General features: G+C 38.5%; 3 protein-coding genes, 2 non-coding genes and 1 pseudogene across 5 annotated transcripts; 3 read left to right on the forward strand and 3 right to left on the reverse strand.

The window, feature by feature from the left end:
• Positions 1-11,042: 11,042 nt before the first annotated feature.
• LOC107607746 (TMV resistance protein N-like) lies at positions 11,043-34,077 on the reverse strand (annotated as a pseudogene).
• On the forward strand, positions 23,625-26,023 carry LOC148554189 (uncharacterized). Its single transcript, XM_088493363.1, has 4 exons — positions 23,625-24,100; positions 24,208-24,646; positions 25,407-25,774; positions 25,825-26,023. The coding sequence occupies exons 1-4, from the start codon at positions 23,625-23,627 to the stop codon at positions 26,021-26,023; spliced, it is 1,482 nt and encodes a 493-aa protein (XP_088349489.1).
• An 8,160-nt stretch (positions 34,078-42,237) lies between the features above and the next one.
• Positions 42,238-43,505, reverse strand: LOC148554190 (uncharacterized). Its single transcript, XM_088493119.1, has 2 exons — positions 43,096-43,505; positions 42,238-43,006 (listed from the first exon to the last, which is right to left on the reverse strand). Exons 1-2 carry the CDS (start codon positions 43,503-43,505, stop codon positions 42,238-42,240), a joined length of 1,179 nt encoding a protein of 392 aa, XP_088349245.1.
• A 22,680-nt stretch (positions 43,506-66,185) lies between these two features.
• Positions 66,186-66,293, forward strand: LOC148554191 (small nucleolar RNA R71). The gene has a single exon (XR_015893019.1). It is a non-coding gene; the product is annotated as a small nucleolar RNA R71 (small nucleolar RNA).
• Positions 66,294-77,240: 10,947 nt separating this feature from the next.
• LOC148554192 (small nucleolar RNA R71) lies at positions 77,241-77,348 on the reverse strand. The gene has a single exon (XR_015893068.1). It is a non-coding gene; the product is annotated as a small nucleolar RNA R71 (small nucleolar RNA).
• A 36,066-nt stretch (positions 77,349-113,414) lies between these two features.
• Positions 113,415-115,974, forward strand: LOC110264374 (uncharacterized). Its single transcript, XM_021106323.2, has 6 exons — positions 113,415-113,979; positions 114,074-114,321; positions 114,491-114,694; positions 114,785-114,877; positions 114,988-115,095; positions 115,588-115,974. Exons 1-6 carry the CDS (start codon positions 113,415-113,417, stop codon positions 115,972-115,974), a joined length of 1,605 nt encoding a protein of 534 aa, XP_020961982.2.
• Positions 115,975-144,179: the final 28,205 nt, after the last annotated feature.

Consider the following 144,179-nt stretch of genomic DNA (forward strand, 5'->3'; position numbering starts at 1 on the left):
GTTACCAAGGAATGAACGATCACGATTTCGTGCACCACAGTCCAACCTCTTTTGAGTGGTAGTGTGGGTTTTCTACCCTTGCCTTCTGGATCGCGCCTTGCTTTAAGTTTGTGTTAACAACCCTCTGCTTTGGCGAAGTTATCCCTGCGGCTTGATATCCAGGCTTTTAGTGACTTGTCCAATGATTTTTTAGTGTTCTTTATATAGAACATTTTTTAGTCTCGGATGACGTTTATAGCCCTGTTTGAGATAGTGCCTTTTTTGAGTGGAGTTGTATCCCTTTTAGCTAAGCACATTTGAGCTTTAAGTTGTTTCCCAGCCTTTTGGCTTGTTCTTTTCTGAGATCGTTCTTGCGCCTTTTCTTAGCTGACGTTGACCTGTACGACTTTGCCCCTGCTTGAGTTTGGACCTTTCCGTGAGATCGTGATTTCAGAGTTTTGATCTCTTTGGGGAAGTCGTGCTCAAGCATCCTGACTTCGGTCGATCTTAAGTAGTTTCTCCTTGGTGCGAGTTTGGTATTGCCCCTTTTTAGTTTGTTTGAGAGGTATTTTCAGCCTTCTTCCAACTTGTTTGTCTTCACTGCTCGGGCTTTTTAGTCATAATCCAACAACATTTTAGGTAGTATTTCGATGGGGAACCTTTTTATAGTTTGTTTGGACGACTTTTTAGCTCCGTCTTTGAGGCCGTGCTTTTTGCTTTTTAAGTAGTGTCCTTTTTCAAGACTTTGTACTTTTCAGCGAAGCACTTCTGGCTTTGGTCTTTTGACCTTTCCTTGGCCTTTGTGAGATGTTTATAGAGTGTTGGTACTTTGCTGTCCGACCTCTTCTTGTTTAGTCTGTCTTCTGTTTAGGCGGGATGACCTTTGGGGCTAACTTGTCCGACAACTTTTTAGTGTTCTTGGTAGAACCTTTTTAGTTGGTCTGAACATTTTTGATAGCCTTGTCGTGGAGCCGTGGCTTTTTGGGCAAAGTTGTGTCCTTTTTAGTGCACGCTTTTCGTTGGTCCGACTTCTCGTGTCGATCCGAGCTGTAGCTTTCGTTGGTCTGACTTCTCTTGTCGGTCAACTCTGTAGCTTTCGTTGGTCGACTTCGCTTGTCAATTCTTTCTGAGTTATTTTTAGTAATCCATTAGACCTCGCCGGATCTTTTTTATGGATTTACTTTTTATAACTCTGTAGCTTTAATTGTCTTGGGGCCGACTTCTTCATGTCGGTCGTTTCTAAGTTATTTCTAGTAATCCATTTTTAGTTGGACCTTGGTGGGTCTCTTTTATGGATTACTTTTTATAACTTTTTGTCACGCCGACTTCGTTATGTCGATCCCTTCTAAATTATTTCTAGTAATCCTCTTTTTTGGACCTTTGTCAGGTCTCTTTCAGGGATTACTTTTTATAACTTTTGTAGTTTTGTTGGGCCGACTTCATTATGTCAGTCCCTTCTAAGTTATTTTTGTAATCCTCTTTCTTGGACCTTGTTCAGGTCTCTTTCAGGGATTACTTATAACTTTACGTTCTGGGCCGACTTCGTCATGTCGGGCCCTTCTAAGTTATTTTCGTAATCCTCTTTCTTGGACCTTGTGCAGGTCTCTTTCAGGGATTACTTCTATAACTTTATGTTTTGGGCTAACTTCGTTATGTCGGGCCCTTCTAAGTTATTTTTGTAATCCTCTTTCTTGGACCTTGTTCGGGTCTCTTTCAGGGATTACTTTTATAACTTTTATGTTTTGGGCCGACTTCGTCATGTCGAGTCCTTCTAAGTTAAAGTAATCCTCTTTTATAGGGTTGGCCAGACCTCTTTCCAGGGTTTACTTATAACTTGGGTTGACTTGGTCCGACTTCTTAACGTCGGCCAGTCATTAAGTTATTATTTAGCAATCCATTAAGACCTCGTCAGGTCCTTTCTATGGATCACTTTCGATAACTTCTTGCATTATTCCGTTTTCATCTTTGCCGATTTGTAGAAGTTGGGTTTGATCCCCGTTTGGTCGACCTTTTGATGAATTTGGTTTTCATCTTTGTTGGTCTTTATTGTGATCGTGCAGTGAAATTGATGTTCACTTTCTGCCGATCTGTAGCTTTATAATCGGGCGATGAATTCTGCTTTCACTTTTTTGCCGACCTTGTCGAAATCGGGCAATGAATTTTGGTTTCATCTTGGCCGACTTTTATCGTGACCGGGAGGTGAATTTGGTTTTCACCCCACCAACCTTGTCATGATCAGGCAGTGAAATTTTGCGTTCGGATTAATGCGTAAATTGGGCAATGAATTTTGGTTTCATCTTGGCCGACTTTTATCGTGACCGGGAGGTGAATTTGGTTTTCACCCCACCAACCTTGTCATGATCAGGCAGTGAAATTTTGCGTTCGGATTAATGCGTCTTGGTATGACAGTGAATTTTGTTTTCACTTTGTCGACCTTTGTCGAAATCAGACGATGAATTCGGTTTTCATCGTGGTCGGGCGGTGAAGTTGGTTTTCACCTTGCCGACTTGTCGCTTTGTAATCGGACGATGAATTTGGTTTTCATCTTGCTGACTTTGTCGTAATCGGGCGGTGAATTTGGTTTTCACCTTGCCGACCTGCCGTAATCGGGCGTCTTGGTAGGAAACTTTTTAGGGAATCTACAATTTTTTAAACAATAAAATGAGGATAAGAGTGTGTACATGTTAGTGCTTACCCTTCTAGGTCGGGCAATCTTTTTAGATCTCGGCCTGGCGCCCTTTTTAGATTGCAGGCATGCAATGACCTTGGTAGCTCTTGCCCTTCGAGTTCGGACAGTCTGTAGTAGCCCTTTCCAAGTACTTCTATGATTCGGTAGGGTCCTCTCCAGTTTGCTGCCAGCTTTCCTTCTCCAAGTCGAGTTGTTCCGATATCATTTCAGATTAGGATGAGGTCGTTGTTGGCAAAGCTTCGCTGTACTACCTTCTGATTGTATCTTGAGGCCATTCGACGTTTTAACGCCTCTTCCTTGATCCGAGCTCTCTCTCGGACTTCTAGAAGTAGGTCGAGTTATTTCCTTTGGATTTGGGAGTTGACCTCTTCATTGTAGAGGATCATTCTGGGGGATCCTTCTTCGATCTCTACTGGGATCATTGCCTCCATTCCGTAAATCAATCGGAAGGGTGATTCCCCCGTGGTGAAGTGTGGAGTTGTTCGATATGCCCATAGGACTTGTGGGAGCTCTTCAGCCCAAGCTCCCTTTGTGTCGTTTTAACCCAACTAGTATGACTTTGTTGGCAGCTTCTGCTTGTCCACTGGCTTGTGGGTGTTCTACGGATGTGAATTGGTGCTTTATTTTCAAGTCAGCCACCAACTTCTTGAAACCTGTGTCCATGAATTAAGTGCCATTGTCTGTGGTGATGGAGTAAGGAACCCCAAACCTTGTAACAATGTTTCTGTACAAGAATTTCTGACTTCTTTGAGCAATGGCATTATCTAGGGGCTCTGCCTCAATCCATTTTGTGAAGTAATCCACCCCTACAATGAGGAACTTGACTTGTCCCGATCCTTGGGAAAATAGTCCGAGGAGGTCGAGTCCCCACTTTGCGAAGGGCCAAGGTGATGTTACACTGATGAGCTCCTCTGGTGGGGCAATGTGGAAGTTAGCATGCTTTTGATGTAAAGCTTTGACTTTGTATTTGGGTTTTTGCTCTGTTGTTGCCTCCAAAGGGTGCCCCTGGACTTTCGTGTGAGTCCTGGGGTTTCCCTTTTACTGTTGTATCTGACACTTGATGTTTTGCTGTTATTGTTCGAGTTGTTTCCTTATTTGCCCGAGTTGTTTGGTAGTAACCCCATAGTTGACCTATGCCTTCTTGTAAAAACATTGTTGAGATGTCTACTGAGATCCCAGACGGCATGTTTGATTGGCTAGATTCCATAGTTTTAATGCGTGTTACTGTGGCGGACCCTGAGTACTGTGTGCGACTTAGGAGGTAGATCGACTTGTTGTGGTCTTGTAATGTAGCCTGGATGAGGCTTCTGTTATTGCCCGCTGGTTTGGTGTTGGCTAGTTTTGAAAATGCATCAGCTCGGGCATTCTGCTCTCGAGGTATGTGTCGGACCTCATATCCCCCGAAATGTCCGAGCTGTTTTCTGTTTTTGTCTAGGGTCCCCCGAATTGTCTGAGTTGTTCTCTGGTTTTGTCCAGGGTCCTGATTCTTCCAGCTAAGTTTGTTTTCTGTAGGATGCCTTTTATGGGCTGGTTGGTCCGAACTCTGATAGTGTGAGCTTGAAAGTATGGGTGGAGTCGTTGAGAGGTGAGTATGAGGGCGTAGGCGAACTTTTTCTATCTTTCGATAGTTTAGTTCGGCCCCTTGTAGAGCTTTGCTGTAGACGGGTTGTTACCCCCTTTTCGTCTTCCTTGACTAGTGCCGAGGCTATTGCCCGACTTCCCACTGCGAGGTATGATATGAGTTCTTCACTTTCCCTTGGTCGGGTAAGAATGGGTGGTTGCCCCAAGAATTTTTGAAATCTCGGAAGGCTTGTTCGCACTCCGTTGTCCTTTTCAAACCTCTCTTCCTTCCTTAATATACCTCTTTGAGGTGTCTTTTGCGAGATGATTTAGAGATCCCTCCTCCTGCGAATCCTCCATTTATCATATGAACATGTCTCTCAGGGTGTGAGATGGACGTTCAACTCGTCCGACCTCTTCAGTGTGAGGTAGACGTTCAACTCGTCCGACCTCTTCAGTGTGAGGTGGACGTTCAACTCGCCCGACCTCTTTGGTGTGAGGTGGACCTTCAACTCGTCCGACCTCTTTGTTGTGAGGTATACCTTCAACTCGTCCGACCTCTTTGTTGTGAGGTGGACTCTCAACTCGTCTGACCTCTTTTGTATTTGATTGGGCGAGGTGGTGGGATCCTCTCAGTGTTGCATATTTCTCGGTAAACATCCACAAGAGACACCCGAAGAAGGGTGTAATTGTGGTATTTTCTAGGCTTCTCATCGGGTTGATCTTCTTTTTTTCTTGGATTCTTTGTCCTTGTCCCGTGGTGGGTTAGGAGAATCCAATTTTGAGCTGTCTCCCGATCGGGAGTTTTCCTCCATATTGATATACTTTCTCTACCCATTCCTGTACCTCGTTTAGAGATGTTGGGTGCTTCTTGGATATTGAGTGGATAAAGGTCCTCATCGTAGGCCATTGATGAGACCCAATGATATCTGCTTCTGTTGGCAGACTTTGTATGTCCAGGCACGCTTGGTTGAATCTTTCCATGTGGTTGCGAAGACTTTTCCGATCTCCTTGCTTGATTCCTAATAGACTGGGGGCGTGCTTAGCCTTATCTTTTTGGATGGAGAATTTGGCCAGGAACTTTTTGGCTAAGTCGTCAAAGCTTGAGATGGACTTTAGAGGTAGGTTGTCGAACCATCTAATTGCTATCTTTGTGAGAGTTGTTGGAAAAGCTTTGCAGCGAACTGCATCTGAGGCGTCAGTGAGGTATATTCTACTTCTGAAGTTGCTGAGGTGATGGTTGGGATCTGTAGTGCCATCGTACAAAGCCATATCCGGAAGTTTGAAGTACTTAGGGATTTTGGTCTTCATGATCTCCCTAGTGAATGGATCTTGATCCTTGCGAGAGTTGTCCTCAGGAGTGGATCGAGCAGCTTTGGCTTTGAGATCAGTTTCTAGTTTTAGAAGTTTGTCTTCTGATTCTCGGCGTCGCCTTACCTCCCTTTGTAGATCCTTCCCAACTTCTCGTTGATGCTGGCTTTCTTTTTCAAGTTGCTTTAAACGATCTTGAAGCGCTTCTATCATTCCCAGATTTTCTGAGTTTTTGTCCCTGTTAGATTCCGGGATATCTTTCAGTGTAATGTCCGCGTTTTTGTGCGGTGTTCTATCCTCTAGATCTGAATCGTGGTCGTTGTCATGGTCGTCCGCCATGGTGATGGGATGACTTCCAGGTTCCCCGGCAACGGCACCAATGTTCCGAGGGTTACCTAAAACTGTAGGTCGATCTCGGACGAGATATTCTATGCTGGTCGGAGATGACGTGTCCGGCTGGTGGGTGGCGGCCGGAGCTGTCGTGTTCGACTTGTGGGACTGGCTGCATTGCTGATCCTTCGTCACTGGAGGGTGGGGGGTACCTGCAAGGGACTCCGATGCTTAAGTTAGCATGGGTATTAAACAGGTTTTTAGTAGAATCAGAGTATGAGTTATACCTGGGTGCTCCAGTGTATTTATAATGGTGTGGAGTGACCTTCTTAGATAAGATAAGTTAGTTATCTTATCTTATCTTATCTTTGAATGAGGTCATCTTATCTTCTGGGGAACCGCCTTTATCTTTCTAGGCTTTGGCTGCCTTTAGATTGGGCTGTGTCCCTTTGTTTGGGCCTGCTTGGGCCTCTTATGGCGATTTGGCCGAGCTCTTTGTGAAGAGGTCGGATAGTCTGACCTGAAGAGGTCGGTCGGCTTGTCGCTAAACATCCCGGGTCGGACAGCTTGACCCAGGGTATGAACACTCTTTTATCTCCTTGCATGTTGCTTGGTTCTTCTTCCAAGGTCAACACCTTGAGCCTTGAGCTTCATCAACCCACAGATTCACTTTTTCACCTTAATCCTTAGAGTAGAAACTCTCCTTCTGACTTCCTCATTTTGACTGAAAGCCATAAAACAACAACCATAGAAATCTTCCAATGGTCAACTTGATCTGAGCCCTTGAAAACCAACTTGGTCCCCAAGTCATGTTTAAGACCGTGGATACACAGCAGAGAAGAACATAAACCATCTTTTCTTTGTATCCCATTTCGGATAGAGCAGAGAGTTGGGAAGAAGAGAAGAAGATTTGATGCATGCAAGAGAAAATGGGTTACCTTTAACCTAAGCTTGATTTGGTTTGAATTTTCTGATTAGACTTCTGTGTTTCAAGCTTAATCCTTCTTTCTCTTGCTTCTTTGGTGATAAGCTTATGGAAGAAGCTTTCTCTTTCTCTTTCTCACTTTTCTGAGTTTGTGATTTGACATGGTCAGAGAGGAGAAGAACATTGCTTGTGATGTGAGATCAAGTTTGGAGGGAAATGAAATCAACTCGGGCTTGGATCAGACATTCATTAAGCAACCCGTTTGATTTTGGCTTTGTTTCTTTTGGGCTTTGTTTGTTTGACCAGCCCACCAGCCTTGCTGATTGCTTTTCATTCCATTTGGGCTATTGAATTTTGGCCTGCAACAATAAGCAATTAGTAATAAGTAATTATAATTAATCAACACTAATTATTTATTTTGCCCAAAAATAATGTTTGTCATCACTAATTAATTTGGTTAATTTCTTAACTCAACAACACTATAACTCAATTTTTATTATACATGATGAGTCATAACTTGGTTTTATTTGTCATAATTTTAAATTTGTAACGGACGATCTTAATAGTCATTATTTTCGACTTAATGACTAACTGTCATAATATCAATTTTATTCATCAATTCTATGCCTATAAAAAGACACTTATTTTTATACCTCAAGGTGAAGATGACATGATAAGTTTTATAAGTTCTATTTCATATCTAACATTCTATATTCATAGAATTATTGTATGGATCATTCTAGTATGACTATGCTACGATGACTACAGTAGCTATGATGTTTCAAAAAATGTTGCTAAAATTAAAGTAACACTTTTTTATTGTTAAATAATGGGACACCTTCCAAGCCGTTCAAGATGGAAAGGGGACTAAGACAAGGAGACCCACTTTCGCCACTGCTGTTTGTACTTGTGGTGGATGTTCTGCATAGGATGTTGGGGGTAGCCATCAGGAATGGGCGGATTGCTCCACTGTTGGTTGGAGGAGATCACATTGAACTGTCACATCTTCAATTTGCAGATGACACGATATTATTCTGCCCGCCAGAGATGGAAACAATCGTAAATTACAAGAGGCTGCTGCGGAGTTTTGAGCTGATGTCTGGGCTGAGCATTAATTTTGATAAGTCGAGTTTGATCTCACTGAACTGCGAGCAAGAGTGGATTGACCAGGCGTGTGGCTTACTGGGGTGCCAGCAAACTAATCTACCGATTAGATACCTTGGGATTTCCTTAGGGACAAATCCGCGCCTGGTGAAGACGTGGAGACCAATTATAGATAAGGTGGAAAAGAAGCTCAGTTTATGAAAAGCGAAGGTGTTGAATAAAGCAGGGAAGCTTGTCCTCATCAAATCAGTACTGAATAGCCTACCCATGTATTACCTGAGTTTGTATAAGATGCCGCAGGCGGTGGCGGACAAGCTGATTGCATTGCAAAGGAACTTTCTGTGGTGCAAGGAGGACAGAACCAATGGTATGCCGATGGTTAAATGGGAGCTGGTCCAGGCTCCAAAGAAGGTTGGGGGCTTGGGGGTTGGGGATGCTGTTCTTCGGAACACCGCACTTCTGTTTAAGTGGTGGTGGCGTTTTTCAAAGGAGGATTGCCCGCTGTGGAAGAAGATTGTTTGCTCTTGCAACAAGTTGAATCCTTCTGTCATGTTAGCAACTCAATCTTTACCGGTAAAATGGGGGCCTTGGAAAGACATATGTTAGCTAAATGTAAAAGAGCAAAGGGTCCGAGAAAAATTGGTTAGTGGACTGGCGATGGAGGTAGGTAGTGGTAGAAAACTCGGTTTTGGGAAGATAACTGGGTTCGGGATGGTCCTCTGAAAGAGAGATTTCCAAGACTCTTCTCTATATTAGGACAACAAGGGGTTGTCATTGGGGACTGTGGGTTCTGGGATGGGATGGAGTGGATCTGGAACTTCCAATGGAGGAGGGAGTTATTCCAATGGGAATTGGAACTTGTCCATCAGCTACATGAGCGGTTAGGGCCAGTGAAGCTGTCATCTGAGAGCGAGGATAACGTTGTGTGGAAGTTTGATAATAAAGGTATCTTTTCTAAAAAAGTCCTTTATGCAAGTCATACAATCGGAGACGCTGCCAAATGAGATCACGAGCTATAGCTTCACAAGTGCACTCTGGAGAGGCTGGGTACCCCCAAGAATTGAGCTTTTTGGATGGTTTGTGCTAGTTGGTAGAGTTAAGACTAAGAAAAGGTTAACTAGACTAGGAGTTGTTACTAATGGTGATAATATTTGTGTCTTGTGTAACAAGGGGGTAGAATCTGTTGAGCACTTATTCCTTCTGTGTGAGGTAACATGGCAGCTGTGGTGCTTTTGGTTGCGGTCCTTTGGTAGGGAATGGGTGATTCCTGGAACCCTTAAAGAGCTGTTTGAGAGTTGGGGTGCCATGCCCAACAGACGACAAGGGCAGAAGATGTGGATGACGGCGTTCTTTGCAGTGATTTGAAACGTCTGGTTGGAACGTAATGTCAGAATTTTTAATCATCAAGGAGTAAACATTGACATCATTCAAACAAGGACGTTGTCCACCTACACCGAGTGGAATGGTGGGGATCCTGTTGGTGGTTGAGGGCAATATAGGAGATGCCAGGAGATTAGTTTATCTGTTTTTATTGTTTTTTATGTTTTTATATTTGTATGTTTGCTCCACTTAAATGTGTTGAGCTTGAGGTGCTTCAAAAAAAAAAAAAATAATGCTTTTTAAAAAGTGTTATCAAAGTATAAGAAAGTGTGATTTTAATTTTAATAATACTTGCATAGTCACTATAGTCATTGTAACATAGTCATAATAGAATCTACCTTATTATATGTCTTTTAAACATTTTTTACTTCAATGTTAGAGTGTCTTTTGCAAATACTTACATTTCGTTTTTTTGTGAAAGTATAACTTTTTTGAAAAAGAAGAGACAAATTTAATTTTCTCTAAAATAAAAAATACTTTGAAACTATTACCATCACTGAACAAAAATAATTGATTTTTCATCAAACAATTGATTTCTTTATTATTAGTTGTTATATAAATAATTAAAACTTTTTTTTATCTAATATTGATTTCGTAGTCTTAAGAATCGATTTCTAACTTGGAGAATCAATTCTTTAAGCTTACAAAATTTTTCCCATTTTGTAATCAAAAGAGAATCAGTTCTTTCACTAATGAATATACAATCGATTCTTCCTTTTACTTTTGACATTCTCTATGTTTTAAAAACGTTTAGACCAGTATTTTTCAAAACCTTTGTTTATGAATCAATTTTCAATATATTTTTATGAAATCTTATACTTAAAAGAAGTATTCTAACACTTATATGAGAGATACTTAAGTTATAATTCTTAAAAGAATTAACTGAGACTTATATACTAAACTCTATGATATTATTAGACTGACATTTTCGTTTTGGAAAATTCTAGGGCGTCAGCAACTTTATTAAATTTTGGCCAGCATGTAATCAACAAAAGAAAAGTGAGTAATCCTACACTATTGGATGAAATTTCACACCATTAAAAACATCATTAATAACTACTTGATGGTTACAAATCACAAAAATTACTGACCCCTAGTACTCCTCCTCTAAAATATTTGAGTTTATCCATACACATATATTTACAGAAAGAAAATCCAAAAAATAAACAAATAAAGAGAAGAGACCAAAATGATTAAAAGAAAGAGAAGAGACAAGAAAAAGAGAGAGAAAAGGAGGCCCCAGGTGTGGGGATTGGTGGTCGGGTGTGTTGGTTTGGAGATGACAAAGTAATATAAAAAAGGAAAAGGGGAAAAGAAGCTGAAGCTAAAACCAAGTTCATACTTGATACACGTCTTCACGAGGTCCATTACATTGATGGAAAAACACAAATGAAACATAACCAAAATAACGTGAAAACTCAGCACGTAAAGTTGATAGCTGAGAGCCGTTATATGAAAATTTAGTTAAATGAGTCAAATCATCTAACAACTCTCAAATATCAACTTCACGTGAAGTCGACTACACCTGAGTTTCCACCGCAAAATAAATAGTTATAAAAGAAACTCAACATGCAAACAACACAAGAACAAGAACAACACACAACATACACACTTATAACCAGCGAATAAGACAACAACAGCTGATATAAATATAAAAATAATGATCCAAAACAGAAATACTTATATTCAAATACGCCAAGCAAGTACCTGAAGCATATTATTTGAGCTTTGAGGCTTGAGCATCATCTGGCTTCTGCACTGAGCTTAGTTCTCCACCCTTATTTTCCCGTAAGGTGTCTTCTCGAAGCGAGGTTCGGACTCTACCGATCCAAACATATTTGTTCCTGATGCTCTCATCATTTCATATATCAACAATTCAAACCCTCCCCATTGTGACATCCCTCTTATCTCCGCATTTTCTTTTCCTCTGATAAGCATGAATTCCGATGTATATTCTTCAGAAATGAGATCATCAGCATCGTCAGTTAAGATAATACATGCCTTCATCTTCCCATATGACGTATTGAAGCGCATAGCATATTCCTCTATCTAGCTTAATAATTCTTCCAACACAGTATCATTATTTTCTTCTTCTGACGATTCCCCTTGGCCCGTGCATTTCAAGAGAACAGCGGTTGCCTTCTCTTTTATCGTTGTACTGCCGGGATTCCAAAATCCCCACGCTAGTTGGGTTGTCTTCCTCAAAATTGCTTTGGCGGTTATCTCTTCATGCTTTATGTGCAGTCTTCCCCAATAACGACGGGACGGAGGTTTTCCAGAACGCTGTTGCTCTAAAACGATTGCCATATCAATATCCATCCTCTCTTGGCCCTTTTCCTTCAACAATTCCATGCGTGCCCTCATCATTTCTTCTACAAATCGCCATGCTTCTCGTATTTCATTAGAGTATGCATCAGCAATATCTCTAGGCACATCATCCTTTATCAGGTTCATCACCCTCGAAACATTCCAATTAGATTCTTCATGTTCCTGCTTTAAGCTTGCACCATAGGCCGAAGATTCCGGCATTGTTGTTTCAGCCTTACCAGTCCTCAACGATCTCAGCAATGCCGATGTAAAAGAGGGAACTTCTGTTAACTCTACAAGAGGCAAATAGTCACCAAGTAATTCTCTTGGATTCAAATTTTCTGCCACTTGTCTCATTATACTTTCCTGGGGTTCATGCGGACTTCTTTTTGGAACCAAGTCGGATAACGGAGATTTGGGATTGGGATTCTTGAATTGAATATCAACCGAGTTAGTGTCTTGCTTATACACATACACACCCCAATGGCTGAGAGTTAAGGGTGATTCACATTGAACCTGAATGGCTTTCCAACCATCGTCTCCAACTCCAAGATACGCATCAAGACCATGCCACTCTTCGTTACTGAACAAAGCACGTAGATCAAAAAGTAGTACATGATCTTCCCCAACACTGAAATATTTGGAATCCTTTGGAAATATTTGTTTGCCACCTATGAACAAGTGAAGGCGAACAATGGCGGAGATGGATGAACCAATTTGAGGGAAGAAACCCAGGATGTCAGTCCTTGTCTCAGCAACACTGTTGCTCACAGTGGATCTCCCAAACATGAATGCTAAAGCAACAACAGGGAACTTTCCGCGAGCCCAAAACAGAGGAATACCTTCACTGGAATCGCAGTCAAACAAATTGGGAATATCCTTTTTTGGCATCACAATTTGAATTCTTTCGGTCTCTAGCAAAACCTGTGATATCAAAACACAAATATACCAACATTTACACGTAAAATATAACCCGTAATCAGTCTAAAAGGAACTGCACATTGAAAAATCAATCTGAAAAGGTTATGGGGAGTGGAAAGATACCTTAGATCACAGTTCAGTTGAGGACCCTGAAGTTAAGGATAAGCAATATCTTGCATCTACTTTTTGAATGCTTGATGGCAGTTCTGAAATTGTCTTAAGATTCTTACAATAACTCATATCAAGACATTTTATGTGCAAAGATCGTTCGATGCAATTTGGGAGGGATACAAAATCTTTGTGTGATACATTGACGTCTTCCAACTTTTGAAGAACCTGAATAGTTGGATGAAGATCTTCATCTGATAGATTGGCACCAGTGAAGTTCAGTCTCTTTATATTTGGGCAGTCATCTAATGTGGAATGGCTCTCTTTGAACCTCTTAAATGATCTTCTAAGATGATAACATCCCTCAACGGTTAATGTGAAAAGTTTCGGCAACTTGAAGAAGCTACTTGTTAGATCTTTGAGTCCTCTGCATATTGAAATGTCTATATGCTCAAGCCCTATAAGATTACCAATGGAATCTGGGAACTCTTTGATAGCAGTATTTGCCAAGTAAATCTTTAATGGCTTATCCATCTTTTGCATGACATCTGGGAAGTTCTGAAGTTTCTTACAAAAGTAAAATGAAAGCACTTCGAGAGATGGCAAATACATTCTTGGCACAAAACTACGAAGCACCCTGCATTCTGAGGCACTTAAGTACACAAGATTTGGCAGAAACCCAACAGATTCATCAAACTTTACCAACTTATGGCATCTGTCTAGTGTGAAGACTTTCAAGCTTTTTGCTCCAGACACATTGGGAATTAGTGTAATGGACTGACATTGGGAGAGATTGATAAATGTCAAATCCTCAAATATCTGCAATGAAAGATGAATAAATTGATCATCATCATGTTCAATAATACCAAGTTTTATTCAATGCTTGCTTTAACAAAGAATTCAAAAAAGACCCGCTTTTATGAGGTGTGTAAATTAGAAAGGTGTGTACCTGAAATGACTTTTCCAATTTAAGAGTACTGTGAGGTAGCTTGAGGTCAACAATTTTGTTGGGATGAAAATCAAGTGGGAATGACTCTGATGGATACCCTTTCCACTCCAATAGTCGCAAACTATTTGGAAGACGACTTGGAGCTGTTGAAAATATTGTATTCCGAACAATTAGAATCCTAAGGTTTTCCATCTTGTCAAAGGCAGTAGTAATCCAATGATCTACTTCTTCATGGGTAGCAGGGTGAAGCATTATTCCTTCAATTGAACTACTTCCCTATAAAACACATGCAGAGAATTAGCAACAATTACTCAAGTATTATAATATCTGTAGGTGTAAAAAATACGGTAACTGACAGGGGGTTGATTGAATTTCTTACTGTGTCATCTTTGAGAACCTGAAGAATGTCTTTATGAGACCATAATCTATTACGTTCACCAGGGTTTGTTGGCGAGTCACTCATTACAATCTCCTTGCCCATGTCTTGCACTAGATTATGCATTTCCAAGCAGCCATTTTGATTTACAGTGATTGTTGTGGTTATGGTATGAGAAGATGACAAAATCTTATATTTGTGTTATGGTTTCAAGGCACGATTAAATCTCTTTCTTTAGAGAGATATTTGTCCCCACACTTAGTTGCTATAGGGTTGATGACAATACTCTCCCAGGATACAATGAAACCAATGAATTTCTTAGTTAGCAATAATAAGAAATTCTTAACTCTCTTGAACAAAGAAAACTCTCAATAGTTAAAATCACATGTACACTTAGTACTTGTTATTTTCCCTTTTGTTACACACACCATTAAATAGTGGGTAATTCATATATATATATATGCTGTATGTATTAGAATTAAAAGTCACGTAAATCAAGAGTCACGTAGCTTTTGAACAGATGTAACCTTTGGTTATTGAATGGTTATATATATATATATATATATATATATATATATATATATATATATATATATATATATATATATATATATATATATATATATATATGCTGTATGTATTAGAATTAAAAGTCACGTAAATCAAGAGTCACGTAGCTTTTGAACAGATGTAACCTTTGGTTATTGAATGGTTACATAATGAAAAGATATGACTTTTTGATTATTTCTTGAATAGGTACAAAGTACCGTTAATACTTAACATACACTAACAAGCATTCATAAAATATATATATATGTAGGTACACAACCATTAGAGAAAGAGTTAAACCATAAACGGTAATTATTTAATTGTTTATATTTAATATTAATATATTAATTTGTAAATACTCTTCAATTCCCCACTATTTACAAAATTTAAATATTATACAAGTATATGCATAAAGAATGTATCACTAAAATTAAACATTCTTTTAGTGTAAATTTTAAAGTTCTAACGAAGTTATAGGTGTTTAATTGATTAAACATATACTCCATATGCTAGTACCAAAAATCACACACATTACTTACACCCTCCAAGTTCAAGAGTTTATAATTTTAAGCACTTATATGGCCTTGTGCTCATCCTGGTTTCATGAATATTTACGAGAATAAAACCTCTAAAATTCTCGATTAGAGCGACACCACTCCTATATTCATATAGGTGGAATCTTTTGATAAATAATATTATCATTCCATTAAGAGTTTTAACTCACCCTCCTAATTTATTGTAAATAGCACTAAATCCTATACCTTAGTGCTCCAATTGCTAAATAACTTGTTGTCACCCATTAAACCTTGAAACTAGTGGTCTACTAGAATAAGGTTGGGTTCCCATCATTTAGCAATAATAGGTTTTAATCTCATTTTAACAGTAGTCTCTTTGATTTTATCCCTTGACAAACCTTTAGTCAAAGGGTCTGCTAAATTTTCTTGAGATCTTACATAAGTGATGGTAATTACACCATCATCTATTAAATGCCTCACAAATTCATGTCTCAAACTTATATGTCTAGACTTTCCATTATAAACCTTATTATATGCTCGAGACATGGTTGATTCACTATCACAGAAGATTGAAATGGCTGTCGTCTGCTGTGGCCACAGCTTTATATCATATAACAAATTTCTTAACCATTTCGCTTCTTTACCTGCGGCTGATAAAGCTACAAACTCAGCCTCCATAGTAAAATGTGTAATACATGTTTGTTTCTTTGAGGTCCAACTTATTGCTCCACCACCTATGGTGAAAATCCATCCTGAAGTGGATTTGTTATCACTAAGATTTGTAATCCAACTTGCGTCGGAATAACCTTCTAAACCTGCGGGATAATCACTATAATGTAATCCCAAGTTTATGGTTTTCTTGAGATAACCAAGAACTCTTGTTATAACTTTCCAATGTTGATTGCTAGGCTTTCCTGTAAACCTTGATAATTTGTACACAGCAAATGCTATATCAGGTCTAGTACAATGCATTGCATACATTAAACTTCCTATAGCACTAGCATATTCTAATTGTGCTATAGGTTTTCCCATGTTTCCTTCTAATTTAAGATTAGGATCATACGGCGTATTGGATTCTTTAATTGTGAGATGATCAAACTTTTCCAATACCTTTTTAATATAATGAGATTAACTTAAAGTAAAGCCAACTTCATTCTTATGCACCTTTATGCCTAATATTGTATCAACTTCATTCAAATCATTCATCTTGAATTTAGAAGTTAGATACTCCTTCGTTATACGAATTCCTTCTAAATTTGTTCCGATGATTAACATATCATCAACATATAAACAAATAATTACTCCATAATCTTTAGTAAATTTTGAGTAAATACATTTATCCGCACTATTATGTGAGAAGCCATTTGATAACACCACTGAATCAAACTTCTCATGCCATTGTTTAGGCGCTTGTTTTAGACCATACAAAGACTTAATTAATTTGCAAACTTTCTTTTCATTTCCGGGTAGCACATAGCCTTCCGGTTGCTCCATATAAATTTCTTCATTAAGATCTCAATTTAGAAAAGCCGTTTTAACATTCATTTGATGTATATGAAGCTTATGTATGGATGCTAATGCTATAAGAGCCCTAATAGAAGTCATTCTTGCCACAGGTGCGTAGGTATCAAAATAGTCTAGACCTTCTTGTTGTCTAAACCCCTTGGCCACTAACCTTGCTTTAAAGGTTTGTAATGAACCATCAGTATTATACTTTTTTTTTAAATACCCACTTACATCCTATAGGCTTTGATCCTGGAGGCAAATCAACCAAGACCCAAGTATTGTTAGATAATATTGAGTCCATTTCATCATTTATTGCTTCTTTCCAAAAAGCAGAATCCCTTGAAGCCATAGCCTCTTTGAATGTTTGAGGATCACCCTCTATGTTCATAACAATAGGAATCTTGTTTGTTACAGAATTCCTAGTTCCTTCAACCAAAAAGGTGATAGCCTGAGAAGAAATAAAATCTGGACCCAAGTCCTTTTCTTTTCTTACTCTCAAGCTCTTCCTTGGTTCAATAAATTCTTTGTCGCTTAGACGTTTATTATTTTGATTATTTATTTCGTGTGAAATATTAGTATCATTTTGGGGATACTCTGAATTAGAAGTTGAATCATTGATAAATTTATTTTCAATAAATTCTACTTCTCTTGATTCAACAACTACATTAGACACTAAGTCTAATATTCTATATGCTTTAGAATTTTGAGCATATCCTATAAAAGTGCCTTTTATGGCTCTTGGCCCCAATTTGGTTCTCTTTTGATCAGGAACTCGATAAAAAGCCAAACACCCCCATACTTTAAGAAAATTTAAATTAGGTTTCTTTCCTTTCCAAATTTCATAAGGAGAAACCTTTCTATGTCTTGATGGTATCCTATTATGGATATGACATGATGTCAATAATGCTTCACCCCACAAATTGTAAGGCAATTTTGCATTTAGTAACATTGAATTAACCATATCCACTAAGGTACGGTTTTTTTTTCTTTCCGCCAAACCATTTTGTTGCGGAGTATATGGAGCGGAAGATTCATGCACAATACCATGTAATTCACAAAGTGATCAAATTCATTAGAAAAATATTCTCCACCTCGATCACTACGAAGAACTTTTATTTTCTTATCATGCATATTTTCTACTTCCATTTTATATTTCTTAAACATTTCAAAAGCTTCATCTTTATTTCTAAGCAAATACACATAAGTAAATCTAGAACAATCATCAATGAAGGTTATAAAGTATCTTTTTCCTCCTCTAGTAATATTGCCATTTAGCTCACAAATATCACTATGAATCAATTCTAATAAATGTGTATTTCTTTCAACCTTAGGAAAAGGTTTCTTAGTAATTTTAGATTGTATGCAAATATCACATTTCTTATTAAAGTCCTTGTTACTAAGATCAATATAGTTATTCTTTTGCATATATTAAATTGATTTGTAATTTAAGTGTGCTAATCTACTATGCCATAAATCACAAGAATCAACAACATACAAGGAAACATTCACTTTATTAATACTAAGTTTAAACATGCCTTCAGTATAATATCCTTTTCCTATGAATACATCATTCTTAAGCAAGATCACTTTATCGGATTCCATTACAACTTTGAATCCTTTCTTACACAAGAGACTAACAGAAACTAAATTTTTTTCTCAAATCTGGAACATGAATTACATTTATTAAACTTAATTTCTTTCCAGATGTAAAATTTAATTCCACACTTCCTTGACCACAAACTTTGGCTGAGTTGTCATTGCCCATCAAGACTTCTCTATTGTTCACTTCTTCATATGTTTTGAATTGGTTGCGATCATTGCAAACGTGAACAGTAGCCCCAGAATCTAACCACCACTCAAGTGATTTTCCTTGTATTGCTATGTTGACTTCTGTAACCATGCCAATATGCATGTTTTGTACTTTTTCTACAACCATAGCAATTAGATCCTTCTCTTCCACTAAGTTGGTCTTTGGTGCTTCCCTTTTCAGAAGTCTACATTCTTTGATATAATGTCCTTTCTTGTGACAATGATAACACTCTCTTTGTCTCTTCTTATCTTGCTTTGAATCTTTAGAGAACTTTCTTTTCTTCTTATTGGTGTTGTTTTCACCAATATGATTCACTTTAGAACTTTGAGAAAGATACACAGCATCACGTTTTCGAGTTTCCTCCTCTATACGTATATGCCTTAGTAATTTCTCAATTGTGAAGTCCTCACCAAGATGTAAAAGTTTCTTCCTATAACCATTCCAAGATGAAGGCAATTTTAAAATAATTGCTCCAACTTGTAATGATTCAGGGATCACCACTTGTAGATCACGAAGTCTACTTACAAGGATTTGTAATTCATGAATTTGATCCATGACAGGCATAGTATCATTCATAATAAATTCAAAATATTTCATCATAATAAACTTATCTGTTCCTTGTCGTTCGGTATTGTACTTTTCTTCTAAAGATTTTCAAATCTCTAATGGTGATTGAATTGACATGTAGAGATCATAGAGTCGGTCGGATAAAGTATTGAGAATATGACCTCGACATGCAAAAGTATCTTCATCACGTTTCTTTTTCAATTGAACAATCTTTTCTTTCTCTTCCGGTGTGGAATTTTCAGCGGCATCGGCAATTGGTGTAGTCTTTGAGTCAATCACATATGCAAGATTGAGAACTGAAAGAAGAAACATCATCTTGTCTTTCCAACGGTTGAAGTTCGTTCCATCAAAGCGATCTAATTTGACAAACTCTTGATTCATGACCTTGAACATAGTGTTTTGATCTTGTGCCATCTTCAAGAAATATCTCTCTAAAATTGTTGTGGTTATGGTATGAGAAGATGACAAAATCTTATATTTGTGTTATGGTTTCAAGGCACGATTAGATCGCTTTCTTTAAAGAGATATTTGTCCCCACACTTAGTTGCTATAGGGTTGATGACAATACTCTCCCAGGATACAATGAAACCAATGAATTTCTTAGTTAGCAATAATAAGAAATTCTTAACTCTCTTGAACAAAGAAAACTCTCAATAGTTAAAATCACATGTACACTTAGTACTTGTTATTTTCCCTTTTGTTACACACACCATTAAATAGTGGGTAATTCATATATATATGCTGTATGTATTAGAATCAAAAGTCACGTAAATCAAGAGTCACGTAGCTTTTGAACAGATGTAACCTTTGATTATTGAATGGTTACATAATGAAAAGATATGACTTTTTTATTATTTCTTGAATAGGTACAAAGTACCGTTAACACTTAACATACACTAACAAGCATTCATAAAATATATATATGTAGATACACAACCATTAGAAAAAGAGTTAAACCATAAACGGTAATTATTTAACCGTTTATATTTAATATTAATATATTAATTTGTAAATACTCTTCAGTGATGAGACATTTACTAATGAACACTCGAACAACTGGGTAGAAGTCGCAAGCTTTCAATACCCTTTTAACATACTCCCATTTCTCTCCTTTGAAGAAACAAGCAATGTCCAAGAAAGTTTTCTTGTCAAGTTCATACAAGCTATCGTAGCTTCTTTCAAGTACTCCTTGAATACTTGGATCAATTCTATACTTGTCCAATTCATCTTCCCAACTATCCACACTTGTAAAACCCCCTAAATGGGAGCCTATTACTTCTAAAGCAGTGGAAAGCCCTTTGCATAACTTATTGCATTTCTTGAAACATTTTTAAAGTTCTCTGCAGGCTCCTTGCTGTTGAAAGCATGCCAAGAAAAGAGTTCCAAGGAATCATCATCATTTAGCTCCTCCATCTTGTATTTCTTGGTGACAACATCACCCATCACATGCTTGTCTATCACATCAGTATCCCTTGTTGTTACAATGATTTTGCTGCCTGAACCAAACCAATCATGCCCTCCAGCCAGTGATTCTAGTTGCGTTATTGAATTAACATCATCAAGAACTAGAAGTACTCTTTTGTGGTGAAGCCTTCGTTTGATTTCAGATCCTCCCTTAAATTCACTTCCAAACTCAGTTATTGTCTCCTCACCCATGTCATCTAAAAGTGACTTTTGCAGACTTTCTAAACTTTCACGACTTTCAGATTTTTCTCTGACATTAGCAAGAAAGCATGAAGCTTCGAACTGCCGCTTGATCTTGTCGAATAGACATTTGGCCAATGTGGTTTTGCCTATTCCACCAGGTCCATAAATTCCCAACATGCAAACATTTTCATTAGATTCAATATCTAGCCGTGATTTTACTTCTTCACAGCGAGTATCCAATCCAACTACATGATCAGTTGGTTCAGGCAACGGTAATCTGCCGGCAGTGTCTCTAACAATAACCTTGATAAACTCCGGTTCTCAACATGATGTTTTTTCATACTTTATTTACTTATAGCAATGTTGCACCATATATACGATAAATTCTGCCCAATTTCCTCTCTGACAAGGATTTATCATCTTTTATAACATGTTTTATGATTATGGGAGAAATTTGATTGAATCATCATAGTTAATATTAGAAGTAGTGTCTAATTTGATTCCTAAAATTTTCAGTGCGCATCAATGTTTTTTGAAGAAAGGAGCTCAACACACCTAGGTGGAGCAACAAAAAATACAAAAAAAACTAATCAGAAAAACAAAAAAATAGAAACAAAAATCAATCCAAGATTATTCTATTAACAACCATTAGGATCAACTCTATTCCACTCGTAATAGTTCGTACGAGACCTATTAATAAATTAAATCTCTTTTGACCCCTTAAATTAAAAAATATAAATTCATATTCATCCTAAATTGCCATTTAAATTTTAAATTGTATTGATATATATTATTAAGTGTTAGTTTAGCATTCCAACTATATATTAACGGGAATAAAATTTGAATCTGGCCCAAATTAATGTCTAAAATTAATTTAGAATACTCTATTTTTAACCAAAAACTACAAGCGTAATTACAATTACAAGCCACCACCTGGATTGAGCGTCGTATCTATGAGTCTTAAGTGCTGCTATAGAGTATAGATATTATCAATATCTCAAAATATATTAATTATTAAACATAACATAGCTGATATTTTTATCAAATGATCTTCTCTACAACAAAATATGACCGAACTGAATTATGAGTTTCGTTTTTAAAAAATGAAAAAAAAACTACTAGCAATAATTAGTTAATATAATATTACTGATGAATTTTAAAGTATCAATAATGATAATCTGTTAAATTACACATGAAGTTTGTACTCTATTTATTATCCACAAAAATAATTTCCTTTAAAGTTTGTTCAGAACAAAAATTTAATCATAGTTGTGCTGTTTCATATATATATATATAGGATAAAAGATTAATTGACTTATATATATGTATATATATTCATTACCTACTTTTATTAAAATATTATAATTTAATTAATAATTATCATTTTAACTATTTTATTTAATTATTAAATAAAATAAATATATTTTTTTGGTGACTACATAAAATAAATATATAAAATAACAAAAATTACCCTTAGAGTTAGTAATAAGTAATAACAACAATTTTTTGGTAGATTAGTAACAACAATTATCAAATATATAAGCAATCCACAAAAAAAAAAAGAGTAAGTAATAAGTAAAATCTTAAACATGATACTTTTAATAGGAACTAGGTATGAAGATATATCTACAAGGTTTAAAAAAAAAGTACACTATAACTAATATCGCAATAAAATTATTTAAGAGAAAGTATAGAAAGTATAGGGAGTCAATGGAGTATATGTACAATGTGTACAATGGGATTTAGGGATGTTCAATTCAGTAGGATATCAGATGTGTTAAGTCTAAGTTGATTTTGAGTTTATAAATGATGACAAACATTCAATTTGGGTTGAAAAGCCCAATATGATTTAATGTGTGTTTTATTGTGGCAGGCCCATTAATTAGTTTTTCACAGCCCAAGGCTAGCATATACTTCAGCCATGTAAAAGAGCCAATGCTCCTCATAGCACCGTTCAGCAATTGAATGAATATGTTTTGCCAAATGTTATAAGGAGACAACTGTATCATGCAAGGACAGGTGTGGCTCTGTAAAAACAAGAAAGGACACTAGGACACCTACCACTCCAAGAAAAACAGTAAAGCAAATTTCAGAAATGGGAGAACAATACACAAACTTGCAAAGGAGCAGAGTTAGTGGTGCAACTCCTTGGACAACAAAGGAAATGGAGCAAAATGAAAAAGAAGAGCATGCCAAGGAAGAAAGAATAACAAAGGACAGCAGAGGTAGTGGTCGAGCTCCTCGGATAGCAGAGGTAGTGGAGCAGGATGAAGAAAGGACTGCATACCAGCAAGGACAGCTCCAACGAGCAGCTGGTACAAGGAAATGGAAGAGGCAAAAATGAAGGTAAGCTGAAGATATATAAGAAGCCTCAATCCATCACTTCAAAGCAAGAAAAAGAGAGCACACACTCAGAGCACCATCTTTAACACAGAGCTGGAATCTTTTTCTTCTACTCAAGCTTAATTTTTGATCTTTTTGTTATGGCTATCTTGTGTCATTTTCTGTTTTGAGAAAAGGCTAATCTTGTGAGGTTGAAAAGCCAATGAGTGAAAAGACAAGAGTGATGCAAAAGAGCCACTGATTTCTGATGTAATTTTAGTTTTTGAACTAGGATTAGTTCCCCTTACCAAGTTGGGTTAGCACTTGGGGAAATTGAATCTGTTTGATTCCCCTTCCAAGTTGGGACAGCATTATGAGAAGCTAAGCTTTGGTGATGAAAGCTTAGGGGGTAGATACTAGTTGAATTAGGGAGAAATTCAATAGTATTGGTGCATGTAATCAGTGAATGATTAGTGAAAATTCCACCATGGTTTGTGGTGGAAACTGGACGTAGGATTCATTGCACAAAGAATCCGAACCAGGATACATGTTGGTCTTCATCTTCTCTTCCCTACTCTTTACTTGTTCTGCGTATGAGATAATTTCAAATAATCTCCTGCAACTCGAGCTACTGATTAAACAGAGTTTGAAACTTTAAGTTTTAAGCCAACTTGATTCCACCCCCCTTCTCAAGTTCAACTAGAACCATCAATTGGTATCCAGAGCAAGGTCTCAAGGAGTTAAGCTTCACAGCTTAGAGCAAAGATCCATGGCCAACAACATGAGTCCTAACATCGTGGCTTTCACTCTCACTGAAGGGCAGTCTAATAATAGACCTCCCTACTTCAATGGCAGCAACTACTCTTACTGGAAAGAAAGAATGAGAATCTTCGTGCAGTCAATCGACTACAACATCTGGAAGATCATTCTCAACGGACCAGACCTTCCTACTAAACAGAACGCTGATGGAGAAGTTGTGGCAAAGGAAGACAGCGAATGGACAGATGAAGAAAAGAAGAAAGTTGAACTCAATGCCAAGGCAATCAACCTGATGCACTGCGCAATCAGTTTTGAAGAGTTCAGAAAAGTGTCAAGGTGCAAAACGGAGAAAGAAATATGGGACAAGCTCAGACTCACTCATGAAGGCACTAAGCAAGTGAAGGAAACCAGAATTGACATGCTGATGAAGGAGTATGAAATGTTTAGTATGAAGAAGGATGAGAGCATCGATCAAATGTTTGAAAGGTTCTCAATAATCATCAACAATCTGGACGCATGGGAAGGAACTACTCTGAAGAAACTCTAGTAAGAAAGATTCTGAGAAGTCTTACTAAGAAATGGGAAGTAAAAAGCACAGCCATTTTCGAAAGGAATGATTTGATCAAAATCACTTATGATGAGCTAAGAGGCAAGCTGCTGGCCTATGAAACCACTCACATGTCTCAAGATAAAGATGACAAAAAGAAAAGTATAGCATTAAAATCAAGAATGACAGCCCAAGGAGAAGAATCTGATGACAGTTTCTCAGATGAAGAAATGGTACTCTTTGCAAGAAAAATGAGAAGACTACTGAGATACAAAAGCAAAGGCAAAGGAAGCTCTTCATCCAAAGACGTCAAGAAAGATCAAGTCAAGTTCACATGCCATCACTGCAAGGAACCTGGTCACTTCAAGTCAGACTGCCCTCAACTTAAGAAAGGCGAAAAATTCAAGAAAGACAAAAAGAAGGTGATGATGGCAACATGGGAGGACTTGGAGAACGACACTAGCTCAGAGAACTCAGATCAAGAAGCTCAACTATGTCTGATGGCAGATCATAATGATGAAGATGAGGTAGATCTCTCTGACTTATCCATTGATGAACTACACTACATTATCAAAGACATTTCTGTAAACTCTAAGAAACTCTTGGATAAGTATGCTAAATGTAAGAAAGAAAATGAGGCATTGAGGACAGAAAATGATCTTCTTTTGAAAAAGGTTAAGGCTAATGAAATTGGTAATGAAAAGTTTTTAAAAGAAGAAAATAGTGCTTTACGAGCTGAATTAGAGAATTCAAACTCAAGCATGAAGTTACTGCTTCCACTGATTTGATTTCTGAAAACAAAAAGCTGAATGAACAAATAAAAAATTTGAATAAAGACTTAGCAAAGTTTGTTCAAGGTTCTCAAAATCTGAACAAACTGATTGCTTGTCAAAGGTTTGAGTCTGAAAAATCTGGACTTTGATTCAAAGAGGAAAATAAATCTGTTTTCAAATCAAACTTTCAAAAATCTGAATCCTCCTCTTCCAAGTTTTTCAAACCAAAAGAATTCAGCAAACCTTAGAAATCAGTGGGCAAGAATCATTGCTACAAGTGCAATAGAAATGGTCACAATCCTCCTCAATGTTTCATCTTTCTTAAGTCTTTTGGTAATGATAGTAAATTATATAAAGTTGTTCATGATTTTAATGCTCTTGGGCAACCAAGAAGATTTCACATCAAAGGATCCAAATGGATTTGGATACCTAAGGTTAGTTGAAGAACATGCAAGTTTGCCTTACATCCAAGAAGAAAATGGACATGTGGTATCTTGATAGTGGATGCTCAAGGCATATGACCGGAAGGGATACTTTCTTTATTAAACTCAACAAGTATGATGGAGGATTTGTCACTTTTGGAGATAATGGTAAAGGTAAAATAATTGCCATTGGTAAGGTTGGCAAAGATTTTTCAACTTGCATTGATAGTGTCTTTTTAGTTGATGGGTTAAAGCATAATCTATTGAGCATAAGTCAATTGTGTGACCTTGAATATGCTGTAACCTTTAGAAAATCTGATTGTAGAGTCATAAATGAGAAAACATGGGCTGTTTTATTTGTTGCCAAAAGAAGTGAAAATGTTTACGGTATCACTCTAGATGATCTAAAGTTCAAAATGTAACTTGTTTCTCTTCAATGGAATCTGAAAAATGGATGTGGCATAAGAGGTTAGGACATGCTAGCATGTTCCAAATCTCTAAGCATGTAAAGAGAGGCTTAGTTAGAGGTCTTCCTAATATAAAATTTGATAAGGACATCATTTGTGATGCTTGTCAAATGGGAAAACAAATAAAAACCTCTTTCAAACCCAAGGAAGATGTCTCTACTAAGAAACCATTGGAGTTGTTGCATCTTGATCTGTTTTGACCAACTAGGACTCAAAGTCTTGGAGGAAAGAGTTATGGCATGGTAATTGTGGATGACTATACTAGATTTGGCTGGGTGTTCTTTCCTGCTCATAAACATGAGGCCGTTTCTGTTTTTGATAAATTCAGCAAAAAGATTCAAAATGAAAAAGGTTTAAAAATTGTTTCAATTAGAAGTGATCATGGTAAAGAATTTGAAAATCAATACTTTGAATTTTTTTGTGATGAACAAGGCATATCAGATAACTTCTCTTGTCCAAGAACACCTCAATAAAATGGTGTTGTAGAAAGAAGAAATAGAAGTTTACAAGAAATGGCTAGAGCTATGTTATGTGAATATGAAATTTCCAAGTTCTTATGGGCTGAAGTTGTGAATACAGCCTGTTATGTTTTAAATAGAACCATCATTAGGAAGTTTTTGAAGAAAACCCCATATAAACTTTGGAAAGGGTATCCTCCCAATCTTAGTTATTTTCATGTGTTTGGATGCAAGTGTTTCATTCTGAATATCAAAGAAAATTTAGGAAAATTTGATCCTAAAACACATGAAGGCATTTTTCTGGGTTATTCCACAAATAGCAAGGCCTATAGAGTTTATAACAAGAACTCCAAAACTGTTGAGGAAACCATGCATGTCACATTCTGTGAGTCTAACAATGTTCCCAGTGTTTGAATTGATGATAGTCCAGGTTTTGAAGCTGAATTACCAAAGAACTCTGAACCAGTTCCACAAAATCCAAGTTCTCATGAAGTTGCACCTGTTAGCTGCGAAAATTCCAATTATGCAGGAGACAATTTGGAATTATCTCCTATCGCAGCTGAAAACACTGATGCAGAGGCCATTGTTAATCAAGAGGAACTTGAATCTTCAACTCAAATCAGAAGGCCCAGGGAATGGAAGTTTCTGAAAAATTATCCTGAGAAATTTATAATTGGTGATCCCTCCAAAAGCATTTCAACAAGGTCATCTTTGAAAAGAGCTGAATCCAACAACTTAGCTCTTTTATCAAAGATTGAACCTCAAAACATCCAAGAAGCTCTTGCTGATCCATCTTGGGTGTTAGTTATGGAGGAGGAATTGCAGCAATTTGAGAAAAATCAAGTCTGGTCATTGGTGCCTCGCCCAAACGGAAAGAAAGTCACTGGCACTAAATGAATTTTCAGAAACAAACTGGGTGAAGATGGATCCATAGTCCGAAATAAAGCTAGATTGGTTGCTCAAGGATATGATCAAGAGGAAGGGATTGATTTCGATGAATCCTTTGTACCTATAGCCCGAATGGAAGCCATCAGATTGCTCCTTGCATATGCTGCTCATTGCGGCTTCAAGCTATTTCAAATGGACGTAAAGTGTGCTTTCCTCAATGGCATAATAGATAGAGAGGTCTATGTGGCTCAACCACCTGGGTTTGAAAACAAATCGTTTCCTAACCATGTTTTCAAACTAGCTAAAGCCTTATATGGTTTAAGACAAGCTCCTAGAGCTTGGTATGAGAGGCTTAGCTCATTTTTATTGAAAAAAACAACTTTCAAAGAGGAGCCGCTGACACCACTTTATTTATTAGGAACTGTCATGATCATTTTATTCTTGTGGAAGTTTATGTTGATGATATTATATTTGGTTCGGCTAATGAGGATTTGTGTGCAGATTTTGCTAAGCTTATGACCAATGAATTTGATATGAGCATGATGGGAGAGCTCAACTTCTTTCTAGGCTTGCAAATAAAACAAACTGCTGAAGGCATATTCATCCATCAAGAAAAATATGCTAAGGAACTTGTCAAGAAATTTGGGCTGGACTGTGCTAAGCCAATGGGAACCCCCATGCATCCTAATATCAAGCTTGATAAGGATGAACATGGTAGAGATGTTGATAAGACACGCTATAGAGGGATGATTGGATCTTTGATGTATCTAACCTCCTCAAAGCCTGATATCATCCAAAGTGTTGGAGTTTGCTCAAGGTTTCAATCAAAGCCTAAGGAGTCCCATCTCTCAGCTGTCAAGAGGATCATCCGATATGTGCTTGGTACCACTGATTATGGCTTATGGTTTCCTAAGACTGATTCATTTCAATTAGTAGGTTTCTGTGATGCAGATTTTGTTGGGACAGGATTGATAGAAGAAGCACAAGTGGCATGTGCTGCTTTCTTGGAAAATCTCTCATTGTTTGGTCTAGTAAGAAACAGGCTATAGTGGCACTTTCAACAGCCGAAGCTGAGTATATTGCAGCCTCCTCTTGTTGTTCTCAATTATTATGGCTGAAAACTCAACTAGCTGACTATAAACTGAATGTCTCTAATATTCCATTATTTTGTGATAACATGAGTGCTATTAATATTTCGAAAAACCCTGTTTTGCACTCAAGAACAAAGCACATTGAAGTTCGATTTCATTCTATAAGAAAACATGTGCAAAATAGAAATTTAGATATTCACTTTGTTAACTCTGAAGGTCAGCTAGCAGATATTTTCACCAAACTATTGATAGAGGAGAGGTTCTGCAAGTTACGAACTAAACTGGGAATTCTTGCTTCATCATTGTTTTCTTAATGATTCTGATCATGAGATCTTTTATGTTTTGTCTCATAAATCGCGGTGAGATTTTTTTGGCAGATGATGAGTAAACTTCATTAAGTCACTATGAAGCTACTGGATTCAAATCTGACCATAATGAATGATGGACCTCAAGGTGCTGGAGCAGTTCACGATAAATGGGCTTTCTTTACTGAATCCATTGGGCCCATTTCATTGTTGCTTTTTCATTTTTTGGCAGTAAGTATTTCACTCATTTTGGGCCTCATTTAAATTTATTTTCAAATTCATTTTTGTTTTCTTTTGTTCCTTTTATTTTAAACGTACGAGGGTTACAGCTGTAACTTTTAATACTTTTTCAAATATTGTATTTTTATCCTCTTTCCAAGGCTCAACCTTTCCACTCCTCCAGGCTTATATTAACTCCCCACTACATGCATCCATTCACACTGCTCTCTCCACTCTTTCATCTTCTCCAAACCAGTGCTCTATAACTATGGCACGAAAGAAAAGAGCTGCCCGCAGAGGCTCCCATAGTGGCACCCACCGTTCTGATCACACACACTCTTCTCCCTCACAATCACCTATTCATTCTTCACCTCCATCACCACCAAACCCTTCTCCTGACATGGCTCACACTAAGACCACTGCTCGCTGCCCTGGCATTGCTCCTTGCCCTTTTCCTCCTCCTCCGCCAAATACCTCTCAGCCTAGTTCATCCAAACCTAGTTCCTCCAGAGAAAAGAGGCCTCTTCACGAAGACGAAGAGAATCCCCCCACTCAGACTCGTCATACTCGCGGTACAGTCATTGACTTTCATCTTCGTCCTGTTGCTGAACCTAGACTCTCCAATCCTATTGATTACAAGTCCTTTTATGCTGATTTTCCTTATGAGTCTTATGATCGTCGCCGTTTTCAATCTCTCATGAGCTACCTGTTTTTCTGCAAAGATGTTTACAAGCGTACTCTCTGTCCCTCTAAGCTTGTCAATCTAGACAAACTCCATAGGAAAGGTTTGAACTTTACCCCATTGTTTGCATGTCAAGGTTGGACACCCATCCTGTCCATCAAAGAGAAAATTTACGCTGATTTGGTAAAACAGTTCTATAGCAACATGTCCTACAAAGAAGGGAGAATCGCTTCTTTTGTTAAAGGCAAAGTGATCATTCTTGACAAATATCACCTAGGCAAAGCCTTAGACCGAGGACCTGATGTCTACACCTCTGGTAAGTGGGACGAAACGCTCAATGTCTCTTACTTTGATGCCCTAAGCACTGTCTGCATCAATATCCCTCTCCTTGAAGGTAACACTCCTACTCATAAGTCTCTTGGTCCAGTCCGTGCCCAGCTGCATCGGATTGTAAATCACATCATTTTACCTCAGAGCAGCTCTTTTCAACGTGTCTCATTTTGTGACACACTGGTTTTGTATGCACTGCTTTCAAAAATTTCCATTTCTTTTGCTTACTTGCTTGTGAGACATATGTATGCTTGTGTTAGTACCAAAAATGCGTTACCCTATGGCATGCTTCTTACAAAAATTTTTCAATATTACAATGTTAATTTTGGGGCTGAAATTGCAAAAGATTGTAACTCATATATCAAAGGGGGTGGTGCAGTAAAGAAAACAGCTCCCAGGCATCACCGAACTGATGACAGCACTGATGTTTTCTCTGTTGATGAGGATCCTCTGATTCTCCCTTCCACCTCCACTACGATCAAGGTCATGACCCGCATTCTGAAGAATGTGCTTGAAGAATTCATCAATCTGATAGACCTTCTTCTCACTCATGGTGCCGAGCGCAAAAGGAACCATGTTTTGGAGGAAAATGCTCTCAAGAAGACCAAGGGAAGGATTCGGATTCTGAGGGACTTTGTGGAGGATGTCGACATTGGCCTCACCACTTCTGACAATGAAGGGGAGGATGATGGAACCTCCGATGAATCCAACTCTGATGCCTAGCTCATTTTATCTCATCTGTGATTATGACTTAGTTTACTTTTGGACTTGTTTATTTTTTTGGATGACTGTAAAGACCTTAATTACTCTGCTACTTATACTCTATGCACCAGCCACTAACAAATTTTGTGCAGGTTTTTCCTTTCCTCCCTTGATGACAAAAGGGGGAGAAAAGAAAGGGAATTTTAGCTTTGGCTTAAGGGTTAATAGTGATAGTTAAGAACAATGATGCTTTGTGGTGCTATAATTAAGTTAATTTGTCCTGTGATGCGATCATGCCTAGTGTTAGTTGCTTTGTGTCATTATTACTGTGATATATTGCTTGAAAATATTAGTCTTGGCCATTTTTAAGCTTTGTCTAGGTAAAGATGTAAGCCATGATCAAGGGGGAGCAATGCTAACATTGAGGGGGAGCAACTCGCAATCCAAATATCATCAAAGGGAAGTGTTCTTAACTCTTTCAAATTAGTCTTTAATTTCCCTATTTTATCATGTTTGTCATCAAGGGGGAGATTGTTAAGTCTAAGTTTATTTTGGGTTTATAAATGATGACAAACATTCAATTTGGGTTGAAAAGCCTAATATGGTTTAATGTGCGTTTCATTGTGGCAGGCCCATTAATTAGTTTTTCACAGCCCAAGGCTAGCATATACTTCAGCCATGTAAAAGAGTCAATGCTCCTGCGGATACAAAAAAAATTACATTAACCAAATTTGCCCGATGTAGAGGCAATCAAGAACGTTGCATAAGTAAATATATAACCTATAGAAAAGTGGGCTAATCCAACCAATCTGCTTGCACAATGGAAAGAGCCACTGGTTTATCTCTCCAGCGAATCAAATTAGCCAAAGGTGTGCGTTCATGAGCCCATGCTAAAGTTTCAATCAATTCCTGCCAATATCCGCGCCAGGAGATTAAGAACATAAATCCAGTAGCCCAAACAAGATGTCCAAATAAGAACATCCATGCCCAGATAGCACCGTTCAGCAATTGAATGAATATGTTTTGCCAAATGTTATAAGGAGACAGCTGTATCATGCAAGGACAGGTGTGGCTCTGTAAAAGCAAGAAAGGACACTAGGACACCCACCACTCCAAGGACAACAGTAAAGCAAATTTCAAAAATGGGAGAACAATACACAAACTTGCAAAGGAGCAGAGGTAGTAGTGCAACTCTTTGGACAGCAAAGGAAATGGAGCAAAATGAAAAAGAAGAGCATGCCAAGGAAGAAAGAATAACAAAGGACAACAGAGGTAGTAGTCGAGCACCTTGGATAGCAGAGGTAGTGGAGCAGGATGAAGAAAGGACTGCATGCCAGCAGGGACAACTCCAACGAGCAGCTGGTACAAGGAAATGGAAGAGGCAAAAATGAAAGCAAGCTGAAGATATATAAGAAGCCTCAATCCATTACTTCAAAGCAAGAAAAAGAGAGCACACACTCAGAGCACCATCTCTAACACAGAGCTGGAATCTTTTTCTTCTACTCAAGCTTAATTTCTGATCTTTTTGTTATGGCTATCTTGTGTCATTTTCTGTTTTGAGAAAAGGCTAATCTTGTGAGGTTGAAAAGCCAATGAGTGAAAAGGCAAGAGTGATGCAAAAAAGTCACTGATTTCTGATGTAATTTTGGTTTTTGAACTAGGATTAGTTTTCCTTACCAAGTTGGGTTAGCACTTGGGGAGATTGAATCTGTTTGATTCCCCTTCCAAGTTGGGACAGCACTATGGGAAGCTAAGCTTTGGTGATGAAAGCTTAGGGGGTAGATACTAGTTGAATTAGGGAGAAATTCAATAGTATTGGTGCATGTAATCCGTGAATGATTAGTGAAAATTCCACCATGGTTTGTGGTGGAGACTGGACGTAGGATTCATTGCACAAAGAATCCGAACCAGGATACATGCTGGTCTTCATCTTCTCTTCCCTACTCTTTACTTGTTCTGCGTATGAGATAATTTCAAATAATCTCCTGCAACTCGAGCTACTGATTAAACAAAGTTTGAAACTTTAAGTTTTAAGCCAACTTGATTCAACCCCCCTTCTCAAGTTCAACTAGAACCATCAAGATGTTTATTATCCTGGTATTCGGATGGTTATTCTGGATAATATGGGTGTATTGTATTTGAGAAATTAGTAGTATTTTACTCTGGATGTTCATTTTTTAACTCATATTGAGCCAAATAAACAGCTCATTGTACACATTGTACAGATACTCCATTAGCTTTCTAGCGAAAAACGTAATTAAATGTTAGTAAATATTCAAATTCATTTGGTGTTAAGACAGTGATATACTAATATATATAAAATTTTCGGTCTTGAAAACAAATTTGTTTTTTTTTTTTGTATATTTTCAAAAATAAAAACAAATATATTTGTCTGTCTACTATTTTTCTTCCATACAAAATTCAATTGAAATCTTAAGATCATTGGTGGTTTTCAATCTCGTAGTGTATATAAACTACTAAAATAGTACTAAAAAAATTAATATCGCAGATAAAAAATAATCTTAGAAAATATAAATAATAAATAAGTTTTTGAAAAATTAAAAAATGTGATAAAAATAATTATATATTAAATATTTATTTTTAAAAAAATTTAAATATTAAATTTTAATGTAATTTTTTGTAAATATTTTAGAAGAATAAAAATATTTTATTTTTAAAATTTGGTAATTTTATATTAAGTGAATTTTATTAAGAAAATTTTTACGGTAAATGACCAAGTTCTTTTAAAAAAGAAAAGATTTTAGAGATCAAATTTTACTTTAATTATTTGTTTGCACCTTTTAAATAATTATTCAAATATCGTTACCAAAATTTGGATCAAAACTAATAAGTCATTTGTTACATATAAAATTTTTTAAATTAAGACTTATTTGTTGTTTGTATTTTTAAAATTTATTTTTGTTAGCGGTATAAACTTTCGAATAACATTTTAATAGTTTAAGAATAATAATTATTTTGGTTCTTAAAAAATCAATTATCACTTTATATTATATTTTTTTATATTATAATTAATAAATTGAAAGTTAAAACTAATATGCAATAATTTAACTTATAGAGCAAATAAATTTCTGCACTTATTTTAAAGAAAAAATGAATGTAATGAACTTACATGTCCTCCGTGCAGTGCACCCATCCTAGCTTTTGTACTTTGGACAAAGCTAATCGCCATGCTTTGACCTTCTCAGGGTCTTCCCTCCTCTCATGTTTAGCCATGGCTGTCTCATAGGAACCCTTCTGATCCCATACATCTGAAGGATTCACTCTGTAAATAATTGGTAAAACCTGCTTCCCTTGCTTTTCGTGACAGTCAATGATCTTGACTAGCTCACGAAGGCACCATGTCGAAGATGCGTAGTTCTCACAAAGCACCACTATTGCTATTTCGCTATTTTCGATTGCCTTCATAATAAGAATAGGTTCCAGTTCATCCCCTACCCTCAGATTTTCATTATCTCTGAACGTGTCGATTCCATTTTGCCGCAAAGCACCATACAGATGATCCGTGAATCGGTAGTGCGTCCCTCCTCTAAAACTCAGGAATACATCATTTGCCGCCATCACAATTTCACACTAGTTTGGTACTGAGTTTGAGGAAGCTAACGTTATTAGGTTTTGCAATGGCAAAGCAAATGTTTGCAAGTATACTTGGTATTGGAATGAAACTTCGTACTACATACAATACCACCGGGTCTTCCAACAATTATTTAAAAAGACTTAACTAGGAAATAAAAGTCACCGGTTATTCATTGTTCTTCTTTTCTTATTAATAATTCGTAGTATATCACATGACACTTTTCAGACAGCTAAACCTATAGACTAGTTTAATAATAATCCACCAACCACCATCCCTGCTAGTGGAACAAAACAATACAGAAAAAATTTCAAGTGTGCCGATACAGTTTAATTTTGAGTGATTTTTAACCGTTAATTTTAATTGGTTAAAAATCACTGATGTATAAATATACTTCAAAGCTATATATATATATAACCACTGTCTTTATAAAATGACAATTATGTCTTTTGAAAATATTCTTCAATTAAATTATATTAGGTTCATTGGATGGAGCGGGTGTTTTTACTTCGGGGAATAATATGACAAATAAGTTTATGGAAAATTTTGTAAAAGACTTGTAAACAACATAAAAAACAACGACCTAAAGACTTGAAAGTTGAAACCTGTTCATACCCTGACCCAATGCTAAGGCCCAGGTTTAAACGAAAGATCCAATCCAAAGGATTGAGCCTCACCCAACACCGACCTTCATCCTACGAAGTCGGTTCTCGCTACAACTTGCTCTAAAGAAGTCGGGAATGGCGATTAGCTGGCAGATAAACACTCATTCAAATGGGTAACTGCCCCTAAAATCTCTCAACCCACTTCCTGGAGCCATATCTCAACTTCCCTAAGATAAAGGGACGGTTATCCACCTTAAAAGATGGAACTACTTCAACGGTGGTTATTGGCTCACCACTATAAGTACCCTGACACCCCTCAGGTATTTCTAAGCCCAATACTCTCGAGACTTGCTCACACCCTTGCTGACTTAGGCATCCCTGTGCCTTCTGCCAAAGTGTCAACTTCTACAGTTCCTCTAGTTGAGGTCGGTCATTCCGTTTCTAATCCGGACTGTCAGATCCTGAATCGGGATGATGGTACCGTGGATGCTGTGCCTATTCAGACTCGCCCTCCTTCTTCCCGTACTGATGCTGCCGAGAAGGCTCCCGATCTTAGCTGATTTTTCTTGGATGTTTGTGCAGATAGCTCGACTTGTGGGCTTTTAAACTCTTTATTTTGTAGTTTGAATATTTTGCTTACTGTTGATACTCTTTCTGGTTGCTTGTTTAGCAACTTTTTATTTTGAAAAAACAACAAGTAACTTTCAAGCTTTTGGGCCTGACCCTGAAGCTTGTTATAATATTGTATTTTATATCATGCTTGTTTGCACTTGTCTTGGCACCTTTCTGGGTTTTGAGAATGCTGGAGCCTTGCTGCTCGGCCTCTTTGGATTGCTTTGTACTTCTTGCTTGTAGCTTGGATCCTTTGAGGTCGTGGATGTGTGGATCCAACTTGTATTTCGGTTTTCTCGCTCTTACTTGTATTAGCAACCCATAACCGATTTCTTTACGTTGGTCCTCTTTCCAGTTATTTTTATAGTCCTCTTTTTTGGACCTTTGTCAGGTCTCTTTCAGGGACTACTTTTATAACTCATTTGTGGGAGACCGACTTCTTTGCGTCGTCCTTTTCCAAGTTATTTTTGTAATCCTCTTTCTTGGACCCTTGTCAGGTCTCTTTCAGGGATTACTTTTATAACTTGTTTTTTTTTTGTAGGGGACCGACTTCGTCATGTCGATCTCTTCTAAGTTATTTTGTAATCCTCTTTCTTGGACCTTTGTCAAGTCTCTTTCAGGGATTACTTTTATAACTTGTTTTTCGTAGGAGACCGACTTCGTCATGTCGATCTCTTCTAAGTTATTTTGTAATCCTCTTTCTTGGACCGTTGTCAGGTCTCTTTCAGGGATTACTTTTATAACTTGTTTTTCGTAGGAGACCGACTTCGTCATGTCGATCTCTTCTAAGTTATTTTGTAATCCTCTTTTTTGGACCTTTGTCAGGTCTCTTTCAGGGATTACTTTTATAACTTGTTTTTCGTAGGAGACCGACTTCGTCATGTCGATCTCTTCTAAGTTATAGCAATTCCTCTTTTATAGGGTTGGCCAGACCTCTTTCCAGGGATTTGCTGATAACTTGGGTTGACTCGGTCCGACTTTTTTAATGTCGGCCAGTCTTTAAGTTATTATTTAGCAATCCATTAAGACCTCGTCAGGTCCTTTCTCCGGATCACTTTCGATAACTTCTTGCATTATTCTGTTTTCATCTTTGCCGATTTGTATAAAGTGAATTAAATCCTCGTTTAGTCGACCTTTAGATGAATTTGGTTTTCATCTCTCTTGGTCTTTATCGTGATTGGGCAGTGAATTTGTTTTTCACTTTTTACTAATCTGTTGCTTTATAATCGGACGATGAATGTTTCAGATTAATGCGTCTTGAAAACTTGTAGAATCGTCTAATATATTTTATTTAAAAGGTAATGAAAATATGTACATATAGATTTTTTATTTTTTTGAATTGGATAATTTCTGGATCTCAACATGGTACCTCATTAAAAAACTTTTCAGGAAAAAGAGTGCATCTCATGCTGGTATCCTTTATTTCTAACTATAGTACCTTCTTAAGTTGCAGGCGTGCCACGATCTGAGGAACTCTCGCCCGTCGAGTTCGGATAATCTGTAGTAGCCCTTCCCAAGTACTTCTATGACTCGGTAGGGTCCTTTCCAGTTTGCCGCCAGCTTTCCTTCTCCGGGTCGAGTTGTTCCGATATCATTTCGAATTAGGAATCCTTCCTCAGCAGCCTCCTGGTTCGTAAGCAATTAGCGGAAGGGAGATAGAAATCCATAGAAAGGCAAAGCTCCGTATCCGAGATCATTTTCAGCGAAACCTCTTGGCACTACTTTTTGATTATATCTCGAAGCCATTCGGCGCTTTAGCGCTTCTTCCCTTATCCGAGCTCTTTCTTGGATTTTCGGAAGTAGGTCAAGCTCTTCTCTTTGAAGTTGAGAGTTGGCTTCTTCATTATAGTGGACCACTCTAGGCGACCCTTCCTCGACCTCCACTGGGATTATTGCCTCCACTCCGTACGCTAATCGAAATGGTGATTCGTTTGTGGTGGAATGTGGCGTTGTTCGATATGCCCATAGGACTTGTGGAAGTTCTTCGGCCCAAGCTCCCTTTGCATCTTGCAGTCTCCGTTTCAGCCCAGCCAATATGACTTTATTGGCCGCTTCGGCTTATCCATTGGCTTGGGGATGTTCGACGGAGGTGAACTGGTATTTTATGTTCAAGTCGGCTACTAACTTTCTGAAGCCTGCATTTGTGAATTGGGTGCCATTGTCTGTAGTGATGGAGTATGGAACCCCAAACCTTGTGACGATGTTCCTATATAAGAATTTCCGGCTCCTTTGAGCAGTGGCGTTGGCTAGGGGCTCTGCCTCGATCCACTTTGTGAAATAGTCTACCCCGACTATGAGGAATTTAACTTGTCCCGATCCCTGGGGAAAGGGTCCGAGAAGATCGAGTCCCCATTTTGCAAATGGCCAAGGTGAGGTTACGCTGATGAGTTCTTCCGGCGAGGCGATGTGAAAGTTGGCATGTTTCTGGCATGGTGGACATGTCTTTACAAACTCTGTAGCTTCCTTTTGTAGAGTTGTCCAATAAAACCCCGCCCGGAGTACTTTTTTGGTGAGAGCTTGTGCTCCGAGATTATTGCCACAAATGCCACTGTGTATTTCCTCTAAAACTTCCCTTGTGTTGGAGGTCGGCACACATTTTAATAATGGTATTGAAATCCCTCTTTTGTATAGGGTGTTGTTTATGATAGTGTAGTACTGTGCCTCCCATTTTAATCTTTTTGCCTCCTTTTTATCTGTGAGGAGTGTTTCTGTTTTGAGGTAATTAATTATGGGGGTCATCCATCCTTGATCCTGACCTGTTATGGCTAGGACTTTTTCCTCTTCCGAGACTGACGGGTTCTGTAGCATTTCCTGGATGAGGCTTCTATTGTTGCCCCCTGGTTTGGTGCTGGCTAGCTTTGAGAGTGCGTCAGCTCAAGCATTTTGTTCGCGGGGTGTGTGGTGGATCTTATATTCCCCGAGTTGTCCGAGCTGTTCCCTGGTCTTATCCAAATACTTTCTCATGGTGGGGTCTTTGGCTTGGTAGCTCCCTATTATTTGTGAGGTGACTACTTGTGAATCGCTGAAGATGTTGAGTTTTTGAGCTCCCACCTCCTTAGCCAGCTTCAAGCCAGCTAGTAATGCTTCATATTCCGCCTGGTTGTTTGAGGCCGGGAACCCAAATTTGAGGTATAATATGAGTGGCTCTTCCTCTCGTGGTCGAGTTAGGATAGGTGGTCGTCCCAGAAAAACTTTTGAAATCCTGGAAGGCTTGCTCGCACTCCATTGTCCATTCGAACTTCTTTCCTTTCCTTAAAGTAGCATAGAAGGGGAGAGATCTTATCGCTGATCCTGCTAAGAATCTGGATAAGGCTGTCAATCTCCCGTTGAGTTGTTGCACCTCTTTGACACAAGTTGGGCTCTTCATGTTGAGTATGGCCTAGCATTTATCCGGATTTGCCTCAATTCCTCTTTGTGTGAGCATAAAACCTAAGAATTTGCCTGCTTCTACTGCAAAGGTGCATTTTGCAAGATTGAGTCGCATGTCATGCTTCCTTATAGTGTCGAACACTTGGGCCAGGTCGGACAATAATGTCTCTTCACTTTGTATCTTTATTAACATGTCGTCCACGTAGACTTCCATGATTTTTCCGATATGATCTGAAAAGACTTTATTCATTAGCCTTTGATAAGTAGCTCCCACATTCTTGAGACCAAAAGGCATCACAATGTAGCAGTAATTTGCTTTTGGTGTTAAAAACGAGGTCTTTTCGTGATCTGGTGGATACATGGGGGTTTGATTGTATCCGGAATATGCATCCATAAACGAGAGGTATTTATATCCGGATGAGGCATCCACCAGAGCGTCGATACTTGGGAGTGGATAAGGATCTTTTGGGCAGGCTTTGTTGAGATCGGTGTAGTCGGTGCACATTCGCCACTTCCCATTTGATTTTTTTACCAAGACGACGTTAGCTAGCCATAGTGGGTACTTGACTTCTCTTATGAATCCTGCCTCCAGTAGTGCCTGTACCTGTTCTTCCACAGCTTGGGGTCGTTCTGGCCCAAGTTTTCTTCGTCTCTGCTGTACCGGCCGAGATCCTGGATAGACCGCCAACTTGTGACATATTATCTTGGGGTCTATGCCTGGCATGTCTGCGGCTTTCCATGCGAAGAGATCGACATTATCTCATAATAACTGTACTAGTAATTCTTTTGCGTCTCCTTTTAGGATCGTGCCAATATTAGTTGTTTTGTCCGAGGTGTCTCCGATCTGAACTTTCTCTACTTCACCTTCGGGCTGTGGACGGAGTTCTTCTCGTCTCTGAGCTCCACCAAGCTCAATTGTATGGAACTCTTCTCCTCTGCCTCTGAGGTTTAGACTTTCGTTATAACAGCGGCGTGCCACCTTTTGATCTGCTTTTATTGTAGTTATCCCTTCTGTAGTTGGGAATTTCATGCATAGATGCGGAGTTGAGACTATTGCGCTGAGTTAATGTAGTGTTGTCCGACCTATTAAGGCATTGTAAGCTGAACTCATGTCGACCACGATGTAGTCTATCTTGAGTGTTCTGGATTGGTTCCCTTTTCCGAAGGTTGTATGTAGCGACACATATCCCAGTGGTTGTACTGGGGTATCTCCCAGTCCGAACAGGCTGTTCGGGTATGCTCTAAGCTCTTTTTCTTCTAAGCCGAGCTTGTCGAAGGCAGTTTTGAATAAGATGTCGGCGGAGCTCCCTTGGTCTATTAGTGTGCGGTGGAGATTGGCGTTTGCCAGTATGATGGTGATGACCATGGGATCGTCGTGTCCTGGGATGATACCGGATGCGCCTTCTTTGGTGAACGTAATTGCAAGGATGTCAGGCGCTTCCTCCTTTCCTTCGACATGATATACTTCTTTAAGATATCTTTTGCGGGATGATTTGGAGGTTCCTCCTCCTGCAAATCTTCCGTGTATCATATGAACATGTCTTTCTGGTGTACGAGGTGATCACTCAGTTCGTCCGACATCTTCATCCCTTCTTCTCTTTCTTTGCTCATCATCTCGGGTGGCCAGAAATCGATCTAGTTTTCCTTCTCTCACTAATTTTTCTATGACATTTTTTAAGTCAAAGCATTCGTTGGTGGAATGTCCTCGGACTCGATGATATTCACAGTATTCGTTCCGATTTCCTCCTCCTCTTTTGCCTTTGAGTGGTCGAGCTGGGGGTATCTTTTCTGTGTTACAGACTTCTTTGTAAATATCCACAAGGGACACCCGAAGAGGGGTGTAATTATGATACTTTTTTATTTTCTCCCTCGTTCGATCTTCCTTCCTCTTGGATTCTTTATCTTTATCTCGGTAGGTGAAACTGGATCTCGAGGCCTCTCCAAGTCGGGAATTTTCTTCCATGTTGATGTACTTCTTCGCCCGCTCTTGCACCTCATCCAGAGATGTGGGGTATTTCTTTGATATAGATTGGCTAAAAGTCCTTCCCGTAGGCCGTTGATGAGGCCCATGATAGCGGCCTCTGTTGGTAGGCTTTGTATGTCTAGGCATGTTTTGTTGAATCTTTCCATGTAGTTGCGAAGGCTTTCCCGATCTCCTTGCTTGATTCCTAAGAGACTGGGGGCGTGTTTAGCCTTATCTTTTTGGATTGAAAATCTGGCCAGGAACTTTTTGGCTAAGTCGTCAAAGCTTGAGATAGATTTCAGAGGTAGGTTATCGAACCATCTGATGGTAGTTTTGGTAAGGGTTGTTGGAAAAGCTTTGGAACGAACCGCATCTGAGGCGTCGGTGAGGTACATTTTGCTTCTGAAATTGCTGAGGTGATGGTTGGGGTCTGTGGTGCCATCGTACAAAGTCATATCCGGAAGTATGAAGTCTTTTGGGATTTTGGTCTTCATGATCTCCCTAGTGAATGGATCTTGATCCTTGCGAGAGTTGTCCTCAGGGGTGGATCGAGTAGTTTTGGCTTTGAGATCGGCTTCGATTTTTAGAAGTTTATCCTCCAATTCCCGGCGTCGCCTTATCTCTCTTTGTAGATCATTTCCTGCTTCTCGCTGATGTTGGGCTTCTTTCTCAAGTTGCTTTAATCGATCTTGAAGCACTTCTAACATATTTTATGAGTTTTTGTCCCCGTTAGGGTCCGGAGTGTCTTTCGGTGTAGCGTCCGCGTTTTTGTGCGGTGTTCTATCCTCTAGATCTGAATCATGGTCGTTGTCATGGTCGTCCGCCATGGTGATGGGATGACTTCCAGGTCCCCGGCAACGGCGCCAATGTTCCAAGGGTTACCTGAAACTGGAGATCGAACTCGGACGAGATCTTCTGTGCTGGTCGGTGCTGACGTGTCCGGCTGGTGAGTGGCGGCCGGAGCTGTCGTATCCGACTTGTTGCTCTAGCTGCACTGCTGATCCTTCATCACCGGAGGGTGGGGGGTACCTGCAAGAGACTCCGATGCTTAAGTTAGCATGGGTATTAAGCAGGTTTTTAGTAGAATCAGAGTATGAGTTATACCTGGGTGCTCCAGTGTATTTATAATAGTGTGGGATGACCTTCTTAGATAGATAAGTTAGTTATCTTATCTTATCTTTATCTTTTGGCGAGGTTAGCTTATCTTCAATGGAACCGCCCTTATCTCTATAGGCTTGGGCTGCCTTTGGATCTGGGTTGTATTCCTTGAGTTGGGCCCTTTTTTGGACTTTTCTGTCGATTTGGCCGACCTCTTTTAGGAAGAGGTCGGATAGTCTGACCTGAAGAGGTCGGTCGCTTTGTCGCCAATCATCCCGGGTCGGACAGCTCGATTCAGGGTATGAACATTAATAAAAAAGAAGAAAACTACTATTTAATAGAAATAAACAGGAAGGCATGCCATAAGACACATATATAAAAAAAAGTGATACATATTTCATTCCACTTCCATACTGTTTAATGCAATTAAAAAGTTAAAGTATATACATCTTTCATTCCACTTCCCTACTATTTAGTGTAATGAACGAAAAAAGTATAAATCATTCAATGTCGTCTTCGGAATTATCTTCTGATTCTGTGTTATCTTCTTGTGAAAGAAGAACTCCTTTTGAAGCATCTATAACAACTTCGTGCAAGTCACCCCCAATCAAATCAATTTCACCATTATCATTGGGTATAAAAGGACCCATTGACTGGTCAGATGGCTCTTTTTCATAAATAGCTTGGGGATCAACATCATCTTCATCAACTATGTTAAATAAATCCCTTGGAATTGACTTCATAACATAATGTTTATTTTGATCAAATGGATCTTGCACATAGAAGTATTGGTGTACTTGACATGCCAACACAAAAGGCTCTTCTTGATAGCATTTTCTGTTAAATTGAACATATGAAGAGCCATAGCCATCCTCTTGAGTCTCATACCAGTCACATCTAAACAATACAACCTTAAAATTGCCAAAGTAGTCTAACTCAAGTATATCATTTATTCTGCCATAGTAGGAAACTTTTGCACGAATTGGATTTGGATCTTTTGCACTTTCAAAGCTCGTAGTCAACGCAACTAAAGTTACACCACTATTTTGCGTCTTGCGTCTTGCCTCACGTTGCCTAGTATGAAATCTATACCCATTGATAAAATACCTCGAATATCTTTTTGCAATCTTGTTGGGCCCTCTAGAAAGCTCCTTAATCCAATCTGGAACATTCTGACGCATGGCACGTCCTTTAAACCATGAGGAAAAGGTCATACTATGGTTCTTAGCTTTCACCCAACTTGTTCCTTGTTGATCAGCCTCATGCTCTCTAAATCCAAAATTAGGATTTTCGTAAGTAAAACCTAGAGATAATACCATGATTTATAATTAAAAAAATTAAAAGAAATGGACAGTTACCTAACATAGTCTTCAATATTTCCACAGTTCAATAATATATAGCTATGGGCTTGGTTTCGAGACTTGTCGTCAAGAGAAAAAAGCTCACCCTTCTTTGCTCCCAATGGACCGCCTTTCTTAGGAAACAAAATTGAAAATGAATGTGGAATTTCCGCTTCAAAGTCATTAGCATCATTATTCTGGGGTATTCTATTCAATTTTGTTTGAACACCATCATGTAAATAACGTGTGCAAAAAGTCAAACACTCATCAACCAAGTAGGCCTCCGCAATAGATCCTTCAGGACGACTTCTATTTCGAACATATGACTTCAAAGTACACATGTATCTTTCGGGAGGATACATCCACCGAAATTGAACTGGGCCGCCTAGTCTCACTTCATTAGCCAAATGAATAGGCAAATGCATCATTATGTCAAAAAATGAAGGAGGAAAAATCCTCTCCAATTGGCATAGTTATCACAATCTCTGCTTCCAATTGATTTATCTCTTCTAATGTGATAACCTTTTGACATAACTGACGAAAAAAAGAGCCAAGCCGAATTAAAGGGATTGCGACCAAATCTGGAAGTATACTTTTGATGGGAATTTGCAGTAAATAATGCAGCATAAAATGGGCATCATGAGTCTTGTAACCAGATACTTTTCTTTCTGCAAGGTTCACACATCGAGAAATATTTGAGGCAGCACCATCAGGTAGCTTTGCTTTCTTCAAGACATCACAAAAAATTGATTTCTCAGCTTTAGTCATGGAGAAACATGCTTTTGCAAACTTCACTTTTCTATGACCTCTTATTTCTTTTGGATGAAGATTCTTACGAATGCCTATTTCTTGCAAGTCATATCGAGCATTTAGGTGGTCTTTTGTCTTGCCAGATATATCCAAGAGAGTTCCAAGAATACTATCAACTATATTCTTTTCTATATGCATTACATCAAGATTGTGTCTTGATGTGTTATACTTCCAGTAAGGTAAATAAAAAAAGATTGACCTTTTCCTCCACGGGCCTTCATTCACCTTTTTTTTGTCTTCCCAAAGGAATTCTCCATAGAATCTAAGTGACTTAAAACTTCCATGCCCTCTAGCAACGGTGGAATTTTCCGATGTTCTTCTTTTCCATTAAATGACCTCTTATTAGTTCTCCATGGATGTTCCTCAGGCAAAAAAACACGATGACCCATATAACACATCTTCCGACTATGTGTAAGATAACTAGAACAAGTCCCATAGTTACAAGAAGGGCAAGCTAGTTTCCCCTTTGTACTCTACCCGGATAACATTGCATATGCAGGGAAATCACTAATTGTCCATAAGAAAGTTGCATGCATTTGAAAAGTTTTATTTCTTGCGGCATTGTATGTTTCTATCCCAAGTTCTCATAACTCCTTCAATTCCTCAATCAATGGTTGCAGGTACACGTCAATATCATTTCCTGGCGATTTTGGTCCCGGGATCAACAGAGAAAGCATGAAGTATTCTAGTTTCATGCACATCCATGGTGGCAAGTTATAAGTCATTAAAATAACCGGCCATGTGCTATGAGATATACTCATGGTTCGAAATGGATTAAATTCATCGCTCGCCAAACCAAGTCTCAAGTTACGAGGTTCCTTGGTGAATTCTGAATGTCGATTATCAAATATGATGATAACAATACTGTTTATTCCAAGCTCAACTTTCTTTTAGACGTCTAAAGGAGACAGTAATTAGGGCCAAGAATTCTGGGGAGTGTTAGTGCTGAGATAATATCAGCTGCAACCAGTGGCACGGTATCTAAGTTGTTTAAATTCATTCCAACACCAGGATTGAACCAGTCTTTCAAGAAATGATGCTTCTAAGAATTAGTGTGAAAGTTGTTGTCTTAGTTATGTTACCACCTTTTATTATGTTGGAGGAAGAAGACTTTATGTTGTTTAGAATGGTTTCGTTTAGTTTATGTTGAAGAAAATAAACCTTCTTTTGACTTGATTTGGTTTGTGTTGCTATTGAAGCCAAATATTTGTGTGGTTAACATGTTTGGGATCTCAGGTTTATGTTACCATTTTGATAAATGAACAGACCAATGTCAATGTGTTTTTAAGGTTTGCGTTGAAATAAATATAGCTTCTTTTAACATCACGAATTATAGGTCAAATAGGTCCCCTAAGATACTATTATAAGGCAAATAGGTCCCCACATGAAAACGGCGCCGTTTGCATTCTTTGTTTAAGTGGGGACGAATTTGTCCTCCCTGAAATGACGTCGTTTTGCCCTTGGTTCCAATACGACGCCGTTTTGTCCAGCGTGGATGGGGACCAAAATGTCCTGGAGGTGACACGTCCCAGATAACCTGACATGTCACTACTTTAACCGGATCAAACGGTTTTGGCGACGTATCTGGTGAATATCTGAGAACTTCAGGGTAGAAAACTTAGTTAAATTTTGTGGGAGACAAAACTGTCGGATGGTAAATTTCTTGGGGACCTATTTGGGGTATTACTCATATCTTTATCTATGTCTCATCTATTAAATATAATTTTATGTCTCTTTATCATTATGTTAATATCCCGTCTTTATAAACAAATACAGCCAAAGATACTTGTAATAAAAACTGTCGCCAGTTGGAAAGTGTCTCAGCACAAAGTTGATACTTCTTAAAAAATAAATCTCAACATGCCAAATTTCAAGGCTGGTTCTATGGTGGTGAAAGTATATTTGGATCTTGGTGGTCTAAATAGAATCTTTCATCTTAACCATTCAAAAATAGTGATGAATGGTTTAGATTAAATGATTATTATATATTAAAAATTGTAATAATATAAATTAATTATTCAATATTTGTAAAATTTTTATTTTATTTTTTTCAATTTATTTCCTCTTTGTCCTATCATCCACTTTGCTATCTTTTTTTTCATAGAAAATGAGATTTGATTATGAATATTTTTCTCTAATTAATGTGAGCTTTGAATCAAAAATAGAAGCTCCTAAAAAAATAACACGCATCACCTACTTATCATGGGTATGAAGCATCCATAGCACTTTTGACCAAGTAAACTCGTCGTTTATTGAAGTTTAGTCTAGAATACAACATATTGGATATGTAAAGTGGCAACTGGCAAGGCATTGAAATTGTATATTAGTTATTATTTAACAAGACACAATCCAGTTATCAAGGATCAGTTTCGTTTGGTATTAAAAATTGTATAGAAACTAATTATTATTTTTTACTACTGTTTTTCTCCCAAACCAGTTTATGAAATCTATGATTGTGGAGCGTTGAATTGTAGCGAAGGAACCTTGTCCTAAGACTCCTAACGATATAAAAAGGGAAAAACAATAATTATTAATAATATTGTTAATAATGTTGGTTGTAACTTCTAAATATTGTGGTGATTGCTATTGTTAGAAAGAAACGAAAAGATACAGTAAGTGGCGTGATGGTGGTTATTATTATAAAAAAAATAAGAGGAAAAAGATGATGGTACTTAAGTAGTTAACTATGTTATTTTTTAATTTTTTTATTTGAACCACCAAAATCCTTAATATACCTTTTCTCACCTAAGACAAAGCCGGTAAACAATCATTCCTTTATTGTTTTAAATTTGTAACTTTTTATGATGGTTTATCAATGGCTAAGAGAATAGGGGGTTAAATCTTAGCCCCTTTTTTCGCTTAATTACACTTGCTGTCTGTTTAGAATACTTGAGGAAATATTTCTTTTTTTTTGTCTCGTGCCTAGTCAAGAGACTTTTTCTTTTTGTCTCGTAACCAGCCAAGAGATATTTTTCGATTTTGTCTCCCATACAGCAGAATCAGAAATGGAGTAGAAGAGAGAGAAAATCACACCAAGATGTATCCTGGTTCAGCTGCTAAGTGCAATGCAGCCTACATCCAGTCTCCATCACAATAATGATGGAATTTTACTATAATCATGATTACATACACCAATTCTCCCTAAGAACTACCCTTCCTATTCGGGACAAGTCCAGAATCTAACTCCCAATCCTAAACTTGACTTGGTAACCCACCAAGCTTTCAACTGCTAAGTGCTAACCCAACTTGCAAGGGGATTCCCACAGAATTATGAAACACAACACAGATGTACAAAGGACCTCTAAGGACATCTATGGCTTTTTCTTTTAATTTTGTGCACTCTGCCTTTTTTCGCTCTGTGGCTTTTTTTTACAAACCTCACTGTTTTCCTTTTTCCATGAGACTCAAGACAGACAAAATTAAACAGAAAAATACAAAATGAAGAACATTGAAGGAGAAGAAGTTCTGTTAGCTGGGGTAGCTATAGGAACACTGTGCTTTCACTCTTTTCCTTGCTTCAAGCCCTGGTTGTTCTCCCTTATTTATAGAAGGGGAAGCCTCCAAGGTTGAAACTCTTGAACCGAGCTAAACTTCTTCTTCTTCATGCAAAAACCAATTCGGCCAGAGAGAGAGGAGAGGGAACCGAATGTAAAGCCCAACATGCAATTACCTCTATGTCTTCCCTTGTCACCAATCTTCATCAATCCAGACCTTCCATCTTGACTTGCACTCCAAGAAGGATTTCTGGCCCTTGATGAGTCCTTGATGATGACAACTCCATCTGCTCTAACTTCTGCCTCTTCCTCCACGTAGCTACAGTAGCTACCTCCTGTGGTGGTTGATCAAAAGTAGAGATGAGCCATGCCTCCAAGGATCTTCTTCCTCTGACCGAAGTGGATCTTCTCTATTTTCGGGTATGGAGAGCTTGAGACTTCTTTCCCACATCTTACCTTTTGTGGTAAAGATCTTAGCCACTCCATACCTCAGATTTTCTTTTTCTTACCGCCATCATTACAATGGCTTCATGCTTGCTTCTAGCTTCTTCTTTTTGCTTCTGATAACTTACCTTAGCTTCCATTTTCTTCTCTGACTGTGAGGTGACCGAATGCTAAAAGAGAGAAGAGAGAGAAGAGTGAAGAAGGCTTCCAAATGAAATAAAGAAGGAAATTAAAATCAATTCAATTCAATTAAAAACCCACTTCCCTTTCTTTCCTGCCTTATAACATGTAGCACACATTTAATTGCCATCAAATCACTTTTGCGGTCTTATAACATGTAGCACACATTTAATTGCCATCAAATCACTTTTGCGGTTTTTGTCTCATGTTACCAAGGTAATTAAGGCTATTTCATAAAGATTTGAATTCCAACTAAAGAAAGAGAGAGGTAACAGAATAAAGCATGCAGATTTCCCTCCTTCTTTCTTTTCAATTCGGGCCAATCCTTTTGGTCTTTTACCAAAGAAATAATTTGGGCCTGCTTCTCAATTATCTGGCCCATATTACTCAATAATAATTCAGCCAATATTTTTAACATTTACTACACAAGGCTGAACTTCTTCAACATAATGGGCTTACTATTTTTCGGCCCAGAAACAAAATCTGTACAACAAAATTATTAATTAACACATGTGAATTGAAGTTCAAATTAATAATTTTGTAATTAATTATTTTAATAATGTTTGATCATCATCAATTTAATTTTGGAGTTTTCCAATCTCATCAATCTTCCCCTTGATGACAAACATTATTAAAAATTGAAATGGAAAGAGTAAGGATTAAAAGTACTCCCTTTGTAAATTAGGATTCCTCCCCCTTTCCAACTGTTACATAGCTCCCCCTTAATATATGCCATTTTATCAAGGAAAGCATTACCTGTAACATTTTTATCAAGCCTAAAGCCACCATTTATTCAACATATGGTATTTTGAAATGTTGAATGGCTTAATTTATGAGCAGAAGTGAAGTGATAAGTAAAACTAATTTGTTATTATATAAATGATTTTCTGCTCAATATGAAACAAAATGTTTGAGTACAAAGTACATAGCAACCAAAACACAATTAATAATTCCCAAACAATTTGCTGCAAAAAAAAATTGATTAATTGAACAACATTTTGCAGCCATCATATCAGAGCAGAAATTATCAGTTTATAGCAAGGAAAACATTTTCAATTGGCCAGAATCATATCAGAGCACAAAAAAAATTATCCAGCATATCAGAGCACAAGAGGATTATCATAACATAACTAAGTTCCAAATGCAGCAAACAAAACAGATCATAATCATTGGAACATAGAGTTTATGCACAGGGGTGATCATAAATCAAAAAATGATTTCAGCCCCTGTTTTTTCAATTTTTCAACCTTTCCTCCCCCTTTTGTCATCAAAGGGGAACCTGCAAAAAACAAAAGACAATGGTATGCAAACAAATATAACCAGAACCAGAATATTCCAAAAAAGTTTAACAAAATAATAGTGGTCCAGAGTATCCAACAGCATACAATATACTAAAACATAACCAGAGTTCAACAAGTGACAGATAGATCAATCATTCGACAAGTTATACTCAGAGCCAGATGCATCATTCTCATTTGCATCCCCTGTATCTTGTTCAAGATTCTGAATCATCAGATTCACTCTTTCTGTGCATTTGTTCCAGGCTTTTTCATTTTCATATGCCTGTTTTCGAGCAGCCTTGTAGGATTGCACCATCAATTTTGACATATTGGAGAACTCAATGAGGACATCTTTGATGGATTCTGCCATCTTTGCTGGCTCGGCAGGGCGACTTTCGAAATCACTATCAGAACATGCAGTTGGCACAGAGCGTTTTCCTTTGTTGCCTTTCATAGAGCCCGAAACTCCTCCTCCTTTGATTGTGGAAACTTTATTTTCTACAGCCTCATTAAGTAGATCAACATTAAAATATTCAAAGATGCATGTAAGAAAGATTCCATAAGGAAGATTAGCCTTTTTGTTACTTCTAACACACTCCCACATGTGTCTCACCATGAGATATGCAAAAGAGATAGGAGATGAAGTAATAATAGCAAAAAGCACTAAGGTATCAGAAACAGTTACTCTATGGTATGAACCACTCTGAGGCATCAGAATGTGAGTGATGATTCTGTGAAGTAACGCTCTTTCAGGGCCAAGAGCCTTGTGGGTTGGAACTGTTCCATCCAGACCGGAGAGGTTCTCGCAGGTTTGGTTCAGAGCTATCTGATATGTTACCCCAACTTGTGAATCCCATTTTTCTGTCATATAAGTGGCTGTTCCTTCATCAACATATCCCAAGGCAACACTGATTGTTTCTCTATTCATAGACATGTGAACCCGCTTGACATAGGAATGGATTGCACCATCAATAAACCTCATGTTCGCATAGAACTCGCGAACCAAGGCAGGATACACAAGTTTCTAAATACTGAACAAAGGAATCCATTTCAGATTTTTAAAAAGAGTGACAAAGTTGATTTCTTTTACAGCAAGGGATTCTAAGTTCACTATGTGGGATGCACATAAGTGACGCTTCTGCAGAACTTCATTATGAAACTCATACGAGGCACATGAGTTAAATCTTCCTGGATCAAAGTGTGAGTGGCCTTTGTTATATTTGTTTTTAAAATCAAGTGATTCCAAATTTGGTGGTTCCTTGGTGTTGCGCAGAGTATATCCTTTCCCACGCTGAGAGCTGCGACCCGAGGTATGAGGAGTTGCTTTCTTTGGAGGTGAATGAGGCAGAGATGATCGAGACTCCTCTTCTTCTTCTACAACTGGTTCTTTGTCCTTTCCAATCTTCCTTCGAGACGAAGTTTTCTGGGCAATAACCTATCTTCTCATGGTTTCAGTTTGCTTGGAAGAGAGTGATGGAGATGAGGAAGATGTAGAATGTATGTGAATGTGAGTATAAGTTTGAGGTATAGAAGTAAATGGAGGATTTTTAGAGAGAGGGGTTCGGCTACTTCTCTTTGGTGCAACCTTCTTTATCATGTTATGAAAATGAAGGAGGGAGAGGAAAGATGAAGAGAGGCCGAAGAGAGTGGAGAGAGGTGGGAGGTTATGAGGGCATTTAATGCTGAGTGGTGAGAGAAGATTAAGTGAGTAATGGGCATTAAGTGGCGCGGTTATCCAAGGAAAGAGTTTTTAAAATTAAAACTTGAGAGGTTAGCTCCTAGAATCAAGGGATGAGGGAAGGAAAAAAGATTTTGATTTGACAACAACTCCTTCCTACAATATTTGATATGACAACTTCCTAAAAAATATGATTAACAAAATGAGGAACTCAAAACGGGTCAAAGTAAGGTCAAAAAGATTTGGTGGGGCCCAAGATAATTAATATCAGTTCAGTCTCCCCCTGTATCATGGCAAGTTCATCACGTCCTAAGATTTGTCTCCTGCTTACCTACGAGACAAAACCAAATAGAATAAAAAATTTCACAAATTATCAACAGAACTTAATTCTATCATTCCCAAACTATTTCTCAAAGAGCAGAATCTGTCTTCACACAAGGGCTTAGTGAATATATCCGCAAGTTGTTCTTCGGATTTCACAAATTGAATATCAATAGTACCCTTTTGCACATGTTCTCTAATAAAATGATATTTGATCTCAATGTGCTTGGTTCTTAAGTGCAAAACAGGATTTTTTAAGATGTTTATAGCACTCATATTGTCACAAAACAAGGGTATACTATTGATCTTTAATTTGTAATCCTCCAACTGAGTTTTCAACCAAATTAATTGTGAATAACATGCGGAGGCAGAAATATATTCAGCTTCGGCTGTGGATAGAGCTATTGTGGCTTGTTTCTTTCTTGACCACATGTTGAGTGAGCTTCCAAGGAAGCAACACATGCCGGATGTGCTCCTTCTATCCACCCGATCTCCCTCATAATCTGCATCACAAAACCCCACTGCACAAAAATCATCAGATTTTGGATACCATATGCCATAATCACTAGTTTCCTTAATGTATCTAATGATGCGTTTAACGTCCGAAAGATGGGATTCTTTTGGGTGAGATTGAAATCTTGAACATACACCCACACTTTGAACAATATCCGGTCTAGAGGAGGTAAGATACATGAGTGAACCTATCATTCCTCTATACCGTGTTTCATCCACATCTTTGCCATCATCATCCTTTTCAAGTTTAGTGTTTGGATACATTGGTGTTCCCATTGGTTTGGAATTTTCTAGGCCAAATTTCTTGATTAATTCTCTAGAATACTTTCCTTGGTGAATAAAAGTGCCACTAGGAGTTTGTTTAATTTGGAGGCCAAGAAATAATGTTAGCTCTCCCATTAAACTCATTTCAAACTCACTAGTCATGAGTTTTCCAAACTCTTTACACAAGGATTCATTGGCCGATCCAAACACTATATCATCCACATAAACTTGAACTAGGATAATATCATCATTAGATGCTTTAATAAATAAAGTAGTATCGGTGGTATCCCTTTGAAATTAATTTTCCAACAAAAAGGCACTAAGACTTTCATACCAAGCTCTTGGAGCTTGCCTAAGGCCATAAAGGGCCTTTGAAAGTTTGAAAACACGGTTTGGAAATTCTTTATCTTCAAAACCGAGGGGTTGTGCCACAAACACTTTTCTATCAATAAAGCCATTAAGGAAAGCACATTTGACATCTATTTAGAATATTTTAAAACCCTTATGGGCAGCATAGGCAAGAAGCAAGCGAATTGCCTCCATTCTTGCTACCGAAGCAAAAGACTCATCAAAATCTATACCCTCTTCTTGATCGTAACCTTGGGCCACTAATCTAGCCTTGTTATGAACAACCTTTCTGTTCTGAGGGTTACCTGAAACTGTAGGTCGATCTCAGACGAGATCTTCTGTACTGGTCAGAGCTGACGTATCCGGCTGGTGAATGGCGGCCGGAGCGGTTGTGTCCGACTTGTTGGACTGGTGATGCAACTGATCCTTTGTCACCGGAGGGTGGGGGGTACCTGCAAGGGACTCCGATGCTTAAGTTAGCAAGGGTATTAAGCAGATTTTTAGTAGAATCAGAGTATGAGTTATACCTGGGTGCTCCAGTGTATTTATAATGGTGTGGAGTGACCTTTCTGGAAATAAGATAGTTATCTTATCTTATCTTATCTTTAAGTGAGGTCATCTTATCTTCTGGGGAACCGCCCTTATCTTTCTAGGCCTTAACTGCCTTTAGATTGGGCTGTGTCCCTTTATTTGGGCCTTCTTTGGGCTTCTCTGGCGATTTAGCCGAACTCTTTGTGAAGAGGTCGGTAATGGGCCAGCTTTCCAAGAGGTCGGTCATGGGCCAATCTTCTAAGAGGTCGGCCAATCCTCTAAGAGGTCGGCCAACCCGGTCCTTTATAGCTCGAACCGATGTATGAACAGTGCCCCTGCTTGAGTTCGATCTTTCCGTGGGATCGTGCTTTCAGAGCATCGATCCCTTTGAGGGAGTCGTGCTCAAGCATCTATCTGGCTTGTTTCTTCATTACTTTGCAAGCCTTGTAGATTTTTTAGAGGTTTGGTACTTCTCAGTCCGACCTCTTTTGAGTGGTAGTGTGGGTTTTCTACCCTTGCCTTCTGGATCACGCCTTACTTTAAGTTTGTGTTGACAACCCTCTGCTTTGGCGAAGTTATCCTTGTGGCTTGATATTCGGGCTTTTAGTGACTTTGTCCGATGACTTTTTAGTGTTCTTTATATAGAACCTTTTTTAGTCTCGGATGACGTTCGTAGCCCTGTTTGAGATTGTGCCTTCTTTGAGTGGAGTTGTATCCCTTTCAGCTAAGCACATTTGAGCCTTAAGTTGTTTCCCAACCTTTTGGCTTGTTCTTTTTTGAAGTCATACTTGCGCCTCTTCTTTAGCTGACATCGATCTGTATGACTTTGCCCCTGCTTGAGTTCGGACCTTTCCGTGAGATCGTGCTTTCAGAGCTTCGATCTCTTTGGGGAAGTCGTGCTCAAGCATCCTGACTTTGGTCGATCTTGAGTAGTTTCTCCTTGTGCGAGTCTGGCATTGCCCCTTTTTATTTTGTTGAGAGGACTTCAGCTTTCTTTCGACTTGTTTGTCTTCACTGCTCGGGCTTTTTAGTCATAGTCCAACAACTTTTTAGGTAGTGTTCCGATGGGGAACCTTTTTATAGTTTGTTTGGATGACTTTTTAGCTCCGTCTTTTAGGCCGTGCTTTTCGCTTTTTAAGTAGTGTCTTTTTTCAAGACTTCGTACTTTTCAGTGAAGCACTTCTGGCTTTGGCCTTTTGACCTTTCCTTGGCCCTTTGTGAGATGTTTATAGAGTGTTGGTACTTTGCTGTCCAACCTCTTTTTTATTAGATCTTTTTTAGTCCGTCTTCTGTTTAGGCGGGATGACCTTTGGGGCTAACTTGTCCGACAACTTTTTAGTGTTTTTGGTAGAACCTTTTTAGTTGGTCTGAACAATTTTGATAGCCTTGTCGTGGAGCCGTGGCTTTTTGGGCAGAGCTGTGTCCTTTTTAGCGCACGCTGTTCGTTGGTCCGACTTCTCTTGTCGATCCTTCTTTAGCTTTCATTGGTTCGACTTCTTCTTGTCGGTCCAAGCTGTAGCTTTCGTTGGTCCGACTTCTTCTTGTCGGTCCAAGCTGTAGCTTTAATTGGCTCGGGCCGACTTCTTCATGTCGGCCTCTTCTAAGTTATTTCTAGTAATCCATTTTATTTGGACCTTGTCAGGTCTCTCTTTATGGATTACCTTTTTATAACTTTGTAGCTTTGGGCCGACTTCTTCATGTCGGTTCCTTCGAAGTTATTTCTAGTAATCCATTTTATTTGGACCTTTGTCAGGTCTCTTTTTATGGATTACTTTTTATAACTTTGTGATTTTGTTGGGCCGACTTTACCATGTCGGTCCCTTCTAAGTTATTTCTAGAATCCTCTTTATTTGGACCCTTGTTAGGTCTCTTTTAGGGATTACTTTTATAACTTTGTGATTTTGTCGACTGGTCCGACTTCTTTATGTCGGTCCGTCTTTAAGTTAGTTTTAGCAATCCTCTTTTTTAGGGCTGGCCAGACCTCATTCCAGGGATTTACTTTTTATAACTTTGGTTATTATGGTCGACTGGTCTGACTTCTTTACGTCGGCCTGTCTTTAAGTTATTTTTAGCAACTCATTTTTATTAAGACTTCGTCAGGTCCTTTCTATGGATCACTTTCGCTAACTTCTTGCATCATTCTATTTTGTCGCCTTTTTATCTTTGCCGATTTTGAGTGAATTTGGTTTTCACTTTGTCGACTTTTTTCGAAATCAAACGATGAATTCGGTTTTCATCGTGGTCGGGCGGTTAAGTTGGTTTTCACCTTACCGACCTGTCACTTTGTAATCGAATGATGAATTTGGTTTTCATCTTGCCGACTTTGTCGTGATCGGACGGTGAATTTGGTTTTCACCTTGCTGACCTGCCGTAATCGGGCGTCTTGGTAGGAAAATTTTTAGGGAATCTGCAATCTTTTAAACAATAAAATGAAGATAAGAGTGTGTACATGTTAGTACTTACCCCTCTAGGTCGGGCAATCTCTTAGATCTTGGCCTGGCGCCCTTTTTTAGATTGCAGGCATGCCATGTCCTTGGTAACTCTCGCCCCTCGAGGTCGGACACTTTGTGGTGACCTTTCCCCAGTACTTTTGAACAACTTGGTGTGGTCCTTTCCAGTTGGCTACTAGCTTCCCTTCTTCTGACCAACCTTAGGTCCATTTGACACTTTAGTGCTTCCTCTCTAATCCGAGCTCTTTCTCGGACTTTTGGAAGTAGGTCGAGCTCCTCCCTTTGAGTTTGGGAGTTGGTATCTTTTGTTGTAGAGGATCACTCTAGGGGATCCCTCTACTACCTCCACAGGAATCATTGCCTCCATTCCGTAAGCAAGTCAAAAAATGGTGATTCTCCGGTGGTTGAGTGTGGTGTTGTCCGATATGCTCATAGGACTTGTGGGAGCTTTTTTGGTGGGGCTATAGGGATGTTGGCATGCTTTTGATGTAAAACTTTGACTTTGTATTTGGGTTTTTGCTCTGTTGTTGCCTCCAAAGGGTGCTCCTGGACTTTCGTGTAAGTCCTGGGGTTTCCCTTTTACTGCCGTTTCCGACACTTGATGTTTTGCTGTTATTGTCCGAGTTGTGTCCTTATTTGCCCAAGTTGTTTGGTGCTGGCTGGTTTTGAAAGTGCATCAGCTCGGGCATTCTGCTCTCGAGGTATGTGTCGGACTTCATATTCCTCGAATTGTCTAAGCTGTTCTCTGGTTTTGTCCAGGGTCCCCCGAATTGTCCGAGCTATTCTCTGATTTTGTCCAGGGTCCCCCGAATTACCCGAGGTATTTTTTTTCATGGTGGGATCTTTAGCTTGGTTGCTCCCTTCTATTTGTGAGGTGACTACTTGTGAATCACTGGACACGGTAAGCTCCTACCTTCTTAGCCAGCCTTAAACCAGCCAGTAGTGCCTCGTGTTTAGCTTGGTTATTTAGCTTGATCTAGATTTCCTGATCGCTTTCTATAATTACACCTACACCACTCTCAGTTTTGTTTGAAGAGTCGTCCACATAGAGATTCCATTTTGTAGGAGTTCCCGGGGTGTCAGTGTACTCTCTAATGAAGTCGGCCAGATAATGTGATTTTATGGCTGTCCGAGCTTTCATATCGAAGATCGAATTGGGATAACTCGACTGTCCACTGTAGGATTCTTCCAGCTGAGTTTGTTTTCTGTAGGATGCCTTTTATGGGCTGGTTGGTCCGAACTCTGATAGTGTGAGCTTGAAAGTATGTATGGAGTCGTTGAGAGGTGAGTATAAGGGCGTAGGCGAACTTTTTCTATCTTTTGATAGTTTAGTTCGGCCCCTTGTAGAGCTTTGCTGATGAAGTAGACGGGTTGTTGCCCACTTTCATCTTCTCTGACTAGTGCTGAGGCTATTGCCCGACTTCCCATTGCGAGGTATGAGTTCTTCACTTTCCCGTGGTCTAGTAAGAATGGGTGGTTGCCCCAAGAATTTTTGAAATCTCGGAAGGCTTGTTCGCACTATGTTGTCCTTTTCTTCCTTCCTTAATATACCTCTTTGAGGTGTCTTTTGCAAGATGATTTGGAGATCCCTCCTCCTGTGAATCCTCAATTTATCATATGAACATGTCTCTCAGGGGTGTGAGGTAGACGTTCAACTCATCCGACCTCTTCGATGTGAGGTGGACCTTCCAACTCGTCCGACCTCTTTGGTGTGAGGTGGACCTTCAACTCGTTCGACCTCTTTGTTGTGGGGGTGGACCTTCAACTCGTTCGACCTCTTTGGCGTGAGGTGGACCTTCAACTCGTCTGACCTCTTTGGCGTGAGGTGGACCTTCAAATCGTCTGACCTCTTTGGCGTGAGGTGGACCTTCAACTCGTCCGACCTCTTTGTTGTGAGGTGGACCTTCAACTTGTCCGACCTCTTTGTTGTGAGGTGGACCTTCAACTCGTTTGACCTCTTTGGTGCGAGGTGGACCTTCAACTCGTCCGACCTCTTCGATGTGAGGTGGACCTTCCAACTCGTCCGACCTCTTTGGTGTGAGGTGGACCTTCAACTCGTTCGACCTCTTTGTTGTGGGGGTGGACCTTCAACTCGTTCGACCTCTTTGGCGTGAGGTGGACCTTCAACTCGTCTGACCTCTTTGGCGTGAGGTGGACCTTCAAATCGTCCGACCTCTTTGGCGTGAGGTGGACCTTCAACTCGTCCGACCTCTTTGTTGTGAGGTGGACCTTCAACTTGTCCGACCTCTTTGTTGTGAGGTGGACCTTCAACTCGTTTGACCTCTTTGGTGCGAGGTGGACCTTCAACTCGTCCGACCTCTTTGGTGCGAGGTGGACCTTCAACTCGTCCAACCTCTTTTGCTTTCGATTGGGTGAGGTGGTGGGATCTTCTCAGTGTTGCATATTTCTCGGTAAACATCCACAAGAGACACCCAAAGAGGGGTGTAATTGTGGTATTTTCTATGCTTCTCACCGGGTTGATCTTCTTTTTTTCTTGGACTCTTTATCCTTGTCCCATGGTGGGCTAGGAGAATTTGGTTTTTGAGCTCTCTCCTAGTCGAGAGTTCTCCTCCATGTTGATGTATTTCTCTACCCGTTCCTGTACCTCGTTCAGAGATGTTGGGTGCTTCTTGGATATTGAGTGGCTAAAAGGTTCTTTCTCGTAGGCCATTGATGAGACCCATGATAGCTGCTTCTGTTGGCAGACTTTGTATGTCCAGGCATATTTTGTTGAATCTTTCCATGTATTTGTGAAGACTTTCCCGATCTCCTTGCTTGATCCCTAGCAAGCCCGGGAAGTGTTTGGTTTTGTCCTTCTGGATGGAGAATCTGGCAAGAAATTTCTTAGCTAGGTCATCGAGATTTGTGATGGATCTCGGAGGCAGACTGTCGAACTATTTAATTGCTGTTTTTGTTAAGGTTGTTGGGAAGGCTTTGCATTGAATAGCGTCTGATGCGTCAGTGAGATACATTCTGCTTTTGAGATGATGGCTTGGATCCGATGTGCCGTCGCACGGGGTCATGTCGGGAGCTTTGAAGTCCTTTGGGACTTTAGCTTTCATGATCTCTTTGGTGAATGGGTCTTGATCTTTGTGGGGGCTATCTTCATGACTGGATCGAGTGGTCTTAGTTTTGAGATCTGCTTCGAGTTTTAGGAGTTTGTCCTCTAACTCGCGGCGTCGCCTTACTTCCCTTTGTAGATCTCTCTCAGTTTCTCGTTGATGCTCCATTTCTTTTTCAAGTTGTTTTAGGCGGTTTTGAAGTGCCTCCAAGGCTTCCATGTTTGGCGAATCCTTGTCTTTGTTAGGTTAAGGAGTACCTTTTGGTGTAGTATCTGCATTTTTGTGCGGCGTTCTGTCTTCTAGATCAGAGTCATGGTCGTTGTCAAGGTTGTCCGCCATGATGATGGGATGACTTCCAGGTTCCCTGGCAATGGCGCCAATGTTCCGAGGGTTACCTGAAACTATAGGTCGATCTCGGACGATATCTTCTGTACTGGTCAGAGCTGACGTATCCGGCTGTTGAATGGCGGCCGGAGCGGTTGTGTCTGACTTGTTGGACTGGTGATGCAACTGATCCTTTATCACTGGAGGGCGGGGGGTACCTGCAAGGGACTCTGATGATTAAGTTAGCAAGGGTATTAAGCAGGTTTTTAGTAGAATCAGAGTATAAGTTATACCTGGGTGCTCTAGTGTATTTATAATGGTGTGGAGTGACCTTTCTGGAGATAAGATAGTTATCTTATCTTATCTTCTGGGGAACCGCTCTTATCTTTCTAGGCCTTAACTGCCTTTAGATTGGGTTGTGTCCCTTTATTTGGGCCTTCTTTGGGCTTCTCTGGCGATTTGGCCGAACTTTTTGTGAAGAGGTCGGTAATGGGCCAGCTTTCCAAGAGGTCGGTCATGGGCCAACCTGCTAAGAGGTCAGCCATGGGCCAACCTTCTAAGAGGTCGGCCAACCCGGTCCTTTATAGCTCGAACCGATGTATGAACACTTTCCATCCTCACCTAATTTATTTTTGAAAACCCACTTAGTACCTGTTACCTTCTTACCATCCGGATGAGGTACTAATGTCCAAATCTCATTCTTGTCAAATTGGGCTAGCTCTTCTTGCATGGCTTTGATCCAAGAGGGATCTTGGTGCACGAAATTGTGATGTCTAGGCTCAAACAATCCCTGGCAACGTGAGCAACTTGGTACGCGCAATCGTGATTACACTTTGATTATGTAAAATTCATGGCTCTTTCTTTCCCTGGCAATGGCGCCAAGAACATGGTGCCAACACCATGGTTCACAACTTCGATACAACTAACCAGCAAGTGCACTGGGTCGTCCAAGTAATACCTTACGTGAGTAAGGGTCGAATCCCACGGAGATTGTTGGTATGAAGCAAGCTATGGTCACCTTGCAAATCTCAGTTAGGCAGATATAAATTGATAATGGTGTTTTCGAATAATAATTAATAGAATAGGGATAGAAATACTTATGTAATTCATTGGTAGGAATTTCAGATAAGCGAATGGAGATGCTTTCGTTCCTCTGAACCTCTGCTTTCCTGCTATCTTCACCCAATCAGTCTTACTACTTTCCATGGCTGGCTTTATGCAAGGGCATCACCGTTGTCAGTGGCTACATCCCCTCCTCTCAGTGAAAAATATGCTCACATGCTCTGTCACAGCACGGCTAATCATCTGTCGGTTCTCGATCATGCTGGAATAGGATTCACCCTCCTTTTGCGTCTGTCACTAACGCCCAGCACTCGCGAGTTTGAAGCTCGTCACAGTCATTCAATCACTGAATCCTACTCGGAATACCACAGACAAGGTTTAGACTTTCCGGATTCTCTTGAATGTCGCCATCATTCTAGCTTTCGCCATGAAGATTCTGGTTAGGAGATCTAAGAGATACTCATTCAAGCTTATTTCATGTAGAACGGAAGTGTTTGTCAGGCACGTGTTCATAGGGGAGAATGGTGATGAGCGTCACACATAATCATCACCTTCATCACGTTCTTGGGTGTGAATGGATATCTTAGAAGCGAAATAAGATGAATTGAATAGAAAACAGAAGTACTTTGCATTAATCTTTGAGGAACAGCAGAGCTCCACACCTTAATCTATGGAATGTAGAAACTCTGCCGTTGAAAATACATAAGTGAAAGGTCCAGGCATGGCCGAGATGGCCAGCCCCCTAAAACGTGATCAATAGTCTCCTAAGATAAACAATAGATTAAAACTGAGACCAAAGATACCTAATACAATAGTAAAAGGTCCTATTTATAATAAACTAGTCACTAGGGTTTACATGAGTAAGTAATTGATGCATAAATCCACTTCCGGGGCCCACTTGGTGTGTGTTTGGGCTGAGCTTGAGTGTTGCACGTGCAGAGGCCATTTGAGGAGTTGAACGCCAGGTTTTGATCCATTTCTGGCGTTCAACTCTGGTTTTGGATCCTTTACTGGCGCTGGACGCCAGATTTGGGCAGAGAGCTGGCGTTGAACGCCAGTTTACGTCGTCTATTCTTGGCCAAAGTATGGACTATTATATATTGATGGAAAGCCCTGGATGTCTACTTTCCAACGCAATTGGAAGCGTGCCATTTCGAGTTCTGTATCTCCAGAAAATCCACTTTGAGTGCAGGGAGGTCAGAATCCAACAGCATCAGCAGTCCTTCTTCAACCTCTGACTCTGATTTCTGCTCAAGTCTCTCAATTTCAGCCAAAAAATACCTGAAATCACAGAAAAACACACAAACTCATAGTAAAGTCCAGAAATGTGAATTTAACATAGAAACTAATGAAAACATCCCTAAAAGTAACTAGATTATACTAAAAACATACTAAAAACAATGCCAAAAAGCGTATAAATTATCCGCTCATCACAACACCAAACTTAAATTGTTGCTTGTCCCCAAGCAACTGAAAATCAAATAGGATAAAAAGAAGAGAATATACTATAAATTCCAAACTATCAATGAAACATAGCTTCAATCATATGAGCGGGACTTATAGCTTTTTGCCTCTTGAATAGTTTTGGCATCTCACTTTATCCATTGAGGTTCAGAATGATTGGCATCTATAGGAACTCAGAGTTCAGATAGTGTTATTGATTCTCCTAGTTCAGTATGATGATTCTTGAACACAGCTTCTTTATGAGTCTTGGCCGTGGCCCTAAGCACTTTGTTTTCCAGTATTACCACCGGATACATAAATGCCACAGACACAAAATTGGGTGAACCTTTTCAGATTGTGACTCAGCTTTGCTAAAGTCCCCAATTAGAGGTATCCAGGGTTCTTAAGCACACTCTTTTTTTGCTTTGGACCTTGACTTTAACCGCTCAGTCTCAAGTTTTCACTTGACACCTACACGCCACAAGCACATGGTTAGGGACAGCTTGGTTTAGCCGCTTAGACCAGGATTTTATTCCTTTAGGCCCTCCTATCCACTGATGCTCAAAGCCTTGGGATCCTTTTTGTTTGCCCTTGCCTTTTGGTTTTAAGGGTTATTGGCTTTTTGCTCTTGCCTCTTGGTTTTAAGAGCTTTGGCTTTTTCTGCTTGCTTTTTCTTTTTCTTTCTATTTTTTTTCGCCTATTTTTATTTTTTTTTCTGCAAGCTTGTTCTTTGCTGCTTTTTCTTGCTTCAAGAATCATTTTTATGATTTTTCAGATTATCAAATAACATGTTTCCTTGTCATCATTCTTTCAAGAGCCAACATATTTAACATTCTTAAACAGCAACTTCAAAAGACATATGCACTGTTCAATCATACATTCAGAAAACAAGAAGCATTGTCACCACATCAATATAATTAAACTAAGTTCAAGGATAAACTCGAACTTCATGTACTTCTTGTTCTTTTGAATTAAAACATTTTTTTTAAGAGAGGTGATGGATTCATAGGACATTTATAACTTTAAAACATAGTTACTACTACTAATGATCATGTAATGAGGACACAAACATAGATAAGCACATAACATAGAAAACGAAAAACAGAAGAAATAAGAACAAGGAATGAATCCACCTTAGTGATGGTGGCGTTTCCTTCTTGAGGAACCAATGATGTCCTTGAGCTCTTCTATGTCTCTTCCTTGTCTTTGTTGCTCCTCCCTCATTGCTTTTTGATCTTCTCTTATTTCATAAAGCATGATGGAGTGCTCTTGATGTTCCACCCTTAGTTGTCCCATATTGGAACTCAATTCTTCTAGGGAGGTGTTGATTTGCCCCCAATAGTTTTGTGGAGGAAAGTGCATTTGAGGCATCTCTGGGATCTCATGGAAATGAGCTTCTTGCGCCTCTTGAGCTCCATGACTGGGCTCTCTTGCTTGCTCCATCTTTTTCTTAGTGATGGGCTTGTCCTCTTTAATGAGGATATCTCCTTCTATGTAAATCCCAGCTGAATTGCATAGATGGCAAATGAGGTGAGGAAAGGCTAACCTTGCCATAGTGGAGGACTTATCAGCCACCTTGTAGAGTTCTTGAGGTATAATCTCATGAACTTCCACCTCTTCTCCAATCATGATGCTATGGATCATGATGGCCCGGTCTATAGTAACTTCAGACCGGTTGCTAGTGGGAATGATTGAGCATTGAATGAACTCCAACCATCCTCTAGCTACAGGCTTGAGGTCCAATCTTCTTAGTTGAACCGGCTTGCCTTTGGAGTCAATCTTCCATTGAGCTCCTTCTACACATATGTCCAAAAGGACTTGGTCCAACCTTTGATTAAAGTTGACCCTTCTAGTGTAGGGGCGTTCATCTCCTTGCATCATGGGCAAGTTAAACGCCAACCTCACATTCTCCGGACTAAAATCTAAGTATTTCCCCCGAACCATTGTAACATAGTTCTTTGGATCCGGGTTCTTACTTTGATCATGGTTCTTGGTGATCCATGCATTGGCATAGAACTCTTGAACCATTAGGATGCCGACTTGTTGGATGGGATTTGTTAGAACTTCCCAACCTCTTCTTTGAATTTCATGTCGGATCTCCGGATACTCATTTCTTTTGAGTTTGAAAGGGACCTCAGGGATCACCTTCTTCTTGACCACAACATCATAGAAGTGGTCTTGATGGGCTTTGGAGATGAACATTTCCATCTCCCATGACTCGGGTGTGGAAGCTTTTATCTTCCCTTTCCCCTTTCTAGAGGATTCTACGGTCTTAGGTGCCATCAATGGTAATGGAAAAACAAAAGCTTATGCTTTTATCACACCAAACTTAGAATTTTGCTCGCCCTCGAGCAATAAAAGAAAGAATAGATGAAGAAGAAAAAGAAATGGAGGAGAGGGAAAGTGTGATGTGGTTCGGCCAAGAAGGGTATAGAGGGGTTGTGTTGTGTGAATTTGATGAAGAATGGAGGGCTTTATATAGGGAAGGGAAGGGGGGGTATTGGTTCGGCCATATGGGTGGGTTTGGGTGGGAAATTAGTTTTGAATTTTGAAGGTAGGTGGAGTTTATGAGGTAGGTTTATGGGGAAGAGTGGATGGATGTGAGTGGTAAAGAGGTGATGGGGAAGAGAGATTGAGGTGATTGGTGAAGGGTTTTTGGGGAAGAGTGTTTATGGGGTTGTGTGAAAGAGAGTGGTGAGAAGAAGTGAGTGGAGGTAGGTGGGGATCCTGTGGGGTCCACAGATCCTGAGTGGATCCTGTGGGGTCCACAGATCCTGAGTGTTCAAGGATTTACATCCCTGCACCCATTAGGCATGTAAAAATGCCTTTGCACACAACTCTGGGCGTTCAGCGCCAGGTTGGTGGCCATTTTGGGCGTTCAACGCCCATTTGTGTGCCATTTCTGGCGTTGAACACCAGAACCATGCCTGTTCTGGCGTTCAGCGCCCAGAAGCTGCCCATTTTGGGCGTTTAGCGCCAGAATTATGCTCTGTTCTGGTGCTGAACGCCAGACAGATGCTCCTCCAGGGTGTGATTTTTCTTCTGCTGTTTTTTATTCTGTTTTCAATTTTTCTATTTATTTTATGACTCCACATGATCATGAACCTATAAAGACATGAAAAACAATGAAAATAAAAATTAGATAAATAAACATTGGGTTGCCTCCCAACAAGCACTTCTTTAATGTCAATAGCTTGACAGTGGGCTCTCATGGAGCCTCACAGATGTTCAGAGCATTGTTGAAACTCTCCAACACCAAACTTAGAGTTTGGATATGGGAGTTCAACACCAAACTTAGAGTTTGGTTGTGGCCTCCCAACACCAAACTTAGAATTTGACTGTGGGGGCTTGGGTTGACTCTGCTTTGAGAGAAGCTTTTCATGCTTCCTCTCCATGGTTGCAGATGGAGATCCTTGAGTTTTAAACACAAGGGAGTCCTCATTCCATTGAAGGACTAGTTCACCTCTGTCAACATTAATCACAGCTCTTGCTGTGGCCAGGAAAGGTCTTCCTAGGATGATGGATTCATCCTCTTCCTTTCCAGTATCCAGGACTATGAAATCAGCAGGGATGTAAAGGCCTTCAACCTTTACTAATACGTCCTCTACTTGTCCATATGCCTGTTTTCTTGAATTGTCTGCCATCTCTAATGAGATTCTGGCAGCTTGCACCCCATAGATTCCCAGTTTCTCTATTACAGAGAGGGGCATGAGGTTTATCCCTGAACCAAGGTCACACAGAGCCTTAAAGATCATGGTGCCTATGGTACAAGGTATTATGAACTTTCCAGGATCCTGTCTCTTCTGAGGCAATGTCAGTTGATCCAGATCACTTAGTTCATTGATGAACAAGGGAGGTTCAACTTCCCAAGCATCAATGCCAAATAATTTGGCATTCAGCTTCATGATAGCACCAAGAAACTTGGCAGTTTGCTCTTCAGTAACATCCTCATTCTCTTCAGAAGAGGAATACTCATCAGAGCTCATGAAGGGCATAAGGAGGTTCAATGGAATCTCTATGGTCTCTAGATGAGTCTCAGATTCCTTTGGTTCCTCAGAGGGAAGCTCCTTATTGGTCACTGGACGTCCCAGGAGGTCTTCCTCCTTGGGATTCACGTCCTCCTCTCCCTCATTGGGTTCGGCCATTTTGCTTATGTCAATGGCCTTGCACTCTCCTTTTGGATTCTCTTTTGTATTGCTTGGGAGAGTACTGGGAGGGATTTCAGTGATCCTTTTACTCAGCTGGCCCACTTGTGCTTCCAAATTTCTAATGGAAGACCTTGTTTCATTCATGAAACTTATAGTGGCCTTAGACAGATCAGAGACTAAGTTTGCCAAATTAGAAGTATTTTGTTCAGAGTTCTCTGTCTGTTGCTGAGTGGATGATGGAAAAGGTTTATTATTGTTAAACCTGTTTCTTCCACCATTATTAAAGCCTTGTTGAGGCTTTTGATCCTTCCATGAGAAATTTGGATGATTTCTCCATGATGAGTTATAGGTGTTTCCATAAGGTTCACCTAAGTAATTCACCTCTGCTATTGCAGGGTTTTCAGGATCATAAGCTTCTTCTTCATAAGAAGCCTCTTGAGTACTGTTGGATGCAGCTTGCATTCCATTCAGACTCTGAGAGATCATATTGACTTGCTGAGTCAATATTTTGTTCTGAGCCAATATGGCATTCAGAGTATCAACTTCAAGAACTCCCTTCTTCATAGGCGTCCCATTACTCACAGGATTCCTTTCAGAAGTGTACATGAACTAGTTATTAGCAACCATGTCAATGAGTTCTTGAGCTTCTGCAGGTGTTTTCTTTAGGTGAATGGATCCACCTGCAGAAGTGTCCAGTGACATTTTTGATAGCTCAGATAAACCATCATAGAATATATCCAGGATGGTCCATTCTGAAAGCATGTCAGAAGGACACTTTTTGGTCAACTATTTGTATCTTTCCCAAGCTTCATAGAGGGATTCACCTTCTTTCTGTCTGAAGGTTTGAACATCAGCTCTAAGCTTGCTCAGCTTTTGAGGAGGAAAGTACTTGGCTAAGAAAGCCGTGACCAGCTTATCCCAAGAGTTCAGGCTGTCTTTGGGTTGAGAATCCAACCATAATCTAGCTCTGTCTCTTACAGCAAAAGGGAAAAGCATGAGCCTGTAGACTTCAGGATCTACTCCATTAGTCTTAACAGTATCACATATCTGCAAGAATTCAGTTAAGAACTGAAAAGGATCTTCAGATGGAAGTCCATGGAACTTGCAGTTCTGCTGCATTAGAGAAACTAATTGAGGTTTCAGCTCAAAGTTGTTTGCTCCAATGGCAGGAATGGAGATGCTTCTTCCATGTAAATTGGAATTTGGTGCAGTAAAGTCACCAAGCATTCTCCTTGCATTGTTGTTGGGTTCGGCTGCTATCTCCTTTACTTGTTCGAAATTTTCAATCAAGTTGTCTCTGGATTGTTGTAATTTAGCTTCTCTTAATTTCCTCTTCAGAGTCCTTTCAGGTTCTGGATCAGCTTCAACAAGAATACCTTTTTCTCTGTCCCTGCTCATAAGAAAGAGGAGAGAAAAAGAAAAGAAGAGGAATCCTCTATGTCACAGTAAAGAGGTTCCTTATTGTTAGTAGAAGAAAAGAAAAAGAAATTTGAACACAGATAGAAGAGGGGGTTCGAATTTGGTGATGATGTGAAGAAGAGATGTTAGTAGATGAATAAATAAATAAAATAAGATGAGAGAGAAGGAGGGAATTTTCGAAAATTATTTTTGAAAAGGAGTTAGTGATTTTTGAAAATAATTTTTGAAAAATGTTAGTAGTTTTTGAAAATTAAGATTTAAAAATTAAAATAATTAATAAATTAAAAAGAAATTTTGAAAAAGGAGGAAGATATTTTCGAAAATGAGAGAGAGAGAGTTAGTTAGGTGGTTTTGAAAAAGATAAGAAACAAACAAAAAGTTAGTTAGTTTAGTTGAAACAAATTTTGAAAAGATAAGAAGTTAGGAGGTTAGAAAAGATATTTTGAAATCAATTTTGAAAAAGATAAGATAAGAAGATATTTTTGAAAAGATATGATTGAAATTAGTTTTTGAAAAAAGATTTGATTTTTTAAAATCACAATCAATGACTTGATTCACAAGAAATCACAAGATATGATTCTAGAACTCAAAGTTTGAATCTTTCTTAACAAGCAAGTAACAAACTTGAAATTTTTGAATCAAAACATTAATTGTTATTGTTATTTTCGAAAATTTGATATAAAAATAAGAAAAATATTTTTAGAATTTTCGAAAATAACTAAGAAATTTGAAAAAGATTTGATTTTTGAAAAAGATTTTGAAAAAGATAAGATTTTCAAATTGAAAATTTGATTTGACTCATAAGAAACAACTTGATTTTAAAATTTTTTGAAAAAGTCAACTCAAATTTTCGAATTTGATGAGAGAAAAAGGGAAAGATATTTTTTTTATTTTTGAATTTTTATGATGCAAGAGAAAAACACTAAAAAGATGCAATGCATAAAATTTTTAGATCAAAACATGTGATGCATGCAAGAATGCTATGAATGTCAAGATGAACACCAAGAACACTATGAATGTCAAGATGAACATCATAGACACAATTTTGAAAAATTTTTAATGCAAAGAAAACATGCAAGACACCAAACTTAGAAATCTTTCATGTTTAGACTCTAAGAAACGAAAAATGCACATGAAAAACAACTTAAAGATACAAAACAAGAAAACATCAAGATCAAACAAGAAGACTTACCAAGAACAACTTGAAGATCATGAAGAACACTATGAATGCATGAATTTTCGAAAAATGCAAGATGCATATGCAATTGACACCAAACTTATGATATGACTCAAGACTCAAACAAGAAACACAAAAAATATTTTTGATTTTTTTGATTTTCTATTTTTTTTGGATTTTTTTTCGAAAATTATATGAAAAAGAAGAAAAAAAATAAGGATTCCAAAATTTTTAACATGAATTCCAGGAATCTTGCATTCTTAGTCTAAAGCTTCAGTCCAGGAATTAGACATGGCTCACTAGCCAGCCAAGCTTTCAATGAAAGCTCCGGTCCAAAACACTAGACATGGCCAATGGCCAGCCAAGCTTTAGCATGTAAATCAGGAACAATAGCAGGTGGATTAACAACAACTAGCTTGCTCTTGATAACAAATTGCTGCCTCAGTCCAAATAAATTTAGACAAGGCTTTACAGCCAGCCAGGCTTCACACGCTTCATGAAACACTAGAATTCATTCTTAAAAATTTTGAATAAATTTTTTTTTTTGAAAATATTTTTATTTTTTTCGAAAACAGATGAGAAAATTTTTGAAAGATTTTTGAAAAATTTTTGAAAAGAAAACAAAAAGAAAATTACCTAATCTGAGCAACAAGATAAACCGTCAGTTGTCTAAACTCGAACAATCCCCGGCAACGGCGCCAAAAACTTGGTGCACGAAATTGTGATGTCCAGGCTCAAACAATCCCTGGCAACGTGAGCAACTTGGTACGCGCAATCGTGATTACACTTTGATTATGTAAAATTCATGGCTCTTTCTTTCCCTGGCAATGGCGCCAAGAACATGGTGCCAACACCATGGTTCACAACTTCGATACAACTAACCAGCAAGTGCACTGGGTCGTCCAAGTAATACCTTACGTGAATAAGGGTCGAATCCCACGGAGATTGTTGGTATGAAGCAAGCTATGGTCACCTTGCAAATCTCAGTTAGGCAAATATAAATTGATAATGGTGTTTTTGAATAATAATTAATAGAATAGGGATAGAAATACTTATGTAATTCATTGGTAGGAATTTCAGATAAGCGAATGGAGATGCTTTCGTTCCTCTAAACCTCTGCTTTCCTGCTATCTTCACCCAATCAGTCTTACTCCTTTCCATGGCTGGCTTTATGCAAGGGCATCACCGTTGTCAGTGGCTACATCCCCTCCTCTCAGTGAAAAATATGCTCACATGCTCTGTCACAGCACGGCTAATCATCTGTCGGTTCTCGATCATGCTGGAATAGGATTCACCCTCCTTTTGCGTCTGTCACTAACGCCCAGCACTCGCGAGTTTGAAGCTCGTCACAGTCATTCAATCACTGAATCCTACTCGGAATACCACAGACAAGGTTTATACTTTCCGGATTCTCTTGAATGCCGCCATCATTCTAGCTTTCGCCACGAAGATTCTGGTTAGGAGATCTAAGAGATACTCATTCAAGCTTATTTCATGTAGAACGGAAGTGTTTGTCAGGCACGTGTTCATAGGGGAGAATGGTGATGAGCGTCACACATAATCATCACCTTCATCACGTTCTTGGGTGCGAATGGATATCTTAAAAGTGAAATAAGATGAATTGAATAAAAAACAGAAGTACTTTGCATTAATCTTTGAGGAACAGCAGAGCTCCACACCTTAATCTATGGAATGTAGAAACTCTGCCGTTGAAAATACATAAGTGAAAGGTCCAGGCATGGCCGAGATGGCCAGCCCCCTAAAACGTGATCAATAGTCTCCTAAGATAAACAATAGATTAAAACTGAGACCAAAGATACCTAATACAATAGTAAAAGGTCCTATTTATAATAAACTAGTCACTAGGGTTTACATGAGTAAGTAATTGATGCATAAATCCACTTCCGGGGCCCACTTGGTGTGTGTTTGGGCTGAGCTTGAGTGTTGCACGTGCAGAGGCCATTTGTGGAGTTGAACGCCAGGTTTTGATCCATTTCTGGCGTTCAACTCTGGTTTTGGATCCTTTTCTGGCGCTGGACGCCAGATTTGGGCAGAGAGCTGGCGTTGAACGCCAGTTTACGTCGTCTATTCTTGGCCAAAGTATGGACTATTATATATTGCTGGAAATCCCTAGATGTCTACTTTCCAACGCAATTGGAAGCGCGCCATTTCGAGTTCTGTAGCTCCAGAAAATCCACTTTGAGTGCAGGGAGGTCAGAATCCAACAGCATCAGCAGTCCTTCTTCAACCTCTGACTCTGATTTCTGCTCAAGTCCCTCAATTTCAGCCAGAAAATACCTGAAATCACAGAAAAACACACAAACTCATAGTAAAGTCCAGAAATGTGAATTTAACATAAAAACTAATGAAAACATCCCTAAAAGTAACTAGATTCTACTAAAAACATACTAAAAACAATGCCAAAAAGCGTATAAATTATCCGCTCATCAAATCTTCAAGAGCTTGCTTCACATTGTGAGGCTCCATTTGGGACAAGAAAGCAAGATTGCTTTCTTCGGTTCACTTTTTGGTTGAGGATCTTGTTGTTACACCTTGTGAGGGATCACCAATTATAAAGTCATGAGGATAACCCTTCATGGACTTCCATTCTCTTGGTTTCCGGAGTGAGGTTGTGTTTTGATGAGCTTCAGAGGGTTGTTCAGTTCCAGATTCTCTTACTGGCTCAAGAGACAAAACAGAAATGTCTCCTCCATCTTGATGAGACAAATTTGGGCGGACAGATTCTTCATTTGGGACAGATTTGAGATTTTCTTCACTGGCTTCCTTGTTGACAGTATCTTCACAATCTGTATCATCTTTTATCACAACACTGGGAATTGTATTAGAATCACAAAAAGATACGTGTATGGATTCCTCTATGGTTCTATGTTCTTTGAGGTAAATTCTATAAGCCTTACTAGTGGTGGAGTATCCAACAAACATTTCCTCATATGATTTTGGATCAAATTTACCAAGATTTTCTTTATTGTTAAGTACAAAGAATTTGCATCCAAACACATGAAAATACTTAAGATTAGGAGGGGTTCCTTTCCAAAGCTCATAAGGAGTTTTTCTTTAACCCTTTTCTAATGATAGTCCTATTCAAAATATAACATGCTGTATTTACAACTTCATCCCATAGAAATTTTGGAACCTCATTTTCACATAACATAACCCTAGTCATTTCTTGAAGGCTTCTATTCCTTCTCTCAACCACCCCATTTTGTTGAGGGGTTTTAGGGCATGAAAAGTTATGAGCAATTCCAAAATCATCACAGAATTTTTCAAAATCTTGATTTTCGAATTCTTTTCAGTGATCACTTCTTAAGCGAGCTATTTTCAAATCCTTTTCATTTTGAATTCTTTTGCAAAGGGTTGAGAAGGCATTAAAAGCATCATTCTTTTGAGCAAGAAAAAGTACCCAACCAAATCTAGAGTAATCATCCACCACCACCAAACCATAATGTTTACCTCCTAAACTTTGAATTCTTGTTGGACCAAAAAGATCAATGTGTAACATCTCTAATGGCCTGTTGGTTGAAATTCCATCTTTTGGTTTAAAAGAGGATTTTACTTGTTTGTCTAATTGGCAAGCATCACAAGTAAGATCCTTATCAAATTTAATATTTGGAATTCCTCTAACCAAGTTTTTCTTGACTAGCTTAGAAATTTGGTACATGCTAACATGACCCAATTTCTTATGCCAAAGCCATTTTTCAGATTCAAGGGAGGAAAAACATGTCACGTTTTGACCTTTCAAGTCCTCAAGAGTCAATCCATACACATTATTGCACCTTTTATCCTCAAACAAAATATCCCCAGATTTTTCACAAATAACTAAGCACACCAGTTTTCTAAAAATAACTTCATATCTAAGATCACACAATTGGCTAACACTTAGTAAATTGTGTTTCAAACCATCAACAAGAAGAACATTATTTATAAAAGAAGAGAAACTTTTACCAACTTTTTCAATGGCCACTATTTTTCCTTTAGCATCATCACCGAAAGTGATAAACTCTCCATCATACTCATCAAGCTTAATGAAGAAGGTTGCCTTTCCGATCATATGCCTAGAGCATCCGCTGTCCATGTACCACATATTGTCCTTCCGCTTGGATGCTAGGCATACCTACAAAATGAGCTCAAGTGACCTTAGGTATCCAAATCTTCTTGGATCCTTTCACGTTAAACCATCTTCTATGTCCCAATCCATTGTAGTCAAAAACAACTTTGCAAACTTTGTTACCAATCATTCTTTCACCAAAGAAACATTGAATGGGAAAATGGCCATTCCGGTTGCATAGTCTAAAAAATCTTGGAGTTGCTGTTTTGCTAAAGCTTGTTGGGTTTTGAAACCTTGTATCATTAGAAGATGAAGCCACGTTTTCAAAAGAAGGTTTTTGAACAGATTTGAAAGTTTTGTGAAAACCCAGACCAGCTTTATCATAAAGAGGTTTTTGACTAGCCAAGATTTGATTTAGATTTTCAGAACTGTGAGCGAACTTGGCTAAGTCTTCTTTAAGCCTTTTGACCTCTTTAAGCAACTCTTCATTTTCTTTAAAACAGTTTACATATGCAACAACAGAATGATGGCTTTCACAGCTTTTAAGTTGGGCTTTTAACTGCTTGTTTTCTTCAACAAGTTCAACAGCAGTTTCAGCCTCCCTTAATTTATCTTTGAGAAAACCATTTTCAGCTTTAAGAATGGTGATTTGTGATTCAAGATCTTGGTTATCAAGCAAGAAGCATCTAATTTTTTTCAGAAAGGTGGTCTATCATAAGATGAAGATCTTCAGTGTCAGGGTTATGAAAGACTACCTGTTCAACGTGATCTGCCATGAGACATGGTTGGGACTTGGTTTCTGATTCTTCATCATCTTCTGAGTCGTTTTCCAAGTCCTCCCAAGAAGCCATCATTACCTTTTTCTTTCCCTTCTTTGGCTTCTCCTCCTTCTTCAACTTAGGGCAATCGGATTTGAAATGCCCAGTCTCTTTGCAGTTGTAGCATGTCACCTTGCTGAAATCTTTCTTTTGTTTTCTTGAGCTGCTTCCCTTGCTTCTTTTCTTGAGCTTCACCATTTTCCTGAATTTTTTGGCAAACAACACAAATTCATTTTCAGAGGAATTATCACTGGATTCATCATTGATGAACGGATAATTTATACGCTTTTTGGCATTATTTTTAGTATGTTTTTAGTAGGATCTAGTTACTTTTAGGGATGTTTTTATTAGTTTTTATGTTAAATTCACATTTCTGGACTTCACTATGAGTTTGTGTATTTTTCTGTGATTTCAAGTATTTTCTGGCTGAAATTGAGGGACTTGAGCAAAAATCAGATTCAGAGGTTGAAGAAGGACTGCTGATGCTGTTGGATTCTGACCTCCCTGCACTCAAAGTGGATTTTCTGGAGCTACAGAACTCAAAATGGTGCGCTTCTAATTGCCTTGGAAAGTAGACATCCAGGGCTTTCCAGCAATATATAATAGTCCATACTTTGGCCGAGTTTAGACGATGCAAAAGAGCATTGAACACCAGTTCTACGCTGCAGTCTAGAGTTAAACGCCAGAAACACATCACGAACCAGAGTTGAACACCAAAAACACGTTACAACTTGGCGTTCAACTCCAAAAGAAGCCTCTGCACGTGTAGACTTCAAGCTCAGCCCAAGCACACACCAAGTGGGCCCCGGAAGTAGATTTCTGCATCAATTACTTACTTCTATAAACCCTAGTAGCTAGTTTAGTATAAATAGAACTTTTTACTATTGTATTTATATCATCTTTGATCAGTTTTATGCTATCCTAGATCACGTTAGGGGGTTAGCCATTCGGCCATGCCTGGACCTTCATCACTTATGTATTTTCAACGGTAGAGTTTCTACACTCCATAGATTAAGGTGTGGAGCTCTGCTGTTCCTCATGAATTAATGCAAAGTACTACTGTTTTTCTATTCAATTCAACTTATTCCGCTTCTAAGATATTCATTCGTGCCTCAACATGAATGTGATGAACGTGACAATCATCATCATTCCCTACGAACGCGTGCCTGACAACCACTTCCGTTCTACCTCAGATTGAATGAGTATCTCGTGGATCTCTTAATCAGAATCCTCGTGGTATAAGTTAGAACCCATGGATGGCCATTCCTGAGATCCGGAAAGTCTAAACCTTGTCTGTGGTATTCCGAGTAGGATTTGGGAAGGGATGGCTATGACGAACTTCAAACTCGCGAGTGCTGGGTGTAGTGACAGACGCAAAAAGAGGGTGAATCCTATTCCAGTATGATCGAGAACCTCCAGATGATTAGCCATGCAGCGACAGCGCATCGGACCATTTTCACAGAGAGGACGGGATATAGCCATTGACAACGGTGATGCCCTACACAAAGCTTGCCATTGAAGGGAGTAGGAAGGATTGGATGAAGACAGCAGGAAAGCAGAGGTCTAGAGGAACGAAAGCATCTCTATACGCTTATCTGAAACTCTAACCAATGATTTACATAAGTATCTCTATCTTTATTTTCTGTTTATTTATTATTATTATTCGAAAACTCCATAACCATTTGATATCCGCCTGACTGAGATTTACAAGATGACCATAGCTTGCTTCATACCAACAATCTCCGTGGGATCGACCCTTACTCACGTAAGGTTTATTACTTGGACGACCCAGTGCACTTACTGGTCAGCTACACAGAGTTGTGACAAATTATGAATTAAGATTAGAGCACCAAGTTTTTGGAGCCATTACCGGGGATTGTTCGAGTAACAATTTCGCCCAGGGATCACAATTTTGCGTAAGTTTTTGGCGCCGTTGCCGGAGATTGTTTAAGTTTGGACAACTGACGGTTCATCTTGTTGCTCAGATTAGGTAATTTTCCTTTCAAAAATTTCAAAAATATATTTTTTTCTTTTTTTCTATTTTCGAAAAAAAATAAATATTTTCAAAATTCTATTTTCCTTTAGAATTTTTTAAGAATGAATTCTAGTGTTTCATGAAGCATGTTGAAGCCTGGCTAGCTGTTAAGCCATGTCTAAATTCTTTTGGACTGAGGCTTCCACCTGTTAGAAGAAAACTTATATGCCTGATTTGAATCCTGCTGAAGCTTGGCTGGCCATTGGCCATGTCTAGTGTTTTGGACCGGAGCTTTCATTGAAAGCTTGGCTGGCTAGTGAGCCATGTCTAATTCCTGGACTGGATCTTTAGACTAACATGGCAAGATTCCTGGAATTCATATTAAAAATTTTGGAATCCTTATTTTTCTTTTTCAAATAATCTTCGAAAAAAAAACCAAAAAAAAATTAGAAAATCATAAAATCAAAAATATTTTTGTGTTTCTTGTTTGAGTCTTGAGTCAATTTTAAGTTTAGTGTCAATTGCATGTTTTAAAATTTGCATAAAATTTTCGAAAAATTCATGCATTCATAGTGTTCTTCATGATCTTCAAGTTGTTCTTGGTAAGTCTTCTTGTTTGATCTTGATGTTTTCTTGTTTTGTATCCTTTGTTGTTTTTCATATGCATTCTTGCAACCATAGAGTCTAAACATGAAAGATTTCTAAGTTTGGTATCTTGCATGTGTTCTTTGCATATAAAAATTTTCAAAAATAAGTTCTTGGTGTTCATCTTGACATTCAAAGTGTTCTTGGTGTTCATCTTGACATTCATAGCATTCTTGCATGCATTCATTGTTTTGATCTAAAATCTCCATGCATTGAGCATTTTTAGTGTTTTTCTCTTTCATCATTAAAAATTCAAAAATCAAAAAAATATATCTTTCCCTCTTTTCTCTCATGAAATTCGAAAATTTGAGTTGACTTTTTCAAAAATTTTTAAAAATCTAGTTGTTTTCTTATGAGTCAAATCAAATTTTCAATTTAAAAATCCTATCTTTTTCAAAAATCAAATCTTTTTCATTTCTCTTTCATGATTTTCGAAAATATCAATTTAATTTTCAAAATCTTTTTCCTCTTTTACACCATAATTTTCGAAAATCCTATTAACAATAAATGTGATTGATTCAAAAATTTTTAAGTTTGTTACTTGCCTAGTAAGAAAGGTTCAATCTTTAAATTCTAAAATCAAATCTTTTCGTTTCTTGTTAGTCAAGTAATCAACTTTAATTTTTCAAAATCTAATCTTTTTAAATTTCTTTTCAAATCTTTTTCAAAAATAAGTTTCAATCACATCTTTTTCAAAATCAATTTCAAAATCTTTTCTAACTTCTTATCTTTTCAAATTTGATTTTCAAATCTTTTTCAATTAACCACTTGACTTTTTGTTTGCTTCTTATCTTTTTCAAAACCACCTAACCAATTTTCCCTCTCTAATTTTCGAAAATTATCTCCCTCCTTTTTCAAAATTCTTTTAATTAACTAATTGTTTCAAATTTTTTTTCTTTAATTTTCGAAAATCACTAACTCTTTTTCAAAAATTATTTTTGAAAACTTCTCTCTCTCATCTTCTTCTATTTATTTATTTACTAACACTTCTCTTCATCTCATATCTCTGCTCCTATCATCACCTTTGTGTTTGGATTATCCATTCTTCTTCACTCTTATTCCCTTTCTTCTTCTCTTCTTTACATTACATTCTTTTCTTCTTCTACTCACACAAAGGAATCTCTATACTGTGACATAGAGAATTCCATATTTTCTTTGTTATTCCCTTCTTTGTCATATGAGCAGGAGCAAGGACAAGAATATTCTTGTTGAAGCAGATCCTGAACCTGAAAGGACTTTAAAAAGAAAACTAAGAGAAGCTAAAATATAATAATCCAGAGACAACCTTACAGGAAGTTTCGAACAGGAAGAGGAGATGGCAGCCGAAAATAATAATAATGCAAGAAGGATGCTTGGTGACTTTACTGCACCAATTTCCAATTTACATGGAAGAAGCATCTCCATCCCTACCATTGGAGCAAACAACTTTGAGCTGAAACCTCAATTAGTTTCTTTGATGCAGCAGAACTGCAAGTTTCATGGACTTCCATCTGAAGATCCTTTTCAGTTCTTAACTGAATTCTTGCAGATATGTGATACTGTTAAGACTAATGGAGTAGATCCTGAAGTCTACAGGCTCATGCTTTTCCCGTTTGCTGTGAGAGACAGGGCTAGAGTATGGTTGGACTCTCAACCTAAAGATAGCCTGAACTCTTGGGATAAGCTGGTCACGGCCTTCTTAGCTAAGTACTTTCCTCCTCAAAAGCTTAGTAAGCTTAGAGTGGATGTTCAAACCTTCAGACAAAAGGAAGGTGAATCCCTCTATGAAGCTTGGGAGAGATACAAGAAACTGACCAAAAAGTGTCCTTCTGACATGCTTTCAGAATGGACCATCCTGGATATATTCTATGATGGTTTGTCTGAGTTATCAAAGATGTCACTGGACCACTCTGCAGGTGGATCCATTCACCTAAAGAAAATGCCTGCAGAAGCTCAAGAACTCATTGACATGGTTGCTAATAACCAGTTCATGTACACTTCTGAAAGGAATCCTGTGAATAATGGGACGCCTATAAGGAAGGGAGTTCTTGAAATTGATGCTCTGAATGCCATATTGACTCAGAACAAACTATTGATTCAATAAGTCAATATGATTTCTCAGAGTCTGAATGGAATGCAAGCTGCATCCAACAGTACTCAAGAGGCATCTTCTGAAGAAGAAGCTTATGATCCTGAGAACCCTGCAATAGCAGAGGTAAATTATCTAGGTGAACCTTATGGAAACACCTATAACCCCTCATGGAGAAATCACCCAAATTTCTCATGGAAGGATCAACAAAAGCCTCAACAAGGCTTTAATAATGGTGGAAGAAATAGGTTTAACAATAGTAAACCTTTTCCATCATCCACTCAGCAACAGACAGAGAATTCTGAGCAGAATCCATCTAGCTTAGCAAATTTAGTCTCTGATCTATCTAAGGCCACTCTGAGTTTCATGAATGAAACAAGGTCCTCCATTAGAAATTTGGAGGCACAAGTGGGCCAGCTGAGTAAGAAGATCACTGAAACCCCCCTAGTACTCTCCCAAGCAATACAGAAGAGAATCCAAAGAGAGAGTGCAAGGCCATTGATATACCCATCATGGCCGAATCCAAGGAAGAAGGGGAGGACGTGAATCCCAAGGAGGAAGACCTTCTGGGACGTCCAGTGATCAACAAGGAGTTTCCCTTTGAGAAACCAAAGGACTCTGAGGCTCAACTAGAGACTATAGAGATTCCATTGAACCTCCTTATGCCCTTCATGAGCTCTGATGAATATTTTTCTTCTGAAGAGAATGACGATGTTACTGAAGAGCAAGTTGCCAAGTTCCTTGGTGCAATCATGAAGCTGAATGCCAATTTATTCGGTAATGAGACTTGGGGAGATGAACCTCCCCTGTTCACAAATGAACTAAATGCATTTGATCAACTGAGATTGCCTCAGAAGAAACAGGATCCTGAAAAGTTCCTAATACCTTGTACCATAGGCACCATGACCTTTGAGAAGGCTCTATGTGACCTTGGGTCAGGGATAAACCTCATGCCACTCTCTGTAATGGAGAAACTGGGAATCTTTGAGGTGCAAGCTGCTAGAATCTCATTGGAGATGGCAGACAATTCCAGAAAACAGGCTTATGGACAAGTAGAGGACATGTTAGTAAAGGTTGAAGGCCTTTACATCCCTGCTGATTTCATAATCCTAGACACTGGGAAGGATGAGGATGAATCCATCATCCTTGGAAGACCCTTCCTAGCCACAGCAAGAGCTGTGATTGATGTGGACAGAGGAGAATTGATCCTTCAACTAAATGAGGACAACCTTGTGTTTAAAACTCAAGGATCTCCTTCTGTAACAATGGAGAGGAAGCATGAAAAGCTTCTCTCAGTACAGAGTCAACTAAAGCCCCCACAGTCAAACTCTAAGTTTGGTGTTGGGAGGCCTTAGCCAAACTCTAAGTTTTGTGTTGAACTCCCATACCCAAACTCTAAGTTTGGTTTTGGGAGTCTATAAAATTGACCTGATCACCTTGTGGCTCTGTGAGAGCCCAATGTCAAGCTATTGATATTAAAGAAGCGCTTGTTGGGAGGCAACCCAATTTTTATTTAATTATCTTTTTTATTAGTTATATGTCTTCATAGGTTCATGATCATGTGGAGTCACAAAAACAACTGCAAAAATTGAAGAAAAATCAAAAACAGCATTAAAAACAGCACACCCTAGAGGAGGAGTTCACTGGCGTTCAAACACCAGTAAGAAGCATCTGACTGGCGTTCAACGCCAGAACAGAGCATGAATCTGGCGTTGAACGCCAGAAACAAGCAGCATCCTGGCGTTCAGACGCCAGAAATGCACACTGAGGAAAGCTGGCGCTGGACGCCAGAAACAAGCACAGAACTGGCGTTCAACGCCAGAAACATGCTGCATCTGGGCGTTGAACGCCCAGAACAAGCATCAATTCGGCGTTTAAACGCCAGAATTGCATGCAAAGGCATTTTACATGCCTAATTGGTGCAGGGATGCAAATCCTTGACACCTCAAGATCTGTGGACCCCACAGGATCCCCACCTACCACCACTCATTCTCTTCCCTCTTCTTATTCATCCTCTCCTCCCAATAAACACTCTTCCCCAAAACTCTTCACCAATCAACTCAATCTCTCTTCCCTATTACCCCTTCACCACTCACATCCATCCACTCTTCCCCATAAACCTACCTCATAAACTCCACCTACCTTCAAAATTCAAAATCAATTTCCCACCCAAAACCACCCCATATGGCCGAACCTTACCCCCTCCCTTCCCTATATAAACCCCTCCATTCTTCTTCATTTTCACACAACACAACCCTCTCTTCCCCTTCTTGGCCGAATACACCTCTCCCTCCTCTCATCCTTATTTTCTTCTTCTTCTCCATCTATTCTTTCTTTTCTTGCTCGAGGGCGAGCAATATTCTAAGTTTGGTGTGGTAAAAGCATAAGCTTTTTATTTTTCCATTACCATTGATGGCACCTAAGACCGGAGAATCCTCTAGAAAAGGGAAAGGAAAGACAAAAGCTTCCACCTCCGAGTCATGGGAGATGGAAAGATTCATCTCAAAAGCTCATCAAGACCACTTCTATGATGTTGTGGCCAAGAAGAAGGTGATCCCCGAGGTCCCTTTCAAGCTCAAGAGAAATGAGTATCCGGAGATCCGACATGAAATCCAAAGAAGAGGTTGGGAAGTTCTAACAAACCCCATCCAACAAGTCGGCATCCTAATGGTTCAAGAGTTCTATGCCAATGCATGGATCACTAAGAACCATGATCAAAGTAAGAACCCGAATCCAAAGAATTATATTACAATGGTTCGGGAAAAATACTTAGATTTTAGTCCGGAAAATGTGAGGTTGGCGTTTAACTTGCCCATGATGCAAGGAGATGCACGCCCCTACACTAGAAGGGTCAACTTTAATCAAAGGTTGGACCAAGTCCTTATGGACATATGTGTGGAAGGAGCTCAGTGGAAAATAGACTCTGGCAAGCCGGTTCAATTAAGAAGACTGGACCTCAAGCCTGTAGCTAGAGGATGGTTGGAGTTCATCCAACGCTCCATCATCCCCACTAGCAACTGATCTGAAGTTACTGTGGATCGGGCCATCATGATTCATAGCATCATGATTGGAGAGGAAGTAGAAGTTCATGAAGTCATCTCCCTTGAACTCTACAAAATAGCCGAAAAGCCTTCTCCCTTGGCAAGGCTAGCTTTTCCTCATCTTATTTTCCATCTATGTTGCTCACCTGGAGCTTCCATAGAAGGAGACATTCCCATTGAGGAAGAGAAGCCCATCACTAAGAAAAGGATGGAGCAAACAAGAGAGCCCACTCATGGAGCTCAAGAAACACATGAGGAAGCTCACCATCAAGAAATCCCTGAGATACCTCAAGGGATGCACTTTCCTCCACAGAATTTTTAGGAGCAAATCAACACCTCCCTAGGAGAATTAAGTTCCAACATGGGACAATTAAGGGTGGAACATCAAGAGCACTCCATCATCCTTCATGAAATTAGAGAAGATCAAAGAGCAATGAGGGAGGAGCAACAAAGACAAGGAAGAGACATAGAAGAGCTCAAGGACATCATTGGTTCCGCAAGAAGGAAACGCCACCATCACTAAGGTGGACTCATTCCTTGTTCTTAAATTCTCTGTCTTTCATTTTCTTTATGTTAAGTGCTTATCCATGTTTGTGTCTTATTACATGATCATTAGTATTTAGTAGCTATGTCTTAAAGTTATGAATGTCCTATGAATCCATCACCTCTCTTAAATGAAAAATGTTTTAATTCAAAAGAACAAGAAGTACATGAGTTTCGAATTTATCCTTGAACTTAGTTTAATTATATTGATGTGGTGACAATACTTTTTGTTTTCTGAATGAATGCTTGAACAGTGCATATGTCTTTTGAAGTTGTTGTTTAAGAATGTTAAATATGTTAGCTCTTGAAAGAATGATGAACAGGAGACATGTTATTTGATAATCTGAAAAATCATAAAAATGATTCTTGAAGCAAGAAAAAGCAGCAAAGAACAAAGCTTGCAGAAAAAAAAAATAGCGAAAAAAATGGAAAAAAAAAAAGAAAAAGCAAGCAGAAAAAGCCAATAACCCTTAAAACCAAAAGGCAAGGGTAAATAAAAAGGATCCCAAGGCTTTGAGCATTAGTGGATAGGAGGGCCTAAAGGAATAAAATCCTGGCCTAAGCGGCTAAACCAAGCTGTCCCTAACCATGTGCTTGTGGCGTGAAGGTGTCAAGTGAAAACTTGAGACTGAGCGGTTAAAGTCAAGGTCCAAAGCAAAAATAAGAGTGTGCTTAAGAACCATGGACACCTCTAATTGGGGACTTTAGCAAAGCTGAGTCACAATCTGAAAAGGTTCACCCAGTTATGTGTCTGTGGCATTTATGTATCCGGTGGTAATACTGGAAAACAAAGTGCTTAGGGCCACGACCAAGACTCATAAAGTAGCTGTGTTCAAGAATCAACATACTGAACTAGGAGAATCAATAACACTATCTGAACTCTGAGTTCCTATAGATGCCAATCATTCTGAACTTCAATGGATAAAGTGAGATGCCAAAACTATTCAAGAGGCAAAAAGCTACAAGTCCAGCTCATCTGATTGGAGCTATGTTTCATTGATAGTTTGAAATTTATAGTATATTCTCTTCTTTTTATCCTATTTGATTTTCAGTTGCTTGGGGACAAGCAACAATTTAAGTTTGGTGTTGTGATGAGCAGATAATTTATACGCTTTTTGGCATTGTTTTTAGTATGTTTTTAGTAGGATCTAGTTACTTTTAGGGATTTTTTATTAGTTTTTATGTTAAATTCACATTTCTGGACTTCACTATGAGTTTGTGTATTTTTCTGTGATTTCAGGTATTTTCTGGCTGAAATTGAGGGACTTGAGCAAAAATCAGATTCAGAGGTTGAAGAAGGACTGCTGATGGTGTTGGATTCTGACCTCCCTGCACTCAAAGTGGATTTTCTGGAGCTACAGAACTCAAAATGGCGCGCTTCTAATTGCGTTGGAAAGTAGATATCCAGGGCTTTCTAGCAATATATAATAGTCAATACTTTGGCCGAGTTTAGATGACGCAAAAGGGCGTTGAACGCCAGTTCTACGCTGCAGTCTGGAGTTAAACGCCAGAAACACGTCACGAACCAGAGTTGAACGCCAAAAACACGTTACAACTTGGCGTTCAACTCCAAAAGAAGCCTCTGCACGTGTAGACTTCAAGCTCAGCCCAAGCACACACCAAGTGGGCCCCGAAAGTGGATTTCTGCATCAATTACTTACTTCTGTAAACCCTAGTAGCTAGTTTAGTATAAATAGAACTTTTTACTATTGTATTTATATCATCTTTGATCAGTTTTATGCTATCCTAGATCACATTAGGGGGCTGGCCATTCGGCCATGCCTGGACCTTCATCACTTATGTATTTTCAACGGTAGAGTTTCTACACTCCATAGATAAAGGTGTGGAGCTCTGCTGTTCCTCATGAATTAATGCAAAGTACTACTGTTTTTCTATTCAATTCAACTTATTCCGCTTCTAAGATATTCATTCACGCCTCAACATGAATGTGATGAACGTGACAATCATCATCATTCCCTACGAACGCGTGCCTGACAACCACTTCCATTCTACCTCAGATTGAATGAGTATCTCTTGGATCTCTTAATCAGAATCCTCGTGGTATAAGTTAGAACCCATGGATGGCCATTCCTGAGATCCGGAAAGTCTAAACCTTGTCTGTGGTATTCCGAGTAGAATCTGGGAAGGGATGGCTGTGACGAACTTCAAACTCGCGAGTGCTGGGCGTAGTGACAGACGCAAAAGGAGGGTGAATCCTATTCCAGTATGATCGAGAACCTCCAGATGATTAGCCATGCAGTGACAGCGCATCGGACCATTTTCACAGAGAGGACGGGATGTAGCCATTGACAACGGTGATGCCCTACACAAAGCTTGCCGTGGAAGGGAGTAGGAAGGATTGGATGAAGACAGCAGGAAAGCAGAGGTCCAGAGGAACGAAAGCATCTCTATACGCTTATCTGAAATTCTAACCAATGATTTACATAAGTATCTCTATCTTTATTTTCTGTTTATTTATTATTATTATTCGAAAACTCCATAACCATTTGATATCCGCCTGACTGAGATTTACAAGATGACCATAGCTTGCTTCATACCAACAATCTCCGTGGGATCGACCCTTACTCACGTAAGGTTTATTACTTGGACGACCCAGTGCACTTACTGGTCAGCTACACGGAGTTGTGACAAATTATGAATTAAGAATAGAGCACCAAGTTTTTGGAGTCATTACCGGGGATTGTTCGAGTAACAATTTCGCCCAGGGATCACAATTTCGCGTACCAATCATCCAGGGGGTTAGTAACAGATGTAAGAGCTATTCCTTTCTTTTTTGAATCCTTTTTTCAAATAAGTGTTTTCGAAAGCAAGTAAATTTCCTCTCAAGTCATCATATATCATGGAATCAAGACCACTACTCTCAGATATGATTAATGCCTTAGTTTCCTACTCTTTTGTAAGACATCTCAAAACTCTCCTCACATGCACATATTCAGGATACTTGATTCCCATAGCATCCAAGCCAACAATGATGAGCTGAATCTTTCAAACATTTCATCTATTGATTCTCCTTCCTTCATTGAGAACATTTCATATTCTCTGTTCAGCATGTCTATCCTGGTCTTCTTTACTATGGTGGTTCCTTCATGAGTGACTTGAAGTTTGTCTCAGATTTTCTTTGCCGTTGTGCATCGTGAAACCCGTCAGTATTCCTCGAAGCTGATTGCACAGTTGAGCAAGTTGATAGCCTTGGTATTGAGCTCCACCTTCTTTCTGTCTTCTTCGGTCTAACTGGCTTCTGCTTTAAGAGAGACCACTCCTTCTGCACTTGTGGTGGTTGGAAATTGCGGACCCTCCAGGATGATCTTCCAGAGTCTGTAATCTACTGCTTGCAAAAAAATCTTCATTCTCTCCTTCCAATAGGTGTAGTTCTTCCGATTGAAAAGAGGAGGTCTGTTGCTTGACTGTCCTTCTGTCAGATTGTAGGACACCAAATTTGATCCACTGTTCTCTGCCATCTGGATCTTTTCTCCAAGCTGCAAAGCTTGATCTCTTTGAGACCAAGCTCTGATACCAATTGATGGTTTATCAGTGGCTAAGAGAAGGAAGGTTGAATCTTAGCCCCTTTTTCGCTTAATTACACTTGCTGTCCTTTTATAACACTTGAGGAGATATTTCTTGTTTTTGTCTCGTGCCTAGTCAAGAGATATGTTTTGGTTTTGTCTCCTATACAGCAGAATCAGAAATGGAGTAGAAGAGAGAGAAAATCACACAAAGATGTATCCTGGTTCAGCTGCTAAGTGCAATGTAGCCTACATCCAGTCTCCATCACAACAATGATGGAATTTCACTATAATCATGATTACATACACCAATTCTCCCTAGGAATTACCCTTCCTATCCGGGACAAGTCTAGAATCTAACCCCAATCCTGAACTTGACTTGGTAACCCACTAAGCTTTCAACTGCTAAGTGCTAACCCAACTTGCAAGGGGATTCCCACAGAATCATGAAACACAACACAGATGTACAAAGGACCTCTAAGGACATCTATGGCTTTTTCTTTTAATTTTGTGCACTCTGCCTTTTTTCGCTCTATGGCTTTTTCTTACAAACCTCACTGTTTACCTTTTTTCATGAGACTCAAGACAGACAAAATTAAACAGAAAAATACAAAATGAAGAACATTGAAGGAGAAGAACTTCTGTTAGCTGGGGTAGCTATAGGAACACTGTGCTTTCACTCTTTTCCTTGCTTCAAGCCCTGGCTGTTCTCCCTTATTTATAGAAGGGGAAACCTCCAAGGTTGAAACTCTTGAACCGAGTTAAACTTCTTCTTCTTCATGCAAAAATCGGTTCGGCCAGAGAGAGAGGAGAGGGAACCGAATGTAAAGCCCAACATGCAATTACCTCTGTGTCTTCCCTTGTCACCAATCTTCATCAATCCCGACCTTCCATCTTGACTTGCACTCCAAGAAGGATTCTTGGCCCTTGATGAGTCCTTGATGATGACAGCTCCATCTGCTCTAACTTCTGCCTCTTCCTCCACGTAGCTACAGTAGCTACCTCCTGTGGTGGTTGATCAAAAGTAGAGACGAGCCATGCCTCCAAGGATCTTCTTCCTCTTACCGAAGTGGATCTTCTCCATTTTCGGGTATGGAGAGCTTGAGACTAGGGGTGGCAATGGGGCGGGTAGGGGCGGGTTTTTGCTCTACTCGACCCCGCCCCGTCCTACAAAAAACCCGCATCAAACCCGCCCCTCCCTACCCACGGGTAGTAAAATGTTAAACCCTAAACCACCCCTGCGGGTACCCGCCCCGCCCCTATAATTATTAAATCCAACAAATAAAATTAAATTTTAAAAATTATATAACCACCATTTACATACATAATATAAATTAAAGTAAAAATTTATATATGATATAATATTATTAATCATTTTACTAATTATATATATATATATATATACCAGGGCGGGTAGGGGCGGGTTTAACCTAAACCCGACCCCGCCCAAAAACCCGCCCTGCTAAAACCCGCCCCGGTGCGGGGACGGGTAATTACCCGCCCCGAGCGGGTAGGGGCGGGGTGGGTACCCGCGGGTTCGGGTAGTATTGCCACCCCTATTTGAGACTTCTTCCCCACATCTTACCTTTTGTGGTAAAGATCTTAGCCACTCCATACCTCATATTTTCTTTTTCTTATCGCCATCATCACAATGGCTTCATGCTTGCTTCTAGCTTCTTCTTTTTGCTTCTGATAACTTGCCTTAGCTTCCATTTTCTTCTCTGACTGTGAGGTGACCGAATGCTAAGAGAGAGAAGAGAGAGAAGAGTGAAGAAGGCTTCCAAATGAAATAAAGAAGGAAATTAAAATCAATTCCATTCAATTAAAAACCCACTTCCCTTTCTTTCCTACCTTGTAACGTGTAGCACACATTTAATTACCATCAAATCACTTTTGCGTTTTCTCTCTCATGTTACCAAGGCAATTAAGACTATTTCATAAAGATTTGAATTCCAACTAAAGAGAGAGAGAGGTAACCGAATAAAGCATGCAGATTTCCCTCCTTCTTTCTTTTCAATTCGGGCCAATCCTTTTGGTCTTTTACCAAAGAAATAATTTGGGCCTGCTTCTCAATTATCTGGCCCATATTACTCAATAATAATTCATCCAATATTTTTAACATTTACTATATAAGGCTGAACTTCTTCAACATATTGGGCTTGCTATTTTTCGGCCCAGAAACAAAATCTACACAACAAAATTATTAATTAACACATGTGAATTGAAGTTCAAATTAATAATTTTGTAATTAATTATTTTAATAATGTTTGATCATCATCAATTTAATTTTGGAGTTTTTCAAACTCATCATTTTATTATTCAAATTTCAAAGTAGACTAGATATATTTATTTTAATGCTTTTATTTAACATTTATACCAAAAAATATATTATAAATTCATAACACATCCAAAATAACATAATAGTATACAAAATATTTTATATATACATCCAAAATTTATTTAAACCTTTGGTGTTATATTATTTTTCTTAATATAATGTAAAAGATTTAGCACGTTATATATTACTTAATCCTATAAAAAGTTTTTATTTTTACTTATGTAAATGATAGTTGTAAAAAAATATTTAAGAATACTATACTAAATCATGACGACACATCCAAAATACATAATAGAACATAAAATATTTTTAAACACATTCGAAACTTGTTCAAATTTATTTGAAAAAATTACCGTTACCTAACAATTAGGATTCGATATAATTATAATACATCGTCAAACCTTAACATCAACGCATCTAAAATATCCTCATAATATATAAAATATTTTCTAAACACATTCAAAACTCATTGCTATAGGTTCTATTATCAAACATTTATTTTTATACATCCAAAATAATAAGATAGTATACAAAAAATTTTTAAACACATCTAAAACTCAAACAAACTCATCCACTTATAAAAATTACCTAATAATTATATCAACAAAAAAAATAGAATTGAAAAAGTCATATATACTAGATTTAGAACTAAAAAAATTGATTTTGATAGTATTATTTTATTTTTAATATTATTAAAATTTAATTTTAGTTTGTTATTTTTGTTTTATTAGACTTAAATTTAAATTTAAATTTCTAACTTCAAGAAGATATGATTTTGAATTTTAAATATATAAGAAAGAAGATTTAACACATAATATTTAAAAATAATAATTATAATTATTTTAGAGTAATACTCTAAATAGGTCCTCAAAGATTTAGCGGTCTGACAGATTTGTGCCCCAAAAAAATTAACTAGGTCCCGAGTCTCCAAGATTATTAGATATATGTTATATAGGTCCCCAAACCAAGTTGAACCGGTTAACATAACACTCTCTCTCCTACGTGAGGTTGTAGGTGTGACGTGTCAGGTAAAGCAACACGTGTCGTGCTCAGGACACATTAATCCCTGGACACGTGGCTAAAACGTCGTCGGTTTGGAACAACACCAAATGACGTCGTTTGGAGGGGACAGATTCGTCCCCACCTTTGTTCCTTGGTTCTGAAACTTCGACATTCTAAAGTCAAATAGGTCCCCTAAAATTTTTGTTATAAGTAAAAAAAGTTCCTGAATTTATAGTATATATATCAAATTGGTCCCCTCGAATTAAGCAACTAGAACCATAATTAGAATCAGCTCATGATGAAATTATCCAAAGTATGTCATAGTCTGCAGTCCCAAGCACATGAAATGACAGATCTCAAGTATAATTACAGTCAAACAATTAAAATTCGTCAGTATCCTTATTTATCATTTTGTTCTTTTGCAGAACTTTGATGTCTTTATCTTCATGAATTGGGTGAATACAGATTTTAAGTTAGCATGCAGAAGCAGAATCATACTAATACATTGCCTTGTGGTCATGGTAACCCAAGTTCAAAAAAAAATTCTACAGATCAAAGAAACAGATCAAGTCAATATCTATTAGAAGAAATTTTTTGACTTCTCCATTGATGTACACAAGTATCCCTTTGTTGTCTCTAACAAAATTTTTTACTCATCTAAATATCAAAAAATAAAACTCTGTTACAAATTAACCAAGCAACCAACACAATATAACAATGTCATAATAGAATAAAAATTTCAAATACATACATTGTTTTTGTTATTATCAAATATCTATCTGTAACCACTTCACAACTTTCACTTAAGCTACACCTACAACATGGTATTTTTTATCTACCCTAAACATACATCACATGCACGTTCGTCATACTTTACTCTTTACTGCGAATTTAATACAACAAAAACTAACTTAACTTATCTCGAACAATGGTGATATGCACAACACACCACCACCAAGCAGTCCCTGTAGACACTATCAACGCACCATTACAAACTTGGATAACCGTTAATGGGATGAAGAATATGAAGGGTTAGGTCGTACAACCTAGATGAAGGTTTGGGATACTTGTAATTTTACAAAGAGAAAGGGAGAAGATGGTTTTTTTTATACAAGGTACCTACTTAAGTTCAGGGACATTTTTGACTTATAACAAAAAAATTTTAAGGGACCTATTTGACTTTAGAACATCGAAGTTTCGAGAACCAGGGAACAAAAGTGGGGACGAATCTGTCCCCTCAAAATGGTGTCGTTTGGCGTTGTTCCAAAACGTCATTTTAGTCACGTGTTCAGGGACTAATGTATGTGTCCTGAACGCAACATGTGTTGTTTTACCTGACACATCACACCTACAACCTCCACGTAGCAGAGAGTGTGTCATGTTAACTGATTCAACTTGACTTGGAGACGTATATGACATATATCTAATAATTTTAAAGATCCGAAACCTAGTTAATTTTTTAAAAAAAAAATTATTGGACCGTCAAATCTTTAGAAACTTATTTGGAGTATTACTCATTATTTTATTATATTTTTATAATGCTAACTAAAGGATGAATGATGATAGATGCCTAATTGTACTATTTTTTAAATAATTAAGTAGGGATTTATTTTGGAGATAATACTTTACATATGGTTGACTATTGAAAATCTTAATACTCACTAGAAACTCACATGTATTTATTTTTATATAAAATTGATAGTTAAGAACTATTAAATAATAATTTAATCAAATATATTAAATTATTTAACAATTTTCAACTATCAATTTTACAGTAAAATAATTTCACGAAAATTCCCACCTTAATCCTTATGCTTAAATAAACTGGCCAACCTGTTTCCGTTTGGTTCCCCCAAGTGTGGTAGTATGATAGTAATTATGGTACTACATAGGTTTTGTTACGGTGGGTAACCGGAGATTATTGGGCTGGACTCGCTAGGTTGGCCCAATCGTCTGAGGAAGGAAGCCTTCGAGGGGATTTGCACCTTTGGGGCCTCCGTCCGACTTGTGAGTATGAATGAATGGGGGTGGTACCTGTAAAGACACTCCGATGCCTAAGTCAACAAGGGTGTGAGCAAGTCTCGAGAGTATTGTGCTTAGAAATATCTGAGGGGTGTCAGGGTACTTAAAGTGGTGAGCCAATAACCACCGTTGAAGTAGTTCCACCTTTTAAGGTGGATAACCGTCCCTTTATCTTAGGAAAGTTGAGATATGGCTCCAGAAAGTGGGTTGAGAGATTTTAGGGGCTGTTACCCATTTGAATGAGTGTTTATCTGCCAGCTAATCGCCGTTCCCGACTTCTTTAGAGCAAGTCGTAGCGAGAACCGACTTCGTAGGACGAAGGTCGGTGTTGGGAGAGGCTCAATCCTTTGGATTGGGTCTTTCGTTTAAACCTGGGCCTTAGCATTGGGCCAGGGTATGAACAGTGCCCCTACTCGAGCCCAATTTCTTTTCAAGACTTGGGTTCGAGTATTCTACTCGGGGTCGTAGCCGACTGGTGAGGGAACCGACATGATTATTCGGAACCGACGTGACTTTTCGTGGCTTTTGATTTTCATAGTCGCGTCTAATCAAACGTTGCGTCCGTTAGAGGTTCGTGTAGGGATTAATTACCTTGGTAACGGTGCACCCATTAATGACCGCTTTCCGTTTTTACCATTATGCCCCTAACGTGTCTATAAATACTTTCCCTCTTTTTCGTTGTTTCGTTTCTGCGTTTTTCAAATTTTCTTCTCATCTGTTCGTGGGGCATTCTTTGTTCGAAGGCTTTCATCTTCCTCTACCTTGCTTCCAGACAAAGGTTAGTCTTTTCTCCTCTTCTCTTTTTATGAAATGCTTCTTGCTTGCATGCTTTTACTTTTTTTAGAGAGAGGAGTTGACTCTGTAGGCTTCTGTTTGATTCCATGCCCCTTAGAGACCCTGTTCTTGACTTTTTTCTTTTTCCCTTTGTAGGTTTCACTAATCCTTTTTAGGAAAAGAAAATGTCTTCCATAGAAACTCTTGCTCAATGGGTTGATGTCACGGTCTTAGGAGAGGAACCTTTGGTCGATGCCAAATTTATCACCAACCTTCGCACTCACTACAGAATCTGTACTTCCGAGGAGGATGAGCCGAAGTATGAATTGGTGGTCCCGGGTCTGGAAGACCGGGTTTGCTTCGGGAGGGCTACTGAGACGGCCCCTCATTTCTTCTACATGTATGAGAGCATGGTTACCCGTTTGGGTGTTTTCCTTCCATTTTCTGACTTTGAAATGGCTGTCTTACGTCACTGTCGTGTTGCTCCTACCCAACTTCACCCCAATTTCTGGGGTTTTCTGAAAATCTACCAATTTATCAGCCACGCTTTAGACTTTCCGACTTCCTTGAGGATTTTCTTTTTCCTTTTCCACATGACCAAGCCCTTTAGTGGGCAAAATAACAAACAACAATGGGTGTCTTTCCGAGCTATACAAGGTCGGAGAGTTTTCACCCTTTTTGATGAATCCTTCCATGACTTCAAAAATTATTTTTTCAAAGTTCAAGCTGTAGAGGGTCACCACCCCTTTTTCTTAGACGAGAGTTCTTCCCCTCGCTTTCCTCTGTACTGGCTAGAGGCCTCCCCTTGTGAGAAATATGGTTTGGATGATCTGGATGAGGTGGAGGCATCCATTGTGGGATTCCTCCGAGAAGTGTGGGGGCGGGCCCCATACCTGGACACTAAGAAGTTTCTCCAGGGGGCTCCGACCTTTGTCCAGACGCAATTAGGTAGCCTTTGATTTGTTTATGCTTTCCGACTTTACTTTTTTCGACTTGTTTTTCTGACTACTAATTGAATTTCATACAGAGATGGCGAAGAAGAATTCTAGGGAGTCTTACCAGAGAGTCCAGGAGGCCAAGGCGAGGTCCCGTGCCAGGACTGGCGGTGCCAGGGTAACTAGCTCTCCTCTTCCTCCTCCTCCCCCTTCTTCCCAAAATTTGGGGACCCCTTCCCGACCTATCGTTATTTCCTCCTCGACTTCTTCTCAGCCGTCCCCTCCCCCCCGATCTTCCCCTGAGCCAGAGAAGAAGAAGCGCATGACTTTAGAGTCTGGCTCTTCTTTTAAAGGTGAGGCTAAGGTGGATGCGCCTCAGTTTGTTCGGAAGTATATCTATCCTCATACTCGTATAAGTATGGATGATGCTTCCGTTTGAAACCACCTTACTATTCTGGCTCAGGAGAGTATTAGGGCAGCGGGGGTATGCACAAAGTTCCTTGATATGTTTGAGAAGACTCCTCTTAGCTCTCTGGGTTCAACCTCGAGGGTTGAAGAGTTGGAGGGGAGGCTTCTCTTATATCAAGGGCAGGAGAAGTTGCTGAGGGAGGAGGTCGCCAAATTGAGGGAAGAGAGGGATGGCCTCCAGGAGAGGGAAAGGAAGTTGCAGGCTCAGTGTAACATGGAGGAGGGCCTAAGGTTGAAGGCACAGGAGAGCTATTCGAGCTTATTCGAGGACCTTGTGGAGGTGAGGAAGGACTTGTTGAATGCTAGGAATGCTTATGCCAAGTTGGAGGACTCCATTGCCGACAGAGCCGAGGAAGCTTGGAGGATTTTTAAGAAGCAGGTCGGAGTTCTTGCTCCCGACCTGGATCTATCTCCCTTGGACCCTGACAAGGTTGTCATTGATGGGGCGATAGTCTATCCTCCTCCCTCTCCCAAGCATGTCACCGATTCAGATCTGAAGACTCGGGGGCAAAGGATAATTGAGTCCCCTCCTCGTTCCAAGGATGCTCTGAGTTCCTCGAAGGCTCACAGAACCTCCTCTCCGTCTCCTATGGATACTTCTCTCCTTGGACCTGCTGGCGCTCCGACTACTCTCCCTGATTCTAGTGGTGATCCGACTACTCCCTTCGGCTCTGGTGGTGATACTCTTTAAAATATTTGTGGCTATATGAGGGCCCGGCCTGTGGGTCCCCTCTTTTTTAAACTCTTTTTATGTGGTGATAACTTCTTGATATTTTCCTTGGCCTTTTAAGGCCGTAAACAAAAAATATTTAGAAATACCCTTTTTTGGATAAGGGTTTAGGTTAACGAAAAATACCCTTTTTTGGATAAGGGTCTAAGTTACTTTTTTGCATGAATGCTTTTCTGAGGTTGGTTTTTGAAAAATCCCCTTTGATCTTTTTGAAACCTTTTCTTGGTTGTCTGTCCTTTTTGAGTCTTTTAACTTTAAGGACTTAGGACAGTCTTTTGGCTCTGTGATAGGTTTTTTGATCTCTCTTTTGATATTCCTTATACTCAATTTTTGATTTATTGAGTTCCTATGACTTAGGTTATTTTTGTGATGCGTTTTCTTTGCTACTCAATTTTTTATTTCGACTTGTGAGTCAGAATGTTTCCGAGTTTCTCACGATCAACTTTTATAACCTCTTTACACCGACTTGTACCTCGTCGTTTTATCCTGACGACCCTCTAGGTCGGTTCATGGGATTTTCACGTTTTGTCGAGCTTAAGTCGGCGCGTTTCGTAGAAAGAAAAACAAACGAGAAGGATTTTATGAGAGATATTGTAAAAGATCTTTATTTATTTGGGAAGGTACTTTCGCTGCTACTAGGGGTTTTTGGTAATCCATTCCCCCTTAGTCTCTACTATGATGCCTCGTTAAAAACCCTTCTTCAGAAAAAACCCTTTGATTTTTTGGGAAAAATCGTGAAGTTGGAAAAAGAGTACATCAGGGAGTAGAGTTTGCATTTAACTATAGTACCTTTTCATGTTACAAGCATGCCACGACCTTGGTAACTCGGTGCCGTTTAGATCGGTCACCTTATAATACCCTTTTCCTAAGACCTCGCTAATTTTGTATGGTCCTTTCCAATTAGCAGCGAGCTTTCCTTCCCCCGATTTGTTGACTCCAATGTCATTTCTAATCAAGACTAAATCGTTTGGGGTAAAACTCCTTCGAATGACTTTTTTGTTGTACCTGGTAGTCATCCTTTGTTTCAATGATGCTTCTCTTATCTGGGCTTGCTCTCGGACTTCAGGGAGCAGATCGAGTTCCTCTTTGTGCCCCTCTATGTTCCCGATTTCATCATGGAGAATCACTCTAGGACTTTGTTCGCTGATTTCTACTGGTATCATGGCTTCTACTCCATAGACAAGTCGGAAGGGTGTTTCTCCAGTGGCAGATTGTGGTGTCGTCCGGTAAGCCCATAACACTTGTGGGAGCTCCTCTGTCCAGGTTCCTTTTGCATCTTGTAGTCTTTTCTTTAGCCCTGCCAGTATGACTTTGTTGGCCGCCTCGGCTTGTCCGTTTGCTTGTGGATGTTCTACCGAGGTGAACTGGTATTTGATCTTCATACTGGCCACTAGGCTTTTAAAGGTAGAGTCGGTGAACTGGGTTCCATTATCTGTGGTAATGGAATAGGGTATTCCAAACCTTGTGATGATATTTTTGTAGAGGAACCTCCGACTTCTTTGGGCTGTGATAGTGGCTAACGGTTCTGCTTCTATCCACTTTGTGAAGTAGTCTATTCCCACAATTAAGTATTTGACTTGTCCAGGGGCCTGGGGGAAAGGTCCTAACAGATCCATTCCCCATTTCGCGAAGGGCCATGGAGAAGTTATGCTAATGAGCTCCTCGGGGGGAGCCACGTGGAAATTTGCATGCATTTGACATGGTTGACATTTTTTCACAAATTCTGTGGCATCTTTCTGCAAGGTCGGCCAGTAGAATCCAGCTCGGATTACTTTTCTGGTTAGCGACCTGGCTCCGAGGTGGTTTCTGCAGATCCCATTATGAACCTCCTCTAGTACTTCAGTGGTCCTTGAAGTCGGTACGCACTTCAGCAATGGTGTTGATATTCCTCTTTTATAGAGGTTATTTTTCACCAGAGTGTAGTATTGTGCTTCCCTCCAGATTTTCTTGGCCTCTTTTTCCTCTTTGGGGAGGATGTCGAATTTTAGGTATTCGACTAAGGGATTCATCTATCCGAGGTTTAGCCCGGTTACTTCAAGGACAACTTTTTCTTCTGTTTTCACCACGGAAGGTTCTTGGAGAGTTTCCTGGATCAGACTTCTATTATTCCCTCCTGGTTTGGTACTTGCTAACTTGGAGAGAGCGTCTGCTCTGCTATTGAGATCCCGAGTTATGTGTTTGACCTCGGTTTTTGCAAAGCGCCCAAGGTACTCCAGAGTTTTTTCCAAGTATCTCTTCATGTTTGGGTCTTTGGCCTGATACTCTCCATTTATCTGGGAGGTCACCACTTGAGAGTCACTATATATCATCACTTTTGTTGCACCAACTTCTTCTGCCAACTTCAATCCAGCAATCAGGGCTTCATATTCTGTCTGATTATTTGAAGCTGGGAATTCGAATTTGAGGGAGACCTCTATTTGAGTTCCCCTTTCATCAACCAATATTATGCCTGCACCGCTTCCTGTCTTGTTCGAGGATCCATCTACGTAAAGTTCCCATGTAGTTGGCTTTTCCTCTTGGTCTCCCGCGTACTCTGCTATGAAATCGGAGAGGCATTGGGCTTTGATTGCTGTCCGAGTTTCATACTTCAAGTCAAACTCGGAGAGCTCAATTGCCCATTGAACCATCCTCCCTGCAACATCCGTCTTTTGGAGGACTTGCTTCATGGGCTGGTTCATTCAGACTCTTATGGTATGAGCTTGAAAGTAAGGCCGTAGCCTTCGTGAGGCTATTACTAAGGAGTAAGCAAACTTCTCTAGTTTGTGGTACCTTAGCTCGGGGCCTTGTAAAACCTTGCTGATGAAGTACACTGGATGCTGTCCGACCTCGTCCTCCCTTACCAGGGTTGATGCGATAGCTTTGTCTGCTACAAACAAATATAGGACGAGATCTTCCCCGACTAGAGGTCGGGTTAGGATTGGAGGTTGGCTCAAGAATCTTTTGAACTCTTGGAATGCTTCCTCGCATTCGGGAGTCCATTCAAACTGGCATCCCTTTCTTAGTAAAGAGAACAGTGGAAGGGATTTTAATGCTGACCCTGCCAAGAACCTAGAGAGTGCTGCAAGTCGACCATTCAGTTGTTGAACCTCTCTTAAGCAAGTCGGGCTCTTCATTTCTAGTATAGCTTGACACTTATCGGGATTTGCTTCAATCCCTCTTTGCGTCAGCATAAACCCTAGGAATTTTCCGGCCTCCACTGCGAAGGTACACTTTACAGGATTTAGCCTCGTCCCGTGTAACCTTATGGTGTCGAAGACTTGCGAGAGGTCTGTCAGGAGGTCGACTTCTTCCTTGGTTTTTACTAGCATGTCGTCTACGTAGACTTCCATTAAACTCCCGAGGTGGGGAGCGAACACCTTGTTCATCAGCCTTTGATATGTGGCTCCTGTATTTTTTAATCCAAATGGCATGACCACGTAGCAGAAATTTACTCTGGGCGTGATGAACGATGTTTTTTCCTGGTCTGGCTCATACATCGGGATTTGGTTATATCCCGAGTAGGCATCCATGAATGACAAGTATTGATACCCCGAGCTAGAGTCTACTAGAGTGTCAATACTTGGGAGTGGATAAGGGTCCTTGGGACATGCCTTATTTAAGTCGGTGTAGTCGACACACATCCTCCACTTGCCGTTTTGCTTCTTGACTAGCACTACATTTGCTAGCCATGTTGGATACTTAACTTCTCTGATGAAGCCGGCTTCTAGGAGTGCCTGTACTTGCTCCTCCATCGCTAGGGCTCGTTCTGGACCGAGCTTGCGCCTTCGCTGTTGTACAGGTCGGGATCCTGGATACACCGAGAGTTTGTAGGACATAAGCTCGGGATCTATCCCAGGCATATCGGAGGCTTTCCAGGCAAAGAGGTCAGAATTGTCTCTTAGGAGCTTAGTCAACCCCTTGCTTCAGGGTTTCCCCTAGGTTGGCTCCTATGTTGGTATTTTTCCCTTCCTCTTTGCCGACCTGTATTTCCTCAGTTTTTCCTCCTGGCTGTGGTCGCAACTCTTCTTTGGCCCTTGGACCGCCGAGCTCTATGGTGTGAACCTCTTTGCCTTTTCTCCTCAGGTTCAGGCTTTTATTGTAGCACTTTCTTGCCAATTTCTAGTCTCCCTGCACCGTTGCTACCCCCGCTGATGTCAGGAATTTCATGCAGAGATAGGGGTGGATACCACCGCTCCGAGTCGATTTAGGGTAGCTCTTCTGATTAGGGCATTATATGCTGACCCTACGTCGAGGACTATGAAGTCTATACTCAGAGTTTTGAATTTTTCCCCCTTTCCAAAGGTAGTATGAATGGTAAGAATCCCAGTAGCTTTATTGGCGTGTCGCCTAACCCATACAAAGTGTCGGGGTAGGCTCTTAACTCCTTTTTCTCCAACCCTAGTTTGTCGAACGCGGGTTTGAAAAGGATATCTGCTGAACTCCCTTGATCTACTAGGGTTCTGTGTAGGTGGGCATTGGCCAGGATCATGGTTATCACCACTGGGTCATCATGTCTAGGGATTACTCCATGCCCATCTTCCTTTGTAAATGAGATTGTGGGAAGGTCAGGCGATTCATTCCCGACCTGGTAAACTCGCTTGAGCTGTCTCTTGCGAGAGGACTTGGTGAGTCCCCCACCCGCGAATCCTCCCGAGATCATGTGTATGTGTCTCTCGGGGGGTTTGTGGCGGTGGGTCTCTTCTGTCGCCATCCTCTCGCTTTCTCTTCCCATGATTGTCCGACCTTTTCATGAGATATCTATCAAGCCGACCTTCTCTGGCCAGCTTTTCTATCACATTTTTAAGGTCGTAGCAGTCATTTATTGAGTGACCATATATTTTATGGTACTCGCAGTAATCGCTGTGACTCCCCCTTTTTTATTTTTAATGGATTTGGGAGGCGGCAGCCTTTCAGTATTGCAAATTTCTCTGTATACATCCACTATAGAAACTTTTAGAGGAGTATAAGAGTGATATTTTCTCGGCCTGTCGAGGCCGAGCTCTTCTTTCTTCTTGGGCTCTCTCTCTTTTTCTTTTGTCGAGTGGGCGTGCCCGGACCGCCAACTCGGCTCTCGTAGTCTGGCGTTCTCTTCCATGTTGATGTACTTCTCTGCTCTTTCTTGTACATCGCTCAGGGAGGTGGGGTGCCTTTTTGATATGGACTATGAGAAGGGACCTTCTCTGAGTCCGTTTACTAATCCCATGATGACTGCCTCGGTGGGCAGGTCTTGAATTTCCAAACACGCTTTATTGAACCTTTCCATATAGTCCCGCAAATGTTCTCTGACCTCTTGCTTTATTCCCAGGAGGCTCGGCGCGTGTTTTACCTTATCCTTCTGGATGGAGAACCTCATTAAGAACTTTCTCGAAAGATCCTCAAAGCTGGTGATCGATCTTGGTGGGAGGCTGTCGAACCACTTCATCGCTACTTTTGATAAGGTGGTCGGAAAAGCTTTGCAGCGAGTCGCATCAGAAGCATCAGCCAGATACATCCGACTTTTGAAATTGCTTAAATGATGCTTTGGATCTATGGTTCCGTCGTAGAGGTTCATGTCAGGGTTTTTTAAGTTTCTTGGAACTTTTGCCCTCATAATGTCCTCACTGAACGGATCCTCTCCTCCCAAGGGCGACTCTTCTCGATTACCTCGGGAGTTCCGGCCTCTGAGGGAGGATTCTAGTTTTGAGAGTTTTTCTTCTAACTCTTTTCGTCGCGTCATCTCCTCCCTTAGATTCCTTTCCGTTTCCCTTTGTCGTTCCAACTCCTGTTCCAGCTGTTCCAAGCGACCTTGGTGGCCGTAGACCAACCCCATTAGCTCGATTGCGTGGGGTGGCCCTTCCTTTCCTGACTCTCGTCCATCCGAAGAGTTCACCTTCGGATTTTTAAGTCCGGAGGTGCCTTCCCGGTGTTGATCGCTAGTTTCCTGGTGGTGGGTTGGGTTCGCGTCGTTGTTTCCGGTATCCAGGTTTTCTTGTTCGGAATCAGACGCCGTGTGGCCATCCTCCGGTGATCCGTCTGCCATCACTGGTTGATCTCTCGGGTCCCGACAACGGCGCCAATGTTACGGTGGGTAATCAGAGATTATTGGGCTGGACTCGCTAGGTTGGCCCAATCGTCTGAGGAAGGAAGCCTTCGAGGGGATTTGCACCTTTGGGGCCTCCGTCCGACTTGTGAGTATGAACGAATGGGGGGTGGTACCTGCAAAGACACTCCGGGAGGTTCGACATCGTCATCATCCTGGTCATCAGGGACAATCTTACCATCCCTCACAACATTGTCCAGGCTAAAAAGAGTAAGGTCGGCCTCGGGAGCAATAATTCGAACCTGCTCCTTCAGGTTCTCGTAAGCAGCATTCACACTACCAACAAGATGACCCGGAGCTCAGAGTAATCAGCTCAGGCGTTCTCCAACTCCTCCTTCAAACGCATTCCCTCCTGATAGGATTGTGACGTAGCTGTCTTTATGCCTCAATGCCATGTCCTCGGCCAACCGCACAGAAGCCGCCAGAGCAAGGGAACTCGCCTTCTCATTCTTCAGATCCTTCTCCAGTTTGGCCACCTTCACCTCAAGCTCCTCCTTCAAGCCCTTCATCCGATCGAACTCCTATTTTGCCTCCTCCAAAAAAGCTTTGGTGGCATGGAGAGGAAGATTTTGAGCAGTTCGGTATAGGGCAGCTCCCATATGTGCCATTTTTACGCTACTCCGAGTTATAAAATCTATTCATACCCTGGGTCGAGCTATCCGACCTGGGGTGATCAACAATAAGCGACCGACCTCTTTAGGTCAAGCGGACCGACTTCTTCTCAAAGAACTCGGCCGAGTCAACAAGAGAGCCCAATAAAGGGCCCAGGTAGAGGAACACGACTCAAATCCTAAGGTGGCCCAAGCCTATAGAGATAAAGGCGGTTCCGTTGAAGATACGCTGACCTCAACCCAAAAGATAAAGATAAGATAAGATAACTAACTTATCTTATCCAAAGGTCACATCTCACCATTATAAATATACTGGAACATACAGGTATAACTCATACTCTGATTCTACATAACACCTGTTTAATACCCATGCTAACTTAAGCATCGGAGTCTCTTGCAGGTACCCCCCACCCTTCGGTGACAAAGGATCAGCAGCACGTTCAGTCCAAACAAGTCGGACGCACCAGCTCCGACCACCATTCACCCGCCGGACACATCGGTTCCGACCAGCGCAGAAGATCTCGTCCGAGATCGACCTACGGCTTCAGGTAACCCTCGGAACATTGGCGCCGTTGCCGGGGAACCTGGAAGTCATCCCATCACCATGGCGGACAACTATGACAACGACCACGATTCAGATCTAGAAAATAGAACGCCACACAAAAATGCGGACACCCCACCAAAAGACACCCCGAAATCCAATGGAGACAAAAATTCAGCTAAACCGGGAGTAATAGAAGCTCTTCAAGATCGCTTGAAGCAACTTGAAGAAGAAACCCAACAACAACGAGAAATCAGAAAGGATCTACAAAGAGAAGTACGGCGACGTCGAGAATTGGAAGACAAGTTACAGCAATTAGAAGCCGATCTCAAATTAAAAGCCCCTTGGGTCACTCCTGAGGAAAGCTCACACAAAGAACAGGATCCGTTCACCAGGGAGATCATGAAAACCAAAATTCCAAAAGACTTCAAACTCCCGGATATGATTTTGTACGACGGCACCACTGATCCCAACCATCATCTCAGCAATTTCAGAAGCAGAATGTACCTTACCGACGCCTCAGATGCCGTTCGCTGCAAAGCTTTTCCAACAACTCTCACGAAGACGGCGATCAGATGGTTCGACAACTTACTTCCCAAGTCCATCTCAAACTTCGATGACCTGTCCAGAAAGTTCCTTGCCATATTCTCCATCCAGAAAGATAAAGCTAAGCACGCCCCCAGTCTACTAGGGATCAAGCAAGGAGATCGGGAGAGCCTCCGCAGCTACATGGAAAGATTCAACAAAACATGCATGGACATACAAAGTTTACCCACAGAGGCCGCCATCATGGGACTCATCAACGGCCTACGAGAGGGACCTTTCAGTCAGTCTATATCAAAAAAGTACCCGACCTCCTTAGACGAAGTGCAGGAACGGGCAGAAAAATACATCAACATGGAAGAAAACGCTCGGTTAGGAGAGATCTCAAAATCGGGGGCCTCCTACCGTGACAGAGACAAGGAATCTAAAAGAAAAGAAGACCGACAAGGGGAGAAAATCAAAAAATACCATAATTATACTCCCCTCAGAGCATCCCTAGTCGAAATATATAAAGAGGTCTGCCATATAAAAAAAATTCCCCCAGCACGGCCCCTCAAAGGCAAAAGGGGAGGAGGAAATCGGAAGGAATATTGTGAATATCATCGAGTCAGAGGACACTTCACCAACGAATGCTTCGACTTGAAAAATATCATAGAAAAATTGGTGAGGGAAGGAAAATTAGATCGATTCCTGGCCACCCGAGATGATGATCAAAGAAAGAGACGAAGGGATGAAGATTCCGAACGAACAGAACGATCACCTCAGACACCAGAAAGACATGTCCACATGATACATGGCGGATTCGCAGCAGGAGGGATCTCCAAATCCTCCCGCAAAAGGTATCTCAAAGAAGTATATCATGTCGAAGGAGAGGAGGAAGCACTCAATATCCCAGCGATAACATTCACTAAGGAGGACGTGTCTGGCATCATCACAGGACACGACGATCCCATGGTTATCACCATCATATTGGCAAACGCTAACCTACACCGCACCTTAATAGACCAAGGGAGTTCTGCCGACATCTTATTCAAAACAGCCTTTGATAAACTCGGCTTAGAAGAAAAAGAACTTAAAGCATATCCAAACAGTCGGTTCGGGTTAGGAGATACCCCGGTTCGACCACTAGGGTATATACCACTACATACAACCTTTGGAAAAGGGGACCAATCCAGGACCCTCAAAATAGACTACATCGTAGTCGATGTAAGTTCAGCTTACAATGCTCTCATAGGTCGGACAACACTCAACCAACTCGGCGCAATAGTCTCGACCCCACACCTATGTATGAAGTTTCCAACTCCAAAAGGGATAGCCACGATAAAAGCTGACCAGAAGATGGCACGTCGCTGTTATAACGAAAGTCTAAACCTCAGAGGCAAAGGAGAAGAGTTCCACACAATCGAGTTGGTTGGAGTTCAACGACGAGAAGATCTTCGCCCCCAACCAGAGGGCAAGATAGAAAAAATTCAAATCGGGGACACCTCGGAAAAAACAACTAATATCGGCACAATCCTCAAAGGAGATTTAAAATAATTGCTAATACAATTCTTACGAGATAACGTCGACCTCTTTGCATGGAAAGCCGCAGACATGCCAGGCATAGACCCTAAACTAATGTGTCATAAGTTGGCAGTCTATCCAGGATCTCGACCGGTGCAGCAGAGACGAAGAAAGCTTGGGCCAGAGCGATCCCAGGCTGTGGAAGAGCAAATACAGGCACTGCTGGAAGCCGGATTTATAAGAGAAGTCAAAAACCCACTATGGCTAGCCAACGTCGTCTTGGTGAAAAAGTCGAATGAGAAGTGGCGAATGCGCACCGATTACACCGATCTCAACAAAGCTTGTCCAAAAGATCCATACCCACTCCCAAGTATTGATGCCCTGGTAGATGCTTCCTCTGGATATAAATATCTCTCGTTTATGGATGCATATTCAAAATGCAACCAAATTCCCATGTATCCACCAGATCAAGAAAAGACCTCATTTTTAACACCAAAGGCGAACTACTGTTACATCGTGATGCCTTTCGGTCTCAAGAACGCAGGAGCTACTTATCAAAGACTAATGAATAAAGTTTTCTCGGACCACATCGGAAAGATCATGGAGGTCTATGTGGACGACATGCTAATAAAAATACAAAGCGAAGAGACACTATTGTCCGACCTGGCTCAAGTATTTGACACCATAAGGAAGCATGACATGCGACTCAATCCCGCGAAATGCACCTTTGCAGTAGAAGCGGGCAAATTCTTAGGTTTCATGCTCACTCAAAGAGGAATTGAAGAAAATCCAGACAAATGTCAGGCCATACTCAACATGAAGAGCCCGACCTGTGTCAAAGAAGTACAGCAACTCAACGGGAGATTGGCCGCCCTATCCCAATTCTTAGCAGGAGCCGTGATAAGATCTCTCCCTTTCTATGCTACTTTAAGAAAGGGAAAACAATTCGAATGGACAATAGAGTGCGAGCAAGCCTTCCAAGACTTCAAGAAGTTCTTAAAGACAGCCACCTATCCTATGCCGACCACGAGTTGGAGAACCACTCATATTATATCTCGCAGTGGGAAGCAAGGCAGTAGCATCAACACTAGTCAGAGAAGACGAAAATGGACAACAACCTGTCTACTTCATTAGCAAGGCACTGCAGGGATCCGAGCTGAACTACCAGAAAATAGAAAAATTTGTCTACACTCTCATTCTAACATCTCAACGACTCCACCCTTACTTCCAGGCCCACACCATTAAAGTTTGAACTAACCAGCCCTTAAAAGGAATATTGCAAAAAACAAATTTAGCGGGCAGAATCCTACAATGGGCAGTCGAGTTGTCAGAGTTTGACCTCCAATATGAAGTCCGGACGGCCATCAAATCACAGTATCTAGCCGACTTTATCGCAGAATTCACAGATGCCCTAGAAACCCCACAGAATGGAATCTTTACGTGGACGGTTCTTCGAACAAAACTGGAAGCGGCGCAGGTGTAATAATAGAAAGCGACCAAGGAACCCAAATTGAGCTCTCCCTCAAGTTCGGGTTCCCGGCCTCAAATAACCAAGCGGAATATGAAGCATTATTAGCTGGTTTGAAGCTGGCTAAAGAAGTCGGAGCTCAAAAACTCAACATTTACAACGATTCACAAGTGGTCACATCACAAATAACATGAAGCTATCCGGCCAAAGACCCCACCATGAAAAAGTATATGGATAAAACCAAGGAACAACTCGGACAAATTAGGGAGTATAAAATCCGCCACATACCCCGCGAACAAAATGCTCGAGCTGATGCACTCTCAAAACTAGCCAGCACCAAACCAGGAGGCAACAATAGAAGCCTCATCCAGGAGATGTTGCAGAACCTGTCAATCTTGGAAGAAGAAAAAGTCCTGACGATAACAAGTCGGGACCAAGGATGGATAACCCCCATAATCAACTACCTCAAAACAGGAACGCTCCCCACAGAAGAAAAGGAGGCAAAGAGGTTAAAAAGGGAGGCACAGTACTACACCATCATAAACAACATCCTGTACAAAAGAGGAATATCAACACCTTTATTAAAATACGTGCTGACTCCCAATACAAGGGAAGTATTAGAAGAAATACACGGCGGTATTTGAGGCAATCATCTCGAAGCACGAGCTCTCACCAAAAAGGTACTCCGGGCGGGATTTTATTGGCCAACTCTACAGAAAGAAGCCACAGAGTTTGTAAAGACATGTCCACCATGTCAGAAACATGCCAACCTTCACATCGCCCCGCCAGAAGAACTCATCAGTGTGACCTCGCCTTGGCCATTTGCAAAATGGAGACTCGATCTCCTCGGCCCCTTCCCACAGGGATCAGGACAAGTTAAATTCCTCATAGTAGGGGTAGATTACTTTACAAAGTGGATCGAGGTAGAACCCCTAGCCAATGCCACCGCTCAAAGAAGCCAGAAATTCTTATATAGAAACATCATCACGAGATTCGGAGTCCCATATTCAATAACCACAGACAATGGCACTCAATTCACAGATGCAGGCTTCAAAAAACTAGTAGCCGACTTGAATATAAAACACCAGTACACCTCTGTTGAACATCCACAAGCCAATGGACAGGCTGAAGCCGCTAACAAAGTCATACTGGTCGGACTAAAACGAAGATTACAAGATGCAAAGGGAGCCTGGGCAGAAGAGCTTCCACAGGTCCTATGGGCATATCGAACAACGCCACATTCCACCACGAAGGAATCTCCCTTCCGATTAGCATACGGAATAGAGATGATGATTCCAGTAGAGATTGAGGAAGGGTCGCCTAGAGTAATTCACTACAATGAGGAAGCAAACTCCCAACTCCAGAGAGAAGAGCTCGACTTGTTACCCGAAATCCAGGAAAGAGCTCGGATCAGGGAAAAAGCTCTAAAGCGCCGAATGGCTTCCAGATATAATCAAAAGGTAGTGCCGAGAAGTTTTGCAGAGAATGATCTCATCCTAATCCGAAATGATATCGGAACAACTCGACCAGGAGAAGGAAAGCTGGTAGCAAACTGGAAAGGACCCTACCGAGTTGTAGAAGTACTTGGAAAGGGCTACTACAGACTGTCTGAACTCGATGGGCAAGAGCTTCCCAGGTCATGGCACGCCTGCAACCTAAGAAGGTACTACAGTTAGAAGAGATAAAAGATCTCATCATTGGATGCACTCTTTTTCTTGAAAAGATTTTTTAATGAGGCACCAAGTTGAGACTCAGACAATCCCATATGTATATATTCGCACATTTCCTTTAAATAAAATACATTTTAGATATTCTACAAAGATTTCAAGACGCATTAATCTGAAGCATTCATCGTCCGATTATAAAGCGACAGATCGGCAGAAAGTGAAAAACAATTTCACTGCACGATCACGATAAAGACAAACTGTCCGATAAAGGTGAAAACGCGATTCACCCAAAGGATGATCTAGAAATGACAACCACTTTCTACAAATCGGCAAAGATGAACACAGAATAATGTAAGAAGTTATCGAAAGTGATCTAAAAAAGAACCTGACGAGGTCTTACGGATCGCTAAAATAATAACTTAAAGACTGGTCGAAAGAAGTCGAACCAAGTCAACCCAAGTTATAAGTAAACCCTGGAAAGAGGTATGGCCAACCCTATTAAAGAGGATTACTTTAACTTAGAAGGGCCCGACATAACAAGGTCAGCCCAAAACGAAAAGTTATCAAAGTATTCCCTGAAAGAGATCCAACAAAGATCCAAGAAAGAGGACTACAAAAAATAACTTAAAGGAGACCGATATAACCAAGTCGGACTCTACTACTGAAAGGTTATCAAAGTAGTCCCTGAAAGAGATCCGACAAAGATCCAAGAAAGAGGACTACAAAAAAATAACTTAAAGGAGACCGATATAACCAAGTCGGACTCCTACTACTGAAAGGTTATCAAAGTAGTCCCTGATCTAAGAAAGAGGACTACAAAAAATAACTTAAAGGAGACCGATATAACCAAGTCGGACTCCTACTACTGAAAGGTTATCAAAGTAGTCCCTGAAAGAGATCTGACAAAGATCCAAGAAAGAGAACTACAAAAAATAACTTAAAAGAGACCGATATAACCAAGTCGGACTCCTACTATCAAAAAAGTTATCAACGTAATCCCTGAAAGAGACCTAACAAAGGTCCAAAAAAGAGGATTACAAAAATAACTTAGAAGGGGACCAACGCAAAGGAATCGGTCACAAATACAGAAAACCGAAAAACAAGTTGGACCTATACAATCACAGCCTCAAAGGATCCAAGATACAAGCAAATAAAACAAAGTAATCCAAGGAGGTCGAGCAGCAAGATTTCGAACATCAATAGAAAAACAAAAAAGATGTCAAGTCAAACAACTACTTTTACTCCATAAAGTTATAAGGCCTGGAAGGCCACTAAAACCTACCATGAAGAGATAGCAAGTTACTTTTTGTTTTTCAAAATAAAAAGTTGCTAGATAAACAACTAGGAAGCGTCAACAAATAAATAAAAAAAGTTCTAAAAGAGCCCACAAGCCGGGCCAACTACACAAATTCTCAAGAAGAGATCAGCAAGCATCAGGAGCCTTCTTGGCAGCATCAGGACAAGGAGAAGGAGGGCGAGTCTGGATCGGCACAGCGTCCACAGTTCCATCCTCCCGATTCTGAATCTGGCAATCCAAATCAGGTGCAACCGGAGGAGCAGAAGAGGTCGGCACTTTGGTAGAGGACACAGGGGGAGGAACAACCTCATCATCATCACCCTCATCATCAGGGACAATCTTGCCATCCTTGACAATATTATCCAGGCTAAAAAGGGTGAGATTGGCCTCGGGAGCAATGACTCGAACTTGCTCCTTCATGTTCTCGTAAGCAGCAGTCACGCTGCCAACGAGATGACCTTGAAGCTCAGAATAATCTTCTCGGGCATTGTCGAGCTCCCCCCTCAGGCGCATCACCTCCCGATAAGATGTAACGTAACTCTCCTTATGCATCAGGACTGCGTCCTCAGCCAACCTCAAAGAAGCCGCCAGTGATTGAGAACTCGCCTCCTCGTTCTTCAAGTCCTTCTCCAGCTTGGCTACCTTCGTCTCAAGCTCCTCCTTCAACTCCTTCATCCGATCAAACTCTTGTTTCGCCTCCTCCATAAACGCTTTAGTAGCGTAGAGAGGGAGATTCTGAGCAGTCCGATATATGGCAGCCGACATATACGCCATTTTCACATGATTTCGGGCCATAAATTCCAAGTGATGGAGGATGGACACATCGTCCATGGAGAGAGCGCCGTAGGGACCGATTTGTTGATCCACGAATTCAATAGCATTAAAATCAGGAGCATCGAGGTCAAAGGGCTCAGCAGTCTTTTGTTTTTTATTGGGAGGAGCAACAGAAGGAGCAGCAGAGGTGACGTGAAGATCTACCAAATGAACTCGGGGTGTAGGGATCACCTTCTTCACCCCGGCGGAACTCTGCACTGATGGCTTCTCGCGCACTTGGGAGGATCCCTCCCCAACCGCCTTGGCAGCAACATTTCTGGCAGCAGTCGCCCTCTGCGCCCTCTTAAAAGCTTTCATGGATTCACTATTCTTCATTGCCTCTGCAAATAAAACAGAAAATCAGTTACAAGTCGGACAAGTCGAAAAGACAGCTACAAGCAACATAAACAAGATAATAAAAGAAACACAAGATACCCAGTTCAGTTTGAAGAAGAGAAGGATTGGTTAAAAATTTCTTTGTGTCAAGATGGGGAGGTTGACCCCAGCGTTCTTCCAAGACAGTCACAAAGGCTCGCTCAGCCTCATCCAACATTTCCCACGAATACCTGGAGACCCTCACGTCTTTTTGCCATTCCAAGGGAAAAGCAGGTTCGTCATTCTCATCCAGAAAAAAGGGCCGAGCTCCTTCAACAGCTCGGACTTTGAAAAAATAGTTTTTAAAATCACGGAACGACTCGTCAAACATGGAAAAAACCTTCTTTCCCTAGGTAGAACGAAAGGAGGCCCAAGCTGACTTCTTTTTTACCACGCCGGGCTTAGTCAAGACAAACAGATAGAAAAAGAGAGATTGGGAAGCAGGAATGCCAAAACCATTGCACAACAATTGGAAAATTTTTATAAAACCCCAGGAATTGGGGTAAAGTTGAGAAGGGGCAACATTACAAGACCATAACAGGTCGGTTTCAAATTTGGTAAAAGGAAGGGTGATACCCAGTTGACCAAAGAAAAAATCATAAGCATAAAAGAAAGGGCGACCATCAACGACCCGAGTTGAAAATCAGACTCTCTCGTCAGAAGAGGGAGGGACAAGTTCATAGTTCTTCTCATCACCAGAATTATTACAGACACTATGAAACTGCCTAAGCTGAGCACAAAATTCAGAATCAACCAGCGAGACACACATGAGAACCATGGAGTCCACCCAATCGGCCATACCCGCGCGAACCTGGGAAGGCATCTCTACAACGTTATTTCGGGAAGACATGAGGTCAATTAAATCCTACAAAAAGAAAAAGAAGAATGGATTACTTAAAAACATCTCGGACAGGGGGCAAAACATCTCGACGGACGGATAAACAAAAAAGGGAAAACCCCAAGACTCAAGACAAAAAGTCTTGGGGCATCCCTTGGAGGCAGTAAACAAACAAGGTCTTTAAGTTACTTCTACAGCCTACATCCCGGCACTCATCAAAATAAAATCCAGAAAGATAAACAAAGGAAGCAAAAATGCAAAAGGTCCACCCTCCTACAATTTATCAGCGAAAAGCACTATTTCTACAGTTTATCAGAAATTCCAAAAAGGCCAAGCGGAAAAACAGCAAAAGCGCAAACTTTTTCGAAATCAAGCAAAAAATCATCAGCAAAGAACAAGCACCAACATCGGACATACCAAACAGAAATGGCCAAAGACGTAACCTTTTTTCAGAATCAAACAAAGTCATCATTCCAAAGCTTCAAATACAAAAGCATTTACAAATATGCAAAGTTCTAAAAGTATCAAGCAACAGATGGAGAAACTACAAGACACACAGTGATCAGCGAAAAGACAGAAAGATCTAAACTTTCTCAAAAAAGACACAAAATGGCGTAGAGGAAGGAAGGAAGAAGAGTCGAACCTGTGAAATGAGAGAAAACTGCGAAGAAAAGCAGGGAAGCAGAAGGCAAAAGCCAGAATCACCCTTTCTGCCACGAAAAAAGCAAAGTGACAAAACAACGTTGCAAGGCTAAAACACGAAACTGCAAACTCCAGGTAGAAGCTTCAGAAAAATAAAAAAGTTAAAAGCGAGAGAATGAAAGAAGAAATGTGAAGAAGTTACGAAAAAGGCGAAGGAGAGAAACCGTTTCTTGAGTGCAAAATTCAAAAATAAAGAAGTTAGGGGAAACGGGGCAATTAAATGCCAATTAAATGTGGATATTAAAACCGCTTGCATTCCCAAAAAAGCGCTAATATAAAAGCGCGCGCTTGTAGAGGAAAACATTCTACATTCAAAAGCTGCTACAAAACGGAGTCGACAAGATGCTTGAGTTCGGCTTCGCTACAAGAAGGACCGAAGTCAAGGACTCGACCTCGACAAAGAAGACCGAGCTCAAACAGGGGCACTGTTCATACCCTGGGTCGAGCTATCCAACCTGGGGTGATCGATGATAAGCGACCGACCTCTTTAGGTCAAGCGGACCGACTTCTTCTCAAAGAACTCGGCCGAGTCAACAAGAGAGCCCAATAAAGGGCCCAGGTAGAGGAACACGACTCAAATCCTAAGGCAGCCCAAGCCTATAGAGATAAAGGCGGTTCCGTTGAAGATACGCTGACCTCAACCCAAAAGATAAAGATAAGATAAGATAACTAACTTATCTTATCCAAAGGTCACATCTCACCATTATAAATACACTGGAGCACCCAGGTATAACTCATACTCTGATTCTACATAACACCTGTTTAATACCCATGCTAACTTAAGCATCGGAGTCTCTTGCAGGTAACCCCCACCCTTCGGTGACAAAGGATCAGCAGCACGTTCAGTCCAAACAAGTCGGACACACCAGCTCCGGCCACCATTCACCCGCCGGACACATCGGTTCCGACCAGCGCAGAAGATCTCGTCCGAGATCGACCTATGGCTTCAGGTAACCCTCGGAACAAAATCCAAATGACGAAGGAGTGATACATCATCCATAGGGAGGACACCGTAGGGACCGATCTGCTGATCTACGAACTCGACCGCATCAAAATCAGGGGCATCAAGGTTGAAAGGCTCAATTGTTTTTTGTTTCTTGTTGGGAGGAGCACCAGAAGTAGCAGCGGAAGACTGTGGAGGGACGGCCAGGCGAACCCAAGGAGTGGGAATCACCTTCCTCGGCCCAGGAGAACTCAGCACGGGCGGCTTCACCTGAACTTGAGAAGACCCCTCTCCCGTCGCCTTGGCCGAGATATTTTAAGCAGCAGTAGCCTTCCTTGCCTTTTTGAAGGCCTTCATGGAATCATTGTTCTTTGACATCTCTGAAAAAATAGAATCAACCACAGTAATGGGTTACAATCACAAAAGAGGAAGCAAAACTAAGAAACAAGTACAGAAACAAGTCAGATAGTACCCAAAACAGTTTGAACCAGGGACGGGTCATTCAGAAACCTTTTTGTATCAAGATGGGGTGGTTCCCCCCATAAATCTTCAAGAACAATAACAAAAGCCCACTCAACCTCGTCAAGCATCTCCCATGTATAACGAGACACTCTCACATCCTTCTGCCACTCTAGAGGGAAAGCAGGCTTGTCATTCTCATCAAGAAAAAAGGGGCAGACCCCTCAACAGCACGGACTCTAAAGAAATAATTCTTAAAGTCCTTAAAAGACTCATCGTACATGGCAAAAACTTTATGACCCTGGGCAGACCTGAAAGAAACCCAGGAAGCTTTCTTTTTGGAAGAGGCACCAGGCTTGGCAGAAACAAAAAGATAAAGGAAAAGAGTTTGAGAAGGTGTTACGCCTAACTCTTGGCAAAGCAGCTGAAAGATCTTGATAAAACCCCAGGAATTTGGATGAAGCTGGGATGGGGCAATGTTACACGACCACAACAAGTCGGTCTCGAAAGCAGTAAATGGAAAAGTAATGTCCAACTGGCTGAAGAAATATTCATAGGCATAGAAGAAAGGACGCTCCCCCCCCCCCGACCGAAGTAGGAAAACAAACCCTCTCGTCAGAGTCAGGCGCTACAAGCTCATAATCCCTCTCCCGGGCACTACTACCACAAATCCTATGACGTTTCCTCAGCTCTACACAAAAATCAGCGTCCACCATAGAGACACACATTAAGACAAGGGAGTCCAGCCAATCAGACATCCCCTCGGGAACTTTAGAAGACATCTCTACAATATTATTACGAGAAGACATGAGGCCAACTAATCCTACAATAAGAAAAGAAGATTGGATTACTAAAAAACATCTCGGACGAAGGGCAAAACAACTCGACTAATATGGTACAGAAGAACAAACAGAAAAGGAAAACCCCAAGACTCAAACCAAAGTCCTGGGACATCCTTTGGAGGCAGTAACAAAGCAAGGTTTCAGGAAAAATCTACAGCTTACATCCCGGCATCTCTCAAACAAGAAAAGAAGATTTCAAACAACAAACATTTTGAAAAACACAAAAATTCATCAAAGCCACTATCTTTTTACAGTTTATCAGTAAAAAGCATTGCCAACATCAAACATGCCAAGTGGAAATCGTCAAAGACACAACCTTTTTTCAGAATCAAACAAAACCATCATCAAAAGCACAAACAGAAACGGTGATAACATGCAAAATCCCTAAAAGCATCAAACAACAGGAAAAGGCAAAAAGGTTCATGCAAAAAGGCGAAGAAAACTCCTAGAACACACATTACAACAGCAATCAGGCACAGCAAAAGCAGAAAGATCCAAACTTTCTCCAAAGCAAAATCAAAACTTTCTCAAAATCAGACATGAAAAAGTGACACAGAAAAGAGAAAGGAAGAAAAATCAAACCTGGAAAAATAGGAGAAAACCTCAAAAGAAAGCTGAAGAGCAGAAGCGGCAGGCAAAAGACCCACCCCTCGAACGGAAAAACTCGCCAAAAGTAGGAAATGGAAGGTGAAATCCAAAATCACCCCTCTTCCACAGAAAGCAGTAGCAAGCAGGCGTCACAAGGAGAAACTATGAACCCTAGGCGAAAAACAGAAAGAAAGAAAAATAAGGGAGGTGACGAAGAAGAGAAACTGTTTCTAAATTGCAAAATTCAAAATAAAGCCAAGGGAAACGGGGCAATCAATACCAATTAATGAAGGTATTAAACCCTCGCATGTTCCCAAGAACAAAGCGCTGATATAAAAGCGCGCGCTGTCAGAGGAAAATGTTCCACATTCAAAAAGGTTCTACAAAGAAAGGAATCGACTAAATGCTTGAGTTCGGCATTCACTAGAGAAGGACCGAAGTCAAGGACTCGACCTCAAAAAAGAAGACCGAGCTCAAGCAGGGGCACTGTTCATACCCTGGGTCGAGCTGTCCGACCCGGGATGATTGGCGACAAAGCGACCGACCTCTTCAGGTCAGACTATCTGACCTCTTCCTAAAAGAGGTCGGCCAAATCGACAGAAAAGCCCAAAAAAGGGCCCAACTCAAGGAATACGACCCAGATCCAAAGGCAGCCCAAGCCTATAGAGCTAAGGACGGTTCCATTGAAGATAAGCTGACCTCACCAAAAGATAAAGATAAGTAAGATAACTAACTTATCTATCTAAGAAGGTCATCCCACACTATTATAAATACACTGGAGTACCCATGTATAACTCATACTCTGATTCTACTAAAAACCTGCTTAATACCCATGCTAACTTAAGCATCGGAGTCTCTTGCAGGTACCCCCCACCCTCTGGTGACGAAGGATCAGCAGTGCAGCTAGAGCAACAAGTCGGATACGACAGCTCCGGCCGCCACTCACCAGCCGGACATGTCAGCACCGACCAGCACAGAAGATCTCGTCCGAGATCGACCTCCAGTTTCAGGTAACCCTCGGAACAATTAACATACAGCAGCTATAGCATAACTGATTAATTTTATTTCCTTTTTATTTTTAAGGTTCTAATAGAATAGGTTTATTTTGTTTTATTTCAGAAATACATTGGAAACAAGAACTACTCCAAAGCGGAGAAGACTGGTAAAACAGTATCAAAGCAACAAGGAATTCATGCAGAAAAATACAGCAGAAATTCATAAGAAGCAGCATTTTATCTCTCCCATGATGGCTGGTGGTCATGGACAAAAGAGGGTGACTCCTATGCCTTCTAAGCAAAGCACTCAAAAAGAAGTCCCAATTTCCAAAAGAATGAAAAGTACGCAGAACCAAAAAATTGTAGCTAGTGAAGAAGAACCAGAAAATCTTAAAAAGCGTCCAACCATGGGTATGGATAAATTTTTGGAGACACATGGGATTCATTTGGAAAGAGAAGATGACGATTTTGAATCAAGTGCTGAAAACGAAAGATCTATTCAAGAAAAGCAACAAAATCTTAGGAAGATAAATACAAAATCAAGTTGTCAAGCCATGACACTTGATACATTTTTGGAGACAAATGGGATTCATATGGAAGGAGAGGAGGAACATAGTGGAGCAAATGCTAATGAAGTTGGAGATGATGATGATGATGATGATGATGATGATTTCTCGGATGATGAGGACTATGTTGGTGAATATGAAGATGCAGTTCTTCATGGTGATGACAATCACCTTATGGAAACTAACAATGTTAAAGGTGCTGTACTTTATACATAATTATGATTTTACTTATTCATTAGCATGTATAGCTATATAATTTATTTAAATGGTTAAATTATACATATTTATAGATACTCCAAAGACTAGAAGGACACGAGAAAAAACAAGGTGTGCTAAAATCCATGCAAGAAGTTGGGAAGAAAGAGAAGAGGTGACTTTTTATGAAGGACAAGTAGTGGGACCAACTCCAAGAAGAGTGAAGGATTTAACTTACTTTATTGGAACAAGGGGAAGGAATAGTGATTTCATAACATTGATGTACACTAGTTGGAAAGCTGTGCCCCTCAACGTCAAAAAGCGCATATGGAAATATATTAACGTAAGTGTTTTATTTCTCATCTATTTTTTATGATATGAAAATTTTCAATTTCGTATGGCTTAGCTATAGTTTTGTGAAAATATATAGCTGCTGTTTTATGCTGCAGTTGTCTTTGTTTTTAGTGTTCTTGAATTGTCATTTACAAATTTTGTTTTGTACTTTTTCGTAGTCAAAGTTCATTCTTCCAAAAGAGGGGAAAGAGTGGGTGATGACTGGTGTTCGAGAAGCTTGGAAAGGTTACAAAACAAGAATCAAGGGAAAGCATTTTGAGATATATAACAACATTGAAGATATGCTGAAAAATCGCCCTTTAGATATTCCAGAAGTTCAATTTCGAAAGTTAATTGCATATTGGAGTATTCCTTCTGTTAAGGTGAGTTGTAGAATAAATAATTCTGTTTCTTTGTCTTTTTTATGCTTTTGGTTTATTATATATAACTCCCTTTAATTTTGTTGGGTATAGGTTCTATCTCGTTTAAATTCTGAAAATCGTAAAAAGCAACAACATCAACATCGAATGGGACCTATAAGTTTTGCAAGAGTGCGTAATGAAATGGTAATAATTTTGATTTTTTATAAGTTTTTTTCTTGTTGTATAATGACCATCTTAAAACTAGATAAATATTATTTTTGGCCATTTTTAATACTCTTTTCCCTTACTTGTAGCGTGAAATGAATGAGAACAAAGAAGACCCATCACAGGTTGATGTGTTTGTTGCAACTCGAACTGGACGAAAAGGAAAAGAGCTTGATTCAGGAACACAAGCTGTTATTGTAAGTCATAATAAGTTGAAGTAGAACTGCCTTAATTTACAAATTGATCTGAAGTATAACTGCCTTAATTTACAGTATCATTTTAAGTCAGATTGTCCTGTATAAAACTTAAGATCCTATCCTGAACATAAAATCCTGGATTCACCATGATCTTAACCCTATTTGGACCCTGAGATCTCTGCCTATCATTAACCATATCTTCCATGTATTGAGGATCAAAGCTCCATTAATGCTGCATCCCTACTCTCATTTGCTTCCATTAACTCCCTCTTGAGTTTCTCAATTGAAACTATTCACATGTCCTTAAGAACTTGAGAAACTTCCTCAGATTCAGTTCTGTTTGGGGAACTCATCATCACATTCTTGCTATGCTTCTTCTTGAACCGAGGAAATAGCCATAACATAACACCTTTACTTTTAGGCTGTGTTTGGAAAGAAGCATGAGAATCAGTGAGTGGAACAAGCTAAAATTGTTATGTTTTCTTTTAATAGGATAAACTTAAGAGCCACCAAGAAGCTGGAGACACTCCCGAGAAATCATTTGCTGCAGTATTTTGCAAAGAACAGCCAGAAAGAGTTCGATGTTATGGGAGGACAATCACAAAAACATCTCTACAGAAAGAACGGGAGATTGCTAAAATTAAGCAACAACATACAGAGACTATAAGTTCAATGAAAACTGAATTTCATGAGACAAAAGATAGAGTCCAAAGTTTGGAGGATCTTGTGAGGCTTCTCTTGCAACAGAGTTCTCTTGGCACAAATATTGATGAAGCACTGTCTTTATTACGAGCCAAGGAATCAACACATGATATAAATAGTAAGCAATGTCTGAATGGCAATGATCGTCCTTCCTCATCAACTCGTGATCCAAAATGATGACTAGGTATAACCAAAAAATTTGCAGTAATTTTTGTGATTTATCATTTATTAGGAATGGACTATCAACATTTTTGGCCTTTGCTTTCTTTGTCTTCTGCCATCTTACTTCATGGTGGCTTCTGCAATACACTCTTGCTATTTTTAATCAATCATCTTTTTTTCTTTTTTCTTTTTAATTACTTATTTTTGTAGCGTTGTGCTACTGTGAGGAAGAAATTTTTTTCTTCATTGCTGAAATAATGTGGCTATGTTGGGGAGTGATACGTGTTGTCACTGCAACAGACTCTAGTAACTGCTGTTTCATTCGCAGGAATGGCAGAAATTGTCAAGGGAGTTGTTTCATATCTTTATCTTTTCATTTTTTCCCCTTCAAAATTATGTTTCAGTCATTTATTTCTCTGTTGCTTTCTCTCAAACATAAATTAATTAATTTTATATGATAGTGATAATAAAAGAATAATCATTAAAAAATAAAAGAGAAAAATCTAATATAGCAGCAACGTTATTTCCTTCCACACCAAACAGTTATGTGAGTGAAGTCTCTTCCTGTGAGCTTGTTCCTTTTGATTCTATGATTCTACATAAGAACTACTAAGCTAATACCTTTTTGGAGCAATCATCATTATCTGAATTGCATTTCTCTTTCTCAGTTTACTCAGGTACTTCATTAAACACATACCATGCATCATTTTCCATTATTGCACCTTTTATGTTTCAATTTTTTTTTAAATGCAACTTTAACTAAACCCCAATTCATTTATGTGTCTGTTTTCATTTGGGAACTTCCGCTTTTATATGTTGTAACTTTATAAGTTGTTTCAATGGATTCTACACTAAAAAATTAAAGTATATGGATCCTGAATTATTTTGTTCCTTTGATTTTATTCTATTAGTGTTGTTTTGCTATTTTATGGATAATCATATGGTTAGAACTTAGAACAATTTGGGAGTTTTCTGACACCTGTATTTTCAACTGACACAGGTTAAGAATTATTGCCTTAATAGGGAAGTTTGATGTTACTCGTACATAGTTATTAGGGGAGTATAACAATGGCTACTGCAGTAGTTATTGGACTCAGTGGAGGCAAGAGGATTTTGAGTTCATCATACCATTACTCTGATGTTACCGAAAAGCTTTCATTTGGCACTGATTTTGGATCCACACACTATCAGATTGTTCCAACAAAGTCAAGCATAGATAAAAAATATGCAAGTAGATTGACATATTTTTGATAAATATTAATTACTATTTTGTTATGACAATTATTGTTAGACAAAAATTTTATTATTTTGTTGAGAATTATTGATGAACATGTATTTGAAATACTAATTGAACTTTTTAATATCTATTTTAATTAGAATTTTATTATTAGTTATTTTGTCTCTTTTATAATTATTTTTTATTGTGCACAAATTTATTTATTAATTAAAATAATTACACATGTATGAACAAAAAATTTTATTGTAAATTTTATTTTTTTATATTTTTATTACAAAAATAATTTTTATTTTTATCAAAAAGGCAACCCTTTTATTAGTTGCATATTTTGAATATTAGACAACACTTGATGGTTGCATATCCAAAAGAAAAGGCAACACTTGTATAGGTTGCATATCCAAAAGAAAAGGCAATACTTTAAAGGGTTGCATATTCAAAACTAATAGGCAACACTTCAAAGGATTGCAAATTCCAACTTATAAGCAACACGTAAAAGAGTTGCATTTTATTGCAAATAGACAACACTTCAAAGGATTGCAAATTTCAACTTATAAGCAACACGTAAAAGAGTTGCATTTTATTGCAAATAGGCAACACTTTTTAGTAGTGACCAAAATACGAGAGAAGAGACAACACTGCAAAAGTGTTGTCTCAAACACACCTTTGAAGTGTTGTTGTTTTTCAACCAAAGGCAACACTTACCAAGTGTTGCTCTCAAAAGCGTTGCTTTTGAAACAAAAAAGTGTTGCCTTGATCTAAGGCAACGGCTGCATATGCAACGTCGACCAAAAACGTTGCCTTAGGCCCAAAAGTGTTGCCATTGATCAAAAGCAACTTTTTGTCAGCCTTTAGGCAACACTTTTTAAATGTTGCCTCAACCTGAAAATGTTGTAGTGATACTTCCATTCATATATATATGATCTTTTTTTTTGTGATTCACAATGAATATATACATTGTTCGTGTATGTGGTTTATATGTTAATATTTTTATTGATTCTCTTTATTATTTTTTTTGTGTGTCTCTTTGTTGCTCTTTATTTTTGTTATATTCATTGATTTTTCTGTATTGATGCTCTTTTTATTTGAAATATCGTGATAATTTAGAGTGTATGTTGTGACTCATGTGATATTTGTTAATTTGGTGTATCTTTTTAGATGGTTTATGTTATAATGTGTTTAAGGAGTTGACTTAAAATTATAATATGATATATAAATTTATAATATGATTTATAGTATGCTAAAATATTAGGACATTATCATATAGATATTTTTTTATTTGTCCATTAGATTCAACTATATAGGATCTTGAAAATTATGCAATTATGTAATTAGTTGTTTTTTACTTTTTTCATATATTATTGTATTGATCATTTACATTAGTGAGACTATTTTCATTATTAATATTTATAAATATGTTATTATTTGTATAATTGATTGAATCATCTTATTTGTTTAAATTTAATTCTATTGAATTAATTATTCAAGGTGCCATCGCTATTTCTATTTTTAAAGAATTTCTTTAATATTATTTAACAATTCTAATAACATAATAGCAATTAAAAAAGACAGAACAAAAAAATTTTTAATGTGAAAATAGGGCAAAAAGAATAAATTTATTTAATAATTTTTTCAGAATATATATGTTTTTTTATAGATAATTATTGTAAGGCGTGAAAAATTATTAAATTCTAACAATAATTATTAAGGATAAATGATTATTGTAATTAAAAATAATATCAATTTAAATGATATACAAATAAACCATGTCAAACATAATTTAAAAAGGTTACTTTTAAAAGAATATAGTTTATGATATTTAATTTTTTACTATTTATTAAAAAAAGCATAATTACTTAACGATATTTATTTTTTAAATTTACTATGTAAGAAATTTTATTCTTTTTTTTTTTTGACAAAATTTTACTCATGATGGTAATTCTTCTAATGGTATAAATGCAGATAATTATATTTTTACTTTTTGATATAATCGATATATTATTAATAATGAATAGTAATTAACCCCTCATATTTTTAATCAAAATATTTTGACGATAGTTTCTATTTATAGATATCAATGGATGATTGTTTCTTTATAAATAAAATGCATTATGATTTTAGGTTATTTCATAATTAACAATAATACTTGATTATTTCTTTAAAAATAAATTGCATTATGATTTTAGGTTATTTCACAATAATAATTAATGTTCATAATATTAAATTACTCTAAATTTTTTTATTTTCTATCGTTAGTAGTTAATTCCAAATTAAAAAGATTATGTTGAATTTTTGAATAGTCTAAGTATAATCGGAGTTAATTTAGTTTATTTATTTATTAATATAATTGATTGAAAGCATAAATGATAAATAAGACAAGAAAATAATTAGAAAAATAGAATGTTAGTAATTACTTAAAATAGATAACAAAATAAGATATAGGGTATTACTTTATTTAAATTATTAATAATTAAAAGAATAAAAGATCAGTAATTATTTTTAAAATAGACATTAAATTTAATTTTATGGTACTAATTTATTTGATTTGTTAATAAAATTTTATAATTTTCAGATTTATATCTACTCAATTTATGTATTTTATTTTATTCTACTTTAACAAAAAATTGAGACGTGCATTTTTAATTATTGATAATTGATATCAATTAATTGATTGTATTAATTTGTAAGAAGAATAACGTATAATAAATATTGCAAAATTAATTATAATAAATTAATAAATAATAAATAAAAAACTAAAAATATCATACAATTTATTATAATTTCTATCATTCAATTAATTGTAATTCAAATTGAATAATTATTTTGTAACGAAATTATTATTTTCTATTCTATTTATGGACAATACATATAATAATTTTAATCGCAAATTAAGCTATTTTACATTAAATGACTTATATAATAGTCATCTCATTTATTATCATAAATCCTGAATTAAATAAGTCATTATTACTTTTGATTTAAAATTAAATGAGAATAAAACCTGAGGTACTATTTTATTTGGCCTTTAAGATTTATTTGGTGTCACACTCAAATACAAATAGTGACTTCCAAATTTTGGTCTCCCACACATCAAAGCCACCTCTGTAACTCTTTTTCCATAAAAGGAATTGCGATTCAACTCTATCAAAGATACAGAAGGTTTTCAAAGAACAAGGGAATGGTCTGAATTTGCATGAATACTAAATGTTCAAACTTACGATGTGGTTTCAGTTAGTTGTCGTTACGAAAATTACTCTAATCTATACGTGTTTAGGGACTAGAATAGATTAAATATTATTTAAGTAATTTATTTCTAATATTGGTATTTGATTAAATTAGTTTTAGAGAAATTTAAATTGTTGACTCAATTTATATATTACGACTATTCTTTTTTAATATATTATTTTTATATTTTCTAATATAAAATTTCTTCTTCTTTTTTTTTTTATTTTTAAGTTTATTTTTTTTCTTGGATATATGTATCACCTTTTTTTTCTCATTTTATATTTCAGATTAATAATAAAATTATTAAGAAAAATGTATTTAAAAAAATATTAAAACGTCACTATTTAGAAAAAAAAGAAAAGATACGTGAAAAAAAAGAAAACGAAAAATTAAAACATCACTATTAAAAAAAACTGTTAATATGCGTATGAATGGGGTCGAAATTGAGGAATATATATGGATATAAAAAATAAAAAATTATTGCACAATTATAGAATAAAAAATAATCATATATATAAAACGAAATAATTATAACAAAAAATAATTAATATATGTAATTTAAATATTTTTAATAACCGGCAACATGGAGTTTAACAAAATATAATTTATATATTTTTTTATTTATGTATATGTATAGAATTATTTATGTATATGTATATATATTAAAAAAACTACCGTAATATATATATATATATATATATATATATATAATTATTTAACAAAATTAATACATATGTATATATAAATAAAAAAATTATTATAATTTCTAAAAATTACACATGAACTCTTTTTTTTTTCTCTCAAATAAATTTATTCTAATTACATTACAATTAGTTCATGAATAATGCATGATTATATTAATTTAAGAAAATATCTTCATTATAATTATATCAAATCAATATTCAATGTGTTATTAAACTACTTATCAATCATCGATATTTTTAATCATTCTAATTATATCAATTGATATAGTTCTAATTCTCATTCAAGTGTAATAATTTTGTTAGAAGATAGTTGATGCATACATTAATAGTGACCCATTTAATTCGATATCAATTAGTGGATAATAATAATAATAATAATAATAATAATAATAATAATAATATAATAAAAAGGTCTACACGGTATATGCATTATATTTTAAAAAGGTAAAATATATTTTAAAAAAATTAGGGTATCAATAATTAATTGTGATTAATATCAATATAAATAATTAATTCTTATAATTATTTTTGTACTACTAAAGGCTACATATAGTTTTTTTTTTTTTGTAGAATAAAAAAGGTTGTGATTCATAACATTTTCGTAAAGTTATATCGTATGGACACAAGATTAATTAGATAACAAATTAAATTTTAATTAATATGTTTTATTTTCTGCTCATAATTTTTTCATTAATTATTTTACTTTTTATATTTACAGTAAATATTGAATATAAAAAGAATAAAATAATATTGAATGTTATCTATTTTATTTATTTAGAGTCATAATTAAATTTAATATAATTATAGCAAGTATCTAGAATTAATAATAACATGATACTATAATTTTAAGTTGTATAATATAATAAAAAAAATATAGCAATTTATGTATGCTTTCTATATTGTAATACCCAGAACTTTTGAAAAGTCCTATTATGATCAAGTCTCAAATCATATAGTTATTTATAGCCTTAATTTCAGAAATTATTTTATTAAAGATAATTAAGGCAAGTTTTGATTTATTGAATTTGAAATAAGTTATGATTATTATCCAATTTTATAATTATTGGATTATTATCTATATTTAAATTATAAAGTTGATAGTTATGAAATAATAAGAATTTTATATGATTTGGACTAAGTAATTAATATTTTAAATATTAATACTGCTATTTTGGAAAATGAAGAAATTAAGTATATTATTTCTAATTATTTGGTTGGGTCATTTTATTGAGAATAATTTGTGAAATTGATGAGCAAATAGTATTTTTATACATTATTATTGTTGGGTTAAAATTCATTTCTAGTTACTACTATATTGTCCCTATTTTCATTTGAAATTACAAAAGTAACTATAACCCTAATTTTTGAAAATGAAACCCTAACCTTGAAAACCCTAACCCGACTCGTTTCACCCAGTTCCCTAATGCTACAGCAGCAGCAGCTGCTGCCCCTCTCTACCCTAGACACACACACACACGCAGAGACAACAGGTTGAAAGGGAGAAAGAAAACAAATGAAGGGGGAAGGGAAAAGCAGGGGAAGGGATCTGTGGAGGGAGAGACAGGGAGCTGCGGCGGGAGGAGAGGAAGAGAAGGAGATGCGCCGGTCAAGGGGTTACCGTCGTCGCACGCCGTGTGGCCGCCGCTGTCCAACCCGCCACGCCGCGCCGCCAGATTGCCGCGCGTGGAGGGTCGTGCCATCACCACCTTTGTCGTCCCGTTCCTGGAGCCATCAGTCAAGCCTCTGTCACGCGAGGAGGAGCGCGACCCACCGCACAGAGCTGTGCTGCCATGTGCTGTTGCCGTCGCCTCAGATTCATGCCGACGTTGAGCTTCGAGGAAAGAGGAGGTTGCGGGGAGGAGGAGGCGCGATGGTGGTGGTTTTTTCTGCCACCCCTACTGCCATCGCCGTCAAGAACTGCCGCCAGAGTCGCCACGAAGGAGGGCAAGAGGCAGAGGGCTCGTGGTAGGGGAAGGGCCAGGCGCCGCTGTGCTTTGGAGCAGAGTGAGCCGCGCCAGCGCTGTTGGGGGTCTCACCGCCGCCGAAAAAGGGTTCAGGCCGCCGCAGGTGTCGCTGTCAGAGGGGGAAGCCGCGCCTCTGTGTTTCTGGCCGTCGGGAGTGGTTATGTGGCTTCCGGGATCACCACCAGAGCTCCGGGCTGAGCTTCTGCCACTTGAGATTCTGTTGTCGTCGCCGGAAAAGTTTGCCGGTAAAGGTTTTAATTGTGGTTTCTGTCCTTTTTGAATTCCGAGAATACTATAGTCACTGCGTGTTGGTTTCAGTTGTCGTGATCAGAATTTATCGCCGCTGCCGCTTGAGGTGGCTGCCGGGCTGCCGCCGAACCGGCCTGGAGACCGCCGCTGTTTTGGTTCAGCCGTTCTTTCTTAGTTTCGGTAAGTAATTATGTTTCGAAAAGCCTTATGTTAGTATTCGGTTGTGTTGGTTAATGAATATGAGTTTTGGTAACGTGGGGTCGAGTCCTGATTATTATATGTTGCGATTAGAGTTGCTATGGTTATTGCGAAAGTGGCTGGGAGCTGAGGTTTTGGTTGCCGTCAGTTCGGGTTGAGGCGAAAAGAACTTATGACGCGTTTGGGTTATGGATTTGCATTTTGAGGTAGGGGCGCTTTTCGAAAACTATATCTTTATATATTGAAATTATTACATATGGATACTGATGTGAGGCAATGTGTATTTGGTGATTGTATCGGCCTTATGTATTATTTGATTGTTTCGAATGATTATGAATGTTTGTTTGGCTGAATTGTTGTGCGGCTTTGTGAGATGGAATGTTTCGAAATTGATTCTTTAAAGATTTGAAATCTGAGTTTGATCCGTTGAGGATTGATTTGAATTGAGTTAATTATTTTGATGATGTGAAAATTCGAACGCACTTTTGAATTCAGCCTGGTTTACTTTAATTGACTTGGTTTTGACAAATGATTTGTTACTGAGCCGTTTCTTTAAAGCTTTGGAAATGAGTTAAATCGGTTGATATTGTTTTGATTTTGAAACGGTTTCCTTGAGATATGCCAATGAGGCGACTGTTGGATTTAGTTTGATTTTTGAATTGATTTTGGATTCTGGACTGTTGAAAGAGATTGAGGAACGGTTTAGTTGGGACCCGAACCGGGTGGCAAAGTCCAAGTTTTAAGGGAGATGCTGCCGGAATTTCTATAAAATTTGAGTCTTTATTGAAATGTTGTTTGGAAAAATGATGAGTTAAAGACTTCTACTATTTTATTTGAATTATCAAGAAAAGGATGATTCATGCTTTTGAAATGAATTATTAAAGAGGAAATTGTGATTTAGTCTTGCTTCGTAAGAAAGGCATTGTATCTCTTTCAGGAGAAAGTTATTTAGATGAAACTTATGTTTTAAAGCTGTTTTAAATGTGACAAGGGCAATGCCTTTGAATTTGACTTGAGGGTTTCAATTAGAGGAGTTTCAATGACTTTGAAAGAACCCGAATGTCTATTGACAAGTTTCATTTTCAAATGTTTTGAGAAAGGTTTTAAGTACTCTTTGAATTCTGAATTCTTGCAAGACTAAAACAATTTTGAACAGTTGAAACGTTCTAGAATTTATCATGGGGGTTGAAGTTGGTTTTGCCTAAGTAAAGGAAATGGCTTTGAAAGAAGTAAATGATTACATGACTCGGTTTGGCTTAGATCCTATTTTACTACTCAAATCAGAAAGCCAAGGTTTTAATGATTTTAAATGAATTTGGCGAAATGAGTTATATTATTCTCCCCTAAAGACTTGGGACTCTGCCGAGAAACTTTATTATGAAATCCCATTGTTGGATGGATGATTTTGAATGTTTCAAAATGAATCTTTAACTTTCCATGGTTATGGAAGTTTTGGAAAGAGGATGCCGAGAGTGGCATTGTTTTAAAAGGGGAATTTACCTTGAGTAAAAGTGGCTTATGAGCCTGAGATGATTTGAGAAATGAGATCTTTAAAGCCAAGGCTGAAAAGAGTTGAAACTTGATTTTAAAGTGAAATGATTTGAGAAAAATTGATTTATGGCTTAAATGCCGATTTTATGAATTGATGATGTTGAATGTGGAAGTGCTGTTTTGTTGTGAGCCGGAATGGCTGTGTATGATTATGAATATTGGCTGGTTCTGGATTGAACCGTGAGCCGGATGGCTGAGATGGATGTTGATCCATGGCTGAGAATGAAAGCATATATGCTGAGATATTGATAATTTATGATATTTCACTTCCACTATCGGAGATAAGAGTTTTCCTGGGAGAAAGCAGTGGCTAGCCACCACGTGCTCCAGGTTGAGACTCGAAGCTCTTTTGACCCTATGTCGTCAGGGTGGCCGGGCACTGTGAAAGCCCCGGATGAGCTCACCCCCATAAATATTCACCAGTGAGGGTGATGGATATGGATCATGATTATGATCAAGTTTATATTGAGTATAACTCGAGTTGGGGAGACACGAAAGAGGGACAGTCCAATGGTTAGCTACCAGGACTTGTCGGGTTGGCTCTATAACCAACAAATGATATCATCAGCCACTACGACAGGCATACATCATATGCATCTATGTGACATTGTTTGGGTGTGCATATTGTACTGGTTTTCCTTTGTGACTATTTGAGATTAACTGCTATTTGTTCTACTTGCTGTAACTGTTTGTTTGTGCTTGAACTTCCTATCTGTGTTTGCAACTGGGACTCTGTTGGATTGTGGTGATTGGTTGTTGGTTGGATTGTTTGGGCCTAGGGCCGTGGTTGAATTGAGAGGGACCGATGGTTGGCTTCGGTTTTCTGTTTCTGGTTTGGAAAAGTATGAAAGGCTAAATTGGTTCAGCATAGATAAACCTTTTGAAAAGCTTTTGAATATTGTTTTAAATGAAGAGTTTTCTCTTTCAGAAAAGGATTTCAGATTTCTTTTTATTGAAAACCGTTGTTTTTGAAAAGAGGCATAAGTCGGTTATTAATCACTAGTGCGGTTTATCTTCACGTATCCTATTACAGTAATTCTCAAAAACCCTCTACTGAGAACCCTTTCGAGGATGATGTTCTCACCCCCTACATTTTTTTCCTTTCAGTATATGGGCGCAGAAGTCACGCAGAGTTCATTTAATTGTTGTTGAGATGCTTTGTATTGCTTTAGATTATTATTTATTGTACCCTCGCCTTTATCTTTACATATTCTGTAAGAGGGATAGGCACTGTATTGGATAATACTTGTAATATTATTTATGTATGTATATATATATATATATATATATATATATATATATATATATATATATATATATATATATATATATATATATATATATATATACACATGTATGTACGCTTTATGAGTTGTTGTAAGTGTATTGTATGTATGGATGTACGTTGTATAGCAAAAGTATTTTTGGATCGATATTGCGGTTTAAAGTTTTAAACACGCTCATATTTTAGTATTAAATAGTATAAGTGTCGTCGTAATGTCCGAGCTATCAGAGTCGCGCAGCCGGAAGCGTGAGCTTTGGTAGTTAGGGTGTTACATATATAGCAATAATATTATATATATTATCATCTTTTAGTTTTTTCCTAAAAATATTGGTATATAATTAATGTAGATAACATATATATTGAGTAAGTATCTCTATTGAATTAATCATAAAGGTTAATAAAATATAATGGCATAAATTTCACCTAATTGTAATAAGTATTTTCATTGAAAATATTTGCTAATTATTACCGTGTATAATTAGTGTGTATATATAAGAAGTAATAGTGAATTGTTACAATTATTTATCATCTAAAAAATTCGTACCTCAGACATAGATCTTCTTCTGTTTATTATTTTTCATACCTAAGGGCTACTAACTACGATTCTATCAACAGTGTTACCTATGGTAGATTATGTAATGAAAAAGTTTGAAAAATAAAGGCAAGAATTATAAGGTTATGGAAAGTCCCATTCAAATTTGACAAGAACAAGACGACTTACATAGAAATGGTTCTCATGGATGATAAGGTAAGTTGATTATTTTTCATGATTCTTTCAAGTGATGCTAGATCCATTTTATAAATATTTTTTGTTTATATTTAAAGTTTATTTGATAAGTAAACCCTTGCACGAATCAAAGACAGTGCGATTTTATAGATTTATAAGTGCTTATAGTCTTTATATTTAATTTGTTTTATAGTGTGATAATAGCCAATATATTTATTGGTGGATTTAACTATTACTATATTATTTATGATCACATTCAGTATATATGTGTGATTTATTGAAGAAAGCAAATTATTAAAATTGATTAATAACTATTTTAGAGTTAATCCAATTAATACTAAATTAAAAAAAATAAATAATACAAAACATGTTACTTTTTTATTAATCAAATTATTATAATTTAAATTAATTTTAAAAAATAATTTAAAATTATAATTTAAATCTTCTCATCATGCACGGATAATTACAATAATAAAATTATATATATAGGAGTTGCTTATCGTCGCAGAATCAAGCATAATGAAAATAGCCTAAAAAATCTAAGTCAGGCTGATCACCGAGCTCATTTTGCAAGTTTAGCCTAATTCATATGCTGGAATCAGAAAATAAAACAACGTAATAATAAGTAATAGTTAACCAAAAATAAAATAAGGAGGGCTACGAATACATGATCATAACAACTAAACAAACAAAAAATTAAACATTCGATAGAAGTGTTATCCGTGGTCTAACAAAAAAAACACAAATTTGAAAATGAAAGAACCAAAGTAAAGAAGTAAAGAATTAGAAGATGAGATTTTAGAAAAAGGAAAAGATGAGGAATATGTGTAAGGATAAACTAATGACATATGACAGCACTTATACGTATACTTATACTTATATATTAAAAAATAAATAAGAAAAGAAATTAAATGTTGCTTTAACTAATAAGCTAGAGAATTATTCTTCACATTCAAATAATTTTAACATCCAAATGATTTAAATCACGCGTTTCTCTTTTTCGTTTTTTTTTTTTTCCCTTCATCATCATCACATCTTCTTCTTCTCCTCTTTTTTTATTATTTTTCACTTTCGTTACCGTCCTCCTCCCCTCTTCTTTCTCCTCTTTCTTCTTCTTTTTTCATTGAGATCTCTTCTCTTCCTTCTTTTTCATCCTTCTTCTCCATCATCATCATCATCATCATTGTCGTCTTCTTCTTATACATATCGTCATTATCGTTATCGTCGTTATTGTTATTATTGAATTTTTACCATGTTGATGATGTTCTCTGATCCAAAATTGATTTTGAATGTGTTTCTGTTCACGATTCAGTCTTGTTTGTGTGCTTATTTTCAAACTGAGTTTATGTGTCGCAATTATTATGTAATTTCGATTCATTTCTGACTTAATTGTATCGCAATTGTTATGTAATTTCGATTCATTTTTGAGTTAATTATATCGCAGTCCATTATGTAATTTCAGTTCATTTCTGAGTTAATTGTGTCGCAATCATTATATAATTTCAGTTCATTTCTAAGTGAATTAAGGTGCATTTGGACTCGTTGTCCTGCACAATTCAAAACTCTTTCTCCTCTTTTTTCTCATCTTCCACTGCTTCTTCTTCTTTTTTTTCATCTTTTTTTCCCTTCATCTTCACCTTTTTATTTCATTTTCTCAAAATTCTTTTTGATTTGCTCTCTTGAGAGGAATAAAAAAAAAGAGAAGAAAATATCAAACAAAAAAGAAGAAACATATTAATGACGTTGTCTGATCCAAAATTGATTTGGATGTGTTTTTGTTCATGATTCGTTCTTGTTTGTGTACTTGTTTTCAAACTGAGTTTATGTGTCGCAATCATTATGGTAAATTTTGGGTCATTTTTGAGTTAATTGTGGGCAATTGTTATGTAATTTCGGTTCATTTCTAAGTTAATTGTGTAGCAATCCATTATGTAATTTCGGTTCATTTCTAAGTTAATTGTGTTGCAATCATTATATAATTTCGGTTCATTTCTGAGTGAATTAAGGTGCATTTAGACTCGTCCTGCACAATTCAAAACTTTTTCTCCTCTTCCTCCTCATCTTCTATTACTTCTTCTTTTTCTTTTTCATCTTTTTCTTCTTCATCTTCTCCTTCTTATTTCATTTTCTCAAAATTCTTTTTGATTTACTCTCTTGAAAGAAATAAAACCAAGAAAAAGAAAAGAAAATATAAAACAAAAAAGAAGAAACATATTAATGACGTTGTTTGATCCAAAATTGATGTTAGATGTGTTTTTGTTCATGATTCAGTTTTGTTTGTGTGCTTGTTTTTTAACTAAGTTTATGTGTCACAATCATTATGGTAAATTTCGGTTGATTTCTGAGTTAACTGTGTCGCAATTATTATGTAATTTTGGTTCATTTTTGAGTTAATTATGTCGCAATCCATTATGTAATTTCGGTTCATTTCTGAGTAAATTAAGGTGCATTTGGACTCATTGTCCTGCATAATTTAAAACTCTTTCTCCTCACATTCTACTGCAATAACAGCAACAATAAAAGAATGATGATGAAGAAGAAACACACTAAGAAGAAAAAGAAGGAGAAGGAGAAGGAGAAAGAGAAGATGATGACTGTAACACCCTAACTACCAAAGCTCACGCTTCCGGCTACGCGACTCTGCTAGATCGGACATTACGACGACACTTATACTATTTAATACTAAAATATGAGCCTGTTTAAAACTTTAAACCGCAAAACCGCACCCAAAAATACTTTCATTTGATAACATACATCCATAGATACCATACAACTTACAAAGACTCGTAAAGAGTACATCCATATATATACATACATATATACATATAAATAATATTACAAGCATTAGCCAATACAATTCCTATCCCTCTTACGGAATACATCAAGATAAAGGCGAGGGTACAATAAATAATCTAAAGCAAATACAGAGCAGTTCAACAACTAAATAAACTCTTCGAGACTTCAGCGCCCATATCCTGAAAGGGGAAAAATGTAGGGGGTGAGAACATCATCCTCAAAAGGGTTCTCAGTAGAGGGTTTTTGGGAATTACTGTAATAGGATACATGAAGATAAACCGTACTAGTGATTAATAACCGTCTTATGCCTCTTTTCAAAAACAATGGTTTTCAATAAAAGAGAAACCTGAAATCTTTTCTGAAAGAGGAAACTGTTCATTTAAAACAAGATTCAAAAGCCTTTCAAAAAGGTTTATCTATACTGAACCAAAATAGCCTTTCATGATTTTCCAAATCAGAAATACAAAACCGAAACCAACCATCAGTCCATCTCATTCAACCACGGCCCTAGGCCCAAACAATCCAACCAACAGCCAATCACCACAATCCAACAGAGTCCCAGTTACAAACACAGATAGGAAGTTCAAGCACAAACAAACAGTTACAGCAAGTAGAACAAGTAGCAGTTAATCTCAAATAGTCACAAAGGCAAACCAAGTACAATATGCACACCAAAACAATGTCATGTAGATGCATATGATGCATGCCTGTCCTAGTGGCTGATGATATCATCTGTCGGTTATAGAGCCAACCCGACAAGTCCTGGTAGCTAACTATTGGACTGTCCCTCTGTTGCGCATCCCCAACTCAAGTTATACTCATCATAAACTTGATCATAATCATGATTCATATCCATCACCCCTCACTGGTGAATATTTACGGGGGCGAGCTCCTCCGGGACTTTCACAGTATCCGGCCACACTTACGACATAGGGTCAGCAGAGTCTCAAGTCTCCACCTGGAGCACGTGGTGGCTAGCCACTTCTTTCTCCCAGGGAACCCGTGCCTCTGATAGTGGAAGTGCAAATCACAATTATCAATAATTCAACATATACATGCATTCATTCTTATCCATGGATCAACATCCATCTCAGCCATCCGGCTCACAGTTCAGTCCAGAACCAGCCAATATTCATATCATACACAGCCATTCTAGCTCACAGTTCAACCCAGAACCAGCCAATATTCATAATCATACACAGACATTCTGGCCCATAACAAAACAGGACTTCCACCAATCAACATCATCAAATTCATAAAATCGGCATTTAAGCCATAAATCACTTTTTCTCAATTCATTTCACTTTGAAATCAAGTTTCAACTCTTTTCAGCCTTGGCTTTAAAGATCTCATTTCTCAAATCATCTCAGGCTCGTAAGCCAAATTTACTCAAAGTGAGTTCCCTTTTTAAAACAAAGCCGCTCTCGGCATCCTCTTTCCAAAACTTCCAAAACCATGGAAAATTAAAGATTCATTTTGGGAACATTCAAAATAGGATCTAAGCCAATCCGAGTCATGTAATCAATTACTCTTTTTAAAGCCATTTCCTTTACTTGAACAAAACCGGCTTCAATTCCATAATTAAATCTGAAGCGTTTCAAACTGCTAAAAGAATCATTTTTGTTGTGTTAAACTAGAGTTCAAAGGATATTCTGAATCTTATTCAAAACGTCAAAATAATGAGGTTCATCAATTGAAATCCAATTCCTTTTAAAATCACGAAAACTCTTCCAATGGACAATCTTTATGTTTAATAGAGAAAAACATAAACCCGTTTTACCTTTTAAAACAGCCTCAAAGCAAAATTCTCTTTCGAATAACTTGTACCCAAAGACATACTATTCTTCTTGGAAAATAAGGAGAAATCATGATTCTCTTTTCAATAATTCTTTCAAAGCGTTGCTTCATCGCTTTCATAATTGTTCTAAGTAAAAATAACAAAAGAAGCCCTGAATTCACAATCCTCCAAGTAAATAGGAAAGGCATTAAACTCATAATTTCCCCAAATAACATTTCAAATAAAGACTCGGATTTTATGGAAATTTTGACACCATCTCCCCTAAAACTTGGACTTTGCCACCCGGTTCGGGTCCCAACTAAACCGTTCCACAATCCTTTTCAACAGCTCAAAACCAGAAATCAATTCAAAAGCAAGTTAAATCCAACAATCATCTCATTTTCATATCTCAAGGAAACCGTTTCAAAATCAAATCAATATCAACCGATTTAACTCATTTCCAAAGCTTTAAAGAAACGGTTCAGCAACAATCATTTATCAAACCAGATCATTTAAAGCAAACCAGGCTGAATTCAAGAGTGTATTATATTTTTCACATTTCCAAGAAATTTAACTCAAATCAATTCTCAACGGATTAAACTCGATCTCAAATCTTTAAAAGAATCAACTTGAAAAGTATTCCGTTTCACAAAACCGCACAACAATCCATTCATCAAAACCAAATAATAATCCCTTCAAACATATAATTACATTCATCTAGGACAATCAACATCACATAAGGCTTATACAATCACCAAATACATTGTCTCACATCAGTATCCATATGTAATAATTCCAAGATATAAAATATAGTTTTCGGAAAGCGCCCCTACCTCAAAACGCAAATTCCATAATCCAAACGCCTCATAAGTTCTTTCCGCCTCAACTCAAAATCACCGGCAACCAAAATCTCAGCTCCCAGCCACTCTCGCAATAACCATAGCAACACTAATCGTAACATATAATAATCAGGACTCGACCCCACGTTACCAAAACTCATTATTAACCAAACACAACCGAAAACTAACGCGAGGCTTCTCGAAACATAATTTCTTATCGGAATAACAACACGAAGCAGCTGCGACTTCGAACCGGCCCCGGCAACAGCTCCGGCGGCGGCCAGAATCTCTGGTGGATCAACTATAAAAACCGCGCAACATTAAAACCTTCTCGAAATCCAAAAAGGCAGAAACCTCAAATAAAACCATTACCGGCAACTTTTCCGGCGACGACAGAAGTAGCCAGAAGCTCCGGCGGCAGAGGCAGTTTCCTCCACTCTCCTCCATGATCGACCACGATGGAGGTGGAAGCTGGCAGAGACGGCGGTGGTTCCGACGGCGGCGCGGCTTCACCACCAGTGATCGAGGAGTATGACAGAAGCGTTTTCCCCATTCAATGGCACTCTCTCCTTCGAACCGAATCGGAGAAAACCTCCAGCAGTGGCAAAGTGGCAGCTTCGAACAGTAAGCCATGGCGATGGAGGACTTCAGTGATGGTGGAAGGACAGCGGAGGACCCGCGACGGCGGAGGCACGGCCGCAGAACAAGGACCCCCCTATCTGCTGATCTCTCTCTCCCTCCTACTCGAGCTTCTCTCTTCGGCCCTCCATGGATGACGAGGACTCAGACTCCGCGGTGAGGAGGACGACGGCCCAAGCTAGTCGGTGACGAGGAGAACAGCAAAAGCCCCCCGGTTGGCCTCTCCCTCACTCCGGCGCTACTCGCTGCGAACCTCCTCTTGTCGTGGAATGGCGGCAGCGGCGCAGATGGCAACTCGCAGGCCCGGCGACAACGACGCGACGGCGGTGGTGAAGCCCGACGCACCGGCGCGGCATCTTCCCTCCTCTCCTCTTCTTCTCCTTCGATTGCTCTTTATTTCTTTGTTTCTTTGTTTCTTTCTTTTGTTTTTCTGATGGGTTTATCATGTTGAGGGAGGTGAGGCTGCGGCTACTAGGATGAAGAGAATCAGGGTTTCATTTTTGAAACCTAGGGTTAGGGTTATTTTTGTAATTTCAAATAAAAGTAGGGTAATATAGTAATTAGAAATAGATTCTAATCCAACAATAATAATGTATAAAAATACTATTTGCTCATTAATTTCACACTTTATTTTTAATAAAATATTCAAATCCAATAATTGGAAATAATATAATTAAATTTTTTATTTTCCCAAAATAGCAATATTAATATTTAAAATATTACTTATTTAATTCAAGTCATATAAAATCCTTATTATTTCACAACTACCAACTTTATAATTTGAATATAGAAAATAATCCAATAATTATAAAATTGGATAATAATCATAACTAATCTCAAATTCAATAAATCAAAACTTGCCTTAATTATCTTTAATAAAATAATTTCTGAAATTAAGGCTATAAATAACTATATGATTTGAGACTTGATCATAATAAGACTTTTCAAAAGTTTTGGGTCTTACATTCTACCCACCTTACAAAAATTTTCGTCCTCAAAAATTAAAGTAATACATAAGATCGCACATAGTCGTAGTACTTTCAAATACTTTTAGAAAAGTAAGAAGTCTTAGTATATATGTATAAATGCTCAAATACCAAATATCCATGAGATTTAAATTTAGGGATAAAGCACAGTGTAAAGCAAAAGATACCAGCTAGGCTCGATTAGGGGTGGCAAAACGGGTCGAATCCGTCAGGCCGATCCGCTAAACCCGCTAAAAAAGGCGGGTCGGGCTAGGATTTGGAGCCCGCCAAATTAAAAAAAACCTGCCAAACCCGCACCGCCAAATTGGCGGGGCGGGGCGGGCCAGTCCGCCGGGCCGAAGATATTTTTTTCCTTTTTTTATTAAATAAAAGAGTAATTACTATTATAAAATTAATAATTATAAAATTTTTAAACATTTTTTTTCATTTTTTGTTTCTATTCTTCTTTTAGTTATTAACTTTATTTATTTTATTTTACAATTTCATATATATGTTTAAATTATGTGACTTATTTTTTAAAATAAAGATGATTTTATTGACAAATATTATTTTGAACAATTTTATTGAAGTTAAAAATTAAAAAAAATAGTGAAAAAATTATATTATAATTTAATTATTTTTTATTTGTATTTAATTTTTTAATTATTATTTTTTGATTAATTTTAATGAATTTTATTTTTAAAAAATAAAAAATAAAGTCAAGCAGGCTAGCCCGCCGACCCGCCAATCCGCCATAAAGTGGGGCGGGCTAGCATTTTAAACCCATTTTAGTTAGCGAGGCGGGCCGGTCCGCCCCGTTTTGGGGGCGGGTCTAGGCGGGACTGGGCGGGTTGGGGCGGGCCAGCCCGCTTTGCCACCCCTAGGCTCGATAAAAACGGTCACATAATCTCAAGACTTTATAAAAACTTGAGGTAACAAAATAGGGTGCAAATTAAGATAGGCGTTCACAAAACGAGGCGATATTCAATGTGACATAAAGGCTACCAAAACAGGTTGGGGTCAAAATGACATGCTTGATATCCACACACTAATCTCATATCAACCTCAAGGCTTCAACTTTCCAACTCCATCAAGCGCTTTACAATCCCCATATCCGATCATAAGCCTAACAACCGCAAACCCGTTCGCAAGGAACAAAACACCCACAACTTGTAACGTTGCACACCTACCGTTTCAACTTCCGTATGCACATATCACGTCTTAAAGAACTAACGCATCGCATTACTACATCTACAGATCACACGTGATATCAAAACAATTCTCGAGTCTACTCAGAAGAATACAAGATCTTAGAAAGGAGAGACAAATGTCAAGGACAATACTCATAGATTTGAAAGAATATATCCAATTCCAGATAAACAAGGATGCTCAAGCAAAGAAGTTTGCTAGAAACAAATCAATTGATAAATTCAAAGGTAGCCCTTGTATCAAAGAAATCCAACAGGATCAATAAGAAGAAAATCAGCATATTAGTTTGAAACAAATTCAAGCCGATTCGAAGAAGTATGAGGTCTACAGAAAAGAATATCTCAGACCCAAGATAAAGCTCACAGAACTCGAGAGCATAATTAAAATACTTCCGAATACATTGTTCTTAAAGAATAAAAAAACTTGCGGAAAAATCACTTCGCAGTCTAAAAGAAAAGTTAAGCAACACAAATTCTTCAAGAGAGTAACAAAAGCATAAACGTAGCTTTGCTTTAATACAATTTCATGTTGAAGTAGATCATGTAGAGTTTTAAAAAAAAAAAAACAAAATGCACACAAGTTTGGCTAAGAGCTAAAATATTTTCTCAAATATTTTAGAAAGATAATTAGGTGCACAACTCAACCAAAAGTAATTCATAAAACTCGAAAGAAATCAAATGCTTGTTCAAAAATTCCCAAAGTCCATATTCAAACAAGCGTTTATAAAAGTTTTAGCAAGGACGAAAGAGAAAGTTAAACTCTACTTGGAAGAGAAAATCCGAGGAAAAAGTTTGCTTATAAATTGGTAAAGGAAACAAGTGGTGCATTACAAACGGACAGGTTTCCATTAAACAACGAAGCTATTCGAAACTTCATTTAAAATAGCGCATGCCAAATTTTAAATCAACTTTGTCAAAATCGAACAATGGTTTCAATCTCAATCAAGCAACAGAAAATAAATTCCGTATAGAATTTCTTCAAAGAGAATTCAAAACTTCCTTAAAAGTTCAAAATAAGACTCCAAAAGTATACTTGAAAAGGATATTCAAGAAAAAGGATATTCAAAAAGAAGAGAATATTAGGATATTCAAGAAAAAGGATATTAAAAAAAAGGATATTCAAAAAGTATACTTCAAAAGGATATTCAAGAATATTAGGATGTACTTAAAAAGGGTCAAGCCATACAAGAAAAGATCTTAAATCAAAGTGGTTTAAACAAGATCTACTAGTCGTAAGACATCCAACCAGCTCCCAATTGATCCAAAAGAAAAAGTCATAGGAAAAGACAACTCAATCATTAGTAATTTCTCAAGGATAAATCTTTGATTAAAAACTCTTGTAGATATAATGAGAGATTAAACGATGCACTAATTTGAAACGAATCAAACTGACTCATATAAGAATGAGATTCACCAGAGAAGAAAAACCAAGATCAATGGAAATGTTCACAAAATGTAAAAGATTAGTTAAAAACAAAGTCAAACATGACGTTCATGGAGATAGAAAGCTTAAGAGAGACTTTAGTCCATTCATAATAAGAAAGCTATGAGTCCAACATTTTCAAAAGAACAACAATGGCATAAACCATATAGCATGCTAAATCAAACTCAATTCAAAATAAGTTAAGTAAAGCTTATCAAACGAAACTCAACCGGGATAAAAGTGAAAAACTCTTTCATTCCAAAATTTTGAAAAATATCCAAATACATAATCAAATGAAGATGTGCATTGGAACTATAGTAAAATTACTAGAAAGTCAAATTGTAATTTAAGGTAAATGCAGTTCCATAAACCAGTAAAAGCACAAGCAAGGTATTAAAAATAAATAGTTGTTAAACTATATAAGAAATCTTCAAAGTTCATATATAGATAAGTATACATCTATTTCACAGCAATTTTCATAAAAATCTCAAAATTGGATGTAATCATTGTCAAATAAGAAGAAAACTGAATCAACAAGTTCTCTAAGAATGGACTCGGAACCCGGAGTCAAAAGGCACAGCACATTAGGACAAGTTCAAGGCTATATCAAGGAATACATGAATCAAAAAGAACTCAAACAGAGGAAGATAGATGCAACAAGGATCTCAAACAAGCATATGCACTTACGATCAAACAAGAATGCCTGTGGAAAGAGGAATAAAGTTAAAAAATCAAACTACTCCTCAAAAGGATCAACAAACAAGAACTTCAAGTTAGGACATAAAAGAATAGGTCGACTCGAACGAAATTCAAGACACACAACTGAATAGCCTCGAGAAATAGTTTCTAGCGTTCCCAAAACCCGCGATTCGCATTACTCAAAACTCGCATATCATCTATGATAACCCATTAGTGCATTCATTTACATGATTCACTAGTATTAAGCCGGCCAAACTTAATACCAAGAATTATGCAATGCAAGATTAACAACGTTAATCAATAGACCATCATATGCATAAAGCTCTAATCCTCATCATTCGACAAAACCTAATACATGACAAATGCTCAGAGTATGCAACTGAAGCATAGTCGGTCCATTCCTCAGGCTCTACAGGAAGGACTGCTCTGATACCATAATGTAACACCCTAACTACCAAAGCTCACGCTTCCGGCTGCGCGACTCTGATAGATCGGACATTACGACGACACTTATACTATTTAATACTAAAATATGAGCCTGTTTAAAACTTTAAACCGCAAAACCGCTCCCAAAAATACTTTCGTTCGACAACATACATCCATAGATACCATACAACTTACAAAGATTCGTAAAGAGTACATCCATATATATACATACATATATACATATAAATAATATTACAAGCATTAGCTAATACAATTCCTATCCCTCTTATGGAATACATCAAGATAAAGGCGAGGGTACAATAAATAATCTAAAGCAAATACAGAGCAGTTCAACAACAACTAAATAAACTCTTTGAGACTTCAGCGCCCATGTCCTGAAAGGGGAAAAATGTAGGGGGGTGAGAACATCATCCTCGAAAGGGTTCTCAGAAGAGGGTTTTTGCGAATTACTGTAATAGGATACGTGAAGATAAACCGTACTAGTGATTAATAACCGTCTTATGCCTCTTTTCAAAAACAACGGTTTCAATAAAAGAAAAATCTAAAATCTTTTCTGAAAGAGAAAACTGTTCATTTAAAACAAGATTCAAAAGCCTTTTGAAAAGGTTTATCTATACTGAACCAAAATAGCCTTTCATGCTTTTCCAAATCAGAAACACAAAACCGAAACCAACCATCGGTCCATCTCATTCAACCACGGCCGTATGCCCAAACAGTCCAACCAACAGCCAATCACCACAATCCAACAGAGTCCCAGTTACAAACACAGATAGGAAGTTCAAGCACAAACAAACAGTTACAGCAAGTAGAACAAGTAGCAGTTAATCTCAAATAGTCACAAAGGCAAACCAAGTACAATATGCACACCAAAACAAGGTCACGTAGATGCATATGATGCATGCCTGTCCTAGTGGCTGATGATATCATCTGTCGGTTATAGAGCCAACCCGACAAGTCCTGGTAGCTAACCATTGGACTGTCCCTCTGTCGCGCATCCCCAACTCGAGTTATACTCATCATAAACTTGATCATAATCATGATCCATATCCATCACCCTCACTGGTGAATATTTACAGGGGCGAGCTCATCCGGGGCTTTCACAGTGCCCGGCCACACTTACGACATAGAGTCAGCAGAGTCTCGTGTCTCCACCTGGAGCACGTGGTGGCTAGCCACTGCTTTCTCCCAGGGAACTCGTGCCTCTGATAGTGGAAGTGCAAATCACAATTATCAATAATTCAGCATATACATGCATTCATTCTTATCCATGGATCAACATCCATCTCAGCCATCCAGCTCACGGTTCAGTCCAGAACCAACCAATATTCATATCATACACAGCCATTCCGGCTCACGGTTCAATCCAGAACCAGCCAATATTCATAATCATACACAGCCATTCCGGCCCATAACAAAACAGGACTTCCACCAATCAACATCATCAAATTCATAAAATCGGCATTTAAGCCGTAAATCACTTTTTCTCAATTCATTTCACTTTGAAATCAAGTTTCAACTCTTTTCAACCTTGGCTTTAAAGATCTCATTTCTCAAATCATCTCAGGCTCGTAAGCCAAATTTACTCAAAGTGAGTTCCTTTTTTAAAACAAAGCCGCTCTCGGCATCCTCTTTCCAAAACTTCCAAAACCACGGAAAATTAAAGATTCATTTTGGGAACATTCAAAATCATCCATCCGACAATGGAATTTTATAACAAAGTTTCTCGACAGAGTCCCAAGTCTTTAGGGGAGAATAACGTAACTCATTTTGCCAAGTTCATTTAAATTCACTAAAAACCTTGGCTTCCTGATTTGAGTAATAAAATAGGATCTAAGCCTATCTGAGTCATGTAATCAATTACTCTTTTCAAAGCCATTTCCTTTACTTAAACAAAACCGGCTTCAATTCCATAATTAAATCTGAAGCGTTTCAAACTGCTAAGAGAATCATTTTTGTTGTGTTAAACTAGAGTTCAAAGGATATTCTGAATCTTATTCAAAATGTCAAAATAATGAGGTTCATCAATTGAAATCCAATTCCTTTTAAAATCACGAAAACTCTTCCAATGGACAATCTTTATGTTTAATAGAGAAAAACATAAACCTGTTTTACCTTTTAAAACAGCCTCAAAGCAAAATTCTCTTTCGAATAACTTGTACCCAAAGACATACTATTCTTCTTGGAAAATAAGGAGAAATCATGATTCTTTTTTCAATAATTCTTTCAAAGCGTAGCTTCATCGCTTTCATAATTGTTCTAAGTAAAAATAATAAAAGAAGCCTTGAATTCACAATCCTCCAAGTAAATAGGAAAGGCATTAAACTCATAATTTTCCCAAATAACATTTCAAATAAAGACTTGGATTTTATGGAAATTTTGACAGCATCTCCCCTAAAACTTGGACTTTGCCACCCGGTTCGGGTCCCAACTAAACCGTTCCACAATCCTTTTCAATAGCTCAAAACCAGAAATCAATTCAAAAGCAAGTTAAATCCAACAATCATCTCATTTTCATATCTCAAGGAAACCGTTTCAAAATCAAATCAATATCAACCGATTTAACTCATTTCCAAAGCTTTAAAGAAACAGTTCAGCAACAATCATTTATCAAACCAGATCATTTAAAGCAAACCAGGCTGAATTCAAGAGTGTATTCTATTTTTCACATTTCCAAGAAAGTTAACTTAAATCAATTCTCAACGGATTAAACTCGATCTCAAATCTTTAAAAGAATCAACTTGAAAAGCATTCCGTTTCACAAAACCGCACAACAATCCATTCATCAAAACCAAATAATGATCCCTTCAAACATATAATTACATTCATCCAAGACAATCAACATCACATAAGGCTTATACAATCACCAAATACATTATCTCACATCAGTATCCATATGTAATAATTCCAATATATAAAATATAGTTTTCGGAAAGCGCCCCTACCTCAAAACGCAAATTCCATAATCCAAACGCCTCATAAGTTCTTTCCTCCTCAACTCGAAATCACCGGCAACCAAAACCTCAGCTCCCAGCCACTTTTGCAATAACCATAGCAACACTAATCGCAACATATAATAATCAGGCAAAACACATTTATTAACCAAACACAACCGAAAACTAACGCGAGGCTTCTCGAAACATAATTTCTTATCGGAATAACAACACGAAGCAGCTGCGACTTCGAACCGGCCCCGGCAACAGCTCCGGCGGCAGCCAGAATCTCCGGTGGATCAACTATAAAAATCGCGCAACATTAAAACCTTCTCGAAATCCAAAAAGGCAGAAACCTCAAATAAAACCCTTACCGGCAACTTTTCCGGCGACGACAGAAGTAGCCAGAAGCTCCGGCGGCAGAGGAAGTTTCCTCCACTCTCCTCCATGATCGACCACGATGGAGGTGGAAGCGGGCAGAGACGGCGGTGGTTCCGACTGCGGCGCGGCTCCACCACCAGTGACCGAGGAGCGTGACAGAAGCATTTTCCCCATTCAATGGCGCTCTCTCCTTCGAACCGAATCGGAGCAAACCTCCAGCAGTGGTGAGGTGGCAGCTTCGAACAGGAAGCCAGGGAGATGGAGGACTTCAGTGATGGTGGAAGGACAGCGGAGGACCCGCGACGGCGGAGGCACGGCCGCAGAACACCCCCCTATCTGCCGATCTCTCTCTCCCTCCTACTCGAGCTTCTCTCTTCGGCCCTCCGTGGATGACGAGGACTCAGACTCCACGGTGAGGAGGATGACGGCGCGAGCTAGTCGACGACGAGGAGAACAGCGAAAGCCCCTCGCTTGGCCTCTCCCTCACTCCGGCGCTACTCGTTGCGAACCTCCTCTCGTCGTGGAACGGCGGCAGCGGCGCGGATGGCAACTTGCAGGCCCGGCGACGATGACGCGACGGCGGTGGTAAATCCCGACGCACCGGTGCGGCATCTTCCCTCATCTCCTCTTCTTCTCCTTCGATTACTCTTTCTTTCTTTGTTTCTTTGTTTCTTTCTTTTGTTTTTCTGATGGGTTTATTATCTTGAGGGAGGTGAGGCTGCGGCTACTAGGATGAAGAGAATTAGGGTTTCATTTTTGAAACCTAGGGTTAAGGTTATTTTTGTAATTTCAAATAAAAGTAGGGGTAATATAGTAATTAAAAATAGATTCTAATCCAACAATAATAATGTATAAAAATACTATTTGCTCATCAATTTCACACTTTATTTTCAATAAAATATTCAAATTCAATAATTGGAAATAATATAATTAAATCCTTTATTTTCCCAAAATAGCAATATTAATATTTAAAATATTACTTATTTAATCCAAGTCATATAAAATCCTTATTATTTCACAACTACCAACTTTATAATTTGAATATAGAAAATAATCCAATAATTATAAAATTAGATAATAATCATAACTTATCTCAAATTCAATAAATCAAAACTTGCCTTAATTATCTTTAATAAAATAATTTCTGAAATTAAGGCTATAAATAACTATATGATTTGAGACTTGATCATAATAAGACTTTTCAAAAGTTTTGGGTCTTACAACGACAATGATGACGATAATTTAAATGATGTGTGCATGTGTTATCAAGGTAGTTAAAATCGCGACTCTACTCGTAGAATCGCAAGATTCTGCGAAGCTTCCTTCTTCCTCCCGTCTCGGTTATGCTTCTCGTCTTCCAGGAAGCAGCTCCATGCTGAGTCGCCGAGGAAACACGCTCAAACGCTGGAATCGCGAGTTTCCAGCGAGGTTGCGTTCTAGTTTCAAGAAAGCTCGAGAGACAATTTTCTTGGCCCAAATTGCAACCAATTCAAACCCTAGAGCCTAATTTGAAGTGAAGAAGGTAAATGTTCCTACAAATTCTTCTTGAACCATTTACCTTAACAATTTAACCTCAATCTATGACTACCTTTTCAGTTTTTGCCTCATTCAATCTATCAATTTTCCTCGCTCTAAACTTTGAACTCCCTCTAAATTCTGAAATCACTAAATCGGAGAAAAAAAATTGTTATCGTGACCCGTGAAGTTTGTTGTGATGCCGCCTGTGAATGTATCTCTGTGAGCGCCTCCCCTATTTAGTGATTTTAGGTAAACCTTAAATCTTTTTCGCCTCTCATGTTCAGTGATTGTTCATTTTAGTGATTTGTGGTTACAAGTCACAACAAAACTGTTCTTCACTTCTTTGCAGGTTGAATTTTTTTTTTTTGTTGAATTTTGTTTAACTGAAAACTTGAATTGTTAATTTATTATTATGGCATTGGACATATATAGTTATTCAAAAACCAAATACTTCTGCTACAAAGTGAACGAATATTCTGTGAATGATGATTAAAAATTTTATATTACGGTGTAATGCACAAAGGTAGCAAATTTTTATGTCATAATTAGTTGTTCATGGCAATAGTTTAATTGCTTTATTTATTACTTAACTGTGTTTTATGTCGTATAAATTTGTGAGTTGTGAATTTGTGTTTTGATTTGTGATTGAGTTTTGTGACTTGTAAATTTGTGTTATTTTACGATTCAATGACTTACGATTTTGTACTAACTTTTCGAGTTGAACTAAAAACTACGAGTTTATTACCTTATTATCACGCTTTTTTTAATAAAAATAATTTTTGTTGGTGTTAAATCTATTTAATTAGACTTAGATAATAATATTGTTTAAATATATAGCAAATCTGTAAACTAACATAGTCCACCGTTATAAACTACCTAAACATTTAAAGTAATTCAAGAATACAATAAAAACAATAAAAAATATAATAACTCTCAACCACATCTTCTCAACTAAAATGTTAAGAGATGTGAAAAACTAAATAAAAAACATAAAAACTTAAAATTTTTTTAGCGACTATATAAACGTAAATATAAATGTGCATTAATATTTACATAACACAATATATAAAAATTAAAAATAAAAAAATAAATAATGAGTAGCATAAAAAATGTATAAGACGTAAGAAATATATAAATTTACCTCTTATACATTTTTAATGTTTTTTTATTATTTATCTTTTTATATTTTTCGTTTTTTATGTATTGTGTTTTGTAAATATTAGGACAAAACACTGAATTAAGTCAAGGGATGAATTTATTTACAGAAATCCGTCAAACCAAATTCTGGTTCGAATCAACTAATTTTTTTAATTAATTATTAATTTTTTAATAAAAAATGGGTGAATAATTTGAATTTGGCCAATTCGAATTACTATGTGCAGTGTGTATGAGTGTAATTCGAATTAGCTTGATTCCAATTAGTATGTGTGTGTTTGTGTATAATTCGAATCAACATGATTC

The sequence above is a fragment of the Arachis ipaensis genome, chromosome B7 (genome assembly GCF_059453495.1).
Source record: "Arachis ipaensis isolate K30076 ecotype BB chromosome B7, ASM5945349v1, whole genome shotgun sequence".
Lineage (NCBI taxonomy): Eukaryota > Viridiplantae > Streptophyta > Magnoliopsida > Fabales > Fabaceae > Arachis > Arachis ipaensis.

Excerpts from the sequence above, each read along its gene's own strand:
- LOC148554189 (XM_088493363.1), top strand. The coding sequence starts at position 23,625 with ATGGCCAACAACATGAGTCCTAACATCGTGGCTTTCACTCTCACTGAA. Across the intron at positions 24,647-25,406 it reads CAGAGAACTCAGATCAAGAA|AAGAAAATGGACATGTGGTA; the intron begins GCTCAACTATGT and ends CTTACATCCAAG. Across the intron at positions 25,775-25,824 it reads GATGATCTAAAGTTCAAAAT|GTTAGGACATGCTAGCATGT; the intron begins GTAACTTGTTTC and ends GTGGCATAAGAG.
- LOC148554190 (XM_088493119.1), bottom strand. The coding sequence starts at position 43,505 with ATGATGCATTTGCCTATTCATTTGGCTAATGAAGTGAGACTAGGCGGC. Across the intron at positions 43,007-43,095 it reads AATATTGAAGACTATGTTAG|AGAGCATGAGGCTGATCAAC; the intron begins GTAACTGTCCAT and ends TTTTGGATTTAG.
- LOC110264374 (XM_021106323.2), top strand. The coding sequence starts at position 113,415 with ATGCAGAAAAATACAGCAGAAATTCATAAGAAGCAGCATTTTATCTCT. Across the intron at positions 113,980-114,073 it reads GGAAACTAACAATGTTAAAG|ATACTCCAAAGACTAGAAGG; the intron begins GTGCTGTACTTT and ends ACATATTTATAG. Across the intron at positions 114,878-114,987 it reads CAAGAGTGCGTAATGAAATG|CGTGAAATGAATGAGAACAA; the intron begins GTAATAATTTTG and ends CCTTACTTGTAG.